The 135,302-nt window shown below is 36.9% G+C and overlaps 1 protein-coding gene, 1 non-coding gene and 5 pseudogenes across 11 annotated transcripts; 5 read left to right on the top strand and 2 right to left on the bottom strand.

Moving 5' to 3' along the window:
* Positions 1 to 47,413: 47,413 nt before the first annotated feature.
* Positions 47,414 to 103,419, bottom strand: TAB3 (TGF-beta activated kinase 1 and MAP3K7 binding protein 3). 10 transcript variants are annotated; one of them, XM_011385408.2, is made up of 9 exons: positions 103,178 to 103,419; positions 101,584 to 101,668; positions 90,429 to 90,514; positions 75,544 to 75,735; positions 70,359 to 71,817; positions 69,293 to 69,453; positions 63,472 to 63,565; positions 60,465 to 60,548; positions 47,414 to 51,364 (listed from the first exon to the last, which is right to left on the bottom strand). In XM_011385408.2, the coding sequence occupies exons 4-9, from the start codon at positions 75,643 to 75,645 to the stop codon at positions 51,216 to 51,218; spliced, it is 2,049 nt and encodes a 682-aa protein (XP_011383710.1). In that variant the 5' UTR covers positions 75,646 to 75,735; positions 90,429 to 90,514; positions 101,584 to 101,668; positions 103,178 to 103,419; the 3' UTR covers positions 47,414 to 51,215. The 10 variants fall into 10 exon arrangements, 9 of the variants coding, with proteins under 9 accessions (XP_011383710.1, XP_023381899.1, XP_011383711.1 ...); XM_023526131.1 differs by lacking the exon at positions 90,429 to 90,514 and adding an exon at positions 54,507 to 54,608; XM_011385409.2 differs by lacking the exon at positions 103,178 to 103,419 and adding an exon at positions 102,951 to 103,118.
* LOC111733998 lies at positions 55,771 to 55,901 on the bottom strand. Its single transcript, XR_002778254.1, has one exon. It is a non-coding gene; the product is annotated as a small nucleolar RNA SNORA38 (small nucleolar RNA).
* Positions 78,834 to 78,952, top strand: LOC111733991 (annotated as a pseudogene).
* On the top strand, positions 94,427 to 94,545 carry LOC111733992 (annotated as a pseudogene).
* Positions 103,420 to 104,195: 776 nt separating the features above from the next.
* LOC111733987 lies at positions 104,196 to 104,314 on the top strand (annotated as a pseudogene).
* A 9,543-nt stretch (positions 104,315 to 113,857) lies between these two features.
* On the top strand, positions 113,858 to 113,976 carry LOC111733989 (annotated as a pseudogene).
* Positions 113,977 to 117,341: 3,365 nt separating this feature from the next.
* On the top strand, positions 117,342 to 118,083 carry LOC105309291 (annotated as a pseudogene).
* The last annotated feature ends 17,219 nt before the right edge of the window (positions 118,084 to 135,302 follow it).

Below are 135,302 nucleotides of genomic sequence, written 5' to 3'. Positions count from 1 at the left end.
GCTACTGCCAGTGCCTCAGCCTGTCTCAGCCACTGGGGACGGGGCTGCCCCATGTCCTCACCCCGTCCTACCTTCTGCCGTTGCAGGGTGATTTCTTGGATTTCTCTCTAGTTGTATGGCTTGTTCATCAAGATTCCAGGCGATTTTTCCTTGCTGTCGCTCCTTGTTTCCATCACAACTTTGATTTGGTCACCAGAGGGATGAACAGAGCCTCTATCATCTATGCCATTTTTTTCGGTCTCCCTCCAAAAATTATTTTTTAACTGTAACTTTAATAGCTTGTTTTAACTAATAATTAAATAATGAAATTTACTTGATTTGTTGTTCTTGCAACTTAATAACTTTCATAAGGTCACATAATAGACAATTAGTAGAAAACTGAGTGACTTTTTAGACCAACTTGATTGCTACTGGCCTATACATTATAGATACATATCTTAATTCTGGTCCTATGATAAAGTATAAGATATGCTAAAGATTGTAGACAAAAATACTCACAAATATTTCCTGAGATTTCCCTGTCATCAGATTTATTGAAACTGACTCATCAAATTAAATTTGGGACTATAAAGATCAATATTCCGAGAAGGAGAAGATAGGTTAAAAAGCAAGTCGTTCAACTAGAGTAATACCTTTATTTATCAGTTTTCATCCTATTTCAGATAACTAGTTCTACCTGACTGCATGATAGTTGAGAGGATGACAATATTTTATATTAAAAAGTAGCCTCAGGCCTTTTTAAATTTTCCTGTTTAGTATTAAAATTAAGTAGCTTCTTTTATTCCTCATTATTAATAGGAATATTATTTATCTCAGTTGTTTATTAGTGTATGACGAGTTTGCAAGTAGATTTTGTAAATATCAAATCATTTCAAGCATCACCAAAACATCTGCCAAAGGGAGACTGGTTAGACATACTGTGGGATAGCCACAGGATCAAAAATGTGTAACCGTAGAAAAGAAGGACACTATCTAGAAACATGGAAACATCCAGGGTAAGTGAAAAAGCAAGATGCAGAGGAGTACTACCTTCTATTTTACAAAGAAAACTAGGATGTTTGCCTATGCTGGAAGGACATATAAGAAGCTGTTAATAGTGTTTACTTATGTTCTACATGCCATTGAGTCAGCTCCAACTCCTGGAAATCCTGTGAATGAGTGATGTGTACCATGTCCTGTCCCCAACAGCCCCATTCAGTTCCTGTGGACTCATGCCTATGGCTTCTGTTGTGGAGTCAGTCCATCTCATTCGGTCTTCCTCCTTTTCTGCTGCCTTCTATTTCAGAGCATTATTGTCTTTTCCAAAGAACCCTGCCTTCTCATGATGTGCCTGAAGTAGGACAGCTGCAGTTTTGTTATTTTTGCATCCAGCAATGTTTCAGGCTTAATTTGCTCTAGGACCCACTTGTTCATCTTTCTGGTAGTCCAGGGTATCCTTAGAGCTCTCCTCCAGCACCATATTTCAAGTAAATCCGTTCTTTTTCCTATCAGCCTTCACTGTCCGGCTTTAGTATCCATTATAGTAATTGGGAATACAAGGGTGTAGATGATCTTGGCCTCGGTCTCTAATGACACATGTTGCTTTTGATGATCTTTCCTAATTCTTCCATTGCTGCCCTTCCAAGTCTCAGCTTTCTCTTGATTTCTTGCCTGCCATCTCCATTTGAGTGGATGGCTAAATCAAGGGTAAGCAAAATCTTTAACAATGTCAATATCTTCATTGTCTATGTTAAAGTTGTGTATTTCTTCTCTAGTTATGATTTTTGTCGTCTTGATGTAGAAAGCAGTGATAATTGAGTATGTAGGGGCAGGTGAGAAAAGCTTTATACACACACGCAAAACTAATTTAAATTTTTTCGAACTTAAATTCAGAGGTCATTATACACTTATTCATGGCAGAATTATTAATAATAGCCAAAAAAGAGGAAACAACCCAAATACCTATCAATTGATGAATGGATAAACCAAATGTGGTACATCCACACAACAGAATATTACTCAGCTATAAAAATGGATAAAATACTGATATATGCTACAATATGTTTGAACCTTGAAAACTATGCAAAGTGAAAAAAAGCCAGATGCAAAAATCCACATATTGTGTGATTCTACTTATATAAAATGTCTAGAATAGACAAATTCGTAGAGATAGAAAATAGACTAATGGTTGCTAGTGTCTCGGGGGGGGGGGGGTGGGAAATGACTGCTAATGGGTACGGAGTTTATTTTGGGGTGTTGTATGACCAGTTCCTTGATGATATGTGAGCTTGTAACCCCTAAAATGAGTCCTCTGAAGGAAAGAAATTTTATTTATTACTTAAAAAATAGAAGTTAATAAATTTAACTCCTTTTTATTCTACTTTCACTATTTTTCAAGCATTTAATATTGGAAATAAGAAAAATGCTTTAGTCACTAATACACAAAAGATTATAATGAAACAGAAGATCTGATGTTCCATTCACCTTCCCAGGGGTTTTCATAGTTTGTCCAATAGAATATATTTTTACTAAAGATGCAGTTAACCTGTTTCCCCCCAAAGACTTGATGAATGAGGAGTCAGTCTTCTGAAAGTATTAACTGAAATATATTATCAGAATTATCAGCAACTTGACTTTTCCCTAAATGGGTCCTCTTAACTGTGCTACTTCTTAATTTTCTTAAATGTTTAATTTTATCTGCTTATCATCCTTTTTCTCCAAACTCCATTTAAACTTTTAGTCTTAATTCACCACCATATCTTTTTCTTGACTACAGAGTTTATAGGAGGAAACAATAGGTCTGTAATCCACCTCTTCAATTGTAAACCTAATTCAAATGTCAGTGAATATTTGCAAGTTCACACTCTACATCACTGGTTTCTCAGGAGCCAAGGGAACTTTTTAAAACATCTTTAAAATCAAATTTTTTGTTTGGAAATAAGGGTAATACTGCTCTTGGAAAAATTGAAAAATAAAAAAGATTAGAAAGAAAAGTCCATATCCTAAAATAATGCCTGTGATTATTTTGATTTTTAACCCCCCAAACTTTAAGGCAATATTTTCATAGATTTTGAATGTTCATAAACTTTTTATATAAATTTTAACATGCAAAACTATAAAAAAACAATATGAGGTGTTATTTATATGGATATATACAGCTGAAGTAGAAGTATAAAACTTGCATAGGAATGATAGATACCAATTTTAGGATGGTTATTGCCTCTGGAAGGGGGAAGATGGAATTAGATGGAAAAGGATTTCACTGGAACCTGAAAAGTAGTGTTGCTTAAAAAATTAAAAACGCTAAAGCAAATACAGCAAAATCTTAGATTTGACCGAGTGGTGGATGCACGTGTATTTACTATATTCTCTGCTTTTCTGCATGCTTGAAATACTTCATAATAAAAAAGTAGGGCAGATTGCCTTCCTAATTGTGTGTATGTATCCAAGCCATCACTCACTGTCTATGAGTGTAATTTTGCTTAACCTGATAGCTTTCCCAATTAAAAGGGCTTAAATCTTATTGATCTTCTGGCACAATTACTTCAAGCATCTCATATAAAGTATGAATATTCAGAAGAAATAATGTGTATTAGGAATTCTTGCTTAACCATTCACTTATTATGAAATGAATTTAGCAGACTCAAAAAAGAAATATTCATTTACTTTATTTCCTATGTAGTACCTTCCACAGATTCTAATGCACTGCTGTAAGCTTACTACATCTATAGTTACACATTAAAGGTAGAAAATTTCTGGGCAGAAAAGTCTCAACTCTACACTTAAGTTCAATATCAAGGGGAAAAGTTATTGTGATCATTATAGTATTGCATTTTAAGTCAGGCACAAGACCTGTTTTATTGTATTCCAGGTTCTAGTTCATTATGGTAGAAAGAAAGCACTTGATAATAAAATTGGATGAAATTTGTCTCCTTCTGAAAATGTGTTTAAAAGACTACAAAGGCATGGATAAAATACAGTGATAGGGCGATGATCGAAATGACTAACACCTACTATGGAAGGGAAACGAGCTCTGAAACTGAACGATTATCCAGTTTTACCTATGCTGGATTTTTTCCCCCCATTATGTCTTGATATTTCACTTCTCTTTGCTCACACTCTGTAATGCCAATATTAAGTGACTAGAACATGGACAGATGCTGAGCCATTTCTGATGAAATGTCTCAAACATCTAATCATAATTAATGTGTACTATAGAAAATTCTCCTATCTTTTTAAAGTCCATCACTCGTAGTCTATCTTACCAGCTTGCTAAAGGCCATGTGGAATAGGATCTAGTGACTGACTTGAAAAGCTGGTTTCTTGTTAGAAACAAGTTCAACCCTAGGTGGCGCTGCTTTCCACACTCAGGCTCTTCTGTCCCAGGCATCTTTCCCATCAGCGCGTACTGCAGAGGTTGCTAGGGTGCTGGTTTTCTAGTAATCATAACTAAATGAAAGCATTGTAGTGATCATGGGAGATGTCCAGGATGCTTTCATGCTAAGATCGAAAACCAAAGGCTTGAGTGAAGACATCAATCCATTTACACTTTCCTGCAGCTTTGATTTTCTTTATACTTTTCAGCTCATGATAAAAGTCAGATTTATAGATAATTTTCTTCATAATGTATAACAATTATTTTAAAGCTGGAATATCTCTGCTAATTACACATTATATACTCTCCTAAATTTATTCAATCGTAAATTTCTTAGTTACAGCCTTTTTTTAAACACCTGTTTCGACTCTATGCTAATCCATAAACATGATCATAACAAAATTGCGTTAATACCTTATGTTGGTATCATCATTATTGTCTCAATACCAAGCAAATTTTTAACTCTATTATCATTTTCATTAGCTTTTTACATATTGAGCTTTATGAACTTATTAAAAAATATTCTTTATTACTACAGGCCATCGGCATTTTGATCACACGTTCTAAGCACCATAAACACTTTAGCATCCAAGTATAATAAAACTTATTTGAAAAATGATGACTAATCTAATTTATAGACTATTTTGTAGTAAAAACACTTTCCACAGACAGTTGTATGAGACAAAGGGTATACTTTGAAAAAATAGTCACAATAGGTTCATATCAACGGTAATAAGCTACAAACAGGGTTAAATTTCTTTCATTATAAAACAGATATTGAGCCAAAAATTTTAATACCCTAATTCCTTAGGTATGTTTTGAGTAAAATGTTTTTTAAGTGGAATTTTTTTTTATATAAAGTAAGACATTTAAAAAATTTATTTGACTATACTACTCTAAAAAATTCATAAAGTACTTTGAAACTAAGTAGTCTAATTTTTAAGAGAAATAATGACATTTTGCTTCACATTGTACTACTAGTGAGAAATTTAATTGTAGGTGTATAGATGCTAAAAATACACAAACAGAAAGGCACAGTGAAACATTGTCTTGCTCTCCAAACTTTTTGGAGCTCCAATGTAGAAAGACATTAAAAAGATTTTTATCGAAAACATTTGAGTACGATGTTAACTTGCAATAAAGCAAATGGCCTTAAAGTTACACTACTCCTTTCTCTGCCTTCAGGTTTCTAAGTTAAGGAATAATGAGTTTTGTTTCTAAAACTGCTTTTCTTTTATTTATCTTTTTTTTTTTTATTGTGACATTGGTTAACGAAATCCAATAAGTTTCATCTGTACACTTTAACAGTAAGGTGTATATATATTTACACTGTGTGTTCACCTCCCATAGTTAGATTTTTTTCTGTCACCACATATTTGACCCACTTTACCCCATCTACCTCCCCCCTGCCTCCACCCCCTGCCCTCTGGTAACCACTTTAAAATTGCTTTTAGTCTGTCGCCATAATAAATTTAAAAAATTAATTATTAAAAAATAAAAATAAAAATAATAAAATTGCTTTCAGTGAAGTTAATTTTAGTCCCCTTGGGGAAGTGATTGGAGAAAGGAATGTAGAGCTTTTCTTAGATGCTTTAGGGATCAATTGACTCTAGTATATCCAAATGAATTTGGCCATTCTAACTATGTATGCTTAAAGATTTTCTATAATCGAAAGGGGGGAAAAAAAGGATTAAAATCCAACTCTGCCATCAAGTATGTGGTTACTAAGTAAAATAGATTATTAACTATGTAAATGCATTCTCAGAATAATGAATAACAAAAATTTAAGTTAGTAGTGCTTTTAGCATCAAAATTTCAATTTAGAGTAGTTGTAGTTTTTTGATAAATAATGAGCTGGGTGTATCAGTTATCTATTGTTGCATAAGAGACTACCCCCAAAACTTTGTGGCTTAAAACAACCACCGTTTCATTGGTCACAATTCTGTGGACCATCACTTTGGCCTGGGCTCAGTGGGGGCAGTTTTTCTGTTGCTCTTATTTGGCTCACTCATGGACCTACAGTCAGAAACAAGTTGGCTGGAGGCTGGCTGGCCCCAGCTGACCTCACTAACACATCTGCCAGTTAGCCAAGGCTGTCGGCCACAGCACCCAAAGTTGTTATCCAGCAGGGTAGCTCAGACTTCTTCCCATGGTGGCTGGATTCCAAAAGGGCAAGAGCAGAAATTAAAAGGCCTCTTGAGGCCTTGACTTTAGACTCCACTTCTTGATAGAAAGAGCTGCAGATATAGTCTGTGGCCATATTTATCTATCACATTAGGCTATTTAGATCAATCTTCTCATTGAAAATGTCAAAATAATACCTTAAAAGTATCAAAGAGATGAAAAGCCAATAGCAAACCCCCAGGCCAATTTTTTATTTGGGGATGATAGCTTGCAATCAGAGATATAAGTTATTAGAGCACCAAAGATGAATAGGCTTTACACTTGGGATCCAGTAGTCCAGGACCACATTCAAAATAAAGGGAGTCTGCATTATAGAAGGATCCAAAAGGATGATACCTCCAGGATAAAGACTGGATCTACTCCCTCACTCCCTATCCCAGGAGACTACAGAGAAGGCTGCCATTTCTCTGAGCAGAGCTAGAGAAAAAAGAAGAAGACCTAGGGGTCTCTGCCTGGGTTTGACACAGTAATTAGTTGTGTGGCCTTTGTCTAGTCGCTTACCTTGTTTGCATCATTCCTTCATCCAGAAAATAAAGATAATAACAATCTCCACCTTTCAGAGTTGTGAAGATTAAATGAAACAATACATACAAATTGCTTAAAACAGGCGTCATGAGCAAATGCTCAATAAATGTTAACTATTATCATTTAGGAAAAACAGTCATGATATGCTAAGGCATTACAAAAGGAAGACGGTCTACTGGGATTTTTCTCCTTCCTTCTGGATACTCCTGGTCCTTTAATGTCCTTTGCCCAGGTCAAAATATTAAATGCCCACAGAGGCCAGACACAGAAATGTAAAGAGAAAAGAGGGCAAGTATAGGAAACAGGGAGGGACAGAACCGTTGTAGAAAGAGACCACACCTTAAATGAATGGAGACTGCCGCCACGGGGGAAAGCGGCCCCTGTTAACAATATCTTAATGATATTGTGGACTTTTGGGAAATAAGAATAAACTAGACTACATTAAATTCAGAAGCTCTTGGGAGACAGGTTACCAAAGCCTGAAAAATATTGCACGTCCTTTAAAAGGAGGAGTGTAGATCTTACTTCAGGGCAAAATGATCAGGAGAGTTAATATAAAGTATTGACCCTTTGGTTTATGAAATGTTGCTCACATGAGATGATAGGCAAGCAATAATAATATTTGAGTGGTTACTATATATGCAGCTTAACTGCTTTACATATTTTATCATACATGATCACATTTAATTCTCATAAATACCTTTAAACTAAATATTATTTCCACTTTGACTCGGTAATTTATTGAGCTATTAGAATATGCTTTGTTTTTTCTGTTTGTTTTTTTTTTTTCTTCCTTTTAATGCTTGGAGGGCTCTGTGCTACAGAGAGGGAGAAAGAGATAAATGTTTCTTAGGGCAGTGAGTGAGGAAAAAAAGGAAAAAAAGGGGACAGAGCCTCGAGTGAGTTTCCACCAAAAGTGAGACTCAGATTCTCCTCCCTCCAGAGACTGGGAGAGGGAAATGAAGTGGGGAGCAGCAAGTGGTGAATGGTACTCGATGAGGCTAATCTTTGGATTAGCATCTTCCCCAGGAACAGACAAGCTCCTCCAATCCGTAGAGTGTGTCAGACTCCAAAACCAATGCTCTTAACCAGACTTCTTAGCATCATTGACTCTCTCCTGATTGTGATAAACTGCTGTTCTGCTATATGCATTTCTGAGGCCAAAAGCTGGGTAATGTGCACTTTCAGAAATGTTAGCAAGAAATAGTAGTGGGACAGTAGATGGTGATGTGCAATTCAGCCAGCCAACCTGAAATCCTACTGGGTTAGCTTCGATTCTACATTCTAGTCTATGACACAGGCTTGCATCCTAGAAATGTGGCCAAGTTTCACTCAATAAGATTGCCATGATGAATATTTGCAAATATATTTACTTGCAAGCCTTTATTTTCTACTTGAGTAACCTTTGCCATTAATATTTATTATTAATCCATAAAGCATACACAATTGTACCTAAGTAGGTGACCCTAAATTAGCAAATTCCTATCCCATCAACCACAGAAGATTTATCCGTTCCAGGAGTAATTCATTTTTTCATCACTGATTCTCTGGGGGGATTTCAGAGCTACATTTCATGGCCATTGCTTCTCAGATAACTGGCAAAATAGCCTGAGCAGCCTTTGAAAGTGCTGGATGTTTGATAAATGCCTAGAACTTTCATTTAAAGTTAAGGACAGAAGGTGATCCTTCCTCTGTGAATAATAACACCAGAAAAGGAAAGAATGTCTTCATATACTTGGGATAAAAAGGGCACAGCGAGTGATACACTTGATAACTTATTTTAGTGAACAAATTTCTTACCCACCTGTTCTGGCAACTGACAGGTATAGAAATAATAGACAAACTAAAATATTTCTCATAAATCAAATGGACAAAAGAAAAGGCATCTCAGATAAACAACCATCATTTAGGAAAAAATTGGAAATAAAAAGTCAAAGAAATAATCTACAGTGTCTTAAAACTTTTAAAAAACCACATTTTAAAGCACACAGCAGAATGAGACAATGAGAGAAAAAAGAGAGAGGAGCAAATTAAAAAGCAAAGCAACCAACTCAGGAACTCAGTGTGGCCAGTGGATTTAAAAGAAGTTATTAAAAAGCCCTCATTAGGTAACCCTATGGATCAAGGACAATGAGAGACACATACAGCTGACAAAGATTCAGCTTAGATCAGCAGACTCCCCAGCTGCCCCACAGATCTGTGAGCAAAATCAATGTTTACTGCTGTATGTCGTAGAAATTTTGTGTTTTGTCATTACACACCAATAGCTAGCCGACTGATACAATCACTATGTCTGTTAGAAAGGACATTTTTTAATGGAAAGTTTAAATAGGCAAATGTATAGTGATCCATGAAATACCTTGAGTCAAATACAAGATATTTGAGCTCAGAAAATAATGCAAATTTTCCTCATTTGAAACACAAAAACCTCAAGAAGTGATCCTGCAGTGGCTGAAGAGTCAGCTAGGGAATGAATGCATCAAAGCCATGTTGATTCAGGAGAGCTAAGGCGTGGAATGAACGCATCAATTAACTATGCTCTGGTCTTGACTACCGAAGACACACAGCTAGACACTAAGCCAAGAATACTAAGTCAAATAGTAGTTGTGCCTGGATAATAATATATTGATTCTACAAAAATGTAAATAAGTCCCCGAGATCATAGGAAATCCTCCCACAAGTTTTGAAGTCACCGAGTTAAAACAATGAAACCAGGTATGGCAGATTGTTTCAGTAATTGTCTCCAGTTTGGTCACAACTCCTTATGTCCATGCCCCTGAGTGATCCTCTTGTGCAATGACTATGGCCCAGACGATGTGACTTGCTTTTTCCAATGAGACAACAGTAAATAGGGTGCAAGCAAAAGCTTGAAAAGTGATAGCACTTAGGGAATAGCTTGTCTGGTTATTCTTTGGAGCCTTCAGATCACCATGCATAGAAACCAGGCTTGCCCATTGAAGATGGGAAGATCACGTGGAAGAGTCAATAAGTTATCTCAGCTGAGAGCTCTTAGGCGGCAGAACTGCCAAGCTGGCCACATTCACATGCGTGAGCCCAGGTGCTAGCAGCAGAGGAGCCAGCCATACAATAAATGATTGTTGTTTTAAGCCATTACATTTTCAGGGTTAATTTATAACACGTTAAAAGCTAACTGACACTCCGTGTAACGACCTCATGGATTGCCTCTGCAATTCTTATCCAAAAGAAAGTGTGTCGTTTCCATCCCTAACAAGTTGGTGATGCGATGTTGTGATTTATAATAAGAAATATATATTTGGTCTTCATCCTGTCCCCGTTCCTGGCTCAAAGCGCCTAAAACCCTTGGAATTTCTTGTGCAGAGAGCCATAAAGGTATCTTTTGTTATGTTAATAATACCTTTGGGAAAGTCCCTAGGTCACCTAGGGATGGGGGCTGGTTGCCTGGGAAACTAACCACGTGACGAGAGGGTTGAAACTTTCAGTTCCACCCCCTGACCTCGTGGGATGGGAAAAGGCTGGAGGTTGAATCAATTACCAATGGCTAATGACTTAATCACTCCAGCCTGTGTTATGAGTCCACCGTAAAAACCCAAAAGGACTGCGTTTGGAGAGCTTCCGAGTTGGTCAACACGTGGAGGTTCGGGGATAGTGGCGCTAGGAGAGCTTGGCAGATTCGCGCCTTTTCCCCAGGCCTTACCCTACACGTCTCTTCCATCTGGCTGTTCCTGAGTTACATCTTTTTCAAATACACCGGTGATCTAGTAAGTAAAATGTTTCTCTGAGTTCTGTGCCAAATTAATCGAACCTGAGGAAAGACTTCTGGGAACCTCTAAGCTATAGCGGGTGGGTCAGGAGCACAATACATCTTGAACTAATGATTGGCGTCTAAAGTAGGGGGAAGGGGGACAGTCTTGTAGGACCTGTGGGATCTGATGCTATCTCCAGGTAGATAGTGACTGAATTGAGTTGAATTGTACTAAGCTGGTGTCGGAGAGAATTGCTTGGTGGTGGGGGGAAAAACCTATATGTTAAAATTGGGTACAGAATCATCGGTAGAAACTTTACTAAAGGTATTATTGAACCGTTTGGAGACCTAAGAGTCAGCTTTGATACCTCCCTTCCCCTCAATCTGCTTATACCCATCACCAAAGTCTGTTTTTACCTCCTATAGATCAGAAATCCATCTTTTCTGCATTTACACTGGCATCGCTCCAGTCTGGGCTCCCACCTGGACTAAATTGGGAATCCTTCTACCCATCTCCCCACATCCACCCTGGCCCTACTCGGATCTGTCCCCTAATGTAACAGCAGTCATTTTAAAAACAAATTGGACTACAGCTCCTCTCCCACTTAAAATGCTTCAGTCATTCTCATTTATCGTGACCAACAGTCCTTCACAGCATGAGCCACCCCCATCCCCCACCGCCAGCCCCATTTTCACAACTTCTTACAACTCATCTCTCTACCCCAGCCCTTCCTCGGGTTCCGCCAATGGGCACTGAGCCTCCTGCCAGAGCCTTTTTGTATGCTGTCGCTTTTGCCATGGATTCTACCTCTCTTGCTGCCCCCATCCCCCTTTCCCAACCTTCTCATCTCACTTCAGGCATCACTTAGGAAAGACTTTCCTGGCCCAGTGCAGGTTATGTGCTTTTCTTTATTGTACTTATCTCTTATTTCATTTTGTGATTGAATATACTCAACGTTTGTGTGATTTTAAGGTTAATATCTATATTCCCACCTACAGTATAAACTTCAGAAAGTAAACAATGCCGAACATTGCTCACTCTGGGAGCTCCAATGTCTACCCTAGCGCCTGGCACATAACTGATGCTCAGTACCTATTTGTTGATTGAATGAATGAGTTTGACATGCAAAGTTATAATTGCACTTGGCATATATAAAATATACTTAATAGATATTTGCAGAATGAATGAATAAGCCTGGGATAGGGAAGGTATAGCAAATGAAAAGACTATCTTACATAGCCTTGGATTCCTTGCACATAATAAGCCAAATAACTATTTTTAGAATGTATGAGTAATCTAACTGGAGGATTTTTAAGGGCTAAATAAGAATATGGACGAAAAGAGAACAAGAATTTGTTTCCTTTGTACTTGAAATAATTAAGTAGTCTCTTTTGTGTAGATGTGGAACTAATTTGTAAACAAAAAATAAATTTAAGTGACTACTTCTGGATATAGATCCATAAACAATGGCACGACTCTATAGGATAAACACCTCGTGATCATAATTAACATCTCTATAGTCTACAGAATGAATTCTCTTGGTTTGTAGAACACTAAATTTTCCCAGTAGAAAAATGAGCATAAATTTAAGTCAACTTTCTTAAACATAAATAGAAATCAAAACAACACATATATTATTCTATCCCCTTATCATCCTCTTTATTATAACCTTGTTTAAAGCCTCGTCTCTCATATGTATACAAATGTAAACACACACACACACACACACACACACTCTCAGGGCCACAGAAAATTGCCCACAAGTTCTGAAGTAATTCACGGATGACACAGTGAAACCCTCTGCAGTAGGTTGCTGCATAATGGTCCCCAATTTGTTCATACCTTCCTGTATCCATACCTTTGACTGGTCCCATGTGCATGGACTCGGGATTAGACTGTGATTTGCTTTGCCCACGGAATCATGATCAATAAAATGATTGTTTCTTTAAGCCTCTGTCTGGGATTCATTTTTTATACAGCAAAAAGTGTCTAAATCTTGTTGCTCTAACAGAGTTTTCTAAACACGAACCTGATAGGTCATTGCACTGCTTAAATGCCCTCAAGATTCAGTAGTAGTCTGAGGAAGGAACTCTCAACTCTGAGGAGTCAGGGGCTAGATGAAATCAAGATTCATTCAGGAGTTTGTTTAGATCTGTGTATATGTGTTTGAGTTGGTCAGGGAAAGGCTCAGTGTCCATGAAATTACACGTTTCTGTAGAGTTTAATCCAGGGGCAACTTTTTCACCCCATTGAGAAAATTTGAAAAGATTTTAAAATATGGAAACATGGACTGGGGATTTTTTACCACACATGACACTGACTGAGAGTTAGTCTTAGGGAAGGAGAGATGTTGGCAGTCAATTCTTGTTGAATTTTTTTCACACATACATGGCATCTTAATGCAATATTCTGGTTAGGATGCAGCCCCCCACATTCATTGTTAAACAGTGATAAATAGTCTAGATGTTATACATTAAAAGGACATTTTAGTTAATGTTCCTTGAGGAGAAGCAATAGTAACCAATGTTGCCCATTTGTCTGGTCATTCTTGGCTCCAGATGGCCTCATCGATTCTTGAGGAAATAGGAATGTTTTATTGAGCTGGAAGATTAAATAACATGTGCCGAGCCACTTCTACCACTTTGAGAGGGGTTTAGGTTTAAGCTTCCAGCATTTCTGATAAAATGCACACCAAATGTGACAAAGTAATCAAAACTCTTTTTTTTTTCTTTTTTTTTTTTTTTTGCAACAAGATGAGTGGGTTGTTACTGTCTTTTCCACAATAGCAATTTATAGAACTGCCCCTCTGTGCCTACCAGCAGAAGGGCACTGGAGTGTTACCAGCTAATTTTTCAAGGGAAATAGTTTCAGGACAAATTTATGTATATGTATGTATATGTATACATACATATACATAAATACAATGGGTATCTCCAAAATCATTAAATATCCTATCTAAAGTCCTTGAAAATGGGTTTTACCCTGTTGAAGTGCCAGCAGGAAATTTCTTTGAAGTCATGTTGGTTTAATTTCAAGTATATTTTTTGTAAAATTCTGTGTTGGGAGGTTTTCGATTACTGATTCAATCTCCTTACTCATTGGTCTGTTTTCTATTTATTCATTATTCGGTCTTGGTAGGTTAATGTTTCTAGAAATTTATTCATTGCTTCTGGGTTATCTAATTTGTTGGCATGCAATTGTTCATAGTAGTCCCTTACGATCCTTTGTATCTCTGTAGTATCAGTTGTAATGTGTCCTCTTTCAGTTTTGATTTTTGTCTTCTCTTTTTTTCTTAGTCTAACTAAAGGGTCGCCCATTTTATTTATTTTTTTGAAAAATCGGTTTTTCAAAACCATTTATTTTTTAAAATTGTTTTTCTTTATTTCTTTGCTAACAAGCGTTTTCAAATTTTTCGGGTAGATACCCAGAAGGGGAATTGCTGGGTCATATGATAATTCTAATTTTTTTTTTTTTTTTGAGGAAACTTCATACTGTTTTCTATAGTGGCTGCACCAATTTACATTCCTACCAGCAGTGTGTGAGGGTTCCCTTTCCTCCACATTCTTTCCAACACTTGTTATTTCTTGTCTTATTGGTAAATAGCCATTCTAACAGATATGAAGTAGTATCATTGTGGTTTTGGTTTTCATTTCCCTCTCAACTAGTGATGTTGAGCACCTTTCCATATATCTATTGGCCATCTGTATGTCTTCCTTGGAAAAGTGTCTATTCAAGTCTTTCGCCCATTTTTAAATCAGATTTTGTTTTTGTTGAGCTGTATTAGTTCTTTACTTATTTTAGACATTAGCTTCTTATTGGAGGTATTATTTGCAAAAATCATTCAGCCGGTTGCCTTTTTGTTTTATTGATGGTTTCTTTTGCTGCGCAGAAGCTTTTTGGTTTGATATAGTCTTATTCATTTTTTTCTTTTATTTCTTAGGTATGCTTTAAACTTTTTGCCCCCTTTTCCATCTCTTTTTCCTTCTGGAACCTTGATTATTCTATTTGTTCTTTTGATGGAACCCCACAGTTCCCATAGGCTTTCTTCTCTTTTTTATTTTTTTGTTTTTCTCTGGGTACTTCAAAATTTCTATGTTCTCGCTCCTGTCTTCCATTTGCTCTTCTCTACTGCAGATGTACTCTATTGCATTTTTCTCATGTATTGATTTAGCTTGAGAATTTTTGCTTGGCTCTTTTATGATTTCTATGTCTTTGGTAACTATCTCATTTTAAACATGTTTTTTAAAAATAATTTCTTGAATTGTCTGTTTTCTTGTAGCTCTTTGAGTTTCTTCAAAACGGCTTTCGAATTGTTTATTCTCTAGATAACGAAATTTCGTGCCTTTCAGATTATTGAAGAATTATGGTCTTTTGCTGATGAGATGTTTCCTTTTTTCGTTTTCCTTATAGTTTTGCATTGCTGCTTTTGCATTTGAAGCAGCAGACACCTCTAAATCTTTGCTAGCTGCCTTCAGAAGGGGTATTCTGTTCCTTGGTGCTCTAATTGTGGTTTTCTCTGCTTTTGCAAGGGTATACCAGCTGCACTCTTCTTGCTCCCTCTTGTGGCAGACTTCTTAAAGTTTTATGTCTTTTCTGGTTCTTAACAACCTACCAGCCTGACTACTAGAAACCTGTTTTGTTTTCCGGAAGGTGGCGCTACAACTCAAGTTTTTGGTTTCTCTCTCACCTGTAGACCTCCCCCCGCCCTCAACCCCCGGCCACCTCCCCTCCACCGCCTGTTTTTCTAAGCACACTCCCTATCTACCAGAGCTAGTGAAGAAAGGTATGTGTTTAATACTCAGGGTATTGGGGGTGCCAGTGGATCTGGTAGGGAATTCGCTGGGTGTGGTACCCCCAGAGGCTCTTCGTTGGACTTCCTGCTGAGTGCGATCAGCAGAGCAGTGTCCCTTTAATGCCGTTTAATATACTTAACTGCCTCTTTCCTATTTTCTTCGTTACTCCTAATCATGGAAGTCCCGGTCTCTGTACTCTGGATGCTGCTCCAACTGCATCCCACACCAGTGGGATAGCTGGGCGCACTCACTCACTGCTCCACTTTTCCACTGCAAGAGAGATTGGCACCACCTGATAGATAATAAGCCCTGTGCAGCGTTGCCTTCGGGGGAGGGGTGTCGTGTGTGTGTGTGTGTGTGTGTGTGTGTGTGTGTGTGTGGTGTGTTTGCTCCAGTGGGGGGAGGGGTGTCGCGTGTGTGTGTGTGTGTGTGTGTGTGTGTGTGTGTGTGTGTGTGTGTGTGTGTGTGTTTGCTCCAGTATCATGATGGAATTTCCCCTTGGAAAGGCTGGACTTCTGCAATTTCTCTCTCTTCCGTGGGTACCTACCCAGGTCAGTACTCTCCAGGTTTTTTCTCAACTGCGATGAGGGGTTTGGGCAGGTATGAGGCTTCGCTGGTTCTGCAGCCTATACTGAGGTCTGTATGCCTATTATCAGATGCACAGGTGGGTAAAACTCCTCCCCTGTACTTTGGTGTTTGGGTGCTGGATCCTACAACTCCCACAAAAGTACTTTTTGTTTGTGGATAGATATTTAGTTCTTTGTTGGGAAAGGGAGACAGAAAGGAGGAATGGACATCTTATGTCATCATAATGTTCTTATAATTTCTTGATAAAAGTAAGTTTTAATGGGAACATATATCCGTCTTCACAGTTTCAAGATACAAATGATTAGGTTGAGGTTTAGAGAAGTATTGGCTCTGGGGTCTGACAGATAAGATTGAAGATAATCTATGCCCCTATTTAGTTCTGTGATGTTGGATGTTGTACTTAACAAACCAAGCTACAGTTTTTTAACTCTAAGGTGCTTAAAGCAGTAAATACTCAATATGTTCAGCTATTTTATTAATTAGGGCATTAATAGAGACTTTATGAAATTACATGAGAAAAAATCTCATACATTCTTGTAGACTGTGTTAAGATACTAAAGAGAAGAAAGTATATCTCAACTGCCTAAGTTTTATGTTACATTTAATGGCCAGTAGGGGGCACTGCCTCACTCTTGTCCCTGTTGTAGTGATTGTAGAACCAAGTGTTAGGATCCAGCCGCCTGCAGCCTGAGCCCCTTAGGTGACCATTTTGAGCAGAGGCCATAAATAAATTTATTGTATTTAGCCACTGAGATTTAGGAGTTATCACAGCACAACCTAACCTATCCTGGCTAATAGAATATTCTTGATGTGCAGGGACATCAAGGAAGATTTTCTCCTTATTCTTTCATGACAGAAACACACAAACAATTTTGGGAAAGAGAACTTATGCTGAAAACTAATTGGTGTCCTCTATACCAAACCATGCTTTCATAGTTATCTTAATGTTATGAATAGCATATCTTTAAGAAGAGTTAGCTAAAAAATACTGCTAAAAATGATCTCTTCTAGGAAATCAGTTTGCTTGTTGGTTATGAAATATTACTTTTTAGGGCGTATTCTTGCCTACTAGTATAAAACACAGTATTCGAAAGCTGCATGCAAAAAAATCATTGTCAAAAGTTTGATTCACTTCAGAAGACAATCAAGATTCTAATAACTTAATGCAAGTGTTGCTTTAAATAGATTGTAAATAGTAAATTTAGGTATACGTTTCAGTGGTTTTGGTTCACCCAATATCACTCCTGTAGCGAAAACCGAATGGACGGAAGTGACCAGGTGTAGAAGCACTTCCAGGTCATGTGTTTGACCGCTAGGTTCAGAGCAAATAGAGAAGCAAGTTGCTAAACTCAAGATACTGGTCTATCTCATTTCTCTTTCTTTGAAATACAATACAAAGTCAAAAATAAAGGACAGGGAGAATGTGATTATAAGCAAGAGTCATTAGAATACCAAATCTGGGTTCATAAATATTTGGTCATACACAAGAGAACAAGAAAATTAAAAAAAAAATTCTTATCAGAAATTTACCAAGAAGTCTTCATTTCCCTTAGTAAATTATTCTTGAATTAAATATTGTGTGTTAAGAGAAATTTATTAAAAAGCATAACATACTATGAAGTTTATTTAATGTGCTGAAGAGGTGTTTTGTATCATAGTATTTGAATTACTTTCAATATTTATTATGTGAAAAGTATCTATCTGCTACTTTTGAATATAGTTTAAAATTAGTGATTCTGATTCCGCTAAATAGATTTGTCCTTTTTATAACAGGCAATTTGGCTTCAAAGGGCATTTTCATGATTATTATTTGTATATATTCTGCTACCAGTAAATTTAACTTTGTCTTCTCTGTTTGTGATACACTGATTACAGAGTTTACTTATGGGAACCTGGTTTCATATCATCTAGACTTTATTGCTTCCAGATTGTGGTTTTCTATTTTTGTGTAGCTGTTGTGTTTGTAAATGACATCATTGCTTTACCACCTACATAGTCATGTAAGTATTATTTTTTAAATTAGCTTACAACTGTCTTTTTGGTTAAATCAATACATTTTTTTCTTCAAGTTATTGTCCAGTATATTCCAAAAGTGCAGATTATGTGTACTCACACATTCAGATATATTAATATTCTAAGAATCTTATCACTGCATTTCTGTAAGCATGAATACTTTTGTTATTAAACAGAAAAGTCCTCCTTTCTTCCCAAATAACACTTTAGACAAAAATAAAAAGTATGAGGACAGCTATTGGCTGCTACAGTGTCTTCTGTGGCCAGAATTCCAGAACACCTATTAAAGTATTTCATGAATATGTTAATTGAGGGTATTCATTGCAAAGAGATCAAACTGCCTTGTGGGGGACGGGGGTGGGGGGGGGAGAAGGTGAGCAGAAATTAATCATCTCATGTAACCAACCAGCAATGGAGCTAGAATCAGACACAAAGTTATCAGTGATATCCGCCTGTCTCTCAACACGCTCTCACACTCTGTCCCTCTCCCTCTCTCACACCATCTCTTCTCTTTGCCTTCTGGTCTCCTCTCCTACAACAGAGAGAATTCTCCAGAGAAAGTACCTGAGATGGGACATGGAAGCCCTGGACACCCATCTTTACAGTGTTCTGACCAAGGAAGGAAAAGTACCTCTCTAGCTGCAATCCAGAAAAGTCTGGGGAAGAGTGTAGGGCCAGCTGGGGCCCTTCACCCACCCTTCAGATACTTCCTGTGTACAAGGGGAAGGAGGGACTATGGTTAGCAGTTCCAGAAACACCCAGATGAAGTGAGGAAGAGCTCCTTAAAGAAGACCATTGTTCTGGTGCAATAGATAATAAGTATTCTCCAAAGAAAGTCTATAATCTGGTTGTGAGCCGATAGATCTAAACACAGAACAGAATACAGTGCAAAAAGACTTACCAAAGATTATTTTTAAATGATCACTGTATTGTGATAATATGCAGTTTGAATTTGCCTAGGAGTTAGAACAAGTAATAAATTGTATGTTCTTAATACAAATATAATCCAACATAATAGATATTCAGTATATAATATATAACCCAATATAATATTTAATAATCAAATATAGAGCAAAAAGGAACAGAAATACAAAGATACACAAATTCATACTTACAATAGAAGATATTAATATACTCTTCTAGTTTAATATATCAAGATAAAAATCATCGAGGAGACAGTTTGAACCACACAATCATATTTGCTCTAATAGAAAGAAATACAACACCTGAGTGGCAAAATACATATTCTTTCAAACAATTAGTAAAAATTGGTCCATAAAACAAATAACATATTCCAAGAATCAGTATCATACTGATCATATTCTCTGACTAAATATAGCTCAGCAGGAGTTCCAATAGTGGTGTGGCCAAGTCGTCCCCAATCAAGTGACCCTACAAAAGACAACTAAAAACTCTGGACCAAGAACAACTACCTGAAGGATCCAGACAGTGAATGAAAGCTGGCATAGTTAGGATGGGAGCGAAATGTGGAAGAAAGGATTAGCCTAGAGTGACTTCACCATTTTTATGGTTTTTCACTTTAAATTATTTTTCATTGTGATTATAATTGACATATAACAGTGTCTTAGTTTCAGGTATACACATGATTTGATATATGTATATATTGCAAAATGATTAGCTCAGTAAGTTAATATCCATCTTCTGACATAGTTACATTTCTTTTCCTTGTGATGAGAGTTTTTAAGATCTATACCCTTAGCAACTTTCAGATATACATATTGTTAACTGTAGTCTCCATGCTGTATGTTAGATCCCCAGAACTTATTCATCTTATAACTGGAAGTTTGTGCCTTCTGACCACCCATTTCATGTTCTCTCTGGCAACCATCAATCCATCCTTGGTACCTATAAGTTCAGGGTTTGTTTTTTTTTAAATTCCACGTAAAGGGAATATCATACAGTATTTGCCATTCTATGAATTATTTCACTTAGCATAACGCCTTCAAGGTCCATCCACATTTTTGCAAATGGCAGGATCTCCTTTTTATGACTGAATAATATTCATGGGTGTGAGTGTGTTGTATTCATATCTTTATTCATTCACCAAGGGACACTTAGGTTGTTTCTATATCTTGGCCATTATAAATAGCACTGCAGTGAACATGAAGATGCAGATATCTTTTTAGTTAGTGATTTCATCTTATTTGGATAGATAACCAGAAGTGGAATTGCTGCATCATGTGGTAGTTTTATTTTTAATTTTTTGAGGAACCTCCACACTGCTTTCCATAGTGGCTGCACCAATTTACATTCCCAACAGTGCACAAGGCTTCTCTTTTCTCCACATCCTTGCCAGCAGTTATCTCTTGTATTTTTGATAATAGTCATTCTAAATGGTATGAGATAATATCATGGTTTTGATTTGCATTTCCCTGACGATCAGTGATGTCGAGAATCTTGTACCTGTTGGCCATTTGTGTGTCATCTTTAGAAAAATGTCTATTTAATTCTGCCCATTTTTAAATTGGATTGTTGTTGTTTTTTTACTAATGAGATCTTTCCATAATTTGGATATTAACTCATCAGATATATGATCTGCAAATATTTTCTACCATTTTGTAGACTGCTAAATTGTTTTCTAAAAAAACTAAACAATGCACAAAAACTTTGGGTGACACTCCTCATTTATTCAGATTGCTTATGAGAGAACTTGGTTAATTTGAAGTAGAGATTTGGTAACTGCTCAGCAGATGTCTCTATTGTGACAGTAAATGCCTAACCCCGTCCCAGCCAAATAATTTCATATGGTTGGTCAAAAGAAAATTTTCGTCCCTCCAAAAATCAGTTATGGTCTATGAATCTATCTACTACCCCTGTGGCTCTGTGGGCTCTGAACCCATTTCACCATGATTGTGATACTGAAATAGTAGTCCTAACTTTGTTGCCTTCAAAAATTCACTTCAAAAAGATGCATATTTAATATATAGACATTATAGAAAGATGACCTAAACCTTCATGATGGGGAGGTTAGAAATCACTTACTAGCCCTCTCCCTCTGTCCTCCGTCCTCTCTTCTTTCCTTTCAATAAGTTGGTAAGAAATGTAGTGCCTCTGAAATCCTGTTGAGATTAGTAGCAGGTCACTAAGTCAATGATGGGTTTGCAATTACATTAAAGTTCTTTCTATTTGCCCATATTACTTTTTTAACCATGTGTAAAGTCTCAGTAATGAAGTAGAAATCTGGTAAATTGAGACAATTTAAACTGCATTCATGTGGCTCACATGTATTTTTAACCATTTTGAATGGGAAAGACCCCCAAGGACATACCAATACACTGTGGAAAGTTCAACAAGAGAGTCAACGAGAGATCTGTCAGGGCAGCCACAAGCTGAATAAGCAGCACATGAAAAACCAGAAGTGGCTGAGAGAATAGAATATAGTCTGTGCAAAAAAAAAAAAAAAAAAAAAAAACTTTGAAAAGTGGAGCTGCTTTTTCACTCTTGCATGGAGGAGGTACTCTTGGTACACGGCCCTTGTAATGAATGAGTCAAGTAAAGGAAATGTTTTTGATCATGTGAGGAACTTTTTAAAAAAAGAAAATATATTTATTTATAACTTGTCAGTAATTGTTAGTTTTATGGCTGTGACTTCTTGTTTGCTGCCAAACAAGCAAGTGAATATTTCTCTGCGTCCTGGTGATCTCTCAATCACCATTCCTTATGCCATATTAACAAAAATTAAATGATATGTCAGAGTTTTTTTTTCCTACACAAATATTTTTAATTTTCAAAGTGGTGGATAGTTAAATGTATATGGTCTTTTCAAAAGACATTTTAACTTTGGGTTTCAACCTTAACAGTTTACAATTGGAGGGGAAAGATCCATAGAAAACAGGGTTGAAGAGGAATCTGATGAGATGGTAAGAGTGGTTCTCTTAGGAATGAGATCTTAGCTAATTTTACTTTAATCTTTATTTTCTATCTTTTTCTACCATGAAGATACATTTCAAGATCAGGAATAAAAAAAGACATTAAAATAGAAAACATCTCTGACAAACGCCATGTTACAACCAGTCTGTTTCTCAAGGCAATTATTTTATTTATAATAAACAGCAGATATTTACTAGTATCCTTTGTTTATATTTATATCCTCCATAGTTTCTAATAAGATCACATAACAGGGTCTAAGTGTAAGGTGCTAAGCACTGCAAGCGATACAAACAATATGTAAATACATATAAAGAATTAAAAATTTATTTTTATAAGGACCTTATGATATAAACGGTATCTGTATTTTACAGATTAAAGAAACTGAAACTCAATGGGGTGACTTGCCCAATGTCACGTAACCAGGAAGAGGCTAGGCTAGATCGTTGCACTAATGGTCCCCAGAGAAGAACGTCTTATATACATACCCTTTTATTCACACCGACTCTAGGCTATGTGACTTGCTGTGTCCAGTGGGACATTATTAGCAAAGAAGTACAGAGGCCTTGTGGGAGGTAGAAAGTGGGCTTGAAGAGGTAGGCAGGGCCTTATAGATCATGACTGAATAGGCTTGATCAACAGACTAAAAGTGGGATTCAATTCAATAGGAAAACAAACGTAGATTTCTAAGCTGAGTTGTAGTAAAGTGGCTCATAAAGCAAGTGATCGAAAGAAGAGATTCGGGATAATTCAACCAGTTAGAGAAGAAGCAAGGTGATGGCTATATTGATGGAAAAGATGCACCAGGTTCAAAGCCTTTTGAAGCTGAATTGTCAGGACTTAGTGACTAAGTAGATATGAAGGATGAAATCCAAGGAAGAAACATGGGTGAATAACATTTCAAAAAGTGTATGGAAGGAGAAGTAATGTTTGATATCTGCCATGTGCCACATACTTTACATTACGTTTCCTTTAATCTTTACACCAATTCTAAATGAGGTGAATATGATTCTTCTCACTGTACAAAAGAGAAAACTGAAGCTAGAGACAGTTTGAAAAATGTGCCCAATTTCAAGCGGTGGTGAAGTCAGAATTTGAACCCAAGCCTGTGTAACATCTGGTTGGGTGGGGGAATAGCGCATCATAAACACAGGGCAATGTAGAAGGAAGAGTTGAGCTTGAGACCTGTGTCTGAGGCTCTGGCAAGCATTCAGGTGTGGATATTCACTCACTAGGAGGAATGGGGGCTCCTGAGGGTCTTGGGAGAGGCCAGGAAGCAACTTAGGGTCTGCTGCATATGACTTGCCTCGCACAGTATATTCATACACACAGTGATATTCTTTTTAAACAAGTTAAAATTTAATTCTAAGTAAAACCATGTATATCAACTTGGATTCTAGGGAAATTATTCAAAAATTTCATCTAAGCCAAGCAAGTCAAATCTTTATCATCTTAAACAAACTGAGTTAATTCTCTCTAAGCCGAAAATAACTCATCTGCTAGTTGAAGCATTCTTTTAATGTTTTTAAGGCGACAGTGGCACAAGTAATCAATGTCTTATGTTACTAATATTGATTTACTGTTCAATTTGCAGGAAGCCAAAAACCAGAGAGTCAAATGTAGCTAAACACTTGGAGGACATGATGAAATAACTAACAATCATCTATATTTTATATAAACATTCTTCTTTTTCCCCTTAGATAAGAGCTCGGCAAACTTTTTTTGTAAAGGGCCGGATAGTAAATATTTTAGACTTTGCAGGCTAAGCTCTTCAGTTCTGTTGCAACTACCCAACTCTGCCATTGTAACAGGAAAGCAGCCATAGGTGATTTATAGACAAATAGGTATGGCTGTGTTTCAATAAAACTTTCTATCCAGACAGTGGGCTGCAATTGGCCCACAGGCTACAGTTTGCTAACCTTGGTCTTAAATATTTATGTAAGCTAGTAGTGATATTTTCTGACTTATGTATATATTCTAAATCTTTCCTTGGAATGGGTATTTTATTTTTTAAAATTATTTTACGTTATCTGTGAATCTGGAATATTAGAGATCATTCCATTAAGGGAAGAAACCATTTCTTCATCTTTATATCTCCTGCACCTTGCTCAGTGCATAGAATATATTAAGTGCTCAGTAAATGCTCTTTATAAATTGCTGAATCAATTGCATCTAGTCAGCCCCCTTGTTTCAGAGGCAAGGCTGTGTATGGCACCTTTGAAGAAGTACTGTGTGGCCAGTGGGAGATGCTCAGAACTGCACAATGAGAAGGTATAGGTTCTCGTTTTGCTTCTGGACCTAACACTAAATTGCTACAAGTCCCTTCCCATTTCTGAACCTATCTTTACTAGGGAGCTGGATTGTGGCAGACTGTTGGCTGCCTAGCTGACTGCCATTCCCAACCTCTTTCCATGTCTTTTTCCCCATAGAGGCTGAAAATGCCAAATCCTCATTTATCTAGCCAACTTTGCAGTCAGAATTGGCCATATGACTCATTTCTGCCCAATTAGATAGAAGGAGAATTCTAGGAGGTTCTGGGAAAGACTCCCTTACCCCTCATGAAAGGAGCAAGGCTCGTAGTAAGGAGTGCTCCTTTTTTATAATGCCCTAGCTGTGGCAGCCACATCACAACTGTAAGGCCATAAGCCTTTAGAAAGCCATAGCCACCTGTAATTTGGTGCTGTTATTTTGCAGCCAATTTTATTTCTACCAATATGATGAACTTTAGGGTACCTTTTAGATCTGAAACTAAAGTCACATATGCAGTTAATCAAAGAACTGAGCCTTGAACTTGGCGATCTTAATTTATGTGCCTTTAATAGTATATTAATCTGCTTCTTTAATGTTCCGTTTTATATTTCATCCATTCATTAACTAAATTTATTGGGGCTAGTCTACAATGTAGTCATTAGCTAAAGCAAACATTGATACCCATAGTCCATAGGAGGTATTTTGCATGGCTGATCTCAAAAAAGGGCACACGATCAGTTGATCTATGCCTCAATAAAGGCCGAAGCATTTGGTGGTGGTGGTGGTGGTGGTGGTGGTGGTGGTTTTTCCAAATATGTGATCCAATACAAATTTAAAAGTGATTTTTTAAAAACTTAAAGTTGAAAAACACTTAGCAGTGTCATTTGATATTTGATGAAAACCAAACGGTTCTGTTCTAATTAGGCCAAGCAGAACATTTCTAGTTTGGCTGGGAAAAAAAGTAAGTTGCCGTGACAACCTCAAAAACAAATACTCTCAGATCACATCAGAAACATTTAGAAGCTATGTGCTAATCTAAGTTGATTCAATTGTCCCCGATTCAGAATAAATGTTTTTCATTAGGTGTTTTCTCTCTTTTTACTATGAAGTCAAAATTACCCTTGTGTAATAGTGAAACACTCGAGATCAAATGTTTAAGGCAGATTCAGTTTATGCAGCCAAGGGACCAAAGAGGATTTTAGAAAACAAATCTGAGAGCTAGAGGGAAATTAATCAAAATCTGATAATCTCTGTCATTATGGGACAGATGCCAATGTCAGGAAATCAGAATATAAAAATAGTTTTAAGAATTAAGCTGTTGCTTACTATTGAATTAATGGCAGTATGGCATCTTGGAATAATTTTACAAATTTTAATTATAAGAAGTTTATGAAATAGAGACCAAAAAATAAAAACTGAGAAAAAAGGAAGGTTCATGATGTAAGTAGGAATGACAAGTTAGATAACATTTGTTCTTCGTAAAGAATAAATTATTTAGAAAAAAATTTAGTAGAAAATGATTTTTTCTAAAATATAGAAGAAAATATCTTAAGCAGTCTATCTTTCAATAATGACTCATTTTATGATTGCAATAATAAATTATTACATGTTTTTAATATCTTAATTTTGTATTTTGTATTTGTTATATAGCAAAATATTATTTGGGTCATTCATTTTCCATGTCATTTGTATTATAGCATGTCTGTCTCACTTTCAAATCATGTAACTAACCATAAGTTATATGGTGGACTAACATTTTCATTGCCTCTGATATTTAGTCTTATATCTGTTGGTCCCTGGATATACACAGGAGGTTCCTATTTCAAAATTTAGAGTGTGGCTTTTTTTTAGTTTAAATGTTTTTTCTCTCCATATTGTTTACCAAAATTCGACAGTAACTTTTTTTTTTAATTGACTTATACACTTTAACAGTACTAAATGAATACTGTTTGGGCTAGCTAAATTTTAGTCCAGATAACTTTACATTAGACAAATAAGTTGCCTTGGTGTCTGCAAGCTTATTTTTATTCTATTATATATAAGTGGTAGATTGCAGAATTGCCCACCGTATTTTATAGCTCTCACCACCAAGAGGTGAAGTCTCTTTCCTCACCCCTTGAATCTGGGCTGGCCAAGTGACCTTCTCTGAATAGAATGCAGTATAAGAGATGTGCAAAGTTCTAAGCCTAGGATTAAAGAGGCCTTACAGATTTTGCTTTCTTGTGGCTCTTGGAACCACCATGTGATCAAGCCAGGGCTAGCCTGCTAGAAGATGAGACCAAATGGAGCAGAGATAAGTTGTCCTAGCTGAGGCCCTCCACCAAAACCAAATAGCCCTCAGCCACTCTGGCAGCTAACCACAGAAACATGAGTGAATCCAGCCAAGACCAGCAAGAAAACTTCCATACTGAGCCCAACCCAAATTGCTGACTCATAGAGTCCTGCACTAAAGAAATTGTTCTTTTAAGCCAATACATTTTGGGTTCCACAGCAATAGCTAACCGATACAATCTGCTTCTAAGGGACTTAGTGCAATACATTAGTGCACTTTTCACTTATATTTTCATTTCTACATGTTTATAATTTGATGAGCCTTAAAGATCATGTAACTGATTCTGGAAAAAAGTCACTTAAATGATAGTCCTGGGTATGACAAAAGAAAATAGATATGCGTTGGAGTTTGAGGGTGATCAGTAATAACCTCTTTTCCCTCAATCTCCCACTCAAGTTTAAAATCAATTAAGTGACTGGCTCATGAGTAAAGCAGAAGGAGAATTACTGGTTAGGCCTGGCCTGGAAGAAATGGCCTAGATTATAAACTTTATGCTCCTGAGTTGCAGGTTGAGAATTACACACCCACTCACAGCCTCTGGCAGAATTAAATAACTTCAGGCCACTCTCTGGGGAGAGGGGGCCAGCCACTATGAAATGTAGAGCAGAAGGGAGCAGAGTAGAGTATATGTTCTCTGTAGGAAGGAAGTACTTGAGGACAGGAAGAAAAAATTGTGTCAAAATAGGCAAGTTCCTTCTCCCAGATTTACCAAAAAATAAGTCACCATCTTCAGCAAAAGAGCAGAGAAAGTCCAGGAATTTTGCTTTAATGGACTGATTCTCCTAATGTAAATTTCCATCAGAACAATGAATAAGTATTCTTGTCTAATACTCTCATGAACTGAAAATGATACAGGTAACCTGGACATCGCTCAGGAGTTAGTAGATTTAATATTAGAAATATATCACCTTGAGAAAAGGCAAAACATATTTTTCATAGATAATTATAATAGCTAATGTTTTTTGAGCATTTGTTATGGCTGGGTGGTATTCCAATGAAAATTTTTCATTTCATCCTCACATAACCCTATGATATAGATATTCTTGTTATCCTCTTTTTGCAGATGGGGACAGCCTAAGGAACTGGCCTCACAAGAAATAAGATAAAATAGAGTTGGGATCTTTTCTGGGTTGTTTCCATTCAAGAGTAAGAAGTATACTTTAGAAGACAGATAACAAGTATTGCCAAGGATGTGAAAAAATTGGAAGCCTCATAAATTTCTAATGGGAATATAAAATGTGATGATTTTATTTCCTTCAGATGTAAACCCAGAAGTGGGATTGCTGGATCATATGGTAATTCTATTTTTAATTTTTTGAGGAACCTCTAAACTGTTTACCATAGTGGCTGCACCAATTTACATTCCCACCAACAGTGTACAAGGGTTTCTTTTTTTCCCACAACCTCACCAACACTTACCTCTTGTCTGATAATAGACATTCTAACAGGTGTGAGGTCACATCTTATTGGGGTTTTAATTTGCATTTCCCTGATGATTAGTGATGTTGAGCATCTTTTCATGTATGTGTTGGTCATTTGTATGTCTTTGGGAAAATGTCTATTCGGGTTCTTTGCCCAGTTTTTAATTGGGTTACATGGTTATATTCTTATGTATTTTGGATAATTATCCCTTTATTGAATATGTGGTTTGCAAATATTTTCTCCCCTTCCATAGATTGCCTTTTAATACCCCCTACATTTTCTTCTAGGACTTTTATGGTTTCAAGTTTTGCATTCAAGTCTTTAATCCATTTTGAGTTGATTTTGTATATGCTGTGAGATAGTGGCCCAGTTTCATTGTTTTGCATGTAGATATCCAGTTTTCCCAGCACCATTTATTGAAGAGACTATCCTTTCCCCATTGTATATTCTTGACTCTTTTGTCATAAATTGATCATATAAGCAAACATTTCTGAGCTCTGTTCCATGGATCTTTATATCTGTTTTTATGCCAATACCATAGTGTTTGATTACTATAGTTTTGTAACATAGTTTGAAATCAGGAAGTGCGATGCCTCCAGCTTTATTCTTATTTCTCAAGATTTCTTTGACTATTCTGAGTCTTTTGTGGTTCCATACAAATTTTAGAATTATTCTATTTCTGTGAAAAATACCATGGGGATTTTAACAGGGATTGCACTGAATCCATAGATCACTTTGGGTAGTATGAGCATTTTTACAGTATTCTTCCAATGAATGAACACAGATATCTTTTCATTTATTTGAGTCTTCTTCAATTTCTTTTATCAATGTTTTTTAATTTTCAGTGTACAGATCTTTACCACCTTGGTTAAATTTATTCCTACGTATTTTATTCTTTTTGATGCTATCGTAAATGAGATTGTTTTTTAACTTTCTCTTTCCAATAGCTCATTGTCAATGTATAGAAATGCAATTGATTTTTGTATCCTGCAACTTTACTGAATTCATTGGTCCAACAGTTTTTTGAAGGAGTCTTCAGGGTTTGCCACATATAATATGTCATCTCCGAACAGAGACAGTTTTACCTTTTTTCTAACTTGGATGCCTTTATTGCCTTTTCTTGCATAATTTCTCCGACTTGGACTTCCAGTACTATGTTGAATTAAGTGGTGAGTGCGTATCATTGTCTTATTCCTGATCTTGGGGGAAAAGCTTCCAACTTTTCACCATTGAGTATGATGTTAGCTGTGGGCTTGTCATACATGGCCTTTATTATGTTGAAGTACATTTGTTCAGTTTTTATTGTGAAAGAATGTTGGACTTTGTCAAATGCTTTTTCTAAATCTATTGAGATGATCATATGATTTTTATCGTTTAATTTGTTAATGTGGTCTATCACATTTATTGTTTTGTGTATGTGGAAACATCCTTGCTTCTCAGAAATAAATCTCACTTGCTCATGGTGTATGATCCTTTTAATGTACTGCTAATATTTTGCTGAGGATTTTTGTACATATGTTCATCAGAGATATTGGCCTGTAATTTTATTTTCTTGCACTGTCTTCGTCTGGCTTTGGTATCAGGGTAACGCTGGCCTTATTAAATGAGTTTGGAAGTGTTCCCATCTTTCTATTTTTGGAAGAGTTTGAGAAGGATTGGTAACAGGGGTTGTCACTGAGGAGAACTGGACAGATGAGGGACAGGTGGAGGAAACACTTTTCATTCTCTGCTTTTGTGTGACATTTGGATGATGAGCCTTTTGGTCATATTACCTATTATAAACTAAATTTGGATAAGAAAAATTTTCTAACCATTCTGAAAAGTATTTAATAGCTTCTTCTCTTTACAAGTTCAATTTGGCCAAGGAAGTAAAAATTAATAATGGCTTATAATGATCAAATTTTGTATCTATAGCATTATCAATATTTTGTTTGAACACAACTATTTTTCTCTTTTTTTGCCTCTAAGTCTTTTAAATTAAACTTATTTCAAGACCACTGTAGATTCACACACAGTTGTAAGAAATAATATGGAATGAGCTTGTGTAGCCTTTTTCCAGTTTCTTCCCATCTTGCAAAACTATAGTGCATACAAGTATATCATGATTGTGTCACATTGCTAAAGTCAAGATACAGAACACTCCAACATCAAAAGGATCCCTCATGTTGTCCTTTTATAACCATACCCACTTCCCTCTCACTCTCACCAATCCTTAACACTTGTGAGCACAAGTATTTAAAATGTATCAGTGCATATGTTTAATGAAGCAAGAATTTTTTAGATGTGTGCACTTATGATAAAAATTATAAGGGATCCTTTTCTTTTCCCTCCCTTAATATTAGTAAACTAGTTACAAAGTCTAATTCTGCTCAGTAAGGTCATATAAATGGCAAATATTCATGATCTTCTAGAGCTAGGCTAGTGGAGCTTACTGCTTTATTTAAAAAAAAAACTTACTTTGAAATAATTTTAGATTTACAAAAAAGTTGTAAAGATAGTACAGGGTTCTCATACACTTTTCACCTGGCTTCCCTTAATGTTAAAATCTTAAATGACCACAATACATTTGTCAAAACTAAGAGATGAATATTGGTACATTATTTATTGAACTCAAGACTTTATTTGAAATTTATCAGTTTTTTTCATTAATATCCTTTTCCTGTTCTAGAATCCAATCTAGATACCACAGTGAATTTAATTATGGCATTATTTAAATTATAAGAATTCTTCCAGTGTGTGTTTGACAAAAAAATATATATATTATACTACAGTTCTATTTTTGATCCTAAAACACTTACATGTTAAGATGATATTCAATCCAGCCATTTAACAAATAATATTGGTTTAACATTTTTCCAGGAAGATCTTAGTACCCAGAAAAAATAATAAACCAATAAGGTGAGGGGCTATTAGGTATTTCAAAACTGCTTAGAGAATTGTGTTCATATAGTTTTATGGTTATTTGCTTGAGAGAGAATTAGAACTCTGGAGTATTTTTAAAAAGAAGAGTTGAAGGTTCACAAAAACAACTGCCATTTTTCTTCAGCTTATTCCCACTTACTGGGTGGTGGAAATATAATTATTTTAGTAGAAATCTTCCTTCAAACTTGTTCATTATTCATTTAATTCAGCATTGTTTAATCAGTTATTTGTTGACGCCTACAATGTGCTGTGCGGGAGGAAGAAACTTTCCTTTTTCCCTCCTCTGTTCTTTTGGCTGGTCTAATAATTAGATCTACATGAGGCAGATTAACAAGACAATATAACCAAATTTAATTACATACGTACATATGGGAACCCCACATACATGAGTCAGAGACCCCACATACATGAGAGGTTCAGGGACAGAAAGTTCAAATGAGATATATATATATATGACATTCTGAGCTAAGGATGGAGATAAGGCACCTTGGGGCATCAGAGGGGAGTACGGTCATCACAGGACCATAAAAAGCAGATGTTCAGTAATTAGAAGTTTGCCCTGCCCTATAGATAGGTCATGAAAGGTTATTTCTGGTGATAACAGTTATTTTATGGGCAAGGCCCCAAATTTAAATTCTTCTAGGTAGTTGAAATGTGGGAGCAGAAGTTCCTCTTGAGCCTATTGGGTCTCGGTTGCCTTTAGCTCAAAATAATCCACATGCCATAGAAGCACAACTTGGGATGACTCATTCTGAAGCTCTGCAATGACAAGTACTACTTTAAACCCTTGGGACTCATCACTGCAGTTGTGGACATCCTGATTATAAAGGGTTCTCAGTCTCCACTCACAAATCCCAGCGACTGTCTTAATCACTCTAGCTTGTATTGATCTTATTTTGCCTCTGCAGACAGATGCATGTCACACTGAACTGTTAAATATTCACTCTCTTCCAATGAGATTATACTCCTGATTAAACCCCCCTTTTCCAGTAAGCAGTGGTTTCCTTAGCTGCTATGAAAAGGGTTTTATAGCTCACCCTGGCTTTTGTGGTAAGAGAGAACTTCCAGAGTGAATATGACTTGGAAGGTGACTCCTTATCTTCTAGGTTTTTTTTTTTTTTTAATCCCCTGAATCCCACCATCAAATGTCCTCTAGGCTATAGCAATCTTAGTCAAAAACTGTCCTGTCCACCACAAAACCCCACAAACTATATGATTCCTTTATATGAAGTTCAAAATGGGCAAAATTTATCTATAGTGATAAAATAATGGTTATCCTTTGGGGAGAACAAACAAGCCTTCTTTCCAAGTGCTGAAAATGTTCCAGATCATGTTACATGAGTACATATTGTAAAAATTTTCAGGCTGTCTGCTTAAGATTTGTATACTTTTACATACCATTAGTAACTCATATAGGGAAACAGACCCTTATTATCTTCTTTCATTAAAATAATTCCCTTCTTGCTATCTGTGATACGATTGATAATGAGAAATATATATTTGATCTTTGACATTTTCCTGGCACATAGGTCCTAAAACCCTTGGAATTTCTTAAGCGATGAGAGCGATAAAAGTGTCTTTATTAATGAGGTGATTTTGGAAGGCCCCTAGGCCACTGAAGGGGAACCAATCATGTGATTAGAGGGTTGGAACCTTCAGTCCCATCCCCAGACCTCCAGAGAGGAGCTAGGGACTTGCCACTGAGTGCAATCACAAGTGGCCAATGATTTAGCCTCCCTAAGAACCCAAAAGGATGGGGTCGGGAGAGCTTCCAGGTGAACACATGGAGATTTGGGGAGCGTGGTGCCCCTGAAGAGGGCATGGAAGCTCTGGGCCCCTTCCTCACACCTTGCCCTATGCGTCTCTTCCATCTGGCTGTTCCTGAGTTATATCCTTTTACAATACACCAGTGATCTAGTAAGTAAAATGTTTCTCTGAGTTCTGTGGCTGCTCTAGCAAATTAACCAAACCTAGGGACATGGGTTGAATTTTGTTTTGTTCTAATTTGCTCCTTAGCAGTGTGTAAATCAGGGGATAGAATTAGATGGTAGAAAGATGTTGCTTAAATCTACCTACCAGAAGATTCAAGTCCCAGCTCCAAGTCAGCCAAAATACTGAGTTACATTTTTTTTTTTAATGAAAGAGAAAACCTAGAGTGTTCCATGCGGAAAGAATGTCCATTACCCAAAGCTAATGTATTTATAGCAGTCCCAATAAGTGGTTATCAGAAAACAAGCCAGACTTCTGAAGCTAAAATTGAAAAATAAGCGTGGGTAGGTGCAGGTGGGTGGGTGCAGTTGGGGGGTGGGTGCAGTTGGGAGAGTGCTTTTTTATTTGACTCTCTGGTGCCAAAAATAGCAGTACAAAATTGTCAGAGTTGAACAGGAGAGTTAATGGTGTAAAGGCACTTCAGGCCAAATATATTTCGATGAATATTTATTCAACCAAATCTGTGTCTCAGTTACAACAAGGATGAGCGTAAAAGTCTCACAGGGAAAAAGCCCCAGTCCCATAGTTATTGGCAAAGTCAAATTGTTGAGACAATTGCTTCGTGCACACAAGATCTCAGGCATTTTACTGAGGTAGGTAGTATGTCAGGAGGGCAAAATCCTAGTGCTCACTTTAAAAAGGCTAGGCTAGTCCAGTAGTTCTAATCCTTGGCCGGAGATTAGAATTACCTAGGGAATTTTGTTAAAATATTGATTCCTGGATCCTATCATCCATAAATTCTGATTCAGGCAGACTATGGCAAAATCTGACCAAGAACTAATCTTGTAGAGTAGCACTGTGCCTTAAGAGGTTGCAGGATAAATATGTCATCCATATTGATTTAAAAAGATAATAAAGGGAATAAAACAACAATCCATCTGTCAACTACCCACTTGTGAGAGTTGCATCAAATTCGGGAATATAAAAAAGCAGTCCATTGAAGAGTCCTAACTTGACAGTTGTAAACTCATCTGCTGCTAAAGCTTACCTAATACTCTTGTAAACAATCATAATCAGTTTTAGCTTGGTTTGAGAACTGTGAACTTCAGCCACTGTTTAGAATTCTAAACCTATTTGTGTGTGTGTGTGTGTGTGTGTGAAACAATTCAAAAGACCCTAAAAATTGGACACATTTTTAAGTGGTAATGATATTCATGATACATACATGTACACACACACGCACACACACATACACTTTTACACCTACAATATATATTGCTTCATTTATTTCATTTCGGCTCTCTGCTGGTAGGGTATATGGAAGAATTTGCAACTGGAGAAGTAAGGAATGGTCTATAAGAATTTTTATCAGGGCACATACTGATTCTGGAGAAAAGCAGAAATCTAAGCAGACAGGGTCCACCTTTCTTGTCCTATAATTCTCTATGGATAGACAAAGAATCATATCCTCAACAGCACAAGCACATGTAATTTTTTAATGAAGATTTAAATTGACATAGAACATTATATTAGTTTCTGGTATACGACATAATGATTTGATATTTGTCTATGTTGTTAAATGATCACAATAAGTCTAGTTAATCTGTCACCATACATAAGTTACAGAATTTTTTTCTCGTGATGATAACTTTTAAGATCTACTCTCTTAGCAAATGTCAAATACACAATACAGTACTATTAATTATAGTCTCCATGCTGTACATTACATCCCAATGACTTATTTTATAACTGGAATTTCGTTCATTTTGACCACCCATTTGGCCCACCTCTCACACACACCTTCTCCTACTCTGTCAACTGCCAGTCTCTTCTCTGTATCTGAGCTTTTTTTTTTTTTTTTTTTAGATTCTACACATAAAGTGAGATCATATAGTGTTTGTCTTTCTCTTATTTCACTTAATGTAGTGCCCTCAAGATCCATGTTGTCTCAAATGGCAAGATTTCATATTTTTTTTTATGGTTGAATAATATTCATTGTATAAAAATACACACACACCTACACCCACACATATATATGTAATATACATATTACACCTTCTTTATCCATTCATCTGCTAATGAATATTTAGGTTGTTTCTATATCTTGGCTATTGTAAATAATGCTGCAATGATCACCAGGGTGCAGCTAGGTCTTCGAATCAATCTGATCTTTTTATAATAGCTATTCTAATGGTTTGAGGTGATAGTTTATTGTGCTTTTGATTTGCATTTCCCTGATGATTAGTGATGTTGAGCATCTTTTCATGTACCTGTTGGCCATAACGTATGTCTTTGGAAAGATATCTATTCAAATCTACCTATTTCTTAACTGGATAGTTTTTTGTTTGTTTGTTTGTTTGTTTGCTATCGAATGTTTTGTTTTTTTTATATATTTTGGACATTAACCCCTTAACAGATAAATGGTTTGCAAATATCTTCTTCCATTTTGTAGGTTGTCGTTTCATTTCGTTGATGGTTTTCTTTGTTGTGCAGAAGCTTTTTAGTTTGCTCGTGCTCATTTTTGCTTTTGTTGCCTTTGTTTTTGGTGTCAAATCCAAAAAACCATTGCCAAGACTGATATCAAGGAGGTTACCACCTATGTTTTCTTCTAGGAGTTTTATAGTTTCAGGTCTTACATTCAAGTCTTTAATTCATTTGAGTTAATTTTTGTGTATGGTATAAAGTAGTGGTCCAGTTTCATTCTTTTACATGTGGCTGTTCAGTTTTCCCAGAACCATTTATTGAAGAAATTGTCTTTTCTCCATTGTATATTGTTGGCTCCTTTGTTGTAAATTGACTATATATGCATGGCTTTACTTCTGGGCTCTCTAATTCTGTTCCACTGATCTATGTGTCTGTTTTTATGCCAAAACCAAACTTTTTTGATTACTATAGCTTTATTATAGTTTGTAATAGGATATGACAAAGATTCACATTCTCAATGGCACAAGTATATGCAAATTTTAAGACCATAGTTTTACAAAGTACATAGTTTATTTTTTTGTTTCTTTTACTTATTTATTGAAATGTATTTAACATTTCTAATTATAGAAATTATACAAAATTATATAAATGTAAGGTACATAACATGTTAATTTAATACATTTATATTTAGTAACATGATTGCCTTTGTAGGGATAATCAACACCTGTATCATGTTACATAATTATCCATTTTAATGATTAGATTAATGCCATAGTTTAAAAAAAAAAAAAAAACCCCTATGACTGAGAAAGGAGTAATGAAATACTTTTGGTATGTTGTCGAGAAAATCTCTATAATTAGGTTTAAAAATCAAAGTGGAAATTAGGTTATGATTCCCTTGTATTAACAATAAGGTTCACTTTGGTCTAATATAGATTTTTGAAAGTCAGCATTACAGAGCACTCTTTTATAAATGAGGGTATGTACCAACATTGTGAGGGTAGAGTATCTGGTCTGGATGTTCAATGAATCACTTTGGAGAGCAGGGTTATGGTTTGGGTACCTAAAACAATCTGAAGTCATTTTTTTATGTTATGGCATGTTGTAGACCATATTGCAATTACTCGTTTGCATGTCCGTATTCTTTTGCATACTCTTTTTTATTTTTCGATTACGGTTGACATACAATATTAGTTTTAGGTATGTAACATAGTGATTAGACATTTATATAACTTACAAAGTGATCACTCTGATAAGTCTAGTACCCATGTGACACCATGCATAGTTATTACAATGATAATTTGAAGTTTTTACAAACTTTTGATATCATTTTAAAAACTTTTTTTTTACTTCGAAATAATTGTAGACTAACAGGAAGTAGCAAAATAGTACATAGTCCCCTGGAACCCTTCACCCAGCTCCCCTGTGATGTTGACATGTAACTATAGTGTATTACCATGACATTATTTGATATTTATAATGGTTTTGAGTTCAGTCAGGATTTACAGCGGAGAAAACAACCTGATTGGCAAAACAATTTTATCTCAGATGTAATTTCATCTAGCTCTACTGAAGAAGATTGCATAGAAAAAGAGTGGTGGCTTGTTCTTTTAAGATAAAAACCTTTAATCACATAAGAGATGGTAATTTGCGTATGTAAGAGATCCCTTCAGTTGTTAGAATATGTTTTGTTTAAGCAACATATTTAAATCTAACACAGTGCATAATGGTTAGGTGACCAACCTTTGATTCTCTCCAAATTCATATCTCCTCAAAATTTTAGTTGAACATCTTCTATATTCAGTTGCTTATAATTAATGTGACAAATCTTAAGTCACATCATAAGACATTCAATTCTGTAGCATAAATTGTCCTAATATGGCAGTTTAAAACCTAATGATGCTCTTAAACATTTATATCTATCTCTATAAATAATCATTATATTCATTACTTGATATCTGCTTAATTGAAGTATATATAAATATTTTGGCAAAGCAACCCATCCATGTGAATGGATGAACAGAGCTGAGAGTTCCAGTATCTTACTTTAGATTTATAATCTATTCCATAGGCATTTTAAATTTGCCTTCCAGGCATGCTGAGACCTCAGTGATATGGACTAGCAAAGTGGAAGAGAAGCTGAGAACCATCAAGGCCAAGACCAAAAGAGCTAATTGGATCACACACTTGGTCCTAGGGAAGCACATTTTGCATTTTTAAAGCAAATCTATTTTCCATAACTGAACCTTTAAACATGTTGGTATGATATATGCACCTGTTTTTCAAGAGGAGGAAGGAAAAACATTGTGCAGGAAAAGTCCCCACTTCAGAGCCCATCATTTGCTTTACCTTTTTATATACAAAACGAGAGGTTTGATAATTCCAACCATATTTTTAAGAAATAATCTTTATATGAGGGGACTTGCACTGAACCGATCTTGGCATCTTGTGGACAGTGGTGTGCCAACTTATCTGGCTGGGACTTGGGACATAGTCTGGATCAAGAAAAAAATATTTTTAAGGGATGGAGAAAATCTATTTGTGTTGTAAAGAAATCATGATGTTGATATATTTTTTTTGGACTCTGTCAAAGTTTACATATATATTACATTCCTTAGCATTTTGAAATATATCAACTGATATATTTATTACTAGACTTAATAACTTGGATTTACCAGAAAAGGAAGAAATGCCAGATGACACAAGTTTAAATCATCTGAAATGGGTATTCCAGAAATTGTACCAGTGCAGCTGGAAATGGAAACCGCTCTAGTTATGTCAACAGAAAGTTATTTAGCATAGAGAATTAGATGCTCACGCGATCATTGAGAAAGCCAAAGGAGTAGAAGTCTGGGGGAGTCTGCCATGGTCTTACAAATCATTTTAATGGAACTGTGATGCAGAGTGAGACAAGTCCAGGAGACTCCAGATAAGGATCTAGTTTCCACATCCTTCTCCCAAAGCTGGTGTCTAAATAGTGATGTAGGGGATCTGACCACTGCAAAAATTCATATCTGTTAGAAACTGTCAGCTACCTCTGCTGCAGGATTTGTCTCTTCTCAGTCATTCAGGTCTCACACAAATGGACTTAAATTGTATCTAGTGCCTTAGTGGAAGTCTGGAAAATAAAATTTTATTTTATTTTATTTATTTATTTTTAGGTGAGGCAACCCTTGGTTGACCTCACAGATTGCAAGGACCTTGTCAGCTTACAATCCCTTATTATTTTTCTTTTTTTAATTTAAAAAATATATATTTTTACATCTGGTCTTCCTAGGCGGTCTCCCATCTAAGTACTAACCAGGTCCGACCCTGCTTAGCTTCCAAGATCAGACAGGATTGAGCTTGTTCAGGGTGGCATGGCCATAGACAGGAAATAAAATTTTAGAGAAGGGATGAAAAAGATACCAAGTGCTAACTGACAGTATCTGGGAGAGGAGTGACATATGTGCATTTGGAAATACCATATGTGTATGTTATATGGTTAAGCATGTCTCAAAGAGTATTTCATGGAACATTCATTCTTCAGGTATCAGGAAGAAATAGGACTCATTATCAAAAACATTTAGACATCCCTTCATTCCCATCTTTTGGAGAATCCTGGTACATATTCACATATTACAGACTCTGAAAAAGTCTGCAGCAAGAAGCCCTTTTCCTTTCTGGAGAGCACACATTATTCTATAACTGGAAAGTGGAAATAGAGCATTGAAGGACCGTTACTTGCCACTTTCTACCCTTCTGAACAAATAGAATTTGATACAATGGTGAGAAATGGTTATCTTTATAAAAAATAAAGTTTTCCTTCTATCTAAGGCTCAAATAAGAATTTTAGATGTAAGATCCCCGTGGAGGAAGGGACCCATGTCATATTTACAACAAAGGACCCAAACAATACCCGTGTTTTTTAGAGTGAGTTCTTTGGACTCTCTATGTCAGAATCACTTGGGGGAAGAGTGGTTTATTAAATAATTCTGGGATTCTTTTGAGATCTGAATAAGAATTCCTGAGGGTGGGACCTGATTATTTGCATTTATTAAATAGAGATCCCATATGTTTTTCCCATTTTTTTTATTGTAGTAAAATAGATATAACAAAATTTTCCATGTAACCATTTTTAAGTGTATAATTCAGTGACATTATACTCACAATGTTGTGCAACCATTCCACCGTTTCCAAAACTTTTTCATCACTCTAGAAACTCTGTAATCATTAAGCAATTGCTCCCATCTTTCCCTCCCTCAAACCCCAGTAGCCTCTAATCTACTTTCTTAATTTGCCTGTCCTAGATATTTAATATAAGTGGAATCATACAATATTTGTCCTTTTGCATTTGGCTTATTTCACTTGGCGTAATATTTTCAAGGTAAAAAAGGCTAAATAATCCATTATGTATATACCACATTTTATCTATCCATTCCTCTGTTGACAGACATTTTTGTTTTTTCTACGTTTTGGCCATTGTGAATGATATTACAATGAATATTGGTGTCCAAGTATCTGTTTGAGTTCATTTTCAGTTCTTTTGGGTATATACTTAGGGGCAGAGTTGCTGGGTCATATGATAGTTTCATGTTTAGCTTTCTGAGGAACCTCCAAACTGTTCTCCATAGCAGCTGCACCATTTTACAATCCCACTAGCAAAGCACAAGTGTTCCAATTTTTCCATAACCTTACCAACACTTGTTATTTTCTGGAGTTTTTAAAATAGCAACACTAATAGGTTTGAAGTGGTTTCTCACCGTGGTTTTGATTTGCATTTCTCTAATGAGCTATGATGTTGAGCATCTTTTCACATGCTTATTGTTCATTTGTATATCTTCTTTGTAGAAAGACTCTATTAAAGTTCTTTGCCCTTTTTTGAATAGGGTTTTTGTTATTGATTGTAGGAGTTCTTTATAAATTCTAGATATTTAATGCTTATCTGATATGTGATTTGCAAATATTTTCTTCCATTTCATAGGTTGTCTTTTCATTTTCTTAATAATGTCCTTTGATGCACAAAAGTTTTAAATTTTGCTCTTCACTTTTTCATTTTATTGCTCATGTTTTTGGTATCAGATCTAAGAATTTGTTGTCAAATCTAAGGCCATGAAGATCTATACCTGTGTTTTCTTAGAGTTTTATGGTTTGGGCTCTTATATTTAGGTCATTGATCCATTTTGGGTTAATTTTTGTATATGTTGTGGATTAGGAGTCCAAATTCATTTACTGTGGAAATCCAGTTTGTCCTGGCACCATCTGTTGAAGAGACTATTCTTTTCCCCATTGAATAATGTAGCACCCTTGTTAAAAATCAATTTCCCATAGACACATGGATTTATTTCTGGGCTCCGAATTCTTTTTTTTTTTTTTTTTTTATCTAATTTTTTTTTTTTTTTTTTTTTTATCTAATTGTCTACCCTTATGCCAGTACCAGACTGTTATGATTACTGTAGCTTTGTATAGTTAAGTTTTGAAATCTGGGGAGTCCTCCAATTTTCTTTTTCAAGATTGTTTTCACTATTCAGGCCCCTTGAAGTTCCATATGAATTTCAGAATCAGCTTTTGCATTTCCGAAAAAAAAAGTTGGAATTTTGATAGGGATTACATTGAGTCTGTAGATCACTTTGGGTTGTATCGACATGTTAACAATATTAAGTCTTCTTAGTCATGAACACAGGATGTCTTTCCATTTATTTAGATCTTTGATATTTTATTATTCCTAGGCATTTTATTCTTTTAAATGCTATTATAAATGGAATTATTTTCTTAATTTCCTTTTCAGATTGTTCATTATCAGGATATAGAAACAAAACTGATTTTTGTGTGCTGTTCTTATACCCAGCAACTTTGCTGAATTTGTTTAGTAGTTTTCATGTGAATTGTTTTGGAATTTTCTATATATGGAATTATGTTTTTTTTAGAATAGAGATAGTTTTACTTCTTCCTTTTCAATATGGATGCTGTTTATTTCTTTTTCTTGTCTATTGTTCTGGCTAGAATTTCCAGTACAATGACAAATAGCATTGATCAAAGCAGGCATCCTTATCTTGTTCCTGATCTTAGGAGGAAAGCTTTTAGTCTCTTACCATTGAGTATGATCTTTGCTGTGGGTTTTTCATAAATGCCCTTTATTGTGTTAAAGAAGTTCCCTTCAGAAGCATAGTTTCCTGAGTGTTTTTATCATGAAAGGGTGCTGATTTTGTCAAATACCTTTTCTGCATCAATTGAGATGATCATGTAGGTTTTTCTCTCTTTCTTCTATTAATGTGATGTAATAACATCGATTTTTCTTAAGTTGAACTACTCTTGCATTCCTGGGATAAATCCAACTTGATCAGGGAATATAATCTTTTTAATATACTGTTGGATTCAGTTTGCTAGTATTTTGTTGAGGATTTTCACATCTGTTGAATAAGAGATATTGTCTGTAATTTTCTTGTGATGTCTTTATCTGGCATCATTGTGATGCTAGTAGCCTCATAGAATAAGAAGTGTTCCCTCCATTTCTGTTTTTTGGAAGGGCTTGAAAAGGATCAGTATTTATTTTTATTTAAAAGTTTGGTAGAACTCACCAGTGAAGACATCTGGTCCTGGACTTTCCTTTTTTTGAAGGTTTTTGATAACAAACCTAAACAAGTAAAGGCATTGAATCAGTTAAGATTTTGTTTTTTCTTAACCAGTTAGACAATTTGTATGTTTCTAGAAATTCGTCCACTTCATTTAGGTTATCTTAGTATTTCTTATAACCTTTTTCATTTCTGTAACATCAGTAATATCCTCGCTTTTATTTTTGATTTTAGGTATCTGTATTTATTTTTTGTCAATCTAGCTAAAGATTTGTCAATTTTGTTTTTCTTTTCAAAGAGCCAACTTTTGGCTTTATTGTTTCTCTTATTTTTCAATTCTCTATTTATCTCTGTTCTAGTTTTTATTATTTCCTTTCTGCTAGCTTTTGGTTTAGTTTGCTCTTTCTAGTTCCTCAAAGTGTTATTGATTTGAGAATTTTATATTTGTGTATGTGTGTACGTGTGTGTAATATAGGCATTTATAGCTTTAAAATTCCCTCTGAGCACTGTCTTTTCACTGCATCCCAAAAATTTTGGTATGTTGTTTTCTTTTTCATTCACCTCCAAGTATTTTCTAATTTCCCTTGTGATTTCTTCTTTGATCCATTGGTTGTTATTAAGAGTGCGTTGTTTAATTTCTACATATTTGTGAATTTTCCAACTTTTATTAATTTCTAATTTCATCCCATTATGATTGGAGAAGATACTCTATGATTCAGTCTTTTAAAATTTACTGAGACTTGCGTGGCCTGGTGTATGGTCTATCCTGGAGAATGTTCCATGTGTACTTCAGAATATGCATTCTGCTGTTGTTGGATGAAGTAGACTGTGTCTGTTAGGTATAGATGGTTTATAGTGTTGTTCAAGTGCTCTATTTCTTTACTGATCTTCTGTCTAGATGTTTTATTCATCATTTAAAGTATTATAGTGAAGTCTCCAACTGTTTTAGAACTATTTCTCCCTTCAATTCTGCCACTTTGCTTCATATATTTTAACGTTGATAGTTTTAAAAGAGTAATAACAAGATAATAACAGCTAACAGCTTTTGAGCGTTTAGAATATACTAGGAACTATTCTATGTGCTTTAAATGTAATAATTCATTTAATATTCACAACAACCAAATAAGAGAGTACTATTATTGTCCACGTTTCACAGATGAGGTGACTGAATTTAAGAGAAATAATTTGTAGATCACACAGCTGGAATCTTTAACCATTAACAGTTCAGGCACTTTTCACTACTTAAAACAACACCAAAACACTGTCATAAGAATTTGTGTGGCATAAAAAAAAAAATTTAAAAAAAAAATGGTGTGGGTGTGTGTGCTTATAATTGGAAGAATATATTTATTTTAGAGGATGAACACGAATTAATATACTGCTTCATTCACTGGCTATTTAGAAGATAAACTTTTGGTTTTTAGACCTAAACATCAATCCTGAGAGTCAATTCATATTTGCTATTGTAAACTAGCATATTGATGGGGTAGAAAGATACATTTATTCTTTTATTAAATTTTTACTCTTTAGTACAAATTCTCCTAAAATAAAAATATTCTGATACAACAGCTGATATTCTAATGTTTATGTCTGCCCCAACAACCTCTGTATAAAAAATTTTTTTTAAATATAAATAAAATTGACAAGACTTGATAAGCCATGAAAGCTACAATCTTCTTGATTATCTTATCTATGTAGATCCTGTAATTGTCTCACAGATTTCTAATTCAAGACGTTCCCATACAACATCACCTCTTCATTGTTCCTTAGACTTCCTGATACTTGTGATTGTTTCAGTAATTTTTAGATCTAACGTATTGCAGTCAGAAAAATGTGGCCTATATAATCTTTGAAAATCAACTTTCTATATTATATATTTTTTGTAAATGTTTGGTGGACATTTGAACATTTAGTTCATATGAGATACAAAATTTTGTTATGTGGAGATTTAACCAAGCTGATTATAATTAATGTTCATAACTGTTTTGCATGTCAGAATCAGCATTGTGTTCAAGTTTTACACAAAGATGTAGAATTCTGATGTCATCTTTGTTTCTTTATCTTTGTAGATATTTTTTTAAGCCTCCCATCCCCTTTTTTTTTCTTTCTTTATTGCTTCTCCCATCTTGCTGTGTTCGTTCCTTCTGTTATTCCTTATTGCATCTCCTGGATCTAGGATTTCCATTTAAGTGTTAGCTCCTCCTTTTTTTCTAAACCCCTTTACTCTGAATTTTGGAATTATTTCTCTATTGACTCAGTTTTCTCAATTTTCACTACCTGTATTAGTAGTTTAGAATTTCATTAAAATTAGTTTTAATTTGAAAGCGACCATTCCTGATCTGATTGCTCCTTTTTAAGAGATACAACATTACTATAAATTTTGTTTGGAATTAAATTTAGAAATTAAAGTTTTCTCTTCTGCTCTGATTCGGTAGAATGAGGTCCTTCTTTCAGAACACTCTTTCCGTATGTTCGATTTTTAAGAAATCTTTTTAGAGATTATGTGGACCACTGCTCAAATATTTTTTTAATTAATTTTTTATGGTGACATTGGTTAATGAAATCTGGTTTCAGCTGTACATTTTAACAGTAAGGCATACACACACACACACACACACACACACACACACACACACACACACATTTACATCATGTGTTCACCTCCCTTAGATTTCTTTCTGTCACCATATATTTGACCCCTTTTTACCCCATCAACTTCCCCTCACCCCCTTCCCTCTCCCCCTCTGGTAACCACTAGTCTATAGTCCATGTCCATGAGTCTCTGTTTGTTTGTTCTATTCATTTGTTGCTTTTAGGTTTACATCCCACATATAAGTGATATGTGATTTTCAGCTTTTTCTGTCTGGCTTATTTCACTTAGCATGATGATCTCGAGGCCCATCCATGTTGTTGCAAATGGCAGTATTTTATCTCTTCTTATGCTCAAATATTTCAATCTTTAATAAAAAAGTATAAAAGGTTTTTTCCTGTAGCTCTATTTTTCTCGATTAGAAAAAACTTGATTACAGAAAATAGAGAAGACAAGGAAGTTCAATGTTTTGCTAAGCATTTGTTTTTAGCTGCTCACTAAGCACCAGTGGATGCTGCATTAGGTACTTTACTGTAGAGTTGGAAATTGCTCCCTGGAATCCTCAGCTAGGCCAGGGAAATGTTTCCTCCATGTTCACTGTGGCAGCTTACAGTTACTTGGTGCATCATACTCCTTATCTATGTGGCCAAAACCACTCCCATTATGTGCCTTCCATATTTAGTGAATCATGGCACAAGTAAATGCCACAGAAAGCAAATGCCACAATTTCTGTGCTTCCTGTCCAGCACCCAGATCCTTCCCATTGCCTACTGCTCATTGTTTGGGGGTCTTCATGGGCTCTGCTGGGGAGTCCTATAAACCTGCTTTTGCAAGGTGACCTTCACTGGTGGCTCGACTTATGGGCCGGCTGACACTGGTTGCTATTGTCCTCAATACACCCTTATCTGCATCCTGTCATTTCCAACCCCCTTAGAACACCCTTCCCTGCTCTTCAACCCTTAAAAATGTTTTAGGCTATTTCAGTAGAATTGGAGAAGAGAAACTCAAATTGTGATCTTGGAATGGGAGTCCCCCTGCCTCATGGGACCATTTGATTCATTGTCAAGTGTATAGGGAATAGGGGCTATTTCAATACGTTAATCTAAGTTTCTCCTACCCCAGCCCCAAGTGCCTTTTCAAATAAAGACTTTTTTAATCATGCACACCCAAAGCAGACTATTCTTAGTGATTTAAAAGAAATAAGAATCGGGGGATAGTATTTAGGAATGGGTATAAATGTTAGTGGTTCTTGATCAAGGGTGGTTCTTGATCAAGGGAGCCAAACTACCTGAAAACAGCCTTGGTCTCCAAGAGGGTAAATGCACAAATAAGTCAAAAGAAAGCAAAGTATGTAATACAGACTATAGTACCTAGCATTTTGTTCCCAAACCCTAATGTAAAGCTTTAAAAAGCAAGTCCACATCTGACTCTTCCCACACTATATAGTCTTACCACTGGAATGTCATGAAAAGGGTGTTGGTCAAAGCACACCCACCACTGTTCAAGAGGTAGGACAAGTGAGATGGTTTGACTGCTCCAAGAATCTAGAACTGACAAACCAAATTCTCACCCATATATTATATACCCTATTAAAATCTTTGAAACCTCCAACAGAAACATCCCCTGGGCAATATCCTAGAAAAAGGCCAACTGGCCAAAGTCAAGTCAGGAAGTCTTCAGAGGAATGCCAGGTGGGTGATGAACACTGAGCCTCCTGTACCCAACAGTCCCCCACACTACTGTGTGGAAAACTGAGCTAATCAATACCTAGAGAAATCATTATACGGATAGTGAGATCACAGATAATGTAAATCACCAAAATGAGCACCATCACGAATAGCTATTGTGATAACCAGATTTCCTTTTCTATTTCAAAATAAATCAGCTGTTTAAAAGGGACAACCCAGGATACGGGAAATAAAATACTTCACATGCTCTTTTTGAAGTTGTGTTTGATGTTCTTTCTATGCATTACTTTACTGTGAGACGTGGGGGAGGGTAACCAAATAGTTGAGGGAAAGTTTCCTTATGATTTGACAGAAAGGGAAAATATGAGACGTAACAACTTCAAGTGTAGACCCTGATTTAGACATGCTTGTAAAAAAAATTGTGAGATTTGGGAATTTAAACTAGATATTTGATAATTGTTTTGTTTTATATTAAAGTTTATTTACAGATGACTTGCTATGTATGAGATTTGTTTTGTAATAATTGTTTTGTAATAATTTCATCTATATAGATGAAATATAGATGAAATAAGACAGGTTATATATGGATAATTTTGGAAGTTGGGTAATGAGTAAACCATTCTTCTGTACTTGTCTATGTCTGCAAATTTTCATGCAGCAGAAATTATTTTGACTTTAAATGATAGCTTATTTAAATTCATCTGTGCTGATTTCTGTGCAAAAGTTGGAAAGGTTGACTACAGACTCCAGCAAAATGAAGTTGAGGGCCTCTGAAAAACTAGCTACAGATGACAAAAATTTTTAAAAATTACTCTTTTGTAAGTAACATATTGAAGTGAAATAAAAAAATATAAGTTCCTAACATCCTACCTTTTATATAAAATTTGTTTATACTTTAAACCAATTTTAAAATTAGAGTAATGTACACTTAATACCTCAAATTTAACATTACTACATGTTCTAATAGAGGAACACAAATGTGAAGAAAGATTAGGTTTCTGAGACAGTGTATTGGAACCTCGGACAAGTTTGATACTGTAAATCATTTCTAACTACACAGAAAAGATGCAGAATGTAATGTCTGCTTTTAGTTTATAAATTTATTTTGCAGGAATCGTTGACTTTCCGAATATGTACTGTTTGGAGGTATGATGCATGCATAGCCTTTTTAAATGCCTTTGTACAATTTCACCTCAAAATAATTTGATTCACAGCATACAGAGAAATCTAAGAGACATGGTACTTACAAGATTTAATTAAGTTTTTGCTGTTTTAATGAAGAACTGCTTTTACAGAAAGAAACATGGACATTGGGTGTCATTATAAATAACTCAGAATTGTTCAGTCTCAAAGCAACTTTTCATGGCTTTAAAAATTAAAATTGTGTCATTCTATTAATCTCTGAATGCCCAAGCCATGCAAAACCTACTTGTTTTAAATATTTGGGGATGCAAAAAGTACAGAAAAAATACATGTCTGGTGAAGGTGAAAACGTCATCAGAATTAACTTTTGCAATAAGAAAATACTGTTAATTCTTTCAAAAAGATACAGTAGTGATGCAACAGACAGTGCCTAATTTATTCTGATTTTTTAAAGTAACATTTCAATTGTCATTCTTTCTCTACAGATATACAGACACAGAACTGTAATATGAACTCATTCAAAGTCTGAACAAACATTAACAATATTAAAATAAATCAATTTTGACTATAAAGGGATACCTTCACATTCCAGGATACAATCATTGATATTTCCAAAGAACAATTTTTCTATGCCTTATATTCTTTTTGTTTATACTGTCAAAGACATTACTATTACCTTATAAAATACTATATAAAACTTGTGTTGCCACAGAAAGTTGGATAGGAACCCTAGATAACTGGAACAAAGCAATGACAAAATTTAAAGAAATTATAATTATAAAGTACTAAAATTGAGACCAGCTCCTTAAAAATTATTAAACTGTTTATCACACATCCCATTTCTTTCATGGAAATAAACAAATTAGCAACACTTTCCCCACCATCATTAATGTGCTCTAAAACTACCTTTTTTTACAATGCATTTCTTTGTTTCTTTATAAGCCCCTGCCTCTACCCTCTCCCAAACAAGGTCATTATCAATTCAAAACATTGTACAATGCTTAGAAAGTTTCTGGCTCCTCTATTACCACTTTAACAAAATGGCAAATGTGCTTTCTAAAACCCAGTTTACAAAACAGTGAATTTAAAAAGTATATAGTCAGGTCTGTGTGCTACCAGATATATCAAACTAGTCTTATTTTAAGGAAACAAAACAACAAAACAAAACTTGTTACTAGTAAAAAGTACACCAACTGATCCAAAGAGCATAGGCACCTCAGCAGGCAGGCATCATCCAATCTGTGTTTTACCACTTAGTCGGATTACGGATTACGTATCAAAATCCGTAATTCGAATCAATCCAACTAGGAGATCCTTTTGAAAAGACACCTTGAAAGTCTACTGAATTCTTCTTGTTCAAACTGGTCATAGGCAAGAAGTAGTTGATAAATGGAACACAGTTAAATACATCAAATTCATCAGTGTCAAGTAATTTGCTTATTTTAAAAACTGAATACAGCCTATATTGGCGTATGAAACTTGTACACAAGCGGAAATGAACACATACAAAAACTTCCTTCAAATCAATCTCTGATGTCTCATACCCCACCCTCTACACCTATCAAATAGACTGGTTTCTCATTTTTTCCTGGCAGGTGAAAAATGACTAGATAAATCACTAAAGGACTGGAACCATGCATCTACTGTATGATAACAGCTTAATAACCTGGATGTATGTTCATGCAATAGTTTTAAAGTCATCTACATGGTTTTAATAAATCAAACTGTTTTCATACATGCTACTTTCATTCTCAACTGACAACTGCCAAGTTAACTGCTGTGCTGCCACTTCAACATATCATTAAGAATACTGGTAAACCTTTAGCTACAACAAACACTGAGCAGTATATATATTTCTCCTTTAAATTGTTACTTAATACCAAATGGGGTTGACCATCAATAAGGAGATATGAAACCATACAAAGGCAAAGGCAGTGGCATATTACAGAACAGTAGTACAGATAGACTGTTAATGGAGACTGACAGATACCAGCGTTACAAAAGCCTTTAAAGAATGCTGTTTAAGTCCATCTGCTTTCTCACTGTTATTTTCACAGTTTGCCACAGTTGTTGTATGAGAGATGTTTTATCAGTGTAATTACATAGCCATGCCTACTTTGTGAGACAAGTGTATATTTTTAGGGGATTTTCCACACATGAAAATATGTTTTCAAAGTCGTAGGTAGAGTATGAAAGTATGATTTTGATGGAAAACTATGAGTTATTATGCCTTTGGTTTCATTATGTTATTAAGTCCAACTTATTTTTCCAGATCTGCTAGAGACTACTGCCAAATTAGAATACAAAGACAACTGGGTGTGTGTGTGTGTGCGTGTATGTAGCGGGGGTACCTGGTATGGGAGAGTGGATATTCCTGAAGTTAGAGCCTCAGGTAAATTCCTTCAGGATTAGAAAACCTTATTTTATTGCTGTTTATATTCACCCAAATAAGGGAAGATTCCAAAATCAATTCTCGACAATGCTGGAGACCTTACTTAAATGTCCTATTAATAATTTTCCAGTGGTGCATTCTAGTGAATTAATCATATGATTTTACATCTTCACACTCTAAAGTTCTGGTTTCATAAATAAGGAGTGCTTCAGTGTCACATGAACAAATTCAATGCTATTTCCAAATACAGTATGTTAAATATGAAAAATCGTTAGTTTCAAAGTCCTTTGTATTCAACCTTTCTCTTAATCATATTTCTTGACTAGCCTTCTCTTCCTCCCCAAATAACACAGTGTGCAACTTTATGATATTGGTGGATTTCCCTCACACTGGTTTATTAACATATGTGCAAATAAATACTTATTGAACAACTAATATATATTTTTTCAGCTAAGTTAGGATTATGGCACAAAGTATTATCTGTGCTGTAAACATCATGAATTCGTCACAAAATTGGAAGGGAGGAGAAAAAAAAGCCCTATGCACTGCAAATATTTTTTTTTTGTAGAACCACAGCTGAGATCGAGATTTCCAAATGGATTTTGGAATGGATTTAACATTTGGCATACATTTACTGTGCTATCGGCAAAGCGCAGTTTTGCAAGAAGGTCATTCATAAAAATCATACTTTGTAAGAACTTGTTATTTAAAACCAATAACCTAATAAAAGCATGCAGTAACTTAAAAATTATATCTGTTATGTGGTGTGATTAGGTCTTAGTTACCAGTGTTGTATATATCTTGATGAATCATTGTACAAGCAAAAGGGATATTAACACCTTTGATTGTACTTTTGAACAAAGGGCACAATATCCCTAATTCCTGACTGCTACAAATCACATTTTAAAATATCTTGTGTGTTGGAAATTACCCCTGAAAAAAAAAAAAAAAAAAAAGCAGCAATTACAAATACCCTTATTATTTTGCCCCCAAAGATCATGTTCTGAGTGCTTTTTCCTGCCCTTCTCTTCAGTAGGAAGAGACAGGAAGAAGCATGGGGACCCCTTGGTTTTCCAGAGAGCTGTGACCAGGTTAAGTCTGCTCTGGGAATTCACAGTTTGTCTGCATAAACTGTAACATATCACACTACGATTCAAAGTTCTAGTTTATAACATAAGGGCCACTTAGCAGTGACTTGAATAGATGGGATTGCACAGAAGAGCTCTTGACTTCTCTGTGTACATTCTTTCAGGAGTGACTCCTTTCCCAGTGTCAAGTGTCTCTTTCTGTCTCTCACTCTGTAATGAGTTAAGAAAGGGGCGGGGGGAACCCTTTCTTAATGGGGAACCCTCCCCATTTTTCCTTTAGTGAGCTCCAGCAGCTACAGTGTCTGTCAATCCTCCTCCCCCCTATGTAACCTGAAATGAAAATTCCCACGGTTTCTTTTTCTTCTCATGGGTGCTCTAAGTTTCATTTCCAACCAGGTGCAGACTCTTCTGAATTCAAGTGTACCGGGGCATCTCACACTGCTCACAACGATTTAGTGCTGGGTGGTTCAGAAAGGTACAGCTGTCACAATTCCATGGGGCCCCTTCATAGTCTTCATCTTGGGGATGTGTCCGAGGACTCTGTCTGGAGCCAGGTAGATGCTCTGAGGGAAGTTAGGATTGAAAGAAACAAGAGATTGAGATTCTTTTCAAGTATGACCCAAAATGAAATTAAAAACTACCCCCCCACCACCAAAAAAAAGCTAGGTAAGGTAGGAAACTACCTCCCTTACGTGAAAGCCAGTTAGTAGACATATCTATCAGAAATGCATAGCCAAACAGGAAGTGTATGATACATATTTCTTCAAAGTCTACTAGCACTGATTACCTTCCTAGTTCATTATCCATAGACAGCAGATAGTTCAAATGAAAAAATTGAGAAACGTTATATAGCATGTTAAATTCTGCCTCCTGCCATCTTCAGCCAACCATGACATCCCCCACACAGTACCTGCCACACAGTATTAAACATCTTGATTAAACGTATGCTTTCTTCCAGAAGACCTTCAGTTCCACAAAATGCATATGTTTAATCATATAGAAGATTGTCTTTTATTCTCAGATTCTTTCCTATCTTTTTGATATTGAAATGGCCTTCAGATATTAGGTTTTTTAAATGTCTATACCTGGCAATATAAAATATTGGTAACCTTATGTTGGTCCTCAGGATTTTAATTTTTAAAAAAACCTTGAAACTTAGTCCTCTTAGGTCCTCATTCTCTCTGGCCTTGCACTCAAAAAGGCTATCTGCTTCTAGAACTAATTTGTAAATCTTGCCTTTTAGGAACAGTCCCTAGTGAAAATGGGGTCAGTGACTGGAACGCTAAAAAGCTCTCCTGTTCGAAATTCACCTTGGAATCAGGCGCAAGGTCAGGAAGCTGGGAAAATCTACCTGTAAAACTGGAAAATCTTCACTGTGAACTGGAAATGAGATCACAATCTAAGGTAAGCAGCCCTCCTAAGCAGGTAACAAAAGAAACTGAGATCTGAGGAGGCTTTTTTCAGTTACCATTTGGGGTTAAGCATATTTTCCATTGGAAGTTAATGAGCTGACTGGTTTATCAATTTGTCTTTCATGACAAATGGCCGGTGTGAACATTCCCTAAGAGGTAAAGAGAACTGAGTGTTAGAGTCCAGAGCCAGAGCCTTAGCGCAGTCTGGCTCTGGCTCACATGGGAAGGTGATCACAGCCTCACGACAACAAAAAACCAACCACTGGGTTCTCCAGATTCTTCCTGTGATTATAAAAAGGAGATGGGCTTGTTTCTCTGGCTTCAACTGCTGCTTTTAACTGTGATTATCACCCATCTCCTATCTTTTGGCTCATGAATCTAAAACATGTAGACTTAATAGTTTTCTTTTTTGTCTCATATGGAGGAATAGAAAACACAAATGTTCTATATGCCATTTCCAGAAATGGTCCTCTCTGGTATAGTAAGCTTTTAAAAGAATGAAATACTTTCTTAGGGTAGGTGACTATTTATTTCATGAAGCATTTATCATAGAGTGAAAAAATTTAAGATGTTAAAACCCTTAAAATGTTATTTATATCTATCTTTCTATGCTAATTCCAAACACAGCCTTCAATTTTAGATTGTGACTGCAAATGTTTAACATTAAAGGTTTTTCAAACTCTCCTTTTTTCTAAACTGATAAACCTCTTTTAGCCTAACTAATTCAGAATACTTGGGGACTCTTTCTTATTCACTGTTTCACACTGTAAGGAAGGAAAAAGCAATTCCCCTCTACCCTTCTGAGTTCTTAGCTAAGACACCCCCACCCCCTTGTAATAAAAGACATTAACAGGACAAAATCAAGCAGTTAAATAACATGTATACCTCCTGTAATACAACGGAGAGACCCAGGAAAACAGTAAATACCTAAATGGCCCAAGCCACCACCTAAAATACCACCTCCAGCTAAAGACAAAAGAAAGATGTTAGAGTGGGGGGATCCACCTAGGGGAAGCTTATAAAAAAAAAAAAAAAAAAGCACAGTAAATAAGGGTAAGGTTTGTTATGTAAATTTAAGTAGTTTCCTTTCTCCATTGCTAAGATTCTCTGGAGGTTCAGAGTCACAACACTCTCTGGTACCAGGGATGGCTCCCTTACAAATGGAGATTGCCTTTATAAATGTAAATGTCCCTTACAAAAGTGTAACTTCTACTGTGTTTTCAGAGCTTCCCTTGCATCAGCCTGTTTCTTCGAAGTAATCCTAATACATCCTAATACCAAAGAGGCAATACTACTCCTCAGTACTATAACAACTGAATTTGGAAATAGAAATCACTCTGAAGTTACTTATCAAAAAAGATATTTAAAAGGCACCTAATTTAAAATTATTGTATAATTGTTGGTCCTAAAAAAAGACCGCTCATTTCATCACAGAGAAGTACTAAAACACCAAAGACATTTTAGATGTCTATTTTCATTTGATTTACAGGTGTGAAATCTTTTTATGGAATCTTTAAAAATTAAGGTATTTTAGGCCTCATGGAAAATAAAAATATGCGTATTTATACACAAAAACTGAATAGCTTTTTCCTTTGATAGGCTGTTTTCATAAAATATAATTAGAATATATGAGACAAAATGCTCAAAAGGATGCAACAAAAATTTTCAAAAATTTAAAATTTTCTACATAGTTTCAAAGATAGCTTTTCAATAACGGGAAATATGCCAGTGGTAAAGGAGAATTTGTTTTTTAAATATATGAAGTGTGATGTAGTTTCATGCTTGGTTTGTTCTAAAGTAGAATAGCTGTACAAACTCAAACATGTACAGTAGTATTTTTAGAAACCTTATCTTAGATTACAGATAAAGTTCAAGAAGCATTAGGAAACTTCAGTGAGAAGTTATAAAGCCCAGAGCTTTCAAGTTATTTTTTTATTTACTTGGCCTTGCTTTCTAGTTACTATTATCTTAGAGCAATGTGTCCAATATTATGGTGGCCACTCTGAATTGAGATGTGCTTAAGTGTAAAACATACACCAGATTTTGAAGATTTAGTATGAAATAAAGAATGTAAAATATCTCACAAGAATTTTATATTGATCTCATATTGAAATACCACCATGTATATACTAGATTAAATACATTAAACTTGATTTATTTATTTATTTTCTATTGAACAGTACGGGCTTAGAAACTCAGTAAAAGAGTAATTTTTTAAAGTAAAAAGTTGGTCTTAATAACTCCACACGGGTTAACACGTGTCTTTGGACACTGCGAACACACAAGTACAAACCATCTGCAGTTGCTGCCTGGGCATCACAGACATCCGCCTGTATTTTTGAGGTCATACTAATTCTTCGGGCTTTTCTCTCAATTGTGCAGAGGTCTGGTGAGTCTGCACGAGAAGAAGCAAAGCCAGGTAGAAGGGATCAAGCCATTCATTTAGAACAGGGCATGGGCTCACAAAAATCTCTCATGGGACATGCACAGTTGACTGTTCTGAGAGGGCAAATGTCATAATTAATACTGCTCTTACAACTTTTCCCATCCTCTCCAATTACTTAGAATAAATGCCTTGTTTTACCAGTTTCCCACTTTCTAGGGCTTAGGTGAGACACTAACTAAATGTCTGTGTGAGAGCAAAATTTGGGAGATTATATTTTAGCAATTCCCTAATTAAGCAGTATAGTTAATAGAAAATTATGGGTTGAAAGTATACTACCCATAAGGCTAATGAATAAACCCATTACAATAATAACATTAGTTAACTATTAGCATTTTATAATTTAGAACAAGAACTATCTGATAATACATACTCCCCAATCATTTCATAGATTCAAGTTATCTACACTCTCTAACATGGACTGCAGGCATCCCAATTTCTTGCTAGAATATTGTGTCTATTAATTTATAGGTTATTAGTAAGTAGCCTTTTGTAGTAAGTAAAAACAAACAAAAAAAGGATGGCAGACTTACATATTATTTGCCCTTAAAAATCCAAAAAAAAAAAAAATCTTGCATTTTCTAATCAGTCCTAAGCCCACAAGCCAGTCCCCTGGTACAACCCACCTTTGGAAATCAGTGCTCCAGAATCCCCCGTGCAATGCTCAGGCACTAAAGCACTCCATTACCAGAGTAAGCGTCTCCACGGTAAGGTAAAGTTCTCAGATTTGTAAAGCACTTGGTAGTGTGCATACATACCTCCTCTCGCTGACCCTTACACAGCTTCTGTATTTTCCAGGCCTGATCACCTCTCTGGTACACACACTGAATCTGAACAAGGTCAAGTGGCCAAGACAACCAGGACCAGTGCTCTAGTCATGGGACACCAAGGTTAGTGCTCTCACCACTTTATCAATGATGGGCCGCTGAGAGGAACTTACATTCACACTGTATTATTTAACTGCTAAATCCAGGGCAAAAAGGTTTCTTTGTCTCCCTTTCTGTCTTTCATTCAGATAATTGTCTATATTCCACTTGGATTTCTAGCATGTAACTAATAACCCCAAAACATCTATTCTGTTATTTACATTTTTTATTTATTTACTTTTTTCCCCCTATGTGGGATGGTTGATCTTGAGCCTGCGAGGAGCAAGCTGGCCCCAGACTTCTCCAAGTCCATATTTCTTTGCCTCCAATTCTTACGTGTCCAAAGACGGGAAACCACAGACACGCCTTTGTAGGAGGGTTTTACTTGCTTTTTAAATTTAAGTGGTACTGCAAGAGAATTTAATGCAAAAAAGGTTTTTGCAATAACTAGATACACTTAAAAAAAAAAAAAACTAAAAGAGAATCTGTTTTCAAACTTGACTTCATAGAAAAAACAAAGAGCTTTTATAAATCTGTTATAAAGTCCTATTATTTATAAGTTTTAATAGAAAAAGGTGAAAGGTTTAAAAACTATAGGGTATATGTAACAGTACCATTTTAGACTCTCGCCAATATAATTTGATTTCTAAAATAGAAATCCACTTATAGTGAAGACGTTACTTTAGATGGCTTTCTCGTCTACTTTTTATTAAAGCTGTATATGTAGAGTATCAGTTGCTTGGGGCAGGAGTCATGTCTTACCTTTGTAGCATCAAACATCTATATAACCATTTACCTATTGAGAATTTGATACATAGTAAGAAATTATAATTGGAATCCCAGTACGACTAATTCTAAGGGGCTATCCGATATCAATTTTAGCAAATTCTGTTAGAATTAAAAGTGCCATGGAAAAGAGCCTTTTAAAATAAGTGTAAGGGTACTTGTAGGAAACTATGTATGTGAAGCTTGACATTAATGCAAGCCATACTACACAATTCCAAGCTGAGAAGTATACCAAACAGGAACTTCCTACTTCAAATACATGATGTTGGTCTCCAAGACAGAAGACAGAATGACATGTCCACAACATTAATATCACCACTGCTAAAATAATCTGAGTATATGGGCTCTTGGCAGCTGATCTATCACATTACTTCAAAAAACTTTCCTTTTTATTTCTTTGTGACTTTTTGAGGTAAAATTTATACAATGAAATACAGAAACCTTAAATTTACCATTATGAGTTTTAACAAATGCACATACACCTGGATAATCCAAATCCCTACACCAAGTCTTAGAACATTATCATTAGCCCAGAAAATCTACCCATGCCCTTTTCCTTGTATTTGATTTTTCATTCCGCATTATGTTGTTGAGATTCATGTATCAGTAGTTCAGTTTCGTTGCTGAGCAGTATTCCATGGTATGAATATATCAGTCTGTTTAACTGTTCACCTGTTGATGGACACCTGGGCTATTTCCAGTTTTGGGGTTATTATGAATAAAAATAGAATTAATCTTCTAATACAAGTCATTTGGTAGACATATGCTTAGATATACCTGATGGGCTATTAGGGCAACTGAATCATTTTATAAGAAATGACCAGACCATTTTAAAAAACTTGGGGATTTAGCTATTTTGGTAGGTGTGTGATGGTATCTCAGGATTTTAATTTGCATTTCCCTAATGTCTGCTACTCAAGTTGAGCATTTTCATGTGCTTATTGGCCATTTATATATATTCCTTTCTAAAGTGTTCAAATGTTTTGCCCTTTTTTTTGTAACTGGGCTGTCTTTTTATTGTCACAGACTTTCTTTATATATATTCTCAATATCAGTTCTTTAATTGATACATGTTTTGCAAATATTTCCTTCCAGTCTGTGGCTTGCTTTGTCACTTAAATAGTGTCTCTTGATGAGAAGTGTTCAATGAAGGCTAATTTAACAATTTTTTTCATTGCTTCCTCTGTCTAAAAATCTTTGAAGATATTCTATGTTTTATTCTGGAAGCTTTATATTTATCTCTTATACTTAGGTACCTATCTCAAATTGTTGTGTATAGTGTGAAATAAGGATTAAAATTTGTTTTTTTCCAATATGGATTTCCAGTTCTTCCAGGACTGGTTGTTGAAAAGACTTTCCTTTTTCCACTGGTTGCTCTGGTGCTTTTGTCAAAAATCAACTGGCAGTGTAAGTGAGGGTCTATGTCTGGGCTCTCCATTCTGTTACAATTACCCATTTTTTTTTTTAATCCCTATGCCCCACTGATCACTGTAGCTTTACAGTAAGTCCTAAAGTTGGTTAGCATAATACTTTCAACTTCTGCTCTTTTTTGAGATTGTTTATTCTGAGTCTTCTGCATTTCCATATGAATTTCAAAAAAAGAAAAGCCTATAGTGGAGTACAATTGGTATTACATTTTATCTATAAATCAACATAAGGATACCTTATACAGCAACATAAGAATAGATAATATGGATCTAATTAAAAATTACTTGATTTATTTAGGTCTTTAGTTCCAATGCACACAATAAAAAATTGTATTATAATTCTTTTTAATTTCAATTTCCAATTATTTGCTAATAAATAAAAATGTGGTTTTTGTATACTGACCTTACATCCCAAGACCTTGTTAAATTCATTTTAGTTCTAATAGTTGTTTTTTTTAGTACCCTTAGATTTTCTTTGCATATAATTATGTCATCTAGAATCACTGCGGAATTCTGTCAGATGCTTTTTTGTCAACTGCATCTAGTGAAATGATCACATGCTTTTTCTCCTTTAATACTGCATTCTTGAGCTAAATCCAACCTGGTCATGATGTATTATATTTTTTATATATTGTAAATATTTGATTTTAAAGGATTTTTTTTTTTGCCTTTATGTTCACAAGTGCTATTGATCTGTTGGGATGGGTAGGTTTTGGAATCAGGGTTCCGCTGGCTCCATTAAAAAAATTTGGGATGCTTTCCTTCCTTCTCTATTTTCTCAAAGAGTATGTATAAGACTGGTATTATCCTTTTTTAATTCACCCAACAGTGCAACCATATGGGTCTGGAATTTTCTTTCTGGGAAAATTTTTGATAATATTAAATTTCTTTAATATACAGCTATTATTTCCTATTTCATCTTGTTTTCAGTTTTTGTAGGTTACATTTTTCAAGGAATTTCATCTAGGGTTTCCAGTTAATTGGCAGGCATATAGCTGTTCATCACATTCCCTTATTATTTTAATGGATAAACCATCTTTCATTTCTGATTTTGGTAATTTGTGATTCTTTTTTCTAGATCAGTTAGCCTAAAGATTTTATTGATTATTATCTTTCAAAGATGAAACTTTTGGCTTTATTTCTGTTTTCTGTCTCATTGACTTATCTTTCCTTTCTGCTACTAACTTCGTTGTTTTGTTGTTGTTGTTGTTGTTGTTTTGCTAGTTTCTTAAGGTGGAATTTTAGGTCATTGATTTTAAGATATTCTTTTCTTATGCCAGCATTTAAAGCTATAAATTAACTTCTAAGCATTGCTTTAACTATTGTGTAGCAAAGAATTTGACCTTGCCCAAAGAAAGAGGTCTAGCTTTGTCCCCAGCTCCTGTGAGATAACTTCTAAAATCCTGAAATTTTCCAAGTGATGGAAGTATCTTTGTTACTTATGGTGAGCCCTTCAGAGTTTATGATAATGAAGTAATTCATGGTTGACATACTGTCCACTATTTCTTATCAACTTGGTCCTTTGTTCTCAGGTTAGCAACTTTTTAATGCACTCCCTTAAATAGGGTGATTCTTTCATGACAGCCTTTGAATCAATTAACTGAAATTTATCTGGTAGATTACCAGTAGGTAATGCTCCCTTAGTAGATGCTCAAGCAAAATCAAGTTTAAAGGCTTGTATATTATTAATCCAAATGGTTAAAGTGATCAATAATATGTAACCCAGTGACTTTCAGCTTGAAACTGTATATAATGTTGCCACAGTGCCAAACCTGGTACTTGGCAGTCATCAGCTAAGATTCTCCTTTGTACCATTTTTAGAAATCAGTAGGCTATTTTAAATACAGATCAGATGAAACATCCACAGTAGTATCAAACAATAAAAAAGAACAGATGTGGTGTTGCAACCTATAAATGAAATACTTAAAACAACTAAAACTTAAGAAATTTAGGTCAAGTAACATTATTTAGATAGAATTTATACATTCTCTGATTATTAAAACCCTTAGATAATTTTTTTTTTTTTTTAAAGTAAGGCATTCTCCATTCTTGGATATATCTTCACGATCAATCAATCTATTTTGAGTTGCTTGCCTTAAGGATTAAGATCTGAAATGCATTTTTTAACTCAGTCTTGAGAATTAAAACAACATGGGACATTAATAAGAACGGGGCAGAAAAAGTTTAAATTCAAAAACTCAAATTTAAACTTCTCGTATATAAAAATAAGAGATTTAATCCCTTTAATATTACACAGGAATGATTTAACAATGATCCAATAGTGATTCCTCCAAATCTTGGATTTATGTTAAAATCTAACTGCTATGCTCACCTGTTGAGTACACAAGGATTCTTTTGTAGCCTGGCAATTAAATAACATACCGACTACAGATCGAACTTCCATTCCAGTATAATACCTTTAAAATTCTCATTATCTTGTAAGAACTGTCTCTTAGGATTATAGCTTTTACAGTGCTGGCTAAATTTATAATTATATAATAATATACTGTTTCTATTTAAAAAGTTATAATTTTAGTGCTTTTTAATGGCATTTTATTATCGCCACAATAACATCATTTGGTAACTTTTTTATTCATTTACTTGAATAACGAATATTCATTATTTAAGTAAATGAATATCTCTAATAGAAATTTCTTCAGCTATAAATGTGAACTCCGAAAGAATTTTCATATTTATTTCTATGATGTTTGTGACATTTCCCTACTCACCTTTTTTAGATGGCTTGGGTGGTACCACTGGGCCAGGTTCTATGTTGTCATAAAAATTATTCATGGCTTTAGGATCAAAGTTTCCTATAAAAAAAATAAAATCACCAGATATTTAGGGCTCGCTCTCCTGTTATTTGAAATTTTTGTTAAGGAAAATATGGGAAAAAAACATGTAAGAAGAGAAACTGTTTTCCAAGGTTTCAAAACTCATTAAATATCCTACCCTCTTCCCAGTGAAATTGATTTATTGTTGTGAGAAAAGACCCAAGCAAACTACCACGCCCGTGTTTGTCTACAGTGTTCACCTACAGGAATATTTTTCTAACTGTAAAGCTAGTCTCTCTAGACAGGATTAAGCATGTGGCGCATTTAGGGAGGTAAATGAAAGAGAGCTATGAAAGGATGGCTGAACTGTTTTTCTGTTCTGATTTTAATGAACCATGAGAGGAAGATTTTATCTCTTATAAAGATTAATCAAATTATGATAGCAGCAGCTCATGGATTCCTATCTTCAAGACAAGGAGAATTTTTAAAATGCTGCCTATAGACTTATCATTGATCAAAGATGATACAGTGCCATTTCAGAACAATAGAACAATCCCTGAGGATTTTGTCTCGCCAAAAAATTTTCAGATCTAAAATGTTCACTCCCTGATCTAATGTGTATTTCAGCCCCATCTCCTGCCATGACTCCTCCAAAGTCAGTTTTGATCCAGTGCCAGCTTTGGGTCCTACCTTCACTTCTGTGAACCTATCACTGCAACCTACTTGTTCTGCACATAATTCCAGTTAAGCTTTTTAACCGTACCCATGCTCATTTACAGAGGATGCTATATGGTACTGATAATTCAAATATATTGCCTGATTTTTTTTCCCAACAAGTTTTCCCCACGAAAACCAACAGTAACGTTGCTTTTCATCAAATCATGCATTGATTTGCAACTAGTCTAAATGTCCCCAAAAATGTCTAATTTCTTTTTTAAAAGTTCAGATTGGAAATTTACATAAAAATTTTCCAGAGTATGAAAGAGTAGAATTTAGTATAAAATGGATACATTTGAACCCCTTATGAAAGGAGATTTAGAAATGCTTAAGCACCAAAAAGAGCTCTTTGTTGCTCAATGGAGACCAAAACCACAGCTCTTCACTTATAAAATCTTAACAGTGGTTTCCCTTGCAGGTCCTACTACAAATGCTTTTATCCATTTGGATATGCTATTTTAAGATAATTTCCTGAAAATAACTCCTATGATGGTTCATGAAAGCCACAATGCTATTTGATATATTAATTGGATCTTTTTTATGCTTTTAAGATGCTGTATATGTATTTCTTCAATTACTTAAGTTATAGCTCACATTCTAATTTCTAAACCCATAAGGCTTACTATAAATATCCTAACCAAATGTTTCTGTTTCTTGTTTTGCTTCAAAGAACACAAGCAAAAAAACTGATGCACTCTTCTAATACAGCAGCAGTACTTTGTATAACCCCCACATTATGAACAGCAATTCTTTCTACAGCCCACTAGCTTTAAGCAATGAAAGAATTACTGTGACTAGGCTTCTGAAAATAATTTTAAGGGCACATAACTAGACTGTTCAACTTTCACATTCAAATTTGCTTCTATTGTTCCAGACAGTTCCATCTTTTGGGTTCCCCTGCTTCTACTGTAACTTTGCCTAAAAATGGCAATGGGGCACTTTATTATATACTCCCCAAATACAGTAGAAGCTCTCTTAAGAACAGTAAGAGGAGGGCTGATTAAAACATAGGATTGTTAATAAAAATTACACATCAACTTTAACAAAACATATAAACATAGCAGTATTTTAATGTTGGATCAAGACCCTTTCTTTAGGTTGTCTATTGAATAAAGGTTCTATATAGTCTTATATTAACTACACCCGTGATGACCTAAAGTGAGGTAGGCAAACTTTTTCTGTAAAGGGCCAGATAATAAACATTTTAGGCGCTATGAATAAGTCTCTGTTGGAAGCCCTCAACTGTGCTGAAGCACAAAAGCAGCCCAAGACAACATGTAAACAAATGGGCGTGGCTACATTCCACTAAAACTTTATTTTAAAAAACAGACAGCTGGCTAGTTTGCTGAACCCTGATCTATAATTTCCTGTTTTGACTTTGTTAGAATGGAGCAATAAAGATACTTTTAAGAACATTTAATTTGAAGATAGAATCCTCTTAGATTTTGATGATTTCCTCCCTTAATCCTTTTCATTTGTTTTCATCCCTATGTAATTCAGCCCCTATTTGATTTACCTGAGTGTTTAAAAAGTAACTGGCACAAGCAGGTTTGGGAACAGGACTGACTCTTGGTAAGCAGACAATTCCACTGATTGGAGCAAAGGTATATGGGTGTGCCAGGATGTGGCCTGTCACAGGTGTGCAGCACCTGTGGGCTTGGTCAGTATATTTTACAGAGAAAATGAAGAACATCTCTAACCTGATGAGTTGGGTAAATGAAAGTTAGTTAAGAGAGCTTCTACTGTATGTAGTACACTTCTATAAGAAAGCCAACCCCTCACCTCACCCCTAAAACTCTAAGATATAGTTGGATATTTTCATGTAACAGATAACATAATGGTATATGGAATTTACTTTAAAACTGAGAAATATGATATTCTGATTTGAGATTCCTACTTTAAAAAATATTTTAGGTGACATATAATATAATCTACTAAGCTTTAGAATTAAAACCCATCAACTTATAAAATATTTACAGTAAATGACTAAGAGGTAAACGCAGAGAAACAACATAGAATAGTGATAAGAACTTGATGAAATTGCCAATGTAAAAACTATTTTTAATCCCCCACATATATCTGCTCTATCTAGAACCATATGGGGGTGAAGGGATCTGTTTACCAGGATTGCAATCTCATAATGGATAAAAACTCTCTTAAATATGTAAAACCAAAATGATAGCTATTTAAGCAGCTTAAAACACCACACTATTACTTATGGTTTACCAAATAATCAAGTCTATACCTCTAGATTGAAGGAGGTCAACTTCTTTCAGTGTACAGTCAACATTTATCTGGAGTTGTCTGTTCATGCTTCTCAATCTTGTCATTTCCTCAGGCTAGTAAGAAAGGACCCAAAATAGCAATTGTGGGAAAGTCATTATCAAGCCCAACATTTAAGAACTGCTATTCATGTTAATTGTTCTGATTGTTTATTAGCAAAAATATGGCCTTAGTCCATAAGAGGGCATGTTTAAGAAGTCCTATATATGTTTTTCAAGGAATAGTCCAGTAAAACGGGGCATCGATATGGCCACATATAAACAAAAATCTGCACATAATGTGGCACGGTACAATACTAGACTGTTCTACCATACAAAACACTACCATTTTTATCACAAAACACTGAGAATATTTTATTTCTATGTATTTATGGTAAGGGACAAATATCAACCTTTTAAACAAGCAACACCCATGCTTTTAGTCTTGTCCAGGATGATAAAAATTATAACAGTACTAGTTTTAATTAACACTGAGTGGCAGGCACTGTGTTTACCAGAATTCTCATTCTTTCTCAAAACAATCTCTCAAGAAAGTACTAATATCACCCCGAATTTATACATGAGGAAGCTAAGGCACAAGTTATATAGTTTTCCCAAGATTATAAAAGCTGGTAATTTAAAGAGCCAGAATTTATATAGAACTCTTTTATATAAACTTACATAGAAATCTTTTTTTGTGTTCATTTGAGGTCAACAAAGGCAATTAATATAGTATATGAAATTTTCAGGAACAGACTCTTCTTCCTCCATCTTTGTTTCCTTTTGCCTTGACCTTTCCAGCGCAACCTACACCTTAAGTCTTTTGGGGGCATACATGAAACATAAAATGTGAAGAGAGCCCTATTCTTCCGTTAAATAAAGCTTTCGGAAGCCTTTACTTTCTCAACATTCTAAATTCCTTTACTATTTTACATATATGTACATTAAAAAATAAAATGAGGGTTTAGACTCCAGAGGCACGGGGTACTAAAGCTTTTAGCACTGCCTTAACTAAATTTCTAAGGTAATTTATAAAGTAAAAGATAAAAATGTGCTATGATAGGAAGACAGAGTAAAATCCCATTGTGTTGAAAACATGTATTTTGCTAATAAAAACTGAATGTTAATAGAATGAAGAAAAATGAGCAAATATTTCAATTCACAATAATGCAAGATCTTAGGCTGTTACGAGGTATTACCAGAATAATTGAGAATGCCAACTTAAAATAAGTGCTATAACAGGCAGAATATAATAAAAGCAACAATCCCTTAGAATGCCAGAACACAAAAGTCATTTAGAAATATTTATTAGGGATTGCTTTTCTTTTCTCCTTCCTATGTGTAAGACACGTGACTTTAACATGTAAAATGCTTATACCTTGTCTACCAGGCCATATTAAAAAAACATACCTGAGCATTTATATTAAAGATAAAGCACCTGTCTGAGGTTTTCAGAGAGTGATGCTGTCTTCCTAGGAATATGTGAAAGAACCTATTTTCTTTGTAGAATTGTATTGGGAAAGCCAAGCACCTAAAGGAGCTGGATCCCTCTACATATTGGGGGGGCGGGACACGGTTCAGCCACAGTATCTCTGAATAGCTAAGTTCTGTAACTAAGTACGGAAATATTATAATACACTTTATAGTCGAGAGGCTACTACATACACATTTGCTTATAACAATAAAAAAAAAAAAAAAAGCTCTCAACAGGCTCATTTCCAAAGATGGTAGAACTACTGGAACTCACTAAACAGTTTATCTATAAGATTCCTAAGCTGTTTCCGAAAAGTTACTTTCATTTATCAAAAAGTAGTTTTTCATGGAGAAGGGGTTTTAAGATTGGCTGTGAGTGATTTACAGTTGTTTGTAAAATACCAAGATTTTTATATCTGACATTGTGAAGTGAAAAATTCTAAGCTTTTGTCAAAAGGTAGCAAACACCTTATGTCAACTGTTTAAGCACTTTAAGAAGTTGTCTCACAGAGACCAAGGTCAAAGAACACTGATGTTCTTTGGTGGCTTAGCCCTAATTATGCATCTGGGACTCAAAGGTGTGGGTTAGTCCAAAAACCCAATTAGTCAGAACAAGATGAATGGGAGGAAAAACTTGGGGGAGGGGGTAATTGGCAGCTCTCTGCTTATTAAAATCTAATTTATCCTTCAAGGTATAATTTAAATTTCCCCCTCCTCCACTGAAACTGTCTCATCTTTGAACCCACCAGCAAAAAACTAACATTTCTATCTCAGAACTCTTAAAAGTACTTAATATCACTACCATTCAGCTGGCCAGCACTTCTGATTTACTGCCTTATATTATCTCTTCTCTCTCTGTCACACACACACAAATATAGGTTCATAGGCATATATACATGTATCTTTTTACATACAGATCTCTTTAACATTTTCCACAGCACTGAATACCCTTGGCAAACAGATTGGGAAAAATGATGGCAGTCATGCATCTCATGTTTCTGCCCTCCTTAGAAAGATTATTTCACTGCTCTTATTTCTGCAACTGCACACACAGCAGTGTATAAAAAAATTGCGTAGAAATGTGTGTGCCTAATGAGACTAGAATGCAATTTTTTATACACTGCTTGATAAGAAATTAATTTGTCTGAAAACTTGAAGGTACCAATCAATATGAGCTTAGTAGCAAATAAAAAGCTAATTCTCTATATTGCGTAATCCTGTAAGAGTGGGACAATGATAAGGATAGTCAGTTTTTGAGCATCTACAACAAGCTGGGCACTTTACATTGTCTCTTTACCTTGACAACATTAAAATGTCCCCTGTTCAGAAAAAAGTACATCAACTGCAGAGACGTTAAATATAACCAGCGAGTGCAGAGCCTATGTAGGCAGTCTTTCAACTATGTCATGGGGCCTCAAATGAGCCTCTATGAACAAAAAGAGAATTCTGACTAAATGCTTTATTATCCGATTAATATCCTACATATAATATACCCTTGTGTTATGCATGTTCCTAAATTTAAAAGGAAATTACAAAATGCTTCAGATTTGTGTATGTATCTCAAGCAGATTTTTCCAATATCTTGCAACCAACCTTTATAAGAATACTTACTCTTTGTTGGGTATTATGTAATCTGTTTAATGTGCTATTATTTAATCCTAACAAAAATCCCATGAGATAGGTACTCATATTATAGATGAGAAAAGTTACTTATCCAAGGACATATGAGTGACACATAAATAACAGAAGTAGAATTCAAATTCACACCTGAATTGAGAGCTCACTGTCTTAACCATTACTGTCTCTTGGCCATGTACTTCTAATAGTCCTCCATCTTACTCTAGGCCTGGCAGCAGACATACATAGAAATCGTACACTCAAATTTCTCATCTCAAATATCACCATGTAAGCTACCCATTTCTGAAGCTGGGTGATGATGGCTCTATGGGGGTTCATTATATTATTTTGCCTATTTTATGTATCTTTCAAATTCTCAATATAAAAAATTAAAAATTACATCCCAGGGCAGCAATTTCACTAACTTCCCTTTTTTTCTTTTTCTAAGGAAGTCTCATCGATAAAAGCTTTCATCTAAAATTTGGGGGTTTTTGAAGCACTAACCTATGCTACATTAGTTCTCTACTTCCAACAAGAAAAATAGGGCTTTATTTAGCAGGGGTTATCACACAGCAAGAGACTGCTAATCAAAGTTTATATGATTGGTTATGTTAGTGAAAATAACTTGTATGCTAAGAAAATGTTTTTATGCTCTACAAAAACCTAAAGGATTCCAAAGTGCCCAACCACCAAAGGTGGTTTCCCATGAGTTACATTTTTCAGTATCTCCCCTCATCACAGAATTCAACTGAGATGTCAAGTGAGAAAAACAGACTTACAGATAACAGAGAACAAACTGGTGATTGCCAGATGGGAGGGAGTATGGAAGACTGAGTGAAAAAAGAGAAGGAATGAAGGAGTATAAATTGGTAGTTAAAAGTCACAGGGATGTAGAGTACAGCATAGAGAATATAGTCAATAATATTAAAATAACTATGTATAGTGCCAGGTGGGTACTACTAGACTAATCGGAGGAGTCACTTCGTAAATTATATAAATGTCTAACCACGTACTGTACACGTGAAACTTTATAATACCGAATGTCAACAGATTTCAAGTGGGAAATGAGGCAGAAATATTACCTCCCAGGTGTTTTAATACTCTCCCTTCTCACTTCTAATATCTACTATACTTAGGAATTTAATCAATACTTTTCAAATTTTTAAAATTTCATTAAGTATGCACATTCCTCAATAAACTCAAAAACATCCACTGGTTCCCCATGACCAGTAAAATAAAGTTCAAATATGTCAACCGACTGTTCAAGGTCAAAGCCCCACTCTCCCTATACACATTAACCTGTTAAGACATCAGAAATCTCAGCTTAAGCTAGGGAACTGTAATTGCTGCCTCCTGAAGGTCTTGACTTCAAGCCTTCATTACCTCATGTCTGTTTCCCTTCTAAAATGCCTCCCCTTTCCTCTCTGCCTATACAGCAACACTACACTGTTTAGGGCACTGGTTCCTCACCCTTTTTTCCTTCAATCTAATAACCTTATAAAACCTCACCCTTTTTTCCTTCAATCTAATAACCTTATAAAAATCAGACGAAAGCTATAGGCCTGCTTCTCATATAAACACACATATGAAACTCTGCATATAATTTCAGGGATTCACAGATCTCCTCTGAAGCCATTAACCTCAGTTAAAACCTTTTCTATGAGAGCATAGCTGCAGACATGCTGTTTGCAAAAGGCCTGACATATATGCCCACTTCTTGAAACTTGTAAATTCAGAGAGAGATTACCCTTAGTTTACAGAGGGTAAGAAAATAAGGAATGGCTCTGTGGAAAAAGCAGAGATTGAGTTGAGCCCTGAAGGACAGACAGGATTTATACACACAGCTTTCGAAGGGCATTCCAGCAGTAGGAATGTGAGAGAGCAGAGAAGTGCACTGAGTATATACAGAAACTAGTTGATGTACGAGTTCTGTCATTAACTGCGAGCATATGGAGCACTTAGCCCACTGTATTACAGTTATCTGTTGATGGATTTATTTCTCCCACTAGCTAAGCATCTAGCATCAGACCACGGTCGTAAACTGTAAAATATGCTCATTGACTGAATGTTAAAAGGTGAAGCAACAGGTTGGATAGAAGAAAGCTTGTGATATCACAAGATTTTAGAACTCATGAATATTAACCGACATATTAAAATATATCATCCCAATATTTTCATTAGAGCAGTTCCTGTTAGGACCATGCCAATACTGTTATCTTAGTTTCTACAATTACTTATACTTTACGAAATTGCTCTGCCTTATAATAGTCTGTAGTCAGTCAACGCTCAAAATTCATACTGATTTCATATGTAGCTCATGTGAATTAATGTACTTAGAAACAATTTTTTTAAGTGTTTGGAAAAATACATACAATATGCTTAGAAGAATGAGAACAATTTATAAGATATTTGGTCACGGTACACTTTTCATTTCTATTTTGACAAAAAGCAATTTATTATAAATGAGATGCTATAGCTTGATTGTAATTGTCAGTATTTGAAAATACTGACTGATGAGTCTGCAGAATTCACATGTGGGAAAAAAAAAAAGCATCAAATTATTTTTATGAGAACTACTGAAGGTAAGAGTCCTTCATCCATTGTTTAACAAAGAAAAAGAACTTGGCCAGAAGAAACAGAACTTAAAAACAAACGTCCTAGACAGCCAGCGTCCCCACGTGGCTTCCTAGCTACACATCCCAACAGACCACTTACCGTTGGGATCGAAGTGGTGCAGCTGACCCTTCTGAGCCGTCTCTGCATCAGGTCATGCTCCATACTGTTAACTTCAGCCTTCAACCGCTCTAGGGCCTCTTTCTCATGTTTCAATTGCTTTGCTAACCTCTCCATCCTTGCTCGCTGATGTAACAGCAAGGCTATAGCATTACAGATAAAGTTATTGCAGAGAATAACATTGAACAAGTAACCAGAAAATTTCTATACTCATTGCTAATCAGTATAAAATCCCTGTCATCCAACTTGAGTTGGCATTTACTGTCTAATGCTATTCTGCCTCTATATCTGCTTTAATTTAGCTCTTGTAACTGCTGCCGAAATGACATCATTCTATCCATCCCTCTTGTTCTGTTGTCCTTAGTTTCCCTAAGATTCTTTTTAACTATATCTGCCTGTTTCTAACAGGTTCAACACAAGGCATATTCAATTACAATCGTAATTACCTCCCTTCTTAGATACTAAAAGAGCACTAAATTCTCAGATATCCTGAAACAATCTGAACAGACTTTGAAAAAACTATTCTCCTTTATATTTAGTTTGTTGTAACAATGTTCTTCATTACCGATCTCACTTTTTATGATGACATTTATAAAAGTAGAATCAGTAATGACCTGAAGGATATGATATTTATAAAGTAATGTATAAGTAATTTATATCCTTCAGGCCATCTTCTTCAGAAAAGATTCTAGTTTTCTCACCTAGATGAACTTTAGTCCACCATGTATGAATCTCTTTCCCACTCTGTACTTTGTATTTTTCATTCCAATTTTAGTATATGTGCTGCCGAAGCGAGCACTGTACTTTGTATTTTTTGACACTTTCATTTATCTATATTTTTCCCCCAATAAATGTTCTTCCTTAAAAAATATGTCTTATTAGGTCACTATTACATGCTTACATTTTCATATTTTAAAAGAAAGTCTATAGATGACTCTCAAGTACTGACCCTATTCTTAATGGCAATAACTAAACAGCTAATATAAATTATTTTGAATGAGAGCCACCCCACTACAAAGATTAAATGTCATAAAAGGGCTAAAATTACCTTGGGTATAGGCATAGTCATCTGATCCAGAACTGGAACTCCTCTGATATCTATGGCTTCCCTTTTCTCCCCCAGAACCTGGTATCACTGAAATGGGCTGAATAGGTTCTGGGGCTGCAGAACGTTCTTCTTGGTCCACTAAATTTAAAAGATTTTCAGCCATTGCTCGGCCTACGGTAATTTTAAAAACTGTAGTTGGGTTTGGTATCACCAGAGGAGACGGTGATGGAGCGCATGAAGGTCCAGTTGGCTGTGTATAAGTAATATACACAGGATTAACACTAAATGGAGGTTTTGGTTGACCGGATAGCCCTCTTGAAGGAGAATTTGAAGGTGGAGTGGTGGCTGTATACAGTGAGTGCTGATTCCGTGGAGGCGGCTGATTACTGATAGGTGAAGGACTCCTATTAATTGCTGTCCCAGGTCTTTGAGAGGGTTCGACTGTAATTTCTATCTTCTTCATGGATCCTTTGGGTAAGCTAGATGTTGTGTATGGGAGATAGGCTACTGAATGGCTTCCCTGTGTCTGATAGAGAGGTCCTTGTTGATATAGATGGGGTGGAGTAGTTGAAGGGCTAGGTGGCATGAAGACGTGGGAACTCGGGTGGCCCAACTGGCAAGGCTGCATTTGATGCTGTGGAGAGCTGAAGGGTGAAGGACATTGAGAAGGAGGTGGCGAATGGTAAGCAGGTTGAGGGATCTGTTGTTGTTTGGGAGAATACTGAGAAGGTTGATAGCTCTGTTGATGTGTATAAATAGGTAAAGGACGTTGGCTATAATGAGGCACTGGGCCCTGTGGTGAGGACTGCCATGACGTATTCTGAGGAGTTTGTCTTCCTGATGAACTCTGAGATGTTGGTCTAATATAAATAGAACCAGGAGACCCATAGAGATTACTTGGAATTTGTGGAAGAATTTGTAAAGCTCTTGGTATAGTCTGTCCCGAAGGGAGGTTTTGGGATACTGTAACAGTAATTGGATTTGTACTATACCGAGGTATGTGCATGTATGAAGGAGGTGGCGGCTGTGGTGGTGAAGGCCCTTGCATAACAGAAGGATTCATTCCCGTTTGCATGGAAGATGGCTGTTGAGGTGGCTGTGAAGGAGGAGTAGCTGCACTTCTGTTCTGTTCATTCATAAAAAATGGATTGTAGTTGGGAGTAGCAGCCACAATAGCTGGAGCTGAGTGTGGTTCCTGAACTAAACATATCAGCTGTTTCCCTGCTGCATGCTGTGGATCGATATGTCCATCACTTGAGCTATGTACCAGTGTTCGGCCACCATTAAGTTGTGCTCCATCTCCTAGGTGGTAGCTACCAGGAGAATGGATACCCAGGTTAATATGCAAAAGGCGATTTCTATTCATCCTGTTGTCATCTGGACTATGGTATTCCATATACAAGTATTTGCAACTCTCCTGGGAAAGGGCTCGGCAACAGGCTTCAAGATTATTGTTATTCTAGGGGAGGAAATGGTAAAATAACGTTAGCAAAATGGAAGTCAAGCTTTGCCAGTGTTGTGCAAATATGACTGTCATATTTTCATAGAATAAGCAGAGAGCACAGTATTTTAAACACAAAAAGCTTCATGGTCATCTATCCTGAAAAGGAGGTATCTCCAGTGATTCATATTATTTTACAGACATTTAGCTCACATGACTAGTACTACTGCTACTGCTACTGCTACAGAAATGTACAGTACCTACTAATGAACATTGTGACTCAACCCCAACTTTTCTGACTCCAAATCCAGGACTCATTTTATACTTGTTGCATCTCAACAAATTAAAATGTTGGGTTAATCTTGGATTCACCACAATTGCTGCAATATACAAGTATAAGTAATAGCCATCATTAACATTTAAACTGATAAACATGAAAATAACCATGCTTTAGTTTTCAAAAGGCACTGAAACCACAAAAGCAGAAAAAAATTATATTAGAATTCCTAGTCAAAACAATAAAAATTCTAAAGCAGCCTTCACTTTTACACTATATAACTTCAACTGTCTATCATTATGAAAGATGAAGCTAAACAAGTTTAAAAAGTCTATGATTGCATGACTTTGCCAAAGTTACGGTAATATAACATAAAAGCAGGTCTAGAATGCCTTAATGAAATTCATTCACTCTCCTACAGCCTCAAGTTGTCACCCTACAAAAGGTAGGCTTGGTAAACTTTCAAAATCATTTAAGAATTTGAATTTGAGTTCTACACACACAAAAAGATAAATTGGCAGTAATCAAACTAATAACAGGTTCATTCTTTTAAAAATTACAAAATATAAGGTAGTTTTCCATTAAAATACAGAATTCAGAACTATTTTATTAGCCTAAAAACACTATTGGTCATCGTCTTTGAAATCATCTATTAAATTTAATTATCCTGACCTTCTCTATAGTTCATAAATATACATACAGATGTGCACATACGTACACATGACCATATTTTTATTTTATTATATTTATTTTAAGGAAAAGTACATTTTATATAAAAAAGAAACACTACACTTCTGTGGAGAGGCAAATAAAGTTAAACCTAAAACAGGACATACAGTGCCGCAGTTTTATAGATGGGAGAACTATTAGGGTTCATCCACTCCAACACAAATCAGATAAGGAAAGAGATGCCTGGGAAGTGATGTGGCTTGACAACAAGCACTTAACTAGTTAACTAGAGAGCTGTCTAGATTCTTGGTCTCCTGCCTTCCAGTGCTCTTTCCATCACAATAGGAATTTCAAGGGAGAGGATGTTAGGCCAAAAGTACATTACCATACTGAAAGCTTTAGGAAGTAAAAGAAGATTCGGTCAAGCAAACATCTGCAAAATGAATTCTCAGGAATTTAAAGAATGGGCATTATCAAAACTCCATAGATAACTTTTATCCTTTTCCTTATATAAAATTTTTGATACTCAAATAATTTAAAAATACTTTAAGCCACAGAAACAGAAATTTAAGAAGAAAATAATCAGAACTCAAATTTGTTTTTTTCTTATCTTTCTTGGAAATCATGCCGATCAAGGGAGAGAAGTTAGATAAAGCAAATTTGCCAACTAGAAAATGTCACTGATGGAAAAAAATAGTATCTCCTTCAAGTGTTTTATAAACCTATGGATTAAGGAAAGAAAACTAGTGAGTTTTATTTGAAACCTAGACCTTTTGGAAGATAGTTGACTAGGTAAAAGCAGGGTTCGTCTCCCAGGACCACATTGAAATTACAACCAAATTATAAAATAATTACCTGAAGTCCAGCTAATCATAACACCTACATCTGATAATATTTGAAACCTAAAGCAGTCATGGATACGTTACTCTTTGACATTTTTATTAATGATCCTGAAATTTCATGTTTTCTACACTGAATTAGGTAGCCTAATTAGCATTGTTGCAAAAAAGATCCAAATTCAAAATGATAAAAAATTGGATTTGTCAGCCTATTTGAAATACGTCTACAGGAACAAGGTGAGTAAATTTTCCTAAGAAAAATTTTAAACCACAAATAATAAGACATGTAAGATTATCTTTACAGAAGTGTTTTTAAATACCACCAGAATAGATTCAAATGTCAATCTGACCTGCTAATGTCTTAAAAAGAAAAAAAAAAAGGATTAAAAATTCATCAGACAGTAAATTTGAAAAATACTTAAAGAAATCGAAATTGTTTAAAGAGGCCAGAATTTTTAGGAAGACATTTATGAACATGAACACTTGAAAAAAACATCATACTCCTAAAGAGTAAACCTGCAGAGAGGCTGTAAAACTTTTCTATGAAATGTAAACTACTGAGTCTCATATTTTAATGCAAACAGAGAAACCTGCCAGACCCAGTAGGTGGTAAGTTCCATACCAATAAACTCTTAATCCCAGAGGAACAAAATAAAAAACTAAGGACAGTGTAAGTTATCAACAAATGTTCACTGAGTTGAATTTACAGTTCCATTCATTCAGTTTAGTGAGATGAAGATACTAAGCCATGAAAAAAATACAGGTCATAAATAAAATAAAAAAGGTCAGAGGTAGGTGGGGCCGGCCTTAGGATAAGTGAAGAAGGTGACTGCTAGGAAGTGATTTTACACCAGAGCTTCTTATGGCTGGTTTTACTCCAGTGGGCAGAAATTTAGATCAGCAATGTTAGAAAAAAAGACAAACTATAACACTAAAATCATAAGCCTAAGCCCAAAGGACTAGACCTAGTAGAAGAGCTTGCAAACGAAGGAAGCACCTCTGGTACCACTTTTGTTCTGTAAGTCTCTCTACTTGTAATGAACCTCAACTGTATATAGGCTTAGGCTATATCTTGAGCTGGTCACACTGCAGTAAAGAGGAGACTGCGTATTATGCAGTAAGGTAGAGTTTGAACTGATTGTGTGAGGAGGTCCAGGAGGCCAGGATAGAAGTGCTGCTCCCAAAAGTCAACTAAATAGGGAAATGCTTTAACTCCACACACACCAAGATTCCATGAAGGATGATGCAAAAGTCAATAAAGGGCGGGCTAGGCCTATTTCTGTTGCTCCTTGAGTGGGAAGATACATTCTCTATGAGAGATGATTTATTTCAATAGAAGATAACTAAAGAAATATAAATAAAGTGGCCTTTTACTTAAAATTAGACATGTATACATAGTAAGCATTTACTAAGTAGAAAATCAGTAAGAAAGGGAGTGGACTCTACAAACTTTTAAAAATAGGCTCTAAAGTATACAATCTAAGAAGTTATAGTGATAAATTTGAGATTCAAAATTCAAATTCCAAGGATTTAGGGACTGATGACACACCCAAAACAATTTAAGTGAAATGTGAGAATTTTTCCCCCTTTTTGCTACATTTACTTTTTTCTCTAAATCAGTGGTTCTCCAGAGGGTAGATTTCGCCTTCCATGGGACATTAGGCACTGTCTGGAAATATTTTTAGCTGTCACAAGTGTGGAGATGCTATTGGCATCTAGTGGGTGGAGGCCAAGGATACTGCTAAACACCCTATAATGCACAAAGCAGACCTCCACACAACAGATTATCCAGCCCAAAATGTTGACAGCACCAAGGTTGAGAAATCCTGCTCTAAACATCACCCTTTCCCTCATACACAAGAAAATTTAACCGAGTTCTAATTATCACAACACAAAGCCAGATCTAATAAGGAAAACTATAAGTTAATTTAGTATCAGTGTGATCGGTGGATAATCTACCTGTAACATGCACTGAGACACCACACACTCTGGAATTTCAGGGAAACGTTGTCGGAGGTCATGGAGAACCTGCATGTCAAGCTGTGGACTGCTATGCGCCATGCCAGAGCAAATGGTGGTCAAGTTTCTCTTAGGAAATGGATGCTAACCGGCCTTCCAATAGTAATAATCTTCCAACACCACAGTCATTTTCTATTAAAAGAAATTAAAGTATGGTTAAATTTAATTACATATTTCACTTGATTCAAACAGAAACTATTACTCTATTAAAATGGAGAGCTCTAAAATAAGAATACCCAATTCCAAAGTTGGAAAATTGACAAATTCAACTTAACCAGACTTTTCTGATATAATATAGCCAATCACCAGTTTAGAAATAAACAAAAAAACTTCAGTTTTATTTTAGTGCTTAAAAAAATAAACCACTAGATTAAAAATACAGAGTATTATTATTTGACAACCATTTTTTTCTAGCCTTGAGAAATTCTACTTATGTATAATCACTCATGTTTTCCCAAGGTTGTCACATCACTACTCTAAAGCAGAGCAATTACTTTGATGTCCAATAATAAAATAAAGAAACAAGGACTTGATAACAACACCAATAAAAGCACACTTGTCCTGTTTGTCTTTACATTCTCCCCGTACTTTGGAGCCAAAAGGTTTTAATTTGAAGTCTGAGTATAGGAAACCCAATGTCTAAATGAAACAACTGGGCAAACCAAAAGGGAAATGTAGAATCCTTTGTTTTCAAAGATGCTGGTGGACCATCACTAGCCAGATCTGCCTACCTAGGTTTTTAGTTCTGATGCCATTGGCACAGGTGCTAAGATGGCAGGATGTGGGAGTACAGTTTGAGCAGAGGAAACTGTTTGAGCAGTGGAAACTGATCCCCAATCTTACTAGCACTAATCGAGTTAAGTACTCATGTAAATAAGGCAACTAGTGCAGTATAATTAATGAAATCATAAATCAACTGACAGCATCAAGGGTTTATTAACCAATCCACTTTTTGATCCACATCTCCCATTTTTTAAAAGGGGGGAAAAACAGCATATTACCATACCATCTCATAATATTTTTGCTGTGTTTACTCACTATATGGTCAAATATTTTTAGGAATGAGAAGCAAATGCCCACATCTTCACAGGATTTGTGGAAACCACGATTATTAGATACAGGTGTAAAGCACACTTAGAAGGGAGGGTCATATTTCTTGCAAATAGGTCCCAGAACTTTAAATCATATCATTACTTGGGGCAGCATAGAGTACAGAGACTATTTTTAAAATAAAAGGCATTTAAGGAAAATACTGAATTACTTCCTCTGGTTTCTAATTAAGCACATAAATAAATACCATGCAATCTCTAATTTGACTTTTATATAGACACAGAATTTCATTTTGCATGCAATCTGCTGACTTTTTACTGGGCATCTAGCTGTCTCTTTTTCCTTCCGAGCCAACGTTGCCAAGAATTACGTATTCTGCATCTACAGGGTGGCCACAGAGCCCCTATGTATAAAGCTCTGCTTAACCACAGGGAAAAAGAGCTATTAGGGGCTTCTGTAATGACTTCCAACCATCAACACAGAAGATGTCTAAGGAACATGAGGGAAAAGTAAAATGTGGGTCAAGAATACAGATAACTTCCAATGTGGACATATATGGGCCTTCAGGCTACCCTGTACTATTCTGCTCCCCACAGTTCATTCCTCAGTCTGTTCTATCTGGCTCATCTCAGTGTTCCACAGAAACATTCTCTGCTGCTAAATCCAGATGATATATCTTCTGGATATATGCCCTATGCCCCTTGACCTCTGAAGCATCTGACACTACTAATTGTTGCTTCCTTTTTTTCAGCCTCTGTGACATCATACTAGCCTCATTTCTTCCCATCTCTTTTCACATTGTTTCCCTGGGTTTTGCCCTAAACTGCCTCTTCTCATTTTACTTTATTTTGCCCAGTGATCACACCCATTACTAAGGTTTCAATAACAGTTAAAGGCTGATGATTCCCAAACTGGTATCTTAAACATCATACTCTCTCCAAGACTCTAGACACAGCTAACTGCATACTACATACACAGCACCATATGGATATGCCCAAATATATCAGTATGTCCAAAAAGGAGCTCCTTATCACAACCCTTCCCCAAATGCTCTGTTCTCTTCGTGAATATGACCACTCAGTTAACAAAACTAGAAACCAGGGTGTGATCCCTGACTTCCCATTCTTGCACAACCAACTAAACATTGTGCAAACAAGGGGGTCATGGTTTGCACCCGGGTTCTGCCATTTAGTAGTCTCTAAGAAAATCTTTACCTCTGAAGCTTTATCTGTAAAACAAAAATAATAATAGGGTTGTAGAAGAATTTAAATGGCAGTCATAAGTCAGGAAGCATTAGTTACTATTATTCAGGGCATGTCTAAATATTGTTCTCTTCAGCTTCCTGCAGCTCTCCCTGCCTGTCTTGCCTTTCTTCATGTCACAGCCAGATTGTTTTCTAAGATGCAAATCTGATCATATTTCCTATACTCTGTATCCCAACCAAAGAGAGCCATGTGTGATCCTTTGCATGGGTGTCCTGTGCCACCTTTACTCGGGGCATTAGCCCATGATCTTCTATTTGCCAGAGACACTTTTCTATCTTCCCCCCTCCTCCCTGCTTCTCTCAATATTGATCCCAGATAGATCCCATATATATCGGTATTGGTGGGACCTCCTACTGACACCAGCACCATCCCACCTTAGTCCTACTGCCATGTCTCTCCTCCTACATTGGGCTAGAGGGCCCTCTGCGATGTTACCACAGGAAAACCAAACACGTTATACTTAAGCCACCTGTGTATCTTAAGATCTCTCATACAAAACTATATAGTTCTATCTGGAATGTGCTGTTACGCCAGAGTGAGGAAGTATTCAAAAAATGATGGGAGCTTGTCATAAGGACCTGTAAGTCAGCTTGAGGAGGCTCCTACTGGCCAAATCTGTGCCAATTTGAGCACCAAAATAATTAAGGACACTAATGAATTATAGGCCTGTAGAAAAGAGGAACTCATGAGTCCATATCAATAATAATTAAATACACATATACATAAATGGAGAAAGGAGGACTTTTGCTCATAGTAGAATCCAACTAGTAAACATGCAGGGAGTGCTGGAGCTGGAAAAATCATCATTTTGCAGCCATTATCCAGACTGCTCAAGTTAAGAATCAATGGATGTTAAATCAAGGGGGAAATCTAAATTAAGAACAGGATATATAGATGATCTTAAAGTGTCTCTCTGTCTACAGCCATGCCACCCTGAACGTGCCCAATCTCATCTGATCTCGGAAGCTAAGCAGGTTCGGGCCTGGTTAGTACTTGGATGGGAGACTACCTAAAAAGACCAAGTGCTGTAGGCGTTAAAAAAAAAAAAAAAAAGTTTCAAGGGGGAAAATTTTAACTATATTGTGGATAAATCGAACACTGTGACTATGATCAAAATTAACATCACCAATGAGGGGCAGATGTACACCTCCAAATGTGATACCCTGAGAACATACTGCTTTATAGTATTCCAGTCAGGAATGCATAACCTGAAACTAAACATGAAGAAATAGACAAACCCAAAGTGAGAAATGTTCTGTTAAAAAAAAAAAAAAAAAAGCAGGGGGTGGGGATGAGATGTCTTCTTAAAAATGCCAATGCCATAAAAGACTAAGGCTGAAAAAATATGGATTAAAGTAGAGCCAGGACAACTAAAACCTAGACTGGATCCTATATTAAATGGGAAAAACATTATAAAAGAAATGAATGAGTCAACTGACAAAGCTAAAATGTGGATGGTACATTAGGAAAGTATTCTCTATCGATGTTAAAATTTATTGAATTTACTAAGTTTACTGACTTGAGAACTGTGCTGTGGTTATGTGAGAATATCCCTATTTTTAGGAATCTGGCAATGAAGCATTTAGGGGTAAAGGGCATGATGCATGTAACTTACTCCCAAATGATTCAGGGAAAAAATATATATCATGAACATACATGTGCATAGAGAGAAGCAACAAACTGCAAAGCAAATGGGGAAAAAATGTTAAGAATAGGTGAATCTGGGTAAAGGGTGTACAGTGTTCTTTCTACTATTTTTATTCTTGCAACAGAATTTTGCAAACTCTCTAAGTTTGGAATTACTTCCAAATAAAATGTCAAAACGAAAAGCAAACAGAAAGCCTATAGTTCTATTAGGGGCTATGCCTTGTTCAGCACATTTCCAGAGCCTGACCTAGTACCTGCTCAGATGTTTGTTAAATAACAAAGAATCGGTTTTACTGTACTAAAAAGAACTAGCTAATAAAATAAAATATATGTGTATATATATAGATGAACCATACCCCCTATCCCCTGCACACTTTTATTGGGCAGGCAGGGATCACCCATGTGGAACGATTTGTGAATGCTTAGGGAAAAAGAAAAACAGGTTAGGCTACTCAATCAATGGGTATATTTTTCTAGTTTGCCCCTTTAAAAACACCCAAATCTGAAATGCTGAGAATCTACCAGATTAACAATCTGGGCTTTAATTTAAAATGTGAAAACTCCTTAGTGTTCATTTAACTTTTTATCTGAAGCAGGGTTTGAATTATCTACCTTTTCGACCAAAACAAACACGATCTGCCATTTTACTAGTCACGGGAGTCCTAACAAGATGAGTTACCTTGCCAGAACACTGAAGCTCTAAGGCAGCACTGCCCAATAAAAATTCAAGTCACTTAAACTGTTCTAGTAGCCACAATAAGAAAGGTTAGAAAAAGGTGAAATTTTAACATATTTCATTTAACCCAATATATTAAAAATACTATTGTTTCAACATACAATCAATATAAACATCATTTACCCCAGTATTCCTCAGTAACTTTCCTGAGGTCATAAAGCTCTCAGTTGCAGAGCTGGCACTCAAAACCCGTGTGTGTGATTCTAAAATATGTGCTTCTTCTACTATGTTCTGCATAAGTGTATGTGCTGACCGATACAAATTTTATGAAAATGGAAAATTTTTGTCACAAAGAAACCTTTCAGTTCTGACCAAATGCTTTATTTTCTGATTAATATCCTACATATAATATACCCTTGTGGTATGCATGTTCCTAAATTTAAAAGGAAATTACAAAATGCTTCAGATTTGTGTATGTATCTCAAGCAAATTTTTCCAGTATCTTGCAACCAACTTTTATAAGAATATTTACTTTGTTGGGTATTATGTAAATTGTTTAATGTGCTATTATTTAATCCTATGAGATGGGTACTCATATTATAGATGAGAAAAGTTACTTATCCAAGGACATATGAGTGACACATAAATAACATGCAATCAATATGAAAATCATTTATAAGCTAGTATATTTCTTCTCAATTCAGACTGGCCACATTTCAACGGCTCAGCAGCCACCTGTAGTTTGCTGTGACTACCTTACTGGACAACATAGCTCTAAGGCTTCAGGATTTTTATTTAGATGACAGGCTAAGACCTAAGACAAACTCCTAGATTCCCTAATTCAATATCTCCTTTGAGAGCACACAATTAATTACCTAGGCGAAGGGCCTAGCACAGACTCGGTGTTCAAGGAATATTTGTTAGGTGAAATGAAAAAAAGTGAAATTCATTTAATTTAATGATAAGAATGACATTAGCTAAACAAACCTGCTTGTATTTACAGAAATGGTAACAGGAAATGATTTTTCTGTACTTGCAGGTCTAACCATATTCAGAAACACTCGATGACTATTTATTCATCATCAAGAGCTTCTGAAGCACCCAAAGACTTAACTCAAGCTTTCCTACTGGCTTCAAAGAATAGTTTTATTCATTTCGCAACCATAATTTCAAGTCTTTAAAATATAAGGTGATACAGCTGCCTTTTTATGAGAAGGAAGAAAAAGGGACAAGGGTCAACAACAACAAACATTTCCGTTGTCAAGAGCTTGGGCTCTGCATACTTCAGAGCTCTTAGGAGCAACTAGCTCTCAGCTAGCTTTGTCAACCTTAAGACCATCGGGTGCTACCTAGGCCAAAGTTACCATTAATGTTATCACTATTAGTATCAGCTACCATTTACTGAACAACCAATGCCCTGAAAGGTAGCTATGAAGGAGAATGGGCATATAGCAGAATCGTGACTCAAATAACAAGCCTGCCTTCTCCAAAGTCTGTGTTCTTTCCACTATGTCATTGGCAGGTATCAAGGACATTCTCAACAGAGTGATGATGTGTGCCCTTCTTTGGGTGGGAGAAAAAAAGGCAGCAAATTCCCAACAGTTTATCATCCAAATAGGGGGTTACAGGTATGTGGGAGGTGGAAGACTGAGAAGGGAGGAATGAATCCTTGCACAAATAGCTGTTTTAAGACATACAAAGCAGCAGAGCTAAAAGGAAGAAATTGCCCTGTTTAAAAAACCGGTTACGAATACTTGCCTTTGAACAAACATTAAAAAGCATCTTTAAAATTGAAGCCAAGAACTTACACACCCACAAAGATGGCTACCATCTGAAAAGGTTGATAGTAGATCTACTTTTCACTATGAGTAGGACTCTGAATTGATTAAAAGATGTCTTCTCCTTAAGGGATTATGTATGTAATCTTAATAGTGGTTAGCAGTCGGCCCTGTACATTCTCTCACATAAGCACTAACTGGCGTGGAAAATCATTTAGTATTTCACAATGTGTAACACTCTCAAATTTAATTTCTCAGTGATTATAAAATGTTAAAATACTTCTTTTAAAAAAGCAATTTCCTTTCTGTTCACTAGGAGGTTGAGCTAACAGATACTTTACAAATAAAAAATATTCCAGCCAATTTAAGATGAGCCAGTCTCCCTAAAATACACTTAAAAGTTTTACAGTAAAGTACTACATCGTATTTTGTATTTGATCCCACAGAATACAACTAAAATGAGGCACTGTTATATAGTATTTGGATATGATGCAACTCAAAACACAATCTATTCCTGTCCATATACAGTTGACCCTTGAATTACACAGGTTTGAATTGTGCAAGGCCACTTACGCAGATTTTTTTCAATAAACATACAGTTGGCCTTCCATATCCCCGGGTTTTACATCTGCAAATTCAACCAGCTGCGATTCAAAAAACTGTTTGTTTGTTTGTTTATCTTTGACTGGGAATGTGGACTGTATGCACTGTTCAATGCCATTTTATATAAGAGACTAAGCATCTGCAGATTTTGGTATCTGGGGGAGGGGTCCCTGGAACCAATCCCCCAAAGATACTGAGGGACAACTGCTGCAATTAAGTTTTTGGAGAGTCAAAAGTTATACACAGATATTCGACTTCATGGGGGTTGGCATCCCTAAACCCCTGTGTTGTTCAAAGGTCAATTGTATATCAATGTATGCAACAACTATGCAAAATACACATGGACTTTGGGGTATAATGGGACGCTAGTTTTTTATACAATGATAAAGTGATGAGTGATGATTTGACACATTAAAATCAGACAGAGGACTCAAGCAGAATCAGAATTGTACTGGCTAGACTAGGATGTGACCAAACTCCTCAGACACCTTTGAAACACCCCCACTAAAGCACAGATGGCCACAGCTGTGGATTGTGGAGCTGTGTTGGCAGTAACCCTAGATCAAGAAAGAACAGTGAAGGCATAAATCACAGTTCTGAAGCCACAAAAACCAGGTTCTGTAGGGTAAAAGGCAGGATGAAGATGGCGGGGGACTACGGGGGGGGGGGGCTCTGGGACGGTATGCTTAGCAGTGGAATCACTCTAAGGCTTCCTCTAGTGGTGCAGAAGCGCGCACGCACACCACCACCACCACCCCGCCCCCAATTAGGGGTGCTGGCACAGAGCACAGCAGCTGTGGGGATTTCTCCCAACAGAATCCCTTCTCTCAAACATAGGAAGCTGCCCTAGAGCTCTGCTCTGATGCCACAATTCTCCACACTCTAGAAAATGACCTTGACACCTAGGGCTTTCTTTCCACAACCTGTTCTGTGCTCAGCAAATATGGACAGTGATGTTATGGCCCTGACTATTTACCTCTGCCAGAATTTTAGCTCACTTCCAAAAATAATTGTATCACAGATTATGAACCAATGGTCGTCAGCTGAATCCAGCCCACCTATCTGCTCTGGTGATGTTAGAAAGAAAAAAAAGTTTTCACACTTTAAAATAGGGAAATTTTACATAAAAATTTGAGTATTTACCTTTCCTCTGATAAATAAAAAGATCTAGCAACAGTAGACAACAATTGGCTGAAGCTGAGGTGTCATTTCCCCCTTTAGAATGGACATACGCTCTCCGGCTTGCCTAGTTTCTACAATCCCTAGGGTGTCCCAGACACTGAAGCCTGGCCTTGCTTCACTCATTGACATACTTGCTGGATCTGTGACACCCAAAATGTGTTCAAAAGAGAGGTTTAAAGCTAGTACTTTAAGTATCAGTCTCGTCTAGTGTGTCTCAATGGTATGCTTTGATGTGGTAGTTTGGGACACAATAATTCATACAAGCCTATTCCATGTGTCACAAGGTCTTTGGCACCCTGGCCCCTCCTGTAAAATCCCAGGAACACCCCCAAGCGACCCCTAGAGAGGCACATTATCTTGGGCTGACAACCACTGTTAGCATGTTACCTTTGGTGAGGTGAGCATTTCCCAGATTTGAAGAGTTAGCCTTGTCATGAGAAAACTTAAAATTAAAAAATAAAGGAATCATTTCCTTTTCTGATTGGTCTGGTCCAAATAGTAATTATTGATCAAAAACGTATACTAGTATAAAACATTAGAACTTTCACTCATTTTCTTGCTACTTTGCAGGTTTTGATTTTAGGTCATATTTACTGAGCTCTATCCATGTACCAGGCACTATGCTACATGCTTTATCTCATTTAATCCCTACAATCGTCCACATTTTATAAATGAGGAAATGTGAGGCTCAGAAAGGATAAATAATTTGCCTGTGGGTCACACAGTTAAGCAGCAAAGCTAAGATACAAACCTGAAGTCTATGCTTTAACCATTATTCTCTTGTACTGTTGGGTACATGGTTAAGATTCTGATGATGTCATAACTCTTAAAGACAGTGTAAAATTTAAACAAAAAACTGCTTTCAAAACATGAGAGTTTTTGTATCAGATTGTGGATTCTTCAAGGTAAACAGCAAGAAGTGGCTGATGTTAGAGCATAACAAATGATCTTCTACTGGCACAGGTAAGGAAGGGTTCCAATTTCAGGATTTTTCATGAGTATATATGAAGGTATTACTACCAAGTAACAAGGGACAGTAACTTTCATATTCCTCTCTCTCCCTAAATGAGCCTTCCAAATAAGTTCTAGAACAATCATCCTATAGGATTTTCATTACAGTGGAAACCATTCTGAAATTGTCACATTTGCTGTATCTATCTTATATTCTGTTATATTCTCAAGAGATATGCACATTAAAAGAATCATTCAGAGCAATCAATTTAAATGCAGCCCCCAGAAACAAACCGAAGCATATTCATATTAAATTTAAACTTAACGCCTCTCGCCCCAAGTGAATATCTATTTGCCAGCTACCACCTATACAGGACTTTTCATATGTGCCACTCCCTGCCTTCTACTACCAACCTTCTGCCAAAATAAAAATAAAGGTACTTGGGACCTCCTCCCAATTCTGAGGTTAGTAAAAAGGAGGTAGGATATTAAAAAATAAACAAAGCTTAATGAACCATAGTGGTATATGAAAAAAGAAATGGGGAAGCCTTAATTCTTATTAGCAAAAAATTTGTTCGATTAAGAATATTGAGTTGTTGTTTGGGATAAAATGGTCTATAAAAAATGGTATACAGAGAAATCAAAGGTTTCCTTTATAAAGTGACTTTAAAAATATCTCAAACATTCTGGAAAAAAGGCAAAACTATAGAGACAGTAAAAAGATGAGTGGTTGCAGGAGTTTGCGGGGAAGAAAGGAGGGGTCATAGGTGAAGCATAGGAGAATTTTTAGGGTGGTGAAATTATTCTGTATGATACTATAATAGTAGATACGTGACATTATGCACTTGTCAAACACAGAAATTTATAACACAAAGTGTGAACCTTAAAGTATGCAGATTTTAAAAAATCTTGAAATGGAGATATGTACAAAACAATATTACCTCAGGGGATGGAGGAGAAGGTACTGATTTAAATAACTTTCGAAATGAATAGAGTGTATAAGGCTAAAGGCAAAAGGAACTGTACATAATAAATACTGTACTCTAGTTGATGATACTGCTACCCAGGGGAGTATCAAGTTAAGAAAACTGATATACATCTATACATGTATACTGCGACTGAACAAGTAAGTAAATGGATGGTGAGTGGTGGCAGCCAGGCTTCTCACTGTTGGAGTGGGAAGTTACAGACAAGCAAGGGGAGAAGGCCAGAATGATCCATGTGGTATGTGGTAATGGATCAGAGTTAAGAGACATCAGTGTGAACTCATGTTTTAGAGAGAGATATATATTTATATATAACATATAGATACATAGAAATATTTATAGATATGCATAAATATATATAGTATACACACAAGATTTCAGCTATAAAGGCTTAGAAGCAGCAACACTCCAGTAGCAATGAGCACACTTAGCACCCAAACCTTGACTTCCAAAGGCATTCTCTAATAAAAGGAACCAGGGCTTTGTGGAGAGCTGCTGATTCTAGAACTGGAACGGGATATACAAGGATGAGCCTGGAAATGCTCAAAACAAACAAACAAACAAAAACTATGGTATGGAGGCATGCCAGTGACGTAGGAGCCAAACAAAAGTGCCCCCAATGACCAAAGCTGGAAAAATTTGAGCAATGAAATAAAGTAGTATTAGATTATGACTCAAAGTATGAAATAAAAGTTCATGAGCCCATACTGATATAAAGAAATGACTGAATGAATAAAATGAGGGAGAAGAGATACAACTTCCCATGCCAAGAATTCCCACTAATTTATATAGAACACCCTCAGGTGATGGAGCATAATTTCCCACTCCTTAAGTGTAGACAATATAGTGACTTCTTTCCAAATAGCATAGTACAGAAAGGCGTTTAAAAAAAAAAAAAACAAGAGTGATGTTACCATAGAGAAACCTAACAAACATCTTCTCAGCCAAATGACCAGTCAACATAAAGTGATAAATCATGTTGATAGTATGTACTCTTGATATGTTGTGATGAGAATGTAAGAATGACACTTTACCTCTGTGGTCTTCCTCCCCCAAACCCATAACCCCAGTCTAATCATCAGAAAAACATCAGACAAATCTCAATTGAGGGACAATCTACAAAATACCTGATCAGTTCTCCTCAAAACTGACAAGGTCATCAAAACAAGGGAAGTCTGAGAAACTGTCACAACTAAGAGATGCCTAAGGAGACATAATGTCTACATGTAATATGGTATTTTGGTGAGATCCTAAAACAGAAAAAATATATTAGGTAAAAACTAAAAAAATCTGAATAAAGTATGCACTTTAGTTTTGTAACAATGTTTCAATACTGGTTAATTTTAACAAATGTACCATGCTAATATAAGCTGTTAATAATAGAGGAAACTAGGTACAGGGTATATGGGAATTCCCTGTATTATCTTCTCGATTTTTCTGTAAAATTAGAACTGTTCTAAAAAATAAAATCTATGTAAAAAAAAATTTTTTAAGTACCTCAAGATAGTTTATGAGCCTAGCACAGGAGTCTTATTCACATCTCCAGTTCTGAAAGCACCTTTTCAATAGCCTGGAATGGAAATCTGACAAAATGAGGAGATAGTTATCCTTTTGCTAACTTCTCAACTCAATATCGAAACGAAACATGACAAAAACTCAGACTTCTGGTGTCTTAAAGTAACAGCAGACAGAATGCTAGATAGACCACACCTTTAGGGCAGGTGGTTCTTTCTCAAGTATCATCACGAGCTGAATCTTCTTCTTTTCCTTTAGGTCAGAAATATCTTAAGTAATTAAATTCTATATTATTCCACAGAAGAAAGACCAAAAGACAGTCCACTGTTTGTTTTCATAAGGCTTTTGCGGCATACCTGGTTGTGACTCACACCCTAAGCCCCCCATTCTATTTAGAGAAGAAATGATAAGCCCGGGCCTATCAAGCATGTATAAAATTTTCAATTGCACAGAAAAATAGCATACAACTTTTTAAAAATGATGACTATTATATAATTCCTTTCTGTTCCATTAAGAGCAATTTCTATATAGAATAGTAGCCTTATTGGCTTATTTTGACAAATGAGCATTCTCTCTTACCATCATTTAGAAGCTATCTTCATTCCCGGTAAACTTAGTAATTCAATGTTAAATGATATTGGCTTATATCAGAGCCATCATGCATACTAGTTTCTAATTAATCTCCTGACTCAAACTCTTTTTATAACCACAGCAAAGCTAAAATAGCATATACTGTTTATACTGTATAATTTCAGCACTTTACCATACTTTTTATTTTTCAATTTCTCAGTTACTTTATCTTCAACATTACCCAAAAAATGAACTTCAAGTATGAGCAAGTACAGTGCACCTAACATGAATGCTGTTTTTTACCATGTGTAGTAGCTTTTTCCAATCTTCAATATGACAATGCAATATCCATCCCACATTCATGTTAAACTTCTCCCATCAACTTCAATCAGCACAGCTTTCTTCCCTTCCTAAAGGCCTATAAAAGTCATTGTGTTTATTACCACTTTCAGCACTTGAAATGTTTATTAACTTTTTACTGCCCCCTAGATTTTATTACTATAAATCTTAAGAAAGAAAACCAAACATGTTCTTTTAGCTATAGCGCCTTGTGCACACTAAATACTTAGCAGAAACGAAAAATGTAGGGCTTTTAAATAATTGGAAAAATAGTTTGCTCTGGTTGAGGTGTTCCAAGGTCTTTGTTGGGTCAATTCTTAAATGACATTATTTAAAAAGAAAGACAGGACAACCTATTACTAAAACAAAGAGAATACTTAGAACAGTGCTTTTCAAATGGTAGGTTGTAACCTATTAGTGAATTATGTAATAAATTTACTGAGTAATGGCAGGTATTTAAAGGAAAAAAAAAGAAAACAAAATATTAGAATGCCTCATACATAGTAATAGTAAATAAATATTGATTCAAAAAACTTGTCTGAGGGGTATGTGTGTATGTACTAGATCATGATTAAAATGTACTTCTTACTCTGAGAAATGCTGACATGACATGAATATGGTGAGGAATTCTAGGTTATATAAGAAAAATATTTAACACTTTTCCTTTTTACTTTTATCTAAATGGCAGTTTTCTAATTAAAGTGGAGTTTTTTGAGAAACGTCTTGATGTGAAAGCTGAAACAACTCTAATGTTATGAATTTTTTTGTGACTTTATTTTTCTCAAATGCAGCCTCGATGTGTTTTGTGCACTGGAACTCTCTCACATACTACTGGAGGCTCTTGCTTTCTAAAGGATTTTTTAAAAAATGAGTTATCAGTCTCATTAACCTAGATATCAAGGTCACACACTGGAAGAGTATGAAAGATCAACAAAAATGCCATTCATATTCATTTATTTAACAAATGTCTAGCCTGATAATGCTCCTGAATCCCTTTTTCATTCCGTTAATAAAATCTGAGCACTCAGCTTGGAGATACAGAAGACCCGTGCCCTCAAAGTGAGAGAAACACACCGATAGTTGTTAATAGAGTGGGATTAAGTCCCATAGTTAAGTTGTCAGAAAAAGAAACAATTAAGGTAAGACAAGGAAAAGGAGCACCAAGGAAAGTTTCTTGAAAGAGATGACATTTAAGCTGGAGTGTAAAAAAAATAGCATTAAAAAAATAAAAATAATAAAATTATAAAGCTGGAAGGAACTGTACACATCATCTAACCCAATGATTCTTAACTGAGGACAATTTTACCCTACAAGGCACATTTGTTAATGTCTCGTGACATTTTTGATTGTCATACTGAGGAGGGGTGCTATTGGCATTTGGTGGGCAAAGGCCAAGGATGATGCTAAATATCTTACAGTGCACAGGACAACCCCTGACAACAAAGAATTATCTGGCCCAAATGTCAATAGTGCGAAGACTAAGAAACCCTGAACCCAACCTCAGTATAACAGCCTTGTTTTATACAAGAAGGTAACTAAAATCTAGAGGGATTTAAAAACTTCCTAAAAAGCCAAGATGATAAAACAGGCCTCATAACACCTTGTCCAGTGTTTAAGTCACAACACACACCCATGTATGTTGTTATACTAGGAAACAGGTGTTAAAAAGAGTGGGAACATCTTTATAAGGTGGCAAAACAAGCTATCTAGAAATCAAAGCTAATATTGAATAATCTTTCTTATTTTGTTGCTTAGTCTTTTTTGATGCAGATCTAGCGATGGCTCAAAACAAGAACTATGCTACAATACGTTTAAAAAATTATACCCTGATTTCATGGTACATAATACTAGATTTGTCATTTATACAACTCATTTATTGAACATGAATCTGAGAATAAGAAAAGTTACAATAAAAACTAGGAAGTTTGAAGATCAACATATGCATGCACACCCAGTAAATCCTTGGGGCAGGTCTTTCGAGCTCCACCAGCTCCACTCAACTTCTAAGCCCTTTTAAATGCTGGTGAGCTTTCTAATAACAAATAAATTGTACAAAGAACTTGCCTAGGGTCCTGATTTAGGGTCTAAATCTAAAAACATAAAACCACCTGGACATCTTCACACTCTTAAATGCACAAAAGGTGTGGGGGTGGGGGCGAGGGAGTGGAGTGATATTAACAGCAACATGGATTAGTTTTCAAAATAGTTTTTTGTTCTAATATAATTACAGGAATACAAAGACACATAGATATACACTCCTTACCTCCAATTTGTCAATTCAACTGATGCTTTGTCCAGTTTGACAAGCAACAATTCACAATAAAAACCTTGAAGGCTGAAGACACTGTCCTAAAAAAATGAAAGACCAAAAGTGGTAAGATTCAAACTGTGAAAGGCTGAAAGGAGACAGTGTGAGTCAGTGATACAGTGTACAAATAAAAGGTCTCAAAAAAGCAAGCAGCCATCTGTACACCTTTACAACCTGGAATTACAGTGAATGAAGTTTATGTTCGATAGATACCAGACTGCCTGAGCCACCCTTCTCCCTTCCCAGTCAGTCATCTCTAATGCCTAAGGCAGAGCTGGCAACAGCAGAAGACAGCCAGAACCTTTTCTGAGGTTTTGGCTTCAGAGAAAGCTAGCAAGAGGAACTTTAGTTGCATCCCTGGCAAACCATCAGGGGTCCCTAGGGCTACCCATGATATATTTATTAGTCATTATATTTTAATGGGTTTGATTACAAAACTGTTGATGCTCTTAAATGGAATTCAGAAAGGTGAGCCCAGCAATCTAGAAGAAATTAGAGGTTACACTGTATCTGATAGGCTGAGAGGGACAAAAGGAAAATCTTCTCCCCCAACTTCAGGTTAAGAACCTGAAGGGCTGGCACCTTAGACATTAAGAGTGAACCAGAAATTAATCAGGCCATACACTGACTGTAACTTGACCTTGAGTCATCTTGTGGGCTCAGAAAAATCTCGAAAGCTGAGTTTAGACTAAGTAATCCTGGATTCCCTCAAGCAGATGCCAGTAAACAAACAAACAAACAAACAAACAAATAAATCCTTTCTAGGAGATAGCATCATCCTTGGTCTCAATTGATTTCTCAAACAATTTTTCAAATCTAACACCCAGCATACAATTAAAGACAATCACACACACAAGAATAAGATAGAAAGCCATAGAAACAACAGACTCATGGAGACTCTAAATATTAGATTACCAAACATAGATTTTAAAATTATGTGTATATGTTCAAGGAAACAGATGAACACCAAACTTAAAGATCTCAGCAATGAAGTAGAAACCATAAAAAGCGACATAGCAGATTTTTAAAAGAAGCAAAGAGTAATTCTGCAACTGAAAAATACAAAAACTGAAATTAAAATTTCAATGAACAGTTTTAACAGCCAATGGACACAGTTGAGACAGTAAATAAAAAAATGAGAGAAAAAAGCTCAGAATGAAGAGAGGGTAAGAAACATGAGGGTATAATGAGGAGGTCTAACATCCAACCCAGTTAACTGGAATCCCAGAAGGAAAAGAGAGACAGTATGGGGCAGAAGCAATATTTGAATAGCTGGAATTTTCCAAAAATGATGAAAGATGTCAAACAAATTTAAGACTCTCAATGAATTCCTACTGAAAACTGACAAAGAAAAACTTAAAAGCATCCCAAGAGGGGAAAAGATTACTTTCAAAGAAGCACAGTTAGCTTAATTCTCAATAACAATAACAAAAATGGAAGCTAAAAGACTTTATAATGGTATCTCTAAAGAACAGAAAGAAAAACTGCCAACCTAGTATAGTACTGCAGAGAAAATATACATCAAGAATGAAAATGAAATTTTTCAGACAAAAATAGAGTTCATATCCAGCACACCTCCACTAAGAAATCATAAAGCAAAAGAAAACTGACCCAAAATGGAAGGTTACAGATGCGAAAGGAATGAAGAATCATGATAATGGAAGTAAGCATGTGAAAAATCTAATGGAACATTTGACTGTGTAAAATAATGTCTTATGGAATTTAAAATATGTACAGAAACTACTTATCTAAATACATAGAGCTTTTTGTAAAAACAAATATACAGAAAATTAAATTACAGGACAGCAGCATGTATGTCAGGAGGTGAGTAAATGGAACTAAGGTGTTTTTAATGTTCTTGTTTTGTTGCTATGAAAAATACCATTGGAATTTTAATAGGGATTACATTGAATATGTAGATTGCTTTGGGCATAATGAACATTTTAACAATATTTTTCCAATCTATGAGCACAAAGTATCATTCCATTTAGCTGTGTTTTCTTCAATTTCTTTCATCAATTTCTCATGATATTCAATATACTGGTCTTTGACTTCCTTGGTTAAATTTATTCCTAGGTATTTTATTCTTTTTGATGCAGTTGTAAATAGGATTTTCTTAATTTCTCTTTTTGACAGTTCAATATTAGTGTAAAGAAACGCAACAGATTTTTGAATATTGATTTTGTATCCTGAAACATTTACTGAATTTGTTTTTTAGTTCTTAACAGTTCTTTGTGGGTTTTGCCATTTGTTGACAACATGGATGGACCTGGAAAGCATCATGCTAAGTGAAAAAAAGAGAGAAAAACAAATACCATATGCTCTCTATTATATGTGAAATCTAAAAACAAAAACAAGTTTGTAGATACAGAGAACAGAATGGTGGTTGCTAAAAGTGGGGGTGAGAGAAATGGGTGAACTGGTTTTGTTTTAGTTTAAATTGAATAAAACATTTTTTAGAAAAGAAAGAACAGGTGTATTCCTTAACTCGTTTTACAAGGCCACCAAAACCTAACAAAGACAGTATAAGAAAACAAAATAAAGGTCAATTTCACTCAAGAACAAAGATCCAAAAGGATCTTAAAAGGAAAATACAATAATGACCAAACTGAGTTTATTCCTGGAAAGCAAAGTTGATTTAGCATTAGGAAATCAATCAATATAATTTCATTCAAAGAGCAACAGTAGGAAAAGCATTTGATAAAATCCAATATCACTCATGATATAAGCTCTTACCAAATCAAGAACAGGATGAAACTTCCTTAATCTAATAGAGTAGGAAAAAATTAAAGCAAATATCAAAGTTTTCTCTTTGAGAAAGAGAACGAGATAATGGCACTCTCTATTACCACTTCTATTCAATATTATAATCTAAATATTAGTCAAGCACAGTAAGAAAAAAAAGTATAACCATTTGAAAGAACAAAAAGACTGAAGATAAATTACTAAAAGTAATGAACATTTAACACAATTGCTAGATACAAGACTGATATACAAATATCAACTGTATCTTTACAAACAAAATGAAGTCTATAAAAATTTACAGTATGGAAAAAATACCGAATACCTATGAATACCATCTCATAAGATGTGAATGACTTTCTGGAGAAAATTATAAACATTACTGAGAAATTAAAGAGGACCTAAATAAATAGAGCAGTATATCATGTTCATGAACTAGAAAATAATACGAAAAAGATGTCAATTCTTGCTAAGTTGCTTTATAGATCCCATGCAAATCAAACCAAAATCTCAACAGGTTTTCTGCATGAATGTGTGTTATGTGTGGTATGTGGAAAGTAACAAGACACTAAAATTCATATAAATGTGCAAAGGGCCAAGAATAGCCAAAATTCTCTCAAAGGACAACCGGGTGGAAGAACTTGTTCTACTGAAAATCAAAACTTAAGATAAAACTGTGTAAAGAAGACAGTGTGGTTATCAGTGCAAGGACTAATGGAACAGAATAGACAGCCTAGAAACACAACCACAGACAGGGATATATTTGATTCCTGACAATAGCAGGGAAAAGACAGTGTGCTGTCCATGTGGGAAAAAACAATACTGTCCCCCTTTCCTCACAGGATGCACAAAAATCAATTTCAGATAGATGCTAAACCATACATGAGAGCCAAAACAATGAAGCTTCTAGAGGAGGACGAAAGAGAGTATCTGCAAAACCTTGGGATGGGAAAGGCCATTTTAAATTGAACCTGATATTTAGTTTAAACATAAAGGAAAATACTGATAAATTGGACTACATTAAAATTAAGAACTTTGGTTTATCAGAAGACGCATTAAAAATGAAAAAGCATGCTCTTGCAAGCAGCAAGGGATCGTTTATTTCTAGCATATAATAAAGAACTACAAATCACAAAGTCAAAATAGGCCAGGAAATACCTGACACATTTTTGAAGGAATTCAACCTAAAATAGTTATAAAAACACAAACCTATCTACGGCCATGCAATCCTGAACATGCCTGATTCCATCTGATCTTGGAAGCTAAGCAGGGTCAGGCCTGGTTAGTACTTGGATGGGAGGCCACCAAGGAAGACCAGGTGCTGTAGGCGTTAAAAGAACCACAAACATAAGTCACCTAGAAGATTTAGTTATAAATACTGACCCTTTCCCTAAGATTTAGAGTAAAAGATTTTACTATACATTAGCATTTAAAAAAATTTTTAGATGCCTATATTAAAATAAACCAGTTCTCCCATTCTTTCTCTAGTTAGAACTCTAAAACCCATAGTACTTACACTGAAAAAGTCCTATTTAAGAAATGTTTGCCTATGCCAAGACCATAATGACATTCTCAAAACTAAGACCTACATACATATCCATCAACAGAATGATATATAGTGATATATTCACACAACAGGATATATAGTAATGAGAAGGAACAGTCTATAACTACACACCATTTAGATAAATCTCACATTCATAATGTTGCACAAGGTAGTATAGTAGGATTCCATATAGGTAAAGTACAAAAGTAGGCAAAACTAATCTGATATTTTAAAAGTCAGGATGATAGTCAGGAGAAAGAGTGGAAGTGACCAGAAGGGCAAACAAAGGGGCTTCTAAGTGGCTGATAACATTCACTTTCTTGATCTGAGGTGCTGGTACCCGACTGTTCTCAGCTGGTAAAAATTCACTGGACTGTTTACTACTGATGTGCACTCTCTGCATATATATTAAACTTCAATAAATTCTCAGTGTGAAGAAGTACCTATTTTTAAAAACTGGTTAGGAGATATGAGAACAAAATGTTTGAAGTCCATCTCTTCGGGTCAAAGCACAGAAATCGAATAACTAAAACTTAAAAAGCATGTATTAGACATGCTAATTACCAAAAAATATTCATAGAAGTGTCGAACCAACTAGTGACTCTCAAACTTACAGTGACATTGGTTTGAAACAAATTACTACTCCCCAATAAATTGATTTATATCTAGATTTAGTGACTAGTGTTGATTTATAAAGGTCTAAGACAAGCAACTTGGTCTTCCAGGTTTTTATTAAATAAGAGGGTCTTTCAAACCTCAGAAAAGAATAGATTCACCTATCTAGTCAAATCTCCTAATTTTACAAATGAAAAAACCAAGGTCCTTTGAAGTTGGGTGATTTGTCCTCAAGGTTATAAACAGCTCTTGGTAAGTAGAAACAACTGAAGTTATTTAATTAAGTTCACTCCTCAACCAATTTTCTGAAAGTTCTAGGGGATTTCCACCACCAAGAAAGTTTGTTTACTGGAAGTGTCCCTCAGTACACACCTTATTCAATTAAAACATTTTCACCCAAATATTACTAACTCAGAATTAATTTCTTTGCTATCCATGACTAATAGCCAAAAGCTATTTCTGGGGCAGAAAAGATAAGACTTTCTGAAAGTAAAGTTCATAATGTGCAACCTAACAGATAACGTTCCGTTTATAATAAATGACAACTTTGACATCAAACTTAGGCATATGTGATAATTTAGAATGACAATGGCACCTATAGCATATGGTACCCCTGAAAAAGACTTTAAAAAATCAATCATGACCACAAACATTACATATAAACAAAAAAGTATGCTCATTAGCGACAAATTATTGTACTAACATTTCTTATTAAATCAATCATAAGTACTAAACTAATTTCTCCAACTTATTCTATTAGCTTCTATATCCAGTATGAAGTATGTTTCCTAACTTTAACATTTTTAAAAGAATGACCTGTCATTTTGAAGCTAAATCCATCAAAAGTTAACAGTACATAACAAATCCATTTAGTCCTGTGAAAACATATTTTTAAATTATAAAATGCTTTAGTCTCCACTCCATGCCCATATTCTTTCCTCTATCACATGACTCTCCTTTCATTTCAAATTATAAAGTTCGGTGCTGAGATGAATCCCTGCACTTGCCATCCCCAGGGAAAACACCTGGCCTTTCGAGAACCTACAGAAATCTTAAATCAGAGAATAGTTTCACGGCCACAGAAATTTATTCACTCAAGAACTGATCTCAATGATATAAACACAAACAATTAAAAGTGACTTAACAGGTAAATGCAACATGGTATCCTGGATTGGATCCAGGAACAGAAAAGGAGTTAAATTAGTAGGAAAAGTAGTGAAATTGAATAAAATTGCAGTTTAGCTAAAAGTAATGTACTAATGTTAGTGTCTTATGTTACCTACAAATGTACCATGGTTATGTATATACCTCGGTAAAGGAAATATAGAACTCTGTAGTATCTCTGTAATTTTCTGCAAATCTAAAATTATTCCAAAATGAGAAACTTACTTAAAAAGAAATGACTTAGTTTGAACTACCAAAAGTCGAAAAGTTTGTGCCTCAAAATTCTTGACCCAATCACATGTCCACAGTCAAGTATCTTCAAATAAGTGTCTCCCCATCCTCTCAAGGCCTAAATACGGGATGGGGACAGGTTCATAGAAGAGATTCTAAATGCTACCCATTTCTCCGATATTACTAAATAAACCCCAGAAAAGCCTCGAAAGAGAAAAAAAAAGATGCTTACTTTAGGCAGGGATGAAAATGAAAAGCTATGAAACCATTTCTCGTTGGAAAGGAAGATTAATCAATCCTATTTAAGTACAATAGATATGGGCAGTGAACTGCAAAGTGGGGAGGTATTCTAGAGGTCCTAAAACAGTAAGGCTTAACAGTAAATATGTAACATTTCCTATGCACTCACCTATGGGCCAGGTGCTGTTTTAAGCGCTTTACATATATTAACACATTTAACCCTCCTAAGAACCCTATAAGGTAGCCAGTAGTTATAATTACATTTTATAGATGAGAATTCTGTAATGGAACAGAGAATTGAAGGCAACTTACTATACTATACAGCCTTCTGAGGAGACAAGCCGAGAAAACGTTCCTGTCTGCTACAGGCCTTGTCCCACTACTTACCCTGTGCTCAGCCTCCACCAGAGAAGAAAGCCCTCTGCCCAAGGCTTGGGAGTCCTTGCTAGGATGGTGAAAGAATGTGATTCCACCATCCCATCTTCAAGATTATGTTCCTAATCTTTCAGTACCTGATGCACTCAGTGTACTCTTGTTGAGACAATATTATACATAGAAGCTAGTTTTTACAATATTATCAGTTTTCAAATTCAGATATGTTGGGCTGGCCTGGGAATCTGAAGGGCATATGTGACATTATTTCTGTGGGAAAATGGTGATTTCCAAAAAGAAACTCTTATAAATGGACCATTTAAAAACTGAGGATCCCTCTACAGGTTCTGGCCTTATAGATGCCAAAATTATCAGTAAAAATACTGTAGCTACTCGAATAATCCAGTTGCTCACACATCAAAGTGGCACACAGCTCCTTTACATAACACAACAGGAATGGTGTTACTGAAAAAAAATTAGTTTAATATTTTATGCATTTCCTTCACTGTGGCCAATTTTGGATGTATCCAGCAGTGAATATACTTCTCTCCCTGCCCTAAACTTTGCATTAAAAAATTACTACCAAATAAACAAATATATCTTACACATACACACACCCAGAACAGAAGGGGTGTCATCTCAGAAGGTAGCCAAAGTAGTAATAGTAGCAGCAATAATGAGGATGACAAATTAATAATAACGATAGGAGTAATAATACCGAGAAGAACTAACAGCATTTACCATTGCTAGGCCTGTCCTAAATATTATATAGCCTCTGGTTCTTTTAATCCCCACAAAAATTCTGTGATGTAGATATTACACTATCCCAATTTCAAAAATGAGGAAACAGGTCAGAGATTAAGCAACTTGCTCAAGATCACCGAGCTAGTTAGTGTCAAAAGTAAGATTTGAACATTTGAGCATGTTACCCTTAGAGATAATGTTTTTAACAACTGAACTCTATTAAAAATAAACACAGGATACTTACTCAAATTCATTTTTAAGACGAGAGTGGTTTAGAGACTCCCCCCCCCCAAAAAAAAGACCCATCTTGCCTTTTATTAGGAATATGTACTTCAACTAAGCTGAAATTGCATTTAAGGAGAACAAATTTAAAATGTATTTTGCTTTGCTTTTATCACTCTGAAATCCTTCAGTTAATTGAATACTACAAAAAGTGGTAACAGCATATAACTTAAACAACAGACTAATAAAACTTTATTTTAAGTCTACCACTAAGTAAACTAGGGTAAAATAACTGCAAGAGTTCCAATACCCTTGAAAGTATCAAAACAGCAGCAAGATATAGTGGGAACAGGATATTCCTTTTATGACAAAGAAAAACTGTTCTTTCCACAACACTGTAACTTCTGCTTTAATGACGAACATGGCCCTGGGATGGAATGAACCTCAATTGTTATGTCAAAACATGTGCCTAAATTCAAAAATTCTTTACTGACAATCTAAAAAGGCTATCAGTTTTATCTCCCAGAAAAGCCATCTGATCCGCATAACACATCTAATTTTGGAGACCTAAGGTGTGCTCCCTACCATGCCACTGAGTAATTAACAGAGCAGGCTCCCTACTTCCCCAACAACTTCTGGAGCACAGACTTAGGTTTTAAGTCATCTGTTTGAACCTCAGAACTTGCTTTCCCAGGAAACAAAGGTCTATGTGCCAGATTTCTGAGCCAGCTCACAAAAACTTAAACACTCCTAAAGGTTACAAAAGTATAACACCAAACCTGCATAAGCAATGTTTCTATAGGAAAATCTATTTAGCAGTCAACTCAGAATAAAAGCAGCTACCCCCTGCCCACTCAGTCCTGAAAGTAGAATTCTTCCCTCCCCCTGACTGGGAATCTGAACTCCCCTAGGACCACAGGCCCAGGCTTCCAAGATCAAGGTATGAACGAGGGCGGTTGGCAGTGCATTAGGCTCAGAGTTAAAAAGACAAAAATGCAGACCTGCAGTGGGAGGACATCCTAGGATGAGGAAGGCAAGACCTACTTAGGAGATCAGGATGAAGCGTGAGATGGCAGCTTATAGGAGAGCAAGGAAAAAGTGCTGAGAGTCCAGGTGGGCTGTAGAAGACGGGGGAAACAGTGCCTACTCCTGCAGCGGATGGGCTTTTACAAACTTTCCTCCTTAATGCTTAGGAGAGGGAAGGAAAAGAAAAAGAAACTGGGGCAAGAGTCTTGACACTGCCTCCCTCAATCTGGCTATTCTCATTCTCCTCAAGAAAGAATGGAGTGGGTTAAGGGGTCCTGACCGAGTCCCTCTTGAACTCCTGGAGCACAGGGATTCGGAAAAGGGAAGTAAACTTAGAGGACTTTCGTTGCCCTCCTTACCAGCTTCCACGCTTTAAGACTTCACTGTCAACTAGAAACTAAGGGAAAAGCTCCAGGTACTAGGAGGAAGTGTCAGAAAGAGAGGAAGGAAAGTAAGGAAAGAAATTTGAAACAGAAATGTTGAACAAATAATAGAACTGCCAATGAATGAAACTATAATAAATGTTCTTAAATGTTTACGATTGATTCATTTGGACAGTTCCAAATATTTCATTAGGTCCATTTCACTTTAGACAAATGAATACTTGTGGCCGTGGTAATAAATTAAGGTTTATTATGCAGAAGGTATGAAAAAAAGCTTCTCAATACATATGAGACAATTTCCTGATGTCTTTTCTTTGTATAGCAGCAATATAAATCATTTCAGGCTTTTTTATTTACTTGGTGAGTACTCAGTTACATTATCATTTGTCGATTTTTTTCACCCCAATAATCCAAATACCATGAGTAATTACCTTCACAAATAAGGAAGTGTATTTAACTCTTTCCTGGGAGTATACCCATAATGAAAAGCTCATTCAGACCAAACATTGCCCATCAAGACTCCAAGTTATCACCTTAAGCAAAGCTCCAAACTCTATATAAAACAAGCGCGCAGGCAGATGTGTCCTGAGAAGCACAGGACTTCTTTTTCCTCAGCCTCTATCTAACGCCCATGTTTCCACGAAGGCCTATTTAACTGAAAGCCCCCAAAGAATTTACTTCTTAAAAGATGGAACCGCAAACCCGAAATTCCATAACTTCTCCAGAACTTCCGGCCAGGAATAATTAATTCAACAGGTAAACCTAACCCAAAGACCTGTGGAGGATGAGTGCCAGCACCTAGCAACTTTTTCTTTCTTTACAAATTTCAGCTGCTATTCTTTCAGTTGAACCTTCTCTTGAGCAGAGATAGTGCCTGGATGGCAAGCTCAGCAGCATATCCAAGATGCAAGAGCAGGGGCCAGTGGGTGACAAAAAGTGACCAACAGCCATGCACTGGCAAGATGTTCCTGCTGTTTCACTGACATCTATGATACTGACAGGGAACCTAGAAGGTTTTTCACTTCCTAGCCCCACAGAAGATTATGCTGGATCCCAGAATAGCTACCGTATTTTCTGCAAACCACGACTGGGTCCAAAACTTCTATACTAAAGAGAAGAAAAACGGCGTCTGTTATCAAGTACGCCACTTGCTGGAGAAGGTAGGTGGGTGGCTCGGTAGGTGGGTGGGTAATGTGTGTGTATACCTCCAAGCTATGATATAGCAAATTCAAACCCTTATCAATAGTTGGTATTTTATTTTAGTAATATAATTTGAAAAACTATTCAAGACCAGAGTAAACAAAATATTTGATCTTTGAAGTATTTGGAGCATGCTGAAACTGGAGACAAAGCTATCGAAAACATCTGGATTTCAGATAGGTCACTACCGGTTACCAAGAAGCCTTACTATGGCTACTAAGAATCCTAACTAATCAGCAGACCTGCTAAAAATGTTACCTCTGGCTAGAAAATGAAGGTATCTTAAGAAAATAAAACTTGATTATCTTCAGACAAGAACACTGAAAGCTTTCAAGATTACCAACAAAACTGAAAGGTTTCTTTGTGACAAAAATTTCCATTTTCATAAAATTTGTATCGGTCAGCACATACACGTATGCAGAGTATAGTAAAAAAAAAAGCACATATTTTAGAATCAGACACACAGGTTTGAGTTCCAGCTCTGCAACTGAGCTTTATGACCTCAGGAAAGTTACTGAGGAATACTGGAGGTGTCCTTATCTGTACAACAGGGATAATGTTATCTTTAGCACAGAGTAGCTGTGAGGATTAAACACAAACATATGTAATTCACCAAGCCCAGTACCTGAATATACTGTGTTCGCTCCCTTCCCTCCAACACAAACTGTACGAAGCGTGGTATCTATAATTGAGAAGACTGTCAAATAAACCTGTGGAAAAAATTCAGAGTGACAGAACATAGATTACGTTCTGTCAAATGTAAAGACAAAATCACATATTTAATATTTAACTTCGCTAAAGTCTTGCCCTTAAGTCAGTTGTAGGCAAATGGGCGGCGGCGCTAAAGTTGAAAAACTTCATTATCACACACTAACAATTTAAAATTATGCTTGCGATCTTCCAGTGTTCACAGACACCACTACAAAACTTCCCATAGGTATGATGATGCCTTTTAAAATTTAATTCTGTGAAAAATTAACTCATCTCAAAAGCCCTTTCCCCATCTAAATGTTTTTCTTCCCTCAAATGTTCTTGTATACTACTGCAACACATTTGCAAAGAAAAAAAGTAAATCCCCTTATCCTTCCAAAAAAAAGTGTGCAAAAGAAGCTAAGTTTGTCGAATTGTTCTTTCCCATTCATTCTTGTTCTTTTACAAACTAGAAGCACATCACAAGCCAAAAGTGCTGTGTGACTGACAAATGCCACTGAAGAACACATGGAATTGACAAGCACTGTCTGGACCAAAGGTGACAAGTTTTCTGAAGCAATTTTTAAAAACTACGTTTCAGCAAGGACAGAAATGCTTTTTTATCGACAGTATGAACTTTTGACTTTATGTGTAGCTTACTTTATACTTTATAATATAGCCACCTTGTCCCCCATGCCACTCCCCAAAAAATCCTGCTTTTATGCACTTTAATGGGCTGGCACACAGTACTAAACTACAGAGCGTCACTGTTAATAACTCTAATCTGCTGCTGGACCTCAGAGGAGTGCTTATGTGATCTTCTTTAAATGAACGTAGACGATGTTTTTGCCTTACTACACACCTGACAACAATCATTTGCAAACCTCTTTTATAACAATTACTACTAACCGTCCCCACGTTTCTCAACACCCTCAACAACCCCAACCTTGGTGCTGTTAGTTCTCGTCCGCAAACGCCTTGCTAGGGCTTGAAGCCCATCCACATAGGTTCGCTCTTCCTAAAAGTCGAGGCGAGAAAGGACATCATCCCTTCGGTTCGGGGGGCGAAGGCCAACCCAGGCTCCCGGCCACTCCCTCTCTCCTTGGCCGTCCGGGACCGGCGCGCCAGGCCCTGCGCAGACCTCCCGCAGCCCCAGGCCGAGTCGAACCCCCGAGACACCGGCAGTCGCGCACACGCCCACCGCCCGGGCGCTGGGTCACCGGGACCATCCTGAGGAAGACCCTGGGGCCACCCCCGACGCCACAGTCGGGGCAGGTGCCGGGCCTCCTCGCAGACACTCACCCGGCAGCTGCTGCTCTCGTACGCTGCTGCCGCTGCCTCACCCTCACTCCCGTCCTGTTCCCGCGGGGGGTCCGGGCTGGCGCTGCTTCCCCGCCCGACCCCCCTTCGGGTGCGCACCGCGCGGGGCCCGGATACGGTGAGAGCTGCCACCGCCCCCTTTCCTCCCTCCTCCCTTTTCCCTCCTCACTCCTCCCTCCTCACTCCTCCCTTCGTGCGTCTCCTCCCACCGAGGTCCGCCTCGTATTTCCTGGATCCGGTCTCGGCGAGAACTAGGCAAGAGAACCGCCGGCTTCACGGCTCCCGTCGGGTGCCGTCGCTCGCCAGGCACAAAGATGGCACCACTAGGCACTTGCCGAGGAGGATCTCGCGAGGCTTCCCTCACAGCAACCGGAGGGCGGGGGCCCACGGGAAAGATGGTCAATTAGAGTAGTCTGAGCCGGCTTCTGAGAGAACGCTCTCGTATGTCGGCAAGGGGCAGTACTAGAGACAGCGGAAGTTATTGCGCCTGCGCACGGGCGTGCGCTCACGCATGCCCAGAACAGCCCCTCAAATAGCACCCAGTGCTTGGTGTTTTACCTGTTTCCTCTAGGGGCACGGAGCAGAGAAGGAGGGGTCGGTGGAACCAGGAATGAAATTCCGGAAAGGGCTGAGCAGGACCCGGCAGCGAAGTGAGAGGCTTCCCTTAAGGCTGAGTTATCCCCTCAGAGCTCAAAGGGCCAACACACTTTGGAGTGCCCGGGAGTCCTCTCAATCCTTTCCTTCTTACCCTGCCTGTCACCGAGTATTCTTTGCAAAGTCTCAGTGCCTTCATCTTGTTGTCGATTCGCGTTATTTATTGAGAGCTTTCTGTGTGCTTGGAGCTGTGCTCGCAGCTGGCAGCCCCAGCCCTCCTGTTTCTCACATCACCGTCTAACTTTCTCTTTCATTTTGGCGCGGTGTGAGCCTTCCACATCTCATACTATTAACTGCTTCTGTTCCTGTTTTAATTTTCCTCACTCACTCATTCATTATAACGTGTGTCGTTCAGAGTTTCCTATGTCCCAGGTGCTGAGGAAACACGTGCTCTGATAAGGGAGCTATTGGCCTGAGGAGGAGATGGATGGGGGGTGGGGGGGAGTGACAACACTTAAGCACAGTGATAAAAATGAATACAGGGGAGTGACACACTGGGGGCAGGGTGTCATGAAATATATCAAAGAAAAATTCTTGAAGGGAGTCTCACAGGCATAGAATTTAGTAAAGTGGGTCTCCGGCCATACTACCCTGAAGGAGCCCGATCCCGTCTGCTCTTGGAAGCTAAGCAGGGTCAGGCCTGGTTAGTACTTGGATGGGAGACCACTTAGGAACACGAGGTGCTGTAGGCGGTGAAAAATAAAAAAGATAAAGGATCGTAAGCTGACAAGATCCTTGCATTCTATGAGGTCAACCAAGGGTTGCCTCGCCTAAAAAAAAAAAAGGATTTAGTAAAGTGAATTAGGGCGCTGTCAGGAAACAAACCATCCCGATTATTTTAACAAAGAATTTAAAGAATTGATCATTAAAAAAAAAGAATTGACTATTGGATAACTGAAAAAGCAAGAAGAGAACTGAATATATCACAGAGATAGCAACTGCGGGAAACAGCTACTATGTCTAGAGCTTGAGAAACCAAGGGAAGAGGTTGGGGTTATTACAGTTTAGACATTTAGAGGATAGGCTTTGCAGAGCTGAAACTCAGATCTATGAGGAGGGACCTGCGTCTGCTGGTACTGGCGTCTGGCGGCGGGGGATGGGGGGAGGACGGGGCCGGTGGGGGTGAGCTCAAGATGCTGTGTCTGTAAGTGTGGGCAAAACTGCAAACTGGATCTAACTACTGCTGTGGGAAGGGACTGCCACTGTCCTGAGAGCTCCTAATTTCCCTCCAGCCTGGTGATAAGAATGAGACATGTAAAGCAGAGCTGAACTTGACCCACATTCTGAAGCAGAGCAGTTCCCGTGTTGAGAGCCATTCATTTTGGAAGCTGAGGCCATTCACTGCTGTCACCCGTCCCACATAGTGAGGACCGTTATGTTAAAACATTTGTAGAAAACCTTCAAGTTCAGAGTTTCATGCCAAACAGACCTGCCCCAACCAACTTATAAACCCATGAGTGAGAAATAAATGGGCAGTCATATGGCACTGAGACTTTTGTTTATTAAATGGCAAAGTGGACTAATACAGCAGCTCTTGTTCCACAGAGTGAGCAAGAGTTAGTCTCCTTCTGTCTTCTTGCTCCACCATCCCTAAAATGTTATCTTTGTATATTTGATCCAAAATGGCTCAGCACCACATCACATTTCAGTCGTCAGGAAGGGGGAGACCTACCCATTTCCTTGATGGGAACAATCCAGAAGTTGTTAACATCATTTATGTTCACAGCCCATTGGAAAAAAACTTAATCATATTACTATATTTACCTGTAAGGGAGACTAGGAAACGGTGGTCTTATTCTAAGCAGTCTTGTACCTAGCTAAAAATTCTATGACTTTAGAAAAAAGGTTGGAGGGGACAACCAGCAGCCCCTTAAAATAATCAAAACCCAGAACTTGATTTAAAGTTATATCTTAATCCTCTCTTATCGGTGAGTTTAAAGTCAAAGAAGCAAGTATAATCCTTCTCTTTCTGTTCCTTAGGCTTCTACTTCCCCATTTTGCTAACCAGTTTCTTCCCTTCTAAGGATGAAGAAGGTGGGAATGGAGGTGGGCAAGTGATTGCTTTACAAGTGCAGTCATAAGATGGCTTCGTCCTCTCTGCACTTGGCAGATACCTAAAATTGGCTCTTTCTCTCTTCGTTTCATTTGGGGGTTCTTTTAGACTCCCACTAGGAATATTTGACAGCACATCTGAAAACACAAATAATGTTCCTTCCTCTGTCTGGCCTCTCTTTCCTCAGCCCCTGGTCTCTTTTACTTTTTGATGCTACTATAAGTCCTCTCTTGGTTGTCAATGCCTTCTATGTGACTGGCACCCAAATGCTGGCTCTCTTATGGGGCGAGCGTGATTCTTCAGCACCCTCCTCAAGGCACAGTTCTTTAATATGGACTAAACCTTTTCTAACTTCTTCTCAGCCCCTGCCTCTTGTGGAATACACAGCTTACTGCCAGTATCCCCTCACGCATTGGCAGGACACAAGCAAGAGGCTCAAGCTTATTTGCTTTCTGTGACATTCACTTGATTCATGGGTAATTCATATATCCTTGCCATGCTGAACAACAGACAAGGTGCCCTGTCTTGTTGTTCCAGCAAGTTGCTTGTCTTCAGAATTCTTCTGGCAAGAAGCAGATAGCAATGTCTCTGCTGACTCCAGTCTCCAAACTTCAAGGAGATGTGGTTGGTTCTCCCTAAAGTTCTCTGCCTGGTTTGGACCTATAGATAGCTGTTGTTCAGTAACCGAACAGCTGGAAGATGATACATTTTGAAGACACTCTTCACTCAACTCTCAGAGGCCCCCTTGCTTGGCTTTGCCTTCCTTAATGGAAGAAAAAATCTATAATACTCCCTTAAAGATGGTCAGTAATAAAAAAAAAAAAAAATCTCCCTTCTAGTCTTCCTTCATTCAGGCTGGGGAGGTGTTTGGGTGATAGTCATAGAACCGGTTTTGCTGCCTTTTGGTGAGCCTTTAGAGAAGGGCCTGGAAACTCTTTAGAGTGTGGTAGAACTTAGCATGTATTTTCTTCAGTTGTATTAGATACACCTTCTGTACAATTTCAGATATTTTTGACCTCATATGCTGTATCAGTAATCTATTACCAGGTAACAAACCACTCCAAGACATAATAGTCTAAAATAATAACCTTTTTATTTGCTCATTATGCAGTAGGTCAGCAATTTGGGTTGGGCTCAGCCGGGCAGCTCTTCTTCTCGTCTCACCCAGGGTCACTCATAATGACAAGAATAAAAGCTACTCATGAGACCAACAAGGGCTCTTACCAAGTCACTCCCATTCCACAGAGTATGGTCTAAAACCTAAAAAGTTAGCTGAGCCTTTAATGGGCCATTTCATTAGGCCATACACTTCTGAGTGATGAGGTATATATATGATGAGACCAGTAGTTCTCGTGGTCATGTGCATTTTCTTTGCAGTAATATGGGTCCATTGGTTTTAGGTAACACTGTATGGGAGACCACATCAATAGATGACCATTTTGTAAACTCTTGAATGGTAGTGCTGCTGGGGAAACTGAATAAGAAAAGCAAACTCGTAACAAGAGCATGAATCACTTCTGGAAAGGATGAATTGCTCTCCCACAGTCACACACACCCCATATGGAAGGGATCCAAAGTAATCAATTTGCCCAAGTGGTTGCTGGTTTCCTTGAAAAATTGTGCCATACTGTGGCCGTGTTGGTTTCTGCAGGTGGTGGGTTGGGCCAGTAGTAGCTAATTGAGCGTTGGTGAGAGGTAGCCCTTGTCGGGTGTGTAGGGTGAGCCTGGGTTTCATTGACAGGGTCCCTTGCTCTTCTTTCTTGTAGAGCAAGCCTACAAGGAGTGTTGCCAATGACAGACTACTCAGGCTGCTTGGTGCCAAGCAATCTGGATTTAGGGTGCCAGCTGTTTGTAGGCATTGTCTGGGACCTTGAGACTGAGGGATGGTACAGTCCTCTTGGAAGGGGATAAAGTCCCATGGGAAGCTGAGCTTGGGTATAACCCATCCCTCTGACAGAAGAGCAGATCCTTGATTCCAGTTAGCTTTTTGCTTGCAACTCAGCGTGAGTTCAGAGAATCACTTCCAGACAAATGTGTTCTTTGTACTAAAATACTCAATTTGAATTACTTTACTTTTCACTTCCATGTAGACCCCTCGATTGATTTTTACCTTGTGATTTGGTGATTCTCATTGGGAAGGAGTTTCTCATAGTCTAAATTTTTTCCTATATTCTATCTCCTTCTTTGCTTTCCACCTACCACTTGTCCCTGTACTAGCCAGTGCCCTAAATAATGAGTGTGTCAGAATGCCTTATGAGCTTTCTGGAAGAACTAAAGGCAGCCTATTCTAATTTTCCCTTTTATAAACTACAAGGAACAACAGAATTGTGCACTCTTATACCAAGACACTTAAAGAAGGGAAATAAAATTATTAATTCAGTGCAAAGGATGAAGAAGTTAGAGACACCAGTTGCCCATCATCCCCACCCTTTTACCTCTGGTTCCAAGGCAAGACGCGCTCATTGTCTCACGGTTCAGCATTCTCTGACTTGGGAGTTGTGTATCTGGTGATGGATAATGAGCTAGAGCTCCTCCTGGAACGTGACTCACCCATACTCACTAGGACTCTTTTTGGATCAAGCCAGAGGAATAGAGTTGTGTCTTGGGCCATCACTTGAACTGGATGGATATAGTACACCAATCTCAGCATCTCCAGCTGATGACCAGGATCAACCTTTTCCCTGCTGGTCTCCCACTCCTAAACACCAATGTCCCCATCCAGTGGCCAACTCCCCACTGGCTCGTCTCTACAAAGGCTGTCATTTCAGGAGTGGTAATCTATCTCTTAGAAGAAAGAGCTTAATTAAAATTGGTTCAACATCTTTTCTTTTGGGAGGGTCAAAGTTTAATTAATAGTAGGAATAAATCTTTAGGGGGCCAGTTTTCTTGACCAGTACAAAGTAATCTCTAATTTCTCTTCCCAAAAAGTTCATTTCTAATAGAAAACATCCTTATTATCTACTTCTAAATAAATTCATTGTGACTCTCAATTCATCTTTTCTTAATGCTAGATAACCTCAATGATGCTCTAAGAGAATTCTCATATACAGACTAACAATTGCCTACCTTCCTCAACTCTCTAGATGGGAGAATCACAAATAGATTTCTTTAAAAAAAAAAAATCTTCTATTTGGTGAGCCAGTAAGGTAGATTTGCTACAGATCCACTGGGTGAATAACAGTGGTAGGAGAAAACAGGAGAGGAAAACACTATTTTTGACTAGGCAGGTAGAAGAGAATGAGTGGGTAGGTGAAGTAGGAAGAATTCGTAAGTAGTGAGCTCATTAAGATTATAGCAATAGTAGAGAGCATTTGTAGTGAATACTGTGTCACTCGACCAAAATTTCCTCTTCAGGGCAATATACCTATTCCTGGGTTGCTGGGGCTATTGCTTCCTGACAGCTTATATCTATGTTCCTCACTGGCAATTGCCTTTGCTTTTGGGGATCTGTGCTCTCTCAGTGGACACCCAACAGCTAGTGATTGGCTATTGTGGAAATACAAAGTCTTGGATTTCTTGCAATAATTTGGAACAACTCTGAAGGACCGTTCCAGCTTCAGAGGTCCATATGAGATAAGCTGAAGCCTTGGTTGCAGCCTAATCATGGGTCAGTGTGTCCCTCTGTCCAGTCTTATTTTCCTTAATTCTTTACATGTGTATTTCCCAAGAGAATTTCTCAGTAAACCTTCTGTGCTCAGTTATTCATATCGAAATCCATTTCCAGAGAATCTAACTGAAGACCACTGTATACTAAACCTCTGTAAACTGGATTGAGTTGTTTTATTGTCTCGCATCTACCAGCCCTTCTAGGAATTGTCCCATATTTCCCTTGGTGGAGGGTGTGAGAGTCTACTCCCTTCTTTAAGTCTATGTGCCTCTAGTGAAGTTGCCTCCATGTCCATATTATTCAATACTGGCCAATCGGAGCCTCACAATCCTTAGGCCACAGTACCACAGTAATTGATTCAGGGTGGGCACATGACTTAGGCAGAGCCAATCAGATGCAATGAGACTTCTGCTAAGACATCCAAGGAAGACACTCTAATTTTTCTCTAGAGGATGAAAGACCTGGAGTTGCTACAGCAACTCATGACTGCAATGGGAATTCCTATCTAAAGAATGGTACCAACACAAAGGAAGTGAACTGAGAGATAATAAGAGAGAGCGAAGGAACTAAGTTTGGGGGATGTTATTTAAATCCTGCATCAATCAATCAATCAATCAATCAATCAATGTAAATTCCTGCATTGTGCAGTACTTAAAACCAGCCCTATCTCCTATGCTATTCAGTTACATGAACTAATACATTTTTCTTTTGCATGAGCCTCTTTAGGACACATTTTCTGTTGCTTGCAAGCAAAAGAATCTAAACTGATATATTGTAAATGAATTTGAGTACTGAAGACCATGATTGAGTATAGGGAAGGCAAAGTGACCAAAAATATTTATATTCTGTGTTAATAAAATAAATCCCATCCTTTGTCCAGTGCTTAGTGCTCTACAAAAATAAGTGCTCAAGGTGAAGTATTAAATTAATTGTAATTCTACAAAGGAAACAAACCTGGAGAACCTAAGGTGACACAGTAAGTTTGGACAGAGGCAGTAGTTAAACTCCTCCTCATCAAAAGTAAATGATTTATAAATTAATACTGCTTACAAAATATAACTGAGAGCCTTCTTTGCTCTTGGGTATACTAGAGCCAACCCTACCATACATATAAAAAATGGCTTCTGTTTCAATCACTTTCTTTCCCAGATGGTCGAGGTCTTTCTGAACCACAGTTTTGTTTTTGTTATTTTTTTTTTCATAGTGTAAACAAAAAAAAGATTCTACAGAAAGTAACCTCGCAGGGCGATCTGATCATATTCTTAAATGGGCAGGTCATGGTGGGTAGTCATGCCCCAGGCATATAGTAAAAGGTTTATCTTTGCCTTAAGCAAGCCCTGTCCATTGCTTTTGTGCATCTGGGTTAACACATATTTGAAATAAGCCTAACTACCCTCAAGAGAGCACATAATCAACTATCCTGTAATCTAGTCCTGCCTTCCTTTCTCCCATCTTCATGTTCTTTACATTACCTCTTTCATTTCACATGCATAAAAGAAACTGCAAAGTTGTCATTCTTTGGAGCATCTAAGAACTTGCTTACAGGCAATTGTCAGTTTTGGCTCAGATAAACTCTTATAAAAATTCTCTACAGATTTGGATATTTCTTACATCGACAATAGCAAACATAGGACAGTATAAAGAGACATTTAACAGATGAAAATTGAGGTTAAGGAAATTACCCAAGGTAAAGATAACTAGTCCAGCCAAGATAGGAATTCGGCCCTTCTTTTCCTAAATACAATGAGCTCTCTGCCAGAAACAGCAAGTATCATTTACTCATAGACTTAGGAATTCCTTCATTGTTCGACATATATTTATTGAGCCAGGTTCTGAGGATACAGAGATGAATAAGTCAAAGTCTCTGGCTTCAAGATATTTTCAGTATATTGGAGAAAGATGTCACATAAATATATAAGCATAATGGAATACAGCAAATGAAACTATAGTTCATACTGTTAATAAAACAGAATTCAACCGAGTAAATTTGAAGATCTAATTGGCTTTATTAAGCGATTCATGAATCTGGCAACATCCCGTCTAGTAATAAAAGGGCACTTCTAGGGTTTGTACAAAATGGAAGATTTTTATAGGAAGAACAGTGGAACAAGGGAGCTAGTAACAAAAGGAAAGAAAGGATTATTTTGGGGTCAGAACATATTTTCTTTGAGTGAACAGAAGGGGAAGGGTTCTTGTCATGCAGATTGGGGGATAGAGAGGGCCCATGTAGGGCACAGAGAGGTCCCATGTGACAGATTACGTTACTGGTGCTTGACTAGAAAATTCCAGACCAGTCGATTAAGATTATGCTTCTGGGAGAGTGAAACTGCAATTAGATCAGGTATTAAATCTAGGTTTGGTATCATAGGTTTTTAGCATGAGTGACGCCATTTTGGGCCTGTGGTTTTTCTCTTTAACAATACCTTTAGTGTTCTAGAAACTATGGGTCTGGAGGAAGTTTTTAGGAGAGTGGGTATTGGGAAAAGTTATGGGAAGGAGACATTTGTCTGGGGAGATTGTCCCCAAAGAGGTCATGTGTAAAAACTCATTTCATTTCATGTGTAATGAAAATGAGTAAATATATGTTCAGTTTTTATAAATGAAATAATAAATATTCAAAATTGAAGTTTATCATTATTTGGATTTTACCAGGGAGAAATTAGGTAGAGAGTTTGTAAAGACTTCTCTTTTTGCTACCTAAAAAGATCATTTGTTTACTTTCAAATCTTATGCTCTCAATCAGAGACTTCTCTCTAAACTCTTCATTACATAATCTTCTGACCCATTGTCATGAGCCTAGAGATGTGGGAGGGAAAAGCTGGGAGATGGTAAATCAGGGATGCATGAGAGTTGCTCCTTGTGATATTGTGATTTATAATAAATACATATTTGGTTTTTGTCCACATTCCTGGCACAGAGCTCATAAAACCGCTGGAATTTCCTAAGTGATAAGAGCTATAAAAGTGCCTTTTGTTAGTCACAACAAGCCCCTTTCAACCATACCTGAGTTTATATTAATGAGGTGACTTTTGGAAACTCCCTAAGATGGGGGCTGATTGCCAAGGAAGCCAACCCTGTGATTAGAGGGTTGGAATATTCAGCCCCACCCTCCAACCTCTGGAGAGGGGAGAGAGGCTGGAGGTTGAGCTAATCACCAATTGCCAATGATTTAATCAATTATGTCTGTTTAATGAACCCTCCATAAAAATCCAAAAAGGAATTCTGGAGCTTCTGAGATGGTGAACACATGGAGGTACCAGGAAGTTGGTGTGCCAGAGAGGGCATGGAAGCTCCATACACCTTCTCCCATATCTTGCCCTAGGCATTTCTTTCATCTGGCTGTCTCTGAGTTATATCCTTTTATAGTAAACTGATAATCTAGTAAGTAAACTGTTGACCTAAATTCTGTGAGATGCTCTAACAAATTAATCAAGCCTAAGGAGTGGGTCACAGGAACCTCTGATTTATAGCCAGTTGATCAGGAGCACAGATACAAACTGGACTTGCAATGGATGTCTGAGGTGTGGCAACAGGGGACAGTCCCACAAGACTGAGCCCTTCACCCGCAGGATCTGATGCTATCTCCAGATAGATAGTATTATTGACTAGAACTTAGTCATATGACTACGTCTAGTTTCATATGTCCAAGAAACAGGTGAGAATGGGGTTGGGTGGACAGCTAGCAGACTCTACCACAATAGTGTATGTAAAAATTGTTTGTAGATTCTTACTTTCTTTATAATGTCAAACAGTTTTCATGTTTCTTTATAGTCTTCATTATTATGGTAGATTTTATTGTCGTTGAAAATCTTTGCTGCCCCTTACCTCTGGGGTTATCACTACATAGCCAATTACTGGTGGGCATCTCTGTAGGAGCAGTATCTGCCTCATTATTATCGGGCTTAGTCACACAACTTTCTTTGGCCAATAGAATTTGAGCAGAAATGACATATTCCGCATCTGAGCCTAAGCTTTAAGAGCTATTGTATTATTCTATCCTTGCTCTTTTTTCCACTACCTTGAGACCAACATGGGACTGGGAATTCCAACTGGGTCTTGGGATGAAGGAGAGCTATATAGGTAACCTGCGAAGGGTAGGTAACTGAGTGAGAAATAAACTTTTGATAAATCAGAGATTTGGGGATCAGCTGTTACTGTAGTATATATAATGTAACAAAAGCTTACTGATGCAATAATTATTATGGCTGAATATTATTTCATTGTTATGTACACTGAATTTTTAGTCCATTCTCCTACTATCGGAACATTTAGGTAGTCTCCAATTTTCTACTATTGCAAATAACTCTGAAATGGACATCTATGTGCAAATTTTTTGGTGTTGTTTCTGTTAAATTATTTCCCTAAGTTACATTTTTAGGAGTAGAAACTGGGTCAACATGTATGATCATCATTACTGCTCTTATTCCCCAAAGGAGTGTATTGTCTGTATATTAAGTCGAGTTCAGCAAAACCCACAGAAACGACTCTAGTACTTTTAACAGAGGGAATATAAAACAGGAAATTGACATTAAAAGTAAAAAAAAAGCTGAGAAGTCAGTGATGAAATAACTCAGAGTCTATAGCCATGCCACCCTGAATGTGGCCGATCTTGTCTGATCTAGGAAGCTAAGCAGGTTTGGGCCTGGTTAGTACTTGGATGGGAGACCACCTAGGAATACCAGGTGCTGTAGGCGTTAAAAAAAATAAAAACAAATAACTCAGAGACTGGCAACAGCAGAAAGATGCTATTGCGTCTAAGGATGAAGGAACACTTGGATGAGGTAGTATTACGAGAGCCTAGAAACCAGAGTTTCATCTGAAGAGAACTAGAACCGTGCCTGGATCTGCTTGGTCAGAACTGATTGGTAATAGCTGGGACCATTAAGGGAAGTTTGGTTTGGCAAAAGCTGGATCCATTTGAAGAGATGTTGTAAGAAGCAGAAAGAGAAAGGGAGAAAAATACTTTGAGCTTTCTTCTTGCTGTCCAAACTTCTGCGAGTAATATCCATTGAGCAAAATTACCCAGAAGCCAGAGAACAAAGGAACCTAGAAAATTTAGTTTCCTGTGATGTAGAACAAAGCCAGAGAAGGGCAGTGAGATAAGTAGCTGAGAGCAAACTGGATAGTAATGAATGAGTAAACCACTTTACCAGTCTTTCCAGCATTGCGTGTTGTCATGATAAATGTTCTTTTGGTATGGGAGGCAATATAGTTTAGCAGTTGAGAGTACTGACTCTGAAGTCATACACCTCTGGATTTGAAATCCTGCTTTAAGCACTTCCTAATTATGTGACCTTGGGTGATTTGCTTAACCTCTTTAAGTCTCAGTTTCTCATATATAACATGTTGTGAAGATTAAATGATATAAAACACTTAGCATAGTGCCTAGCATGTAATAGGTCCTCAATAATCATTAGCTAATATAATTATTAGTTATAGCAAAAAATCTCTATATTAATTTTCACTCCTTTGATATTTATATAGGCTAAACATTTTCCAAGTGATTTTCCTTCACCATATGTAGTTCCTCAAGAATAAATTGACTGATTATTCTCTTAACTAAAAATTTTAGGTGTCTTTCTTATAAATTTGAATAGCTTGCTAATTGGTATAGTTATTAATACCTGTCTATCATATTTTACATTTCTTATTGCTCAAAGAGAAAGTTGTCATTCTACACTTGAAACCTATTGGATTTTGTTGATCAATGTCACTCCAGTAATTTTTAATTTAAAAAAAAGTTGTCATTCTTACACAAAGCTGAAAAGTCCTCTATTTTCTTCTGGGTTTCTAGAATTAGATTGATATATAATTACTTATTAAGCTATAAGTGTGACTGTGTATAACATAAATAAAACCTCTCCCATGAAAGTCTAGGTTAGTATCGTGCTCTATCGTGTCAGAAAACCAGGCTCCTTGTATTTTGTTTTGCTATCCACAGAATGCTTCCGTGGCCTATTGTCTCTACCACCTCCATATTCTAACTAGTGGGAAGGAGGGAAAGACATGTGCCTACTCTTTAAGGGCATAACCTGGAAGTTGCACACATCACTCCCTCTCACATGTCTTTGGCCAGAACTCAGTCCCATGACCACATCTAATTATAAGGGAGACTGGGAAATAAAGTTTTTATTTTAGGTGGCCACATACTCGGCTCATAATATTATCATGATAGAGAAGGGGCAAACAGATATTGGGGTGGGGGGCAGAAAACTATTAGCCTTTGCCATTCTGCTATTCTGGCCACACAAGCATCTGTGCCTCCTTTGCATATATAGAATATACCCATTGTGCGAGGGATAGAACTCCCAGATATAATCCCATTACTACGGAAAGGGAGAAGAATTATTGATTCTCTTGAGTTGCTTGTTTTTTAAGAAACAGCAGACACAGGAGAAGCTCTGAAACTGAGTAGAGGGATAGAGATTATCCTTTTGTAAGAGACATTTACATTTGTAAGGGGAATCTCCATTTGTAAAGGTGTCTCCCTCTCTGGACCAGGAAGAGGGGAATGACTCTAAATCTCTAGAAACTCTTATCCATGAGGAAGGTAAAGATTTAAATCTGCATAACAACTGTACCTTGTTTACTGCGCTTTTCTGCTAACCTCTTGTAACTGGCCTTCCCCCAGGCCCCACATCTTCTATTGTCTTTAGTGGAAAGTATTTGAATTTGTGGCTGGGGCCATTTTAGGGAGTTACTCAGTTTTCCTGATTATTTCCCATTTATACAGGAGATATACATGTTACTAAACTTTTGTTTTTCTCCTGTTAATCTGTCTCTTATTACAGGGGTGGTGGTGGTGGTGTGGTGGTCTCAGCCACAAACCTAGAAGGGTAAAGGGAAAATTCTTTTTTTCCTCCCCTATATTACATACATCTCAAAGTCCAGGACCTCTGAGTGATGTGTGATCCCCTATGTCAGGTTCAGATGTGTCTCCTTGTGATCCTGCAATATATAAAAATAACACAAGTGATGTGCTCCATCCACAACAAAATGGCGGAGTAGGAGCAAAGTGACCAGAACAGAAATGCTAACACTGAAAATGGAGACCTTACTCTCAGCAGTCATCAGTTCATGGCAATTACTGAATCCTAATGGCTTGAAAATGCAAAAGCTCCTTGTGCTAGCATTGGATTAAATTCCTTAGTTAGCTCATCTGACTGCCTTGAGCTACGCTCTCTTAAAAGAACCCCTTGTCCATTGTCCTATATGGCCCTGGTCTCTGCTTGCTGGTAGGTTCATTTCCATTGATTATTATGGCCATATCTGCGGTGGGCCTTTCTTGGGGATTGCTCGGTTTTCACAGTTTATTTCCTGCTGAATAGTTCGAAGGGCATACCACTGCGTAGAGGTGAAGGAAAGCAGAATTTGCCACCCCAAAATATGCCTTTTTGATATAAGCATTATGTTGAGCTAATTATTTTCAAGAAACAGCAAATACAGAAGAAACTTTGAAGACCAATTAGAAGTTATCCTTTTGTAAGACATATATTTTAAGAGAAATCTCCATTTCTATACCTGGAAGAGAAGGATGACTCTAAATCTCTAGAAATTGACATTAATGAAAAAGGCAAAGACCTAAATCTGCATTATAACCTTACCCTCTTTTACTGTGTTTTGCCTGATAATTTCCCATAACTGACTCCCCACCCCCAACATCTTCCTTGTCTTTACCTAGAGATGATATTTAAGATGATAGCTTGGGTCATTTAGGTAGTCACTCAGTTTTCCAGGTCTCTTCCATGCATATGGGAAGTGTACAGGTTATTAAACTTCTGTTTGTTTTTCTCCTGTTAGTCTGTATTTTATTATGGGGTGGAGGGGAGGGGTTGGGTGTCAGTCATGAACCTAGATGAGTAAAAGGGAAATTACTTTTCCTCTTCTACAGAGGCTGTAATCATCATAGGCATTAGCAAGTCAGGTTTTTGGATTCTTGGGCTCTCAGACTCCCTCTAACATTCAGTAGGCTTCTGGTCTATTTGCTGCTTGTCAATTACATGTAGAAGGAACCATCATGCAGGGTCGGCTGCCAGGCAGTTGGAAGTCTGTCGTGGCCATGAAGTCCTCTGGAGAAAGAAGGCAGCAAACGGCAGGGCCCAGGGGTAGAAGGGCTCACAGACCCCAACAACCTGACCAAGATGTGCAACTGTCCAAGCTTTGTCCTACACCTTGCACCGTGGGCCCTGAAGTTGGGGCTTCTCATGGGGGCCAACAGCTTCATGCTCCTGGGAGCCTTCCTGGAGCTGCCCCAGTTTCTCAGATTCTCAGCTGAAGACGTGTGGTGCATGATGGACCCAATGGGAAGCAGCACCTTGCCATGCAGCCGGGAGGATCCCAGCACTGGCTCTCTCATCCAGGCCAATCAGGGTCACTCCCTGAAGGTAACTTAGTTAGAGCTGATACCCCTAGGGATCCCACAGGCCCTATTCCTGATGCTCATCCATAGCACATTCTGGTAGCACTGGCCATCCATCTTGCTCAAGGCCCTGCCTGCCTGGGAAGAATGCACATCCACCTGGCCCTAGGACCGCAGGGGGACAGTGGTATCATCAGTGACATGTGGCCAAATTGTGAAGTGGCTGTGTTCATCACCAGGACCCTGGCATTCCCTTCTTCTGCTCTGCCAATGGGGGTGATCCTGACTCCAGGGAATGCTGATAGTTCCCTGCTTCCCAAGTATTTCAAGGAGGCCCTGCAGTTCTGCCAAGCCAGAAAGGTCCTCTCCTTGACTGATAATGAAGAGACAAAAGTATCAGAGTGGCCTCAAACACAGCTCCAGAGGAAGAAAGATGATCTAACAAGAAAAAAGAAAAAAAAAAAAAAGAAATAACAGGTAGCCCATGATCTCTTCCAGGCAAATTCTCTTAATGTTTCACTGTTCTCTGTGCTGACTCACCTCCCTCTCATTCATCTTGACAGTTGCTTCCTTAAGCTCTTCTTAACAGGTTTAGGTGGGAGGTTGACATTCTTAATATGCTCTTTACCTCTGCTCTGGCTCTCATTTAGTGGTCAAGAAGGCCCAGTATTATCTCTTCCCAAGTCTTCCTTTTTGTAGCCTCTTTAAACTGCTTCACTGTGGAGTTGCAGAAAGCAGTTGGCTTTTTCAGTTGTCTGGGACTCTGAAATTGCAGGCCACAGGCAAAGAATGACTCTTGACAGAGCTATGTTCTCTTCCATTTTTGGTTGCTGTCTAGCTAGTTCTAACTGGGGTCCATCCCTCTGTAGGATGTTGCTAAAAGTAGCAAGAAGCAGCAGGCTCTGCTCAGCATTATAAATCTTTCTTATTTATCCTGATGCTGTTGCTTCCGATGCCTGTGAGCTGCTTTCCAAGATCTCACCGACCTTTATTAATGCTGCGCCTAGCTAAAATTTCTATTTCCTTAGAAGAAAGGGAAAATGGATGTTGGGGGAGAACTAGCATTCTCTGATACAAGTGCGCCTATTGATTCAGACAGGTTCTTAATTCCACTCCATAGAGTGAGTTGGCAACTTGGAGAAGGCATGGGGCCAGCAAAATAGAAAACTGGCACCCTCAGATTGCCATATCATACAGTATCAAAGGACTCTCTTTGAAAAAGGAAACCCAGATAGCTTCCCCTACCCTCCAAAAAATTGCAGCTAAACTTTTGCTAGTTTTGATATGATTGGTATAAATGCTCAAAGATTATCTCTCATAACTAGCAATGAAGCTGACTTTCTGGGCCCTGTCAAAAATTTGATTTTGAAAGTCTAGTAAAGCACCTACGCAGTGACTTTAAAAAATGTACAGATGAGAAAATTCATGCACTGTTATAGTTTTTCAATGTGATTGTCAGATTGCTGAAGTTACTTCTAAAATTCTTTTATTCACTTTTAAATATATTTAATGTGGATTTGGAGTTTATAATATCTTCTAAATACCTCACGACGTTTCCTTCCTTTTTACATTATAAAGTAAACGTTTAAAGAGAAAAAATATTAATGATTGTCACAGGGATTTTTCTTTCTCTTCTCAGCATGCTCATTTTCTTTATGATATGTGATTTTCTTGGTGTTCATTTTGTCTGATAAACTCCAGATTCCTTCATCTCTAGAACTAAAGATACCTTCATTAGTTTGTACTTGTCAAAATACAAATTAAATACCAACTTTATTTGAGAATGGAGACAGTAACCATTCTAAACAGAAGTTCTGGAACAAAGTCAACAGACTTTGAGAAGTTTACATTATTGTAGTTGTTTATACTGGTATGACATATAAGGGACTATAGTCTATTTTGTTCCCTGCTATATACCTGGTACCTAGATGGACTTGATGGATGCTCGATAAATATTTATTGGGTTAATTAATTAATGGATTTTTTTCTTTTTAAATAATCCTAAAATACACTGGAAAATAGTTAACCAGAGTAGTTGGATGAGAGTTGGATCTTTTTTATTCTAACAAGGAGGAGGCATGGTGGGATTATATAATTCAGACTATCAAATTTGTGAAAGCGTGCAGACTGGGCGAAAAGACATTTAACCTCAGTTTAAGGTCTCCAAAGATTCACACTAGGAGAGAGGAGGAGAAGCACAAACTGTGAGAACACAATTATGTGATACAGTGTCTCAGCCGTGCATCTCTGCTGGGAGATAATGACTGAGAAGACACTGATCCAAACGATGGGCAACATTAATATCAAAATCAACATTTTCAACCGATGTACTGTACACTTGAAACTGATTAAAATTAAGAAAAAAAAATCAACATTTTCAAATGTTCCTCATATGGTCTCCCAGTCTCACAACAAATTTGAGAACTGGTTTCTCATACTATTCGCATTTTACACAAGTGGAAATTGAGCTTTGGAGAGCTGAGTAACTTGTTCAAAGTCCTACAGCTGATGATCGGTAGGTAGAGCCAAGATCTGAAGGTCTTCGACAGTCAAGGTCGCATTGGGTAAAAAGTCATGCTTTTGCTCCGTTGGCATTCAGCTACTCTGGGCTTCTCTCTCTGCCCTTCACTCCCTTCTGTAGCATATTTCCCTTCTTGTTAAGGATATTGTACTAATGTTGTAATGTCATTATGTGCCCTGAGTTAATAAAGAGTTCTTTTTCTCTTCTGGCGTCCTAAGCGATACATAATATTTGCTTGTTTTTCAAGAAGGACATAATGATGACCGGAACCAAAGTCCCAGAATTCTCCATAAGCAACCTGCCATGTTATAGATTTCTGGGAGAGCTATTTAGTAGGAACTTGTATCTATTATGGACTGAAAATTGGTGTACACCCCCCCCCTCCAATTCATATGCTGAAGCCCTAACCCCAGCAATGTGATGGTATTTGGAGACGGGGTCTTTGGGAGGCGATTAGGGTTAGATGAGGTCATGAGGGTGGGCCCTCAGGATGGGATTAGTGGAAGAGAGACAGACACTTTTTTTCTCTCTCTCTCCATGCACATGCACTGAGGAAGACAGTGTGAGGATACAGTGAGAAGTTTGCTGTCTGCAATCCAAGAAGAGAGCTCTCACTAGGAACTGAATTGATCGGCACCCTGAACTTAGACTTTCCACCCTTTAGAACTGTGAGAAATAAATTTCTCTTGTTTAAACTGTCCAGTCTATCTGATTTTGTTATGGCAGCCCAAGGAGACTAACACAAACTCTGTAGTGCCTTGGCTCTCAAACCTCTATGTGGACATGTTGGCCCAGGTAAGGTGGACTGGATCACTAATGAGGAGTGAGCATTGTTTTTGCCTAGACTGGGAATTGGCCTAAATGGCCTTTCCTATGTGTTCTTTCTCCTGAATCTGACACTGGTTTCTTCTCAAGCTTCTAAGGGGATGCAAATGGGGCTGGGGAGCCTCTTCCTAGGTGAGGGGTGAGTGAGAGAAACGGAGATGTGGCCCACTTGTCATTAATAGCCAACGAAAGAGGCCAAGTGTAAGAATCTCAAAAAAAAAAATAAAAAATCCAGAAGAAGAGAACTCACGTGTAGAGAATCTCTGTAAGTGGCTTGTACAAATCATTTAACTTCCCAACTAATCAGGAAACTGAGGTCATTGATTTCAGACCTTTCTTCTTTTGTAATACAGGTGTTTAGTGCTATAACTTTTCCTCTAAGCATGACCATAGGTACATTCCACAAATTTTAATATGTCATATTTCATTTTCATACAGTTAAAAATATTTTCTTATTTTTTCTTATGACTTCTTTTTCACCTGTGCATTTTTAGAGTTGTGTTATTCGAAGATTTTCTAGAGCTCTTTCTATTATTGATTTCTAATTTAATTCCATTGTGGTCATATAACACACTTTGCATAAATTGAATTCTTTTAAATTTATCGAGACTTGCTTTATGGCCCAGAGAACAGTCTATCTTGCTAAATAGTCCATGTGTACCTGAAAAAAATGTGTATTCTGCTCTTGGTGGATGGAATATTTAATAAATGTTCATTAGGTCACATTAGTTGATAGTGTTGTTCAAGTCTCCTATATACTTGCTGATTTTCTGTTTACTTGTTCTATTAATTATTGACAGAGAGGGTATTTAAATCTGTAATTATGGAATTATCTACTTTACCTTTCAATTCTATCAATTTTTGCTTCTAGTATTTTGAAGCTCTGTTATTAAGTTTATAACTATTTATGATTGTTATATACTCTTGATGAATCGACTCTTTTATTATTACAAAATGCCCCTCTTTATTCCTGGTATTATTTTTTACTCCAAAATTTACTTTGATATTAATATAACCATTCCAGTTTTATTTTGATTAGTATTAGCATGGTATATATTTTCCCATGCTTTTACTTTTAACCTATTTCCATCTTTAAATTCAAAATTAGTTTTTTTGTAGGCAACATATGTGGATGTTGCTTTTTCATCCAATCTGATGATCTCAAAAATTATTAGAAGTTCTCTATATATTTAGCTCGTATTTCATACTTTTAAAAATTCTGTATTATTTTTTGTGTGTGTTGGCACATATATATATTTTAGAAATAAAGGTATATATATGTGTTGGAGAATGTGATTAAAAATATTTTGTTGATGGGGCAAACAATCAAAAAAGCATGGACACACTGGCTTTAAGGTCAATGTGAACAAGTGACTAATCCTCATTCTAGGTGACCAGAAATAGAAGTAGAGGGTGAGACAGGGCTTAGACATCACAAAACTGTAGTCGAGTGGCACCTCTTAGATCATGTAGGTGAATGATGCTCCCCAGAATTGTGTTAAGCTACGGCTTTTGCTAGAGGATCCATTTGGAAGGAAGAATTAGAGTCATGTGTAAAAAAAGGCTGTGAGGGGTCTGTTCCCAAGTGGACAGAAAGCCAAGCAAACTGTCCCAGTGCACATCATTGCCTCTACCAAAATTATTTTCCCTCTGCCATTCTAGGTTCTTGCCCGAGACCACCTGTAATAAAAGACAGATTAAGACAAACGAATAGAAGTTTAATAATACGTATATCTCCTGTACACATGGGAGAGACCCAGGAAAACTGAGTAACTCACTAAAATGGCCCATTTCACCATCTTAAATACTATCTTCAGCTAAAGGTGAAGATCTGGGGCGGTGGAGCCCGTTATGGGAAGTTTTCAGGCAGAGCACAAAAAGAGGGTAAGGCTGTTATGCAGATAGGTATAAATCTTTGCCTTCTGCATTAATATCAGTTTCTAGAGATTTAGAGTCTTCTTCCACTTCCCTGTACAGTGAGGGGGACACCCTTACAAATGGAGATTTCCCTTACAAATATAAATGTTTCTTACAAAGTGGCAACTTCTACTCTGTTTTCACAGATTTTCTTGTATCCGAAACCTCTCAAAAATAAGCAACCCAAAATAATCGATATGCCAAAGAGGCATCTTTGGGGATAGCAAATTCTGCTTTCTTTCACCCACGTGTCCAGAAATGTTCACTGGAGAGAGATGTGTATGCTGGGCAAAGTACAGGAGGGGAGGTGACTAGACAGAGAAGATCCAGAAACTGGCATAGGGTTCCTTTTGAAGTCTGTGGCTGAATACTAAGCAGTGCATGTGCAGGGATTAAATACATAGTGTGCCCCAAAGTCGTGAAGGCCTCAGAAAAGGAGATAGTTATAAAAGCTAATGCTTACAAAACATGCTATTCAAATAGTTTACTTGGGTAAACAAGTACATTCTGCTGAAAAATGTTGGTAATCGTCTATTTTAGAATGATAGTTTAAAGACTAAATGTGTATGTAGACTGTCTTAAGATTACCTCACTCAATATCAGTCTTTTTGAATTTATTTTTGTTAACTTCCCAAAGCAATCTAAAGCCTGATATTTTCCGAGTTGTAGATTGAAGGAGCAAATTTCTTTCAGCCCTGGTAGGGAAGCACTTTTGAATTCATTTCCCTGACAGGAGATTGCTGTCCCCAAAGCAATTTTGGAGGGAACATTAAGTGCTGTAGAACTGGAATTGGAGAAATGGGCCCAAGAAAATGTTTTTAATCAGTGCTGTGTGAGTGCCCATTTAATCACTGTGTAATAGAAGACGTTAAAGGAGTAACACATTGTTTTAGAGACTTATTGACTGAGAAGTTCATTTAAAGAGTCTTCTCTGGCTTCCTATTTTGGCCAAGACCGAACTCAATATTTCTGTTCGGTAGCTATTCTGCAGCCCACCCCTACCACTTGCCTCCAGCATCGTCATCCTTTGAACTAAAATGGAAGTTCACATGTTTTGGTTTTTATTCTTGCAAATTATAGTTGTCTCTCAATTCTCTTTTCATTTGAGAAAAGCCAGAGTGGAGCTGTGTATTTTCAGTCATATTCTCTGTGGTATCAAATGTCACAGCTGGGTTGCAGGAAGGTTTATTTGCATTATAATAGCATTTCCTTTAGATCTCTAAGGGCCTCTATCTCTAAAATCACTTGTCTACAGGAACTTCAGGGAGAATAACTTGACCTTTTTAAAAGTAAACTTTCCAGCTGAATATCTCCCTCTGGATCTAGGTTCAGATGGTTCTGTGTGTGCGCACATGTGACTTGAGCTTTTAGGTTAATGGAGATTCTGACTTTTAAAGTGATATAATGTCTTTCATTTCACAAACAGAGAGATCTTTTGCTGATTATGATGATGAGTAAACCATAAGTATTGTGGCGGGATGTTTTATTGAGGATGACAAGGAGAAAATTCTTGAGATGTCCTAAATTAAATTACAACAGGCCAGAGGATGGAGGGACACAAAAAGAGATTATCAGTTAACCGTAGTGAAAAATCAACAAAAGACTGCTCACACTCTGTAGTGAATGTTGAAGTTATTAAATTATTTCCCAGGTAGCAATTTCCGAGATTCTCTTTAAAAAGACAATAGACAGGTGTCTTCGAACCCTAGGAGCCTTCGTGTCTTGGCTTCTGATTACGCATGCGCTTTAGGGACCCTGCTGCGCCTCAACCCGAACTGGCCATCCTTTGTCTATAGCTAATGTAAATCCTTCCAGAACAGCTGACATCCCCCCACCCCCACACACAACTTGATGCATAAAAACGCTTGCAAAATTACAGGACGATGGACATATCTTTCCTTATTAACCATGATGCTGGTGGTTTAGACTCCAGGCCCCAAACCAGTATTCTTTTTTTTTTTTTTTGCTAGCAATGGCTTAGTAAACCATTTCTTTTAAAGACTTCAGCCGCAGAGGTTTTTTGTTTAAGGACATAATGTATGTTCTTCCCACCTCATTCCAGAAAGTTAGTCAATAAGTATTATGTTCCTTCCCAAATTTATATCATATTTGTAGGCAGAAAGATAACCAATTTTCCCAGTTTGCCCAGGGCTAGGACCATAGGAGTTCCTGACATGTGAAGCTTTGAGTACAGAAACTGGTAAAGGCCTGGGCAAACCAGGACAAGTTGGTCACCCTTCGGAGAAGTCAGGTACAAACACCTCCCATCCTGGATTTTTTTTTCCTAAATCCTAAATCCACTGAAGAGAAGTGTCCCTAAGGGCAAAAAGAGAGCGTGATACCATATTAACATAAACTTTTAATTGAAATATATGCAATGCACAAGTCATAAGTGTGTAGCTCTACAAAATTTCACCAAGTGAACACACACAGATAACTAGTACCCAGATCAAGAAAGAGAATATTTCCAGAATTCCAGATGCCTCCTTCTGCATCCCTTCAGTCATAATTCCCTTGGATAACTATGCAAGAGAGGAAAAATAATTTTCCCTCTACCCTTCTGAGCTCTTGGCTGAGACCTCCCCACCAATAATAAAAAGAGATTAACAGCAGGGGAAAAAAAATCTTTAATTACATGTACACGTCTTGTATACATGGGAGATACCCAGGAAATCTGAGTAAAACTCTCTGAAATGGCCCAAGACACCATCTTAAATACCATCTTCAGCTAAAGACAAAAGAAAGATGTTGAGGTGGGGTGGGGAGTCCAGTTATGGGAGGTTATCAGAAAAAACACAGATTGTTATTCAGATTTAAGTTCACGCCTTCTCCATTGATAAGAGTTTCTTGTGATTTAGAGTCACTCTTCTCTTCCTGGTAGAGAGAGGCAGACACCCTTAAAAATGGAGATTAACCTTATACATGTAAATTTTCCTGACAAAAGGGTAAATTCTACTATTTTTAGAGCTTCTCTTGTGTCTGCTTTTTCTCAAAAATATGCCACCTCAAAATAATTCTTATGCCAAAGAGGCATATTTTGGGGTGTCATATTCTGTAACTCTTCAACTATTATTCTTATTTTAAATACTTTACATTAGTTTTACCTGTTTTTAAAATTTATATCAATAGAACCATAGTGTTGGTACTCTTGTTTGTAGTTTCTTTCATTCAACATTGTCTGTGAGAATTATCTATGTTGCTTTGTGTCATTTAGTTTGTTCATTCTTGTTGCTGTATAATATCCCATTGTATACCATACTGGAATATATTTATCCATTCTACTTTTGATGGTCATTTGGATTGTTTCCAGTTTGGGGCCATAATGAACAGTGTTACTATGAATATTTTGATGGTAAGGAAATGTAGGGGGTAGTGTTTAGGCAGAATCTTGGGAAGGCAGCAACACTCAAAGGGGTCGGTGCAAAATCGACATAGACCTTAGCCATGGGAGTTCTCAACCTCTGCAGATATGTGACTGACCCATGCAGGGCGCAAAAGCAGGGCATTGCTGTACCTCAAGGGAAGCTCAGTCTTGGACAACAGAACAATTAGCCACGATGAAATGAAGGTAACAGAACAATTAGCCACGATGAAATGAAGGTTAGTGACTTACAAGGAGTTAGCCAAACTGTAAGGTTAAGGGTAGAGTCCTCCAGAATGCCAAGTCTTGTCCAAGAATTCTGACACCAGCTACTAACACAGGGGTTTCCTTTCTTTTTTTCTTCTTTTATTGCGACGTAATTGATATACAGTACTGTATAACGTGTACAGTATAATGACTTGACATACATATATTATGAAACAATTACCACAATAAATTTAGTCAATATCCATCACCTTGTATAATTACAAAAGAAAAAAAAAATTTTTCTTTGCGATAGAAACTTTCAGGCTTTATTCTCTTAATGGACCATATAGCAGTGTCAAGTCTAGTCATCGTGCTGTACATTCCATTATCTTTAAGAATGTCATTAAGAAGTCATTTTACTTTTTTGAGACAGCTAACTCCATGATTAGTAGATCTTATGAAAACAATTTCCAATTCAGACTTTTGACTGAATGTCATGCATTTCTAAGGACATTAAGAGAACAAGAACAACTTAAGAATGTGTTCAGATTTCAGTGTATTTTTTTATTACAAAAATATATTGCAGCGGGTCTGGATTCAACAGTTATCAGATTTTTTGTTACTCTTGCTTTGTTTTGTTTTGTTTTATATCCCCAGTACTTATTTCTCTTATAAACTGGAAATTGGTACCCTTTGACCACCTTTATCCAATTCCCCCACCCCCTACCTCTTGCCTCTGGTAACCACAAATCTGATCTCTTTTTCTATGAGTTGTTTTTTTTTTTTTTAATATTCCACATATAAGTGAGATCATACAGTGTTAGTCTTTCTCTGTCTGACTTATTTCATTTGGCATAATGCCCTCATAGTCTATCCATTTTGTCACAGATGACAGGATTTCCTTCTTTTTTATAGCTATATAATATTTCATTATATATATTATCTTCTCTGTGGTTTCACTTTTCACATTTCAGTTAGCCAGAGTCCGTAACTGTGCTCTGAAAATATTAAATGGAAAATTCCAGATATAATTCATAAGTTTTCAATTGTGTGCCATTCTGAGTGGTGAGATGAAATCTCGCACTGTCCGCTTCATTCTGCTCAGGACGTGAATCATCCCTTTGTCCAGCGTATCCACGCTGTATACACCCCCCGCCTGTTAGTCACTGAGTAGCTGTCTAGGTTATCAGATTGGTATCAGATATTTTGAGAGGGAGAGAGAGAGAAAGAGAGCAAGAGCATATTCACATAACTGTTATTACAGTATATTGTTATAATTGTTCTATTTTATTAATTTATCAATTAAGCTATCATAGGTACGTATGTATAGGAAATAACAGTATATATAGGGTTTGATACTATCTAACTGCGGTTTCAGGCAGCCACTGGGAGTCTTTGAATGTATCCCCTACAGATAAGGGGAGACGTGTGTGTGTGCGTGTGTGTGTGTGCGTGTGTGTGTGTGTGTGTGTGTGCGTAAAATATTTATCCATTCATCCATCAATGGACACTTAGGTTACTTAGGTTGTTTCCACGTCTTGGCTATTGTAAATAATATTGCAGTGAACACGGGGAGTACAAATGTCTCTTCAAAATAGTGATTTTGTTTCCTTCAGATATATACCTAGAGGTGGAATTGCTGGATCATATGGTAGTTTTATTTTTAATTTTCCGAGGAATGTCCATATTGTTTTCCTTAGCAGTGGTACCAACTTATATTTCCATCAACAGTACATAAGCAGGGGTTTCTCAAAAACACCTTCAGGTTGGATAATTCCCTAGAAAGACTCGCAGAACTTACTGAAACCTATTATACTCACATTTACATTTATTACAGGAAAAGGATGTGTTAAAATCAGCCAAAGATGCATAGAACATAGTCTGGAAAGGCTCCATAGGGTTCCAGTCTCAAAGCTTCCATTTTTTTCAGGATTCGTTAACAATATTCTATGCATATTATCAATCCAAGAAGCTCACCCAAGCTTGGTGTACAGAGTTTTTATTGAGGCTTTATTATGTAGGTATGATTGCTTGAATTCTGGTTGAATTGACTCTCTAGCCTCCACCTTCCATCACATGGTTAGTCATTCTAGTGTGGCCAGCCCACACAGAAAACCTATCTAGTGTGGCTGGCTCTACTCTGAGTTATCTCATTAGCATAAACTATATGGTATGGTCCAAGTTGCTCACTATGAACAGAAAAGACCCTCCTATCACATGGGAATTTCCAAGTGTTTAGAAGTTACTTCCAAGAGCCAGGACAAAGGCCAGACCACTCTTTCAGCAGGGCCGGTTGCTTACTATGTAGGTCCCTTTCCCCTCTTCTCTTATTATAAGACTCCTGGATTCTGATGTAACTGTGAGAGGGGAGTTGTTTCAATAATGATTGAGATCATCTGCTCAGTGGGAATGGAGACTCAAAACAGAATTTAAGGCAATTTATAGAAAACAAAGTCATGCCATATTTCCTGTAGCAAAGTAGTATTTTGAAATGTAAACAAATACATTTTTCATTATTGGTAATTTCTTTAAACCCCCACATCTCTTCCCTTATTAAAATGAGCAGAAAGAGAGAAAAGATAATAATTTATTTTTGTACTACAAACTATGCTTAATGAAGCTCTTTGCAGAACTATTTATGAGAGGAAAAGTTTTGGGGTTGCAAGAGCCTGAGTGGTTTGGGTATCAAAAGCCAAGGCCCTGAAGGCTTCAGGGTTGGCACAGAAAGATTTGGAAGATCAGATCAATCAGAACAACTTAAAGCTATATAAAGGCTTCCCAGGTTTAAAAGAAGGGAGAGTCAGAAGGGGAAAAGAAACTTACAGATGTGTCCTTGAGAACAAGCTCTATACTCTGTGTACATTCTCTCTACTCCTACGGAGGCAAAGAGAAAGAAAAGGCAGAGACAGAGTCAAAAGTTGCTTATAGCCAACACTTTCAGCGCCCCATCCATGGCCCTCCCATCTTAATCATTTCAGTGTGTTCTCTCAGACTTCCACTATCCAGTAGCTGCATCTGTGTATAAAGTCGTCCCCCGCCGCCACCCCGCACCCCCGCCAACCCCGGTCTGGGACTTCTCTGCTTGGTGCAGCAGGACAGAAGTGTCAGGAATTCAACTCTCTGAGACTAGCCCTCAGCCAAATCTCTTATTATAATAATTATCACCCATTGTAAATTATATCTCATTATTAATACCCTAGCTCTGGCCCTGCCCCTTGGGCAGGATAATTCAGAAGTATATATTTTATACCATTTCACTAGAGTCGCCTCATTAGGTTAAGCTCCAGGTGCCCACCATAGCAGGAGGCTTCATAACGCACCTTATCTGCCTTGCCTTCCCTGCATCACTCCCTACACCAAGGTGATTTCTGTACAGCCCCTACTTGCACTTGAATCCTTGTCTCAGAGTTGGCTTCTGGGCATGCCCAAACTAAGGCATAACTCTTTCCATTGCTTAAAGAGACAAATGTTCTTTTATAATAGGCTCGTTAAGAATAAGGGAAAAGGAGAGGATGTTCCCTTATACCTATTAGATTTCACTGTGGTTCCTTGCAATAGACTTTCTGATTAATAGCATTATGCAGAGCAGACACTCAAGGCAGAGTGTCCTCATGTGCTTTGTAATTTTTGTGCTGTGAGCTCATTTTCAGTGAGTATTATCTTCCATGTGGGTCTTCTGTGTGCCCTGGGTTGAGCAGATGTCTCAATTGGATGGTTTAACATTTGCCTCTTCTTTGGTTTTGCAAAATTCATAGATTTAAGATCAGTTTCAAGTAAGTTTCTTAGCAAAGGAAACTTATAGTCTAAGATAGTACTAACTTGTACCTGCCTCCAGGCAGAGATCATGCTCGGGGTTCAAGTTTCTTACAGTAGCTCTATTTACTCCAGTAGTCCACGGTGGGCATTGTACTTGTGTACATTTTGCTTCTACTTTCTGCCGAAGGACAAGAAAACCCTTCTTAGTGTCCACCTTTATTTAGAGAACCTAGATCTGGTTTCCTGGTTTGTTTTGCTCTTTTTGCCTGGATTCCAGTCCTGTTCTTATGTCAACAGCACAGCCCCTGAGTTATCTCTCCAGGGCAAATACTCTAAAAGTTGCTTGACTTCATTTCCTCCTCACTGCTTTGATCCTGACATCTCTGTTCTTCTGAAACCTGGGGATTTGCTTTTGAGCTCAACTATCTTTTAAAAATATTTTTCATCTCTTTTCCAGCATTTCTGTGTGGTAGGAATAGAAGAAGGGACTCCAGTGTCTTGCCAGGTAACAATAGTTACCATGACGCAAAGCATCATAAACTCTCAGCATGCCACTCTGCCCACAGTACAGACAACTTTTTGCATTTTACAGAGTAGATTAGTTCTTCATAGTCCATTCTGCAATAGGGTCTTTGCTTTACTCTCATGTATTCCAAAGGCTTCCCAGAGCAAAAGAGTCCTTAAAGAGGAATTCAAGCCTTTGCTTCAAGCCCTTAAGCTTTGTTTCAAGAATTCAAAAATCTTGGGAACAATTTTGTAGGCAGATCTCATGATCAGTGTACCTGAATTATTCTCTTCTCCAGAGGCAAGCTGTTCTCAAACACATGGCCCAAGATGGGGGCTAGCCTTGACGTGAGTGGAGATAAGCAGCAAAAGATATGTTTGTCAGTTCTAGAGAAAATTAACCTCAGGGGTCACAGCTCTTTTTCTGTTCCAATATATATCAGTATGTCCATCTCGAAAGGTCATCTAGTCTAGAGAAAGACCGAGGACTTCGAAGTCAAACATGATGGTGTCAAAGAGTAATTTTCAAAAGTTAAAAACATGGCTCTCATACAAAAGACCGAGGACTTCGAAGTCAAACATGATGGTGTCAAAGAGTAATTTTCAAAAGTTAAAAACATGGCTCTCATACAAATATAGAATGGACATATGTCAAAGATTTTATTGGACTCATTAATGAGGAGATCAATAAGATGGTAATGCTGGTTCAAAGAACATTTTGAGGACTGGCATATTTATAATCTATTATGAAAGGCAATTTGAAATAAATTTACTAAGTTATAGACAAAACTGGTTAATGTCCAAAGGACAATGAAACTGTAACTTTGGGACTATATTTTCTATTGCATAGAAAAATTACCATATAACTTCAATCTAAGCCCTTAATTAATAGTAAATGGTAATTGCACACAGATTGTCCCCTAGATAATTAAATACTTATTGAGTGATCCTGTCAACATCCCAAGAAGCGTTGGAAAGACATGCAACCCAATTTTTCAAGTTTTAAATAATGTATTTTAACAATAGCTAGGATACCTAGCTCTGCAATCTACTAAATTCTCTGGGACTCGGTTTCTTCATCTGTAAAATTGGGGTAATAATATCTATCGCGCCTGATAATTTTATTTTTTCTTGTTCCCAAACGAATGGAAACCAAGCAGGGATGACCCCTGGGTAGATGAAAGATAGAGTTGGGTGGCTTTTGCACTAGTGATTGAGATCAGAGACCTGGGAGCACCAAAGTGTGAGTCAGGAAATGGACCAAAGCCTGGATCACTGTATCTGAGGGCTGGAAGCCTAGAAGGGGAACTAAGTGAAAATGAGCAGGAGAAGTCATAAGGAAAAGAAACCCAGACTTAAAACTGGGAATATGTGTCAGCTGAAGTCACACACAAGTTTGGAGTTCAGAAAATAAAATGGTGGGAGAAAGGGGACCAGGGTGAATCTGAACCTGAGTCAGGGAAGGTAGCAGCTTTTGTTCTATTCAGTTTGGCCAGTAGTGTGGGATGGTCTCACCTTGGAGATGAGGGCCACCTGGAGACAATAAATGGTGTAAAGGTTAAGGAGAATTTATACTGGGCGACTTGTTTAGTATCTAAAAATAGCAGGTGCTTAATAAACGGTAGCCATTATACCTTTTACCTATTTTTCTCTCCACAGAGGTTGTAGGTGAGGTAGTTTTCTTTAAAGAGAACCATGAGAATGAAAGTCTCCATGATTTACTTGTTTAGTATAGAAGGTAATCATATTACTGATGAAAATGAGGTGGACATCTGTTAGTCTGGCCTGCTACGGCAGACAAGAAGACGTGCCTCTTGCATCTTCCTTCAAGAAAGAACTTGTTCATCAGCTGCCAGGAGTGCAGTCAGCTGACAGCCTCCAACCGCAATGTCTTCAGGGTCTGCCTCGGCACATAATTATGAAGCCCAGCTCTTTGGGCCAAGGCCCAGCCAAAGACTGAGCATAATGTGCCTGTAAAGTCCTGGCCCTTTCTGTTCAACAAAGGGATTCACTAACGGGCAGTCTTTGTTCAGCACTGCAGTCTGAGGCTCTCTCTGCCCCATTCTACTTTCTCCTCTATTTTTTCATAGGTGTCAGATCTGCATCAGGCTTTAGAGGTTTTCTCTGTTGCTTCTGTTTCCTCTTTCTTCCTTTTCCCCAAGTGTTAAACTCCCCCAGTAAACTTTTTGCGCTCCTCACTCTGTCTCACTGTTTGCTGCCCAGGGGACCTGAACTGACACAGTTGGTGCTGGAAGTGGCCTGAGAGAGCAGGAGAAAAGATGGAGATTGGTGACTGGTCACTCACCACTTGACTGGCACTGAGGACCTCATCCTGGGTAGTGTGTAGGATATGGAGAGTCCCTGGATTAATGTGTCTAATTGCTAAAACTTAGACTGGTGGTGATTTGGGAGAAGGTTCTGATGGAGGGGGAATGCTCTGGCTGTTGCAAGGATTTGAAAAGTCTGGAGTTGGGGTTTGGAGAGGGGAGGAGTTGTCAACACATGAGAAATCAATGTCTGTTTGCTATTAAGTTTCAATGACATCCTACAAAGAGATAATGAAAAACCGAGGGCAGTTAATAAACAATAGAAAAACAGGTATGCAGTCCAGAAGGCCTCTTTAGTAGTTTACAAAGCGACTCTTATCTCCTGCAGTGGGAGAGCAGGAAGAGCTGACGACTAAGCTCAAGATTTAATAGTTACATTCACTGACCTTCAAAGATGATTGAATCAGCTCAGCTGAGTCAGTCTACTATGCCAAGATCAGAGCCCTATCTGGGGCAACCTGGGATGCTGATACATGGAGTGAGGATATGTGGGTGGATGCTCCTGAAGAGTTTGGCTTCCCAGTGCCAAAGAAACCATATTAGGCCCAAGTTCGAGTCACTCATGCTAAACCCCACATCAGCGAACCAAAAGTTTACTCAGTTTCCATGCTTGGCAATCCCAGAAAAGAAGGCCCAGGTCAACTAATCAGCACTTGCCTGCTCAGCACAAGTAACCTGACCTGGCTCCAAGACTTCTCTTTCCTTCATATAAAGAAAGTAACCCTGCTTTAACCAATCAGCAAATTCCCAGCACAACTTCTTTGTTCCTGCTCACTTCAGTCTATAAAACCCTCTTGAATGGTACAGCTCTTTGGAGCTCCTTTCTATCTGCTAAGATTGGATGCTGTCTGATGCATGAATTGCTGAATAAAGCCAATAACGTCTTTAAAATTTACTCAGTTGAATTTTGTTCTTTAACACCAGACTCCTTTGACCCCTTCTGAGAGCCTTCTGAGGTGACCCACCCCTTCTGAGGTGACCCACCCCTTCCTATTAAAAGCTAGCATGCTCCCCGCTTCCAGTGTAGAAAGATACTGCGGAGTCTTCTCTTCCATTAGGCAACAGGCCCCCCACCCTCCTGTCTCAGGATTTGTCTCACTGTACCTCCTAGTTGCCAGGCCAATAACTAAGATCACGTGGCAGCATAACTTAGTTGGAGAAGCTCCAGGCCTGATAAAGAAGGAAAGGAACCATACCTCAGTGGAGATGCAAGACCTGCTGATCCTAAGCAAGATACAAGATCATTTGCCTCAAATAATGGTGTTTTAGAGTAATTGATCTCAAGGAGTATTTCTAATGATAATTAGATAATGGAACTAATTGCCTATCAATATTTCAACAAGTTTATGTCAATAAAGAAGAATACTGATCTTTCTAGTCTACATTGGGAGTTAAAGTGAGAGAGTATGGTCCTAGGTTATCCTAAAGAGGTTTGCAAATAGTCAAGATACAAAATGAGGGGGAGAAGGGGTAGAACACAGCCCTATGTTATGCCACTTAAAATCACTGACTTATCTATAAGGAGGCCATTTGGGCAGGCCCTCACTCTTACAATGTTGCTGCTACAGGGGCTCTAATAAGTATGAATAATCAGAGGTCTATACTGAGATTACTGAGTTGTCATGCATACCTGATAGTCAGTGATTAAGGGGACGTCAAATTAAACCTGCAAATAACTTGTTATTTTTAACATATGTCGACGAAAGTTATGAAAGAGTATATTAATAGCCACTCATGCCTATGTAAAGTATTGTCTGAACAATCTCATACATGAAGTTTGTCAAGTAGAAACAGATATTGAATTTAAATTGAGTTATCAGCAGACCAATATGTCTGTAGTTTGGAATTAGAGGATTGCGCATAAAAATAATTTGATACTATATGAAGAACTCCTACCAAGAACACAATTTCAGAGAGCTGAATAAATTTATAGGCAGTTGTCCTTGAATTTTAAAAGCTGAGCCAAGGAAGCTTTCTGGGTGTCAACTGAAATCCGAGCACACTTCTTCAATCTCATTCGCCAGATTCAAAATATGAATTCATCAGGTCCTCTAAACTATGTTCATTTGTGCTAACAGAGGCCTAAACTAGGGTCATGGTATACTGTAAGAATATCTTTCTTATATTTTCCTTACGTAACTTTTTTAACTTAAACATTTTTAAACTTATTATTTTACTTAAGCAATTTCTTAGGCAGGAAGAAGTATGAGATGAGGGTTAACTTTAATAAGATCATCCGAGGT

Source organism: Pteropus vampyrus, unplaced genomic scaffold (assembly GCF_000151845.1).
Source record: "Pteropus vampyrus isolate Shadow unplaced genomic scaffold, Pvam_2.0 Scaffold714, whole genome shotgun sequence".
Lineage (NCBI taxonomy): Eukaryota > Metazoa > Chordata > Mammalia > Chiroptera > Pteropodidae > Pteropus > Pteropus vampyrus.
The sequence above is the reverse complement of the archived record's forward strand: the minus strand, read 5'-3'. Positions and strand labels throughout refer to the sequence as shown.

Coding starts and splice junctions, on each gene's coding strand:
- TAB3 (XM_023526131.1), bottom strand. CDS start 75,645: ATGGCGCATAGCAGTCCACAGCTTGACATGCAGGTTCTCCATGACCTC. Junction 71,818..75,543: donor TGTCTCAGTGCATGTTACAG/GTAGATTATCCA, acceptor TTCCTCCCCTAG/AATAACAATAATCTTGAAGC. Junction 69,454..70,358: donor TGACTATGCCTATACCCAAG/GTAATTTTAGCC, acceptor GTAATGCTATAG/CCTTGCTGTTACATCAGCGA.